The sequence below is a fragment of the Lipophrys pholis genome, assembly GCF_963383615.2.
Source record: "Lipophrys pholis genome assembly, chromosome: 12".
NCBI classification, from domain to species: Eukaryota; Metazoa; Chordata; class Actinopteri; order Blenniiformes; family Blenniidae; genus Lipophrys; species Lipophrys pholis.
Window position 1 is genome coordinate 11,686,276 of NC_137641.1, and position 144,179 is coordinate 11,830,454.

The following is a 144,179-nucleotide window of genomic DNA, read 5'->3' on the forward strand; positions in this document are numbered from 1 at the left end:
GTTTCTACAAATGTTTCATGATAATATTTGAGATTGTATAAAATCTTAAGAGTGTCTAAAAACCTTTTTCCACCACTGTAAATACATAGCCGTTCCTATTACATTTATTCAAATTAGAGGAAAAAGTCACAAAAAGATTGTTGTTTTTTTCACCATAATAAACACATGTATTGATGTTATTTTAAGGTTAAGAGCGCAATAGGACCGGTAACCCGAGCAAACATCCTCCTCAATGCTCTGAAGGAGCTCCTAAATAGCCTGCTGTCCAACCCCGAGAAAACCAACATCGCATGTGCTGCGGAACTGCTCCAGGTACGAAAACTGATTCAAATATGTCTTTAAAATGTTTGTATGACTGTTGAAGTTTGGGCTGGCATTCATGCAGTAAAACACAATGTGTTTGAAACTTATAGTGTACAGGAGCAGTTCTTGAAGACGCCTGGACAGCAGCCAAAAAGCCATACATGGATGAGCTTATCCAGCACATAGAAAACGTCCTCCTGGAGGCTGAATGCAGCAGGTGTGTATGACACTATGGTCATCTGTGTGGATTGTCTGCCGAAGCTCATCATTAATCTTTTATATGGTCTTCACAATAAGTCAATTTGAGACATGAACATAAAAACATCTTTAGATGATCATTTATCATCAAAAAACATTATAATATATATCAAAGAGTTTAAATAGAAATGAGGATTCTATTTAATATATCCACTGAAAGTGGTCATACAAATCAGCAGGTTGGTCACAAATTGAATGTCTGTTTTTTTTTCTCCTCAGTGACGCAAAACGGATCCTTCTGCAGGTCATCAAACTAAGGTCCCAAGACTGGGGCAGAGTCTGTGCAGCTTCCAGCAACACCACGCCAGACAACGACTCCAACTGCTTCAGGGTCAGTGTCAACTTTGGTTCACTGTGTTTTTTTTTTTATGCCTTCTTCTGCCGAGCTCACATGCATTTCAGAAACTTTTTGTGTACGAGCAAAGGGACTTGTTGAATGACAAATGAGAAACAGTCTCGACAAGAGAACAGTATGAACTGATGAAGCCACCTGAATAAGAGGGAAACATCTTCCAGAACAAATGACCAAGTCCAGTTAACCTGATTAAATTAGCTTGGAGACGCCTCCTGCCTGGACCAATGACAATATGTACAGACTTCATAGTCTTCTGAACTCAGCGGCACGCCACAGAAATGTTTTCAGTGATGTTTCCGCTCAGCACTGAGTAAGTGGCATTTAGAATTTGAATATTGACTTGGAAATACAACTTATGACAAGTACGTTAGGTCGAGGCAGAATTTAGACCAGTATTATTAATGCTTAAATGAACATTTCATACCACCTAAAATAAACAATGGGGTATTTCTGAACTCCTGCTGGAACAGTGCCATCCACTATAGCACTGTCTTTTACAGTAGGTTGCACATGTACATTCTACATACCTCTACTCCTTCTACAGTATCCTGAACTTATCCTCTGATTTGGCTTAACAAAATAAATACAATTCATTTGGTGCGCTTCTGATAATAAGTATGGAAATGTGGCCTGAGACTTTAGTCCAGAAATAATAATACTGGGATTGTGTCTATAAAGTAAAGTGCCTCGATTTTGTGAAAGAAATTGAATCCAAAATCTGCTGCACTAATTCGAACTTTACAAAAAAAAAATGAAACAAAAGAAGTCCAAAGTAGAAGTTTTCTTTATTTTGAAGAAGAGCGCTGTGACTTCTTCCTCCCTGTGTCCTTCTGTGGACATTAACAGTGTCTTTCCTCTCTTTCTCTGTCTCTTTGTTCCATATTGTATTAATTTCTTGATTTATTTACTCTCCCTTTCTCTGAACTTTCTCTGCATTGTCCTGAGCCTTTCCATTCCTCTTCCTTCATTTACTTTCACATTGATCCTCCATCCTCTGCTTGTTTCCTCCAGTCGTCTCCTCCATTGCTGTCCTCTCTATCTGACCACACCTCATTGGGCTCCTTGTTTCTGCTTAATCCAGCATTTTGTCCTTGTTTATTTGTTGATGTGCAGCAGGCCGATTTATTTTTATCTTTAATTTGTATGATCTTGTCCTTCTTGTGTGTTAGAAATCGCCTCATGTTGATGAGGAACAGGACAAAGCAGTACTTGCGAACCTCCTGGTCCACTTCCTGGGGAAGCTGGATGCATCACCAAAGTCATTTGCGGCTGAGATCGAGAGCATGACCACCGCGCTCAACTCCTGGGTCACCACTGAGGAGCGGCTGCAGGAGCTGGTGGAGCAGCTCTTCACAGAGGTTGGGAGACACTAGCTCCTCATTTAAACAATTTTTGACCACTATCACCTCCGACAGAAACACGTAACTATATGAGGTGCCATTGTTATTTATTAAAGTTTTTTGTTTTTGTAATTGCAGTCAATTGGCATTCCAAAATTCGCGAACACCGCAGCCAGGATGTGTAACCACCTGGCCCAGCACCTGACGATCAAACCGCCCAGCGGGTCGTTCCGCCAGCTGCTCCTCAAAAGGTACGTTCAATTTAATGATTTGATCTGTGCTTATCTTGAATTCAGAGAAAAGCTTTTGACTGATGACACCCCTCATCAGCATGATCTGTTTAAATTTAGATTGCCATCTTTTTATTGTTTTGATATAGATGCCGTCTGGAGTATGACCAAAGGGATGTGGCGGTCCGAGGAGACGCAGAAGTGCGCAACAAGTTCCACCTGTTTGTCCACTTCATTGGACAGCTTTATCTGCACCTGGAGGTAATAATACACCTGTGTTGCCCCGTGTCTGTGAGGTTCTCTTTTGAAATGCTCTCAGGATTTTTGTCATCATCTTTCACCTCTACAAGAGGTGTGGCTGCATTAGAGCATTGCCTGAAATACAAAACACGTTTCTACAAATGTTTCATGATAATATTTGAGATTGTATAAAATCTTAAGAGTGTCTAAAAACCTTTTTCCACCACTGTAAATACATAGCCGTTCCTATTACATTTATTCATATTAGAGGAAAAAGTCACAAAAAGATTGTTTTTTTTTCACCATAATAAACACATGTATTGATGTTATTTTAAGGTTATGAGTGCCAAAGGACCGGCAACCCAAGCCAACATCTTTTGCAAAGGTTTAAAAAACATTGTGATCAGCTTGTTATCGCACCCAGTGAGAGCCAACATCAAATGTGCTGCGGAACTGCTCCAGGTACGAAAACTGATTCAAATATGTCTTTAAAATGTTTGTATGACTGTTGAAGTTTGGGCTGGCATTCATGCAGTAAAACACAATGTGTTTGAAACTTATAGTGTACAGGAGCAGTTCTTGAAGACGCCTGGACAGCAGCCAAAAAGCCATACATGGATGAGCTTATCCAGCACATAGAAAACGTCCTCCTGGAGGCTGAATGCAGCAGGTGTGTATGACACTATGGTCATCTGTGTGGATTGTCTGCCGAAGCTCATCATTAATCTTTTATATGGTCTTCACAATAAGTCAATTTGAGACATGAACATAAAAACATCTTTAGATGATCGTTTATCATCAAAAAACATTATAATATATATCAAAGAGTTTAAAAAGAAATGAGGATTCTATTTAATATATCCACTGAAAGTGGTCATACAAATCAGCAGGTTGGTCACAAATATAATGTGTGGTTTTTTTTTCTCCTCAGAAACGTAAAACTGATGCTTCTGGAGCTGATAAAGTTGAGGACCAAGAACTGGGGCAGAGTGTGTGCTCCCGCACCTGCCTTCACAGAGGTCCTCTGATGCCTCCATATTCTGAGCGTGATGCTCGAGAATAAAGCCTTTAAACAAAGTCTTTCTGTCAGGAGTATTTTATTGAGGCCTCAAGACACACCAACAACACAGTCCCAGCTGAGTCTGCCTTAGAGTGTGTCCTGTGCAGAGTTTGCTCTGAGCATTTTAAGGAAAACAGAAGGGAGCATAGATAATAGACCGTAGATAAGGTTTGTACAAGGACAGCACAGGTACAAGAAACATTTCAGGATCCTGAGAAAAAGCTGAATTCTTCAGTGGCAGATAATCATTTTCCATAACAATTGTTCAGAGCACCCAAAATACCACGATTCCTTTTTAACAGACCAAGTACAGATCATATCGTGTGTACCGTGAGTATTTATGGAGGACTGAGAAGGTAGAAGAACAGTTTGTCTTATAATTGCAAGGTTGCAGGTTCACTCCCATCTCCCCCTCTTTATACGTCGAAGTGCCCTTGAGCAAGACATTTTACCCCAAACTTCTCCAGATAGTTGGATTGAGTGTGCATGTTGACCATAGCATGAAACAAAACCCATATCCTATTTCTTTGTACAACAAGGGCCAATGGACCTCGATGTTGCAGAAGAAAAGGTTGTGATGGAAATAAGAGCTCAGGATCGATCACAGCCTCTATTGAACCATTGGACCTTAAATGAAAAGCAAAACACAATATCATCTGCTGTCAGATATTCACCCATCACTCTCTCATGTTGGTGATAAAATAACTGGATTACTGTGTGTAAATACACATCCTCTCTCTAAAAACACAACTGAACATCTGGTTTGAGGTATTTACAGGAAGGCCTTATGGGAAGGTCACTGCAGAGCATCAGAGAAACGCCATGCAACCCTCTGGGCTTCCTGAGCTGATGAATAATCTCTGGGAGGCTAAAAGGGCGAAGGTCCAACACACAATAAAATAAAATGTGTTTTATCTAGATGTGGCAACAATTTAAGATCAGTAAGTTTCATTGAAAGTTAGAATTTAAAGCGCCGGGAAGCTCAAAGCTTAACAAAGAACTTCATCAATGATGTAATTGATAGTTTGACATTCCAGTCACTCTACAATTTGGACTTATTCCAACCTGTGATTAGATACTAATGAGATGTGTTCATACTTGTTTAAAAACAATAAAAGTTTAACTGCAAATCAATTCAAACAAATGTTTTGTTACAATTTAATGAAAGTGAAAAAGTCAAAGTTTATGACCCTCTACACATTGTAGAACAGTTTTACTTTGTTTTCCTATTCACACAACAAAAACACATCATTTTCCAACCAAGAGGCGCCTTTCTTAGCCTCGCATGTTATGAATTACATCATTTCTACGGTTTCAAAAGAAAACAGCAAGAGCTGACATCCATTTCAGAAACATTTTGTGTGCGTCCAAAGAGACTTGTTGAATGACAAATGAGAAACAGTCTAGACAAGAGAACAGTATGAACTGATGAAGCCACCTGAATAAGAGGGAAAACATCTTCCAGAACAAATGACCAAGTCCAGTTAACCTGATTAAATGAGCTTGGAGACGCCTCCTGCCTGGACCAATGACAATATGTACAGACTTCATAGTCTTCTGAACTCAGCGACACGCCACAGAAACGTTTTCAGTGATGTTTGGTAACTCTTAGCATCAGTAAGATGTCATGCTCGTGAGATTGTTGAGATTTATATTTTTTATCTGTGCTCACTCCACATGTCTCAACGGTACCAGCATTTGAGTGACAAATACATGCCAACTATTGAAGAGTGGCTCACACTCCCATTCACATCTCCAGGCACTTGAAAGTAATCAATTATTGAATCCAAATGTTATTGGATCCAATCTGCATGTTTGCAGAATGAGAGGAAACTCTTACACACAGGGAGAACATGCTGATTGCACACAAAGGCTCCAAGGCCAACCCGGAGCGAGTTTGGTGTCAAAAAACTAAGCATACACAGTAAAATCGCCTCATCAGTGAATTTCTGAAATGTAATCTCTTTTGAAATAGCCTGCAATTACATGGAATGATCATTTGTACTGAATAGGCTTTAACAGAAGACAAAGCATTATTGAGGTGGTCTAAAGCTTTTTAATGATTGACAGCTTCCCTTCTTGGTTGCTTGACAGCGGCCTACACCTCCACAGTGGCTCATTGATGGTGTGACCACTACATCCACTCAAGGGAAAACAGAATGGGTGATCATTTGACACCTCCATGGAGACGGCCCATGTAGAGAGTAGAATAATAGTCAACACTGCGAGGACCTCTCGCTGGCTGAGCAAACAGTCGGTGATTGTTTCTTCAAGTGGCCCATTATGAAAGCAGCATGTGGATGGGAGAGTTTTGTTATAGCTCCGAGCACGTGACTCACTTTAAAGCAGAGCTGCAAGGACCGAATTATAAACTTGATCTGTTTCAAAATTTCGGGTACAGGAGGGTTCCATGATCTGGGAAGGAGGAGCACTTGCTGTCAGAAACGTACACCGACCTACTGCTGTTGGTATTTTCATCTTTTTTGGAAGTACACTTAGTTCCTGCCTTACACACACACGTTTCTTTTTCTCTTGACGTGTTATATCACTCTCTCACATCAAAATAGAAGTTTGCATTAAAACGTGGTCCCTTATTTTCCATAATTTCTTGAATAAGCATGACATTCCACCAATCAAGAGATTGTGTGACACTATTCTAAATCTCAATATCTAAACATGTTTCTGACAGTGTAACTGCTTTTTTTTAAATGTTTCAACAGAGAAACACTAACTAACTCAGTAACCTTGAAGATCCTTCACACCTCTGCTCCAGTGAGATTTTCTGAAGATCTGCAATTGATGTAACAGTGTGTTTACTTGTCAAACTACTGCTGGTTTTAATCAGGTTTCATTCAACCATATTTAAAGATGTGTGAATAATGTGCTATTTCATTCATTATACAGTCAATTTACGATTTCTGCCCACAGTCCCAAAACCTCCCATCCATTTTCTCTCGCTTATCCTTTTCACGGGGGTGGCAGCCTGAGCACTGTCACCCAGATCACATTGCACATATGAACCCACTACCTTGAGATTGTGAGTCTCATGCTCTACCAACTGAGCTAGCCAGCCAATTCTTAACCCTAAATTGTGAATATGAGTGTGTGGTTGTCTGTCTCTCTGTCCTGTGAAGGACTGGTGACCTGGGTGTACTCTGCCCTCGTTCATAGTTCGCCCTGTGCGCCTGAACAGAAAAAAGCCGTATAGAAGATGAATGGATGGATGGATGTTTATATATATGTTATTATGCTTTGTTTTTAGTGGTCTGGCCCAGTTCAATTTGGGGCTGAATGTGACCCCAGAATTAGAATGACCCATGGTTTATTTCAGATTGACAATGTATTATGTTGTTGTTGTTGTTGTTTGGGGTAATAAGCACCTCATTACTGGCTTACCTGGTGTTTGTACAGTTTTATAATCAGTTTTATAATCGGCGCTCTGAGCCCGGATGCCACGAGGTGGTTCGAGAGATGGCAGAGGGATGTGACGAACGAGGAAGTGAGCTGGAGGAAGGGGGAAGGACATTTGAATGTGAGGGGAAGGATTGGAGTACGGCAGGTGGGAAGAGATTAATTCGGACAAAACGTAAAAAAGAAGAGGCGACCAAAGACGGAAGAAGTGAAGATAATTACTGGAATTCAAATAGTGAAAGGGAAGAAGACAGAACAAAGCAAATAAATGAATACAAAGTAATTATAAAGTTAAATCAGCAAGAAGCGTCATTCTGAGATTGGAATCCGATCAAATTTACAAAAGTAATAAAAAATGCAAATGGAGAAGTTAAAGATGTGAAGCTGTTAAGAAATGGATCACTGCTGATCTTTTGTAAAGATGGAGCGCAGCAAGGCAAAGCATTACGAATAAATAAGATGGAAGGCAAAGGAGTGACTTGTTCTCTTCCAGAAGATAAAAGAGGAACTTTAGGAGTCATTACAGGTCCAGTATTCCTACAGGAGTGACAAATGATGAGATTAAACGAAACATAAAAGGTACAAAGATTCTGGATGTAAACAGACTGAAGAGGAACAGAAATGGTGAAAAACTCAACAGTTCATCAATAATGATGAGATTATTATACATAGGGTATATATTATACATCGGGTTCATGAGCTATGGAGTGAGACGGTATATTCCACCACCGCTGAGGTGTTTAAAATGCCAGAAATATGGACACATAGCGGCAGTATGCAAAGGTAAACAGAGATGTGGATGGTGTGCAGGTCTACATGAATACGGGATGTGTGAAGAAGGAGCAAAACTAAAGTGTTGCAACTGAGGAGGGGAGTATCCGCCGGCTTATCGAGGCTGTGAGGCAGGGAAGAGAGCTGAGGAAGTGCAGAGAATCAAAGTAGCGCAGGGAATATCATACGCAGAAGTAGTGAAGAAGGTGGGGACAATCAGACAAGATCCAGCAACAAATGCAAACATTGAAAAGAACAATGGACCGTAAAGGATGTACTAAAAGTAAGGATGAGATGTCAACAGTGAGCAAGCATGACTTCATCCTGTTTATGGTAGAAGTGATAAACTGTACAGCTCAAACAAATAGTCAGACTGATAAAATTAAGATCATTGTGAAGCAGAAAAGTATCTCAACATTAAAGACATGGGGTGGGAAGAAGTGAAGGAAGTATTAGCTGGAGGAACCCCCAGCTCTCAGGCATGGCCTGGAGGAACCTGATGGTACTAAACATACTACAATGGAATGCTCGACGGTTGCTAGTGAAAGGACAAGAATTCAAAACTTTTGTAATAGAAATATCAGAAAAGCCACAGGTTCTATGTATCCAGGAAACTTGGTTAAAACCACAGTGGGACTTTAAAATAGATGATTATGTTGGACCAAGAAATTATGGGGATAATTGAATGGGAGGAGGGGTAGCCACATCTGTAAAGAAGGGGATTAATTATAAAATGGAGAAAATAAGTCAGGAATATGAGTTAATAATTACAAAAATATGGATAGAGAGGAATAATACATAAATGTTCCTTATTAAATCTATTACCTGGATTGAAATAATTAATTATTCATATAAGGCAAGTGGGAAATTAAAAGGAAAGGTACATTATGGGGAAGTAAAGGGACTGATACAAATGGTTTAGCAATAGAAGAGTTCTAAGAAGAAAATCAAATGGTTTGCATTAATGATGGAAATGGTACAAGATATAACAGCCCAACTAATTCTGAAAGTCCCATAGATTTCACTCTCATATCCTCTGATGTTGCAGGTATCAGTACGTGGTGTGTACTAAATCAATCAACGCCAGGGAGTGATCACTACCCAATAAAAACTAGGATTGGAGTTCAGCCAAACCAGGATAAAGGAAAAAGACCAGCGAGATGGAAATTGGATAATGTAGACTGGCAAGCTTTTCAAATTGCAATCGAGGACAAAAGCAGGAATATTGAGAAGGGAGATATGGAAAACATTGAGGAATTTAATGAGGCTATAGTCAAGGCTGTTGTACAAGCTGCAGAGCAAACAATCCCAGAAACAAAAGGAACAAAGACGAGGAAAACTGTCCCATGGTGGGATGAGAGATGTAATAAAGCAGTTAAAGCAAGAAATAAAGCATTTAGACTTCTTAAAAGACATCATACATTTGAAACATTAATTCAATATTAAAAAAAAGACTAAGGAGGAGTCTGGAAAAATATACAAATAGCAAAGCGTACTGGAGACAATCTTGTAATAGGACAGGGAGAGAAACACAGCTGAAAGATATACGGGGAATGATTCAGAAAATGATTGGAGTGGAAAAATAACTCTGGATTACCAGCAGTACAGGTTGGTAACACAACAGTAATTGGAGCAGAAAGAGCAAAGGTTTTAGCAGAAGCATTTGTGAGGATTCATAGTTCTGAGAATTTTATTGAAAGAGCAAGGATGAGTAAACAAGAAATGATGAAACAGAATCTAGGAATTAAAGACAAAAGACAAGTTTCAGACCAAGAAATGGATGTACCATCCAGCTTATATGAACTTAGGAGATCAGTTGGGAGTGCAAAACAGACAACACCTGGAAATGAGTTTGTTAGCTCAAATGAGTGATGGAGCATTATGGGTGGTGTTAAATCTATTCAATAAAATATGGGATATGGGGAAAATTCCAGATCAGTGGAAGGAAGCAATAATAATACCAAAAGCCAAGCCGGCAAAGGATCCATCAAACCAGCAAACTATAGACCGATAGCATCGGCATCGCAGTTTGGGAAAACTATGGAGGAAATGGTGATGGAAAGATTGAATTATTTCTTAGAAAGGAAGAATCGAATATCTGAATATCAAAGTGGTTTCGGAAAGGGCGGGGAACGATGGATAATATCCTGAGCTTAGAATCGAAGATTAGGAAAGCTCAGGTTAATAAAGAAATGGTGATTGCAATCTTTTTTGACAAGGAGAAAGTCTATGATATGTTATGGAAAGAGGGTCTCCTAATCAAGCTGGATAAATTAGGTATAAAAGGAAAAATGCATAATTGGACAATGAGCTTTTTATTTGAAAGAAGAATAAAAATCAGGGTTGGCATGGACTATTCAAAAATATATCATATAGAGAATGGAACACCCCAGGGGAGCGTATGTAGCTCTACATTATTTAATGTCATGATAAATTATATGTTTAAATAAATTGATTCAAGTGTAGGAAAATCATTATTTGGAGCTTTAAAGGTAAGAGGGCGTAATTTCAATTATTTACAGAAAAAGCTACAGGGGGCAATTGAGAAAGTGGAGCAGTGGGAAGAGAGCAGGGGGGTTAAATTTTCTGAGTAAGACTCAAACAATGTGTTTTTATGGATGGTATAAGGACAGAACATTGAAACTGTATGGTCAAGAAGTTGAACAGGTTAGAGTAGTAACATTTCTGGGCATGTGGCTCAATGAAAAACTAACATGGAACCATCACATTGATAAAATGACAGAAAAATGTAAAAAAGTGAATAATCTATTGAGATGCCTTTCAGGAAGAGACTGGGGAGCATCGAGAGCATCACTCTTTAATATCTAACAGGCTATGATGAGAGCAACAATAGATTATGGATGTACAGCCTACATGTCAGCAGCAGAAACATCTTAAAAAATTAGATGTTCAACAAGGTCAAGGACTGAGAATATGTAGTGGATGTGGACTTGCCAGAGTATTTTGTTACTGCTGGCCCTGACTGAAACACCACCGCATGCTACTGGTGTTTTCTGACTCGGACCTGTAGATATGTGGTGTGGTGAATATTGGCGCGCTCCGTTCTTCATAGTACTGGTACTCCTGCAGCTCCGGGGTCGCAGGGTGCATACTCTGGGATGAGTGCTGCTCAGCAAGCCAGGCTGAAGGGTGAACTTCTTTCAGATACTGCTGAGTCAAGACCTTTTCTGCCTTCACCAACTGAGAGGGGAAGGGCAGCATCTGCAGGCCTGAGAGAGAAATGCAACATGCATTGAGACCCAACAAGAATGTCAGGAGACAGACGGTTTTATGCAAATATGTGCATAAACCTAGAAGACTGTATTCCAGAAGCTTACCAGGTGATGTATTTCCAGGAGAGGTGCTGCTACAGCATTGCTCTGGTGTAGAGTTCTCTGTGTGGCTTCTTTTTTTTGAATGACTCCTAGAAAACAAGAAAAACACATTTAACATGTTTATTCCCAGTGAGATTTTAAAGTTTAGTGTGTATTTGTAGACATAAATCATCCGAAAACCATAACAGTTGAAAAAGCATAAAGTGATTTAAATGAACGGTGGGAGGTTATTCAAACACTATCCCAAAAAAAAAAAAAAAAAGACATTAGATGCTAGAAATGAGTTCTTAACACATTTCAGGAACATTTGATGAACCAAAAATGTGTTTTTGATGGCAAGATATGCTTTTCTAAAGTCGTTTTCTCTCATATCTAGTTTAGTTTTTAGCATTTCCAGGATGATCCTTTAGTCTCACGGCCCTGACTAGTTGTCCCAGAAGAAAGACCAGAGTGCTTTAATTTTATATATATATATATATATATATATACACACACATACACACACAACTTCGTCCCACCTCGTTCTGGATTTCTTTCACACAAGTTCTTTCACTTACCTTTTCACCAACGAATTGGTGCCACCTTCCCTGAAAGCTTTGGCAAAGGGATTGTGGGCAATCTTCAACATGGTGATCTTAAAAAAAAAAAAAAAAACGCAAGAGCAGATGGTTAAAGTGAAACTCTAAATCCTACGGGATGTTCATGTGGCTGAGTGCAGAGAAAAGTGTGTACCCTTTGATTCTGGTAGGCTGTGACTGCCGTGAAGACGGTCTCTGGAAAGGTGAACGTATGAAAAGAGCCCCAGCGTACAGTGTACGGACTGTCTGCAAGAATCACGTGAAACCTCGGGTAGTATCGCTGCATGGAGTGCACGATGAACTAATTAGGGCGATAAAGGAGAAAGACATTGATTAAATTCAAATGTACTAAAACATGCAATCTTAAAAAAAAAAGAAAAAGGAAATATGGACTGACGTGGCCGTTCTGATCCAAAACGTTGTTGGTGAGCTTGATCTTGAGGAACGATGATGACTGCTTCATCCAGTGACTTCCTTTCGCAGGGGAGTTAGGGTGCCGGTACGTTCGGTAGGGGGGCTGAGGCTCCGCCGTCCCTGCGATTTCCCAACGCTCGTTTCTCCACTACAGAAAAACAAACGGCACGAAATGAACCGGTGAAAGAGGTGTCACGCAACACCCATGGCTGATTTAAAAACAATCATTGTTCTTCCTCTTTACAGTGACTCGCGTCACAGACAGTCTTCACGTGTGACGGACTTACTGGGGAAAGAAAGCTCTGCTACAACCCCTGAATGTGTTACTGCTTTAAAACTGTGAGGGAAGCGGCGTCCGCGGCCAAATGGGGCACCGCAAAAGAGAGCTTATGCATGTAGAAAAGGTTGCTTCTCATTCAGTGACTGCGAATGGGGAGACATGGTAATTGATTGGGCCTCCTGCCGAGAGTGCACAAACAGGAAGCATGGAAAGGCTTTGATATGCAGGAGTGAACGGCCAAGGAGTAGGGAGGCAGCTGACCGGCTGCAGATCGCCAGTTTAACTACCCATGAAATAAAAACTAACAAATCAAATTGCAGGAGAAAAAAAAAACTAAACTAAACAAAACAAAACACGAGAAAGTGAATTTGTAACAGCTGCCTGCGCCCTTACTTTGTATTTGTAGTTGTCTGCAGGAACCATCTCCACCATGACAATATAATTGGCTCGAGGCTCGAGGCCGGTCAAGCTGACGCTGCAGTGTGGAAACATTCTCCTGAAACAAAAAGTTAAAACAGCAAAGCTTTAATACTGAAGTATGTGCAAAACTTTCTAAAATCTCAGTCACAGATAACTAAAGTCTTCTTTTTTTTTTTTTTTTTTACCTTCCTTGTTTTGTAATGACCATCTCTGTGTCGACGCTGTGAAAGGACCTCCAGAGATCTGCGTTCTCCAGGGTCATCTTTACAGAGCCCTGCTGGTAGGAGGCCGCTGTTGAAGGGGTCGAGAACATGCTCTCGTTCGATTTGGAGTCTGCAGAGACAATATAAAACACACATATGAAGCGATGTCAGCCTCTATAGATCATAAAACAGTCTTATTGAGTTTATAGGAGCAAATGAAACAATTTTTTTGAAAAGAATTACACAATTTAAACTGTTGGTTTTTTTGTAATGTATTTTAGGAAAATACAAACGTACAAGACCCAATAAAACAAGCTTAATTTGATGTGGTGGCTCAAACACTGGAATACATGTGCCTCTGCATTAGTACACAATCAGGCAGATGAAACACGACTGAAAAATGTCATGACCGAAGGCGTCTTGCGACCTCCAATCACAACAGCACACGTCTCACTTTCAACACACATATATCCAAAGTCACACATAGAATTATGATTAGATAACCTGCGTTTACCAGTGGTGTTGAACATGTTCCTGCTCCCTCCTGTTCGCAGCAACAATCCGGCTCCTCAAAGTTTTGAATCCAGGCTCTGATCTGAATTTCTCCAGCTGGGCTCAGATACTTCAGGGGTTTGAAAGATGTGGCCTGTGCACGTGATTGGTCTGTGCAGAAAAGGTGGGGTTTGAACAGCCTTGGGGGGTGTGGGGGGTGGGGGGTGGGGGTAAAGGAAGAGAAAACTGGAAAGGTGAGACTTGTACCTGATGAGTGCTTTTCCAAAGTGTTTCGGACACTTGTAAAGCCAAATTATTTCCAATATTTTCCACAAAGAAGGTTGTTTTCTTTTGTTTTGTAATATTGTTTGTGAGAGTTTAAAGGAGATTTGAACTATTAGATATGACTCTTCTAGATTCGAACAAACGAAACATATTCAACTCCGGGTCACAAGGGATTCCCCAACCCCCAGGGCTTTTTGTATTTGCATACCAGAATGAAAAGATTGGCTTGGAGCTCCGTCTGATAACATTGATTCATGTAAATCAGCAGTGTTGGTTGGAGGGAGTTGTACTGTATGGAAATGAATGGGTACTTCAACACTCATGACGGGCAAACAATTTGTTTTCTTCTATCTTTCTGATGCGTGCGCTTAAATGGACAATTCCAATAACAATGTCAACAACTGAACATACATTTGCTCAATCTAAACCAAAATGTATTAATACCCCTACTTTCTGTGAGACATCCACTGTAGGTAGGAGAAGCTGATTATATTTCAATAAGTTTATGCACAAAATACACCTACAAAACACACTTTGCTTTAAGTGATGTGATTACACTTTGATTATATCTAAGAGACGATTTGGCCTCTCGGAGGGAGCCGATTGTAGGACAACTCGTCCACGGGTGAGATTTCACAATTTTTATGGGAGAAAATAAATCACAAGTACAATGTACTTTTACATATTGTTATTTCTAATTGATATTTTATATATTTTTCATATATCTAGTATATGTCCATATTTATTTAGTATTGTAATATGGCTTTGTTTCTCTTTGTTTACCATTCTCTTAATGATAAACAAACTGGGCTATGTGCATGTAAATACATTTTCATGAATTACTTTTGATGAGAAGCTCAGTTGAAATATAAATATGAATATCCTGAAGTCAAAATTAGCAAAAAAAAATATTGGCATGACGTATAAAATCAGGTCAGTATTAGATCCAAATTCACTCAACTTGTTATATAACTCCCTCATTCTTCCATATCTGTGTTACGGTGTGAAAATATGGGGAAATAATTATAAAACACTGAACAAATTGTATTTACTTCAGAAAGAAGGACATTAGACTCATAAATCAAGCTGATTATTATGCTCCAACAAATCCTCTGTTTGCAGTATCAAAGACGCTAACAATACACAATATAATCGATGTTCAATACACTTAAATGTTTTTATGTCAAATATACAGAATAATCCTTCCAAATGGGTGAAATATACTTTGAAATCCTTCAAATCAATAATGCTGAAAGCACTAGTTGTGGACGTGATGTCCGGAAAGACATGCTCGACTTGTCCAGGGTTGCAGTTGCCCCCCCCGCCGCCTTCCTCTATGCATTCATTCTGTCTCCTGCTCTCCTGTGGTGAGTCTGGGCTTTCCAATGCAGAAGCAGTTCACAGGTCATTCAACTTAAAGAAAAAGAAAGAAAAAGTAGACAGAGGACATCATTGATAATCAACAACCCTGAGATCTTTTCTTATGAGTCAGCGCTCACAGTTGACGCAGCCCCATACTAAATTCTGATGGAGACCGTGTTGGCATGAAAGTCAGCTTTAAGAATGACCAAGACAATGAAAGACTAAAATAATACATTTGTATGGATTTGTTTGTGTTGTGTCCTTGCGTACCACCTACAATGTCTCTTTTTGGTTTTGACAGTGAGTGAGAAAGAGGCTCAGGGCTTCTTCCTGCTCCTCATAAAGGCATGTTGAAACATTTATTTTCTTCTCAAATCAACGTCAGACTTGAAGATGGAATTTTGTCTTTTCCTGCCCGTGGCATGTATCACCTATCCAACTATGCAATAAAGTCAAGGTTACGGCTCAAAAAGAGCCTGCTCCTGCTGATGCTATCTGATCGGAGCTGTGGAAACTCTCAGGAGTAACTTAACATTGGTCGTTTCATTAACTGAAGTCACGGCTTCACCTAATGACTGTCAGTGACATTGCAAAAGCAAAGCAAGCAGGAGGATTTTCCTCTGCAATGCATTTGTGGTTTGCGTTTCTGATGCATCGACTCTGCTGCAGCGAAAATAACTCAAGATACAGGAAATGTGGTTTCAGCACTTTCAGCAAGCTGCTGGTAGAGGATGCAGTGCACGACCCGAGCACGGGAGGTTCAGAGAAGTGGCTCCACCACTTGGAAGTGGTGGAATTGCGAGTGGGTGGAAGGAATGAGCCTTACTCCTTCTTTCAAAGCATTACTAATGCTGAGATGCCCCTCGGAATGGGATATGTGGGCTGGTGTGGGAGGAGAGCGTTCAAAGAAATGTGTTTTCAATCGACAGACTGAACGGAGAGGCCTGCAGGTAAAATGACTAATTTGTCTGATTGAAGGTGGGGAAAAAGTCACCTGTAATCCAGATTAAAAGAAGTGTTTTGATGGAGAATACTAAGAATACGGCTTTACACAGACCCCGAGACTGACTTTAGAAATATCCACCTATGTTACCATAACAGTGGGATTATATACAGCGACTCATGATGGTCTTCCGATGATGACCAAACTCCCACAGGAAAATATCCTAATCTGCCTGGAGAATTATTTCAAAGCTGTAATAAAACCCAGAGAGGACTTTGCAACGTTTTCAAATCCTCTCAATCTGTCTTAGTTGCTTCGCTGAAATCTACTTAAACGCACCTTGAAATGATTTCTAACTACATAATCAGAGGAGGCCGTGTCTGTATTCTAAGAAACTACACAAAACAGAGGTAAATTATAATGAGGAAAGCAGTGAAGGGAAATATAAATGTTGATTTGGACCAAAAAAATTCACAGTAGCAACACAAAGTGTTCATAAGATGTGACCTGATGTACTCAAATCCACACCATTACAATAAGCTTAACTATATGTAACTATAAAATATCTAATATGTCATGCATTCTTATTGCAACGCAGTCAACAGGGGGTTTTGGTGAAGTCTTGAAGCTGCTGTTTCAGTGACTGGTCCTCCAGTGTGAATGACATCACGTGAAAATAACCTTGCCGCAGGATTACGATATAAGGCGACGGTGAGTCCTCGCAGCGCCGTTCCTGGCGAGATAAAACCTGAAATGAACGGCTTTGTTTGACCCCACAGTTGGAATGACCAGAGTGACGCATCCAAGGAGGACCGTGACACATAGAGTTGGGAACATCACCGGCTGAGAGCACAAGATGTCGGGGAGATGACATTTACAGATGTGAATGCCATTTTGCATACCTCAGAATGTGGAGGGAAAAGATGACGCAAATGTCCACGATGACACGGACGCTGGACCTTTCAGCATGGCACCAGACTGCAGCAACTGCAAGATGTACTAAACTTTATTTCTTTTGAAAACTAAAGCATGGAAAATCACATTTCAACTGCACGAATTAGAAAAGAAACAAACCCAGACAATTCCACATAAGTAAGCCAAGGTGACGGACCAGGACAAAGAGGGGGAGACTTTGTGCTTGAGCTCGTTGGGGTTAAGAGATAGTAAGAGAGAAAATGACAGCAGAGAGAACAACAATGAACATGTATGCAGACGGCCCAGACCACACTCTGGATGAGTGGAGGAAACCCAGATTTCAAACTCCAAAGGCCACAGCCAGCGATCCTGCAGGAAGGTAGAAGAGACTGGAAGAGGAGGAAGCTTGACGTGAGCAGCCCGCAACGATGGCGGACAATAGGTGTTTGAGAACTGAGATTAAAGAAAGTGCGATGAAGCAGGTCTCCCAGTTCCTCCAGCAGCTTAACTAAGCGAGTGGTCCAGGGTGAACTGGGCCGGGTCAAAACCAAAACCTGCCTCCGATCGGGAGAGGAAGGACGAGACCGTAAACTCCTCAATGAAGTAGTAAGGTAAGCTTGTCCTTTCTTCTAGTCCGTATAGAATTAGAATATTCAAGCAGATTAAAAAAGTCTGAACTTTCTCTAGATAAAAAGAACAATTTGCAGTAAGTTATCATTATAATGTAATGTATATACTCTATATTATATCTATTCTAATCTGCCATAATATTAATGTACTTATAAAGAAATATATGCCTCCTAATTTATCTCTTCAGGACAAACATTGTTTCTTGCATTCATTCCCTGGTCTGCTGAGCACTGCGACACATACTGGAGAAATGAGCTTTTCTGCTCTGAATATAAGAGCAAAGTACTCTCCCACAAAGCACTTCGCCAGTGCATACTTTTTTCTGAAGGAGCTAAATGATATTAAGGAGACTACAAGGCGTTTTGCTAAAGAAATACATCTTTATTACAAAGGAGAAGCCATTTACACGCGGTCAGCTTTTGCTAAATTCTGGTATTTTTGCTTGCCAATGTTTCAGCAAATAATCTTCATTTGTCTGTAAAGTTTACCGCTGCGCCCCTCAGGCGATGCCGCGTCGAGTGTGCATCAGTCTAAGTTTGTGGTCTTCACTTGTGTGTAAAGGTCGCGTCAAGGTGGCCTGGAACTTCAAACATTCCGAGGAAATCATTTCCTGCGAAGAAGAATAAAACAAGTCATCAACGTTCGGTGTGAAAGGCGTCACAAATTAGAGGAAATTGAGACGGAATTGGTGGAAAGGGTGGAAAGAGAGAAATTAATGAAACCATTAAACTGAAAAATTAGAGCAGAAGGGAAAGTATGCACAAAAGAGAGAGCGAGAGAGAGAGAGAGAGAGAGAGAGAGAGAGAGAGAGAGAGAGAGAGAGAGAGAGAGAGAGAGAGAGAGAGAGAGAGAGAGCGAGCTCTTCTGCAGACATGAAAGGGCAGGGGGGAAAAAAGACCGAAAGACTAAAAGGTAAAGGGTAAAATCCTCCAAAGATCATAATAGAGATGTAAAAACAGACTCACGGGAGTTGTAAAGGAAGATTTGTTTCTTTTAGCAGTTTCATCAAAGGAGTCAGTGTTTGATGGTGGAACATTCTGACTCAAGTATTTGTAGATTTGATGTGAACATGAAGGGCTTCAGGAGGGCACGGGAGGACAGACTTTAGTCAAAGCTTCTGAGTACAAACCCTGAGAAATACCTGATAAGACATCCCAGGAAATCAGAACTGAGAAATCTGTAGCTTCCAGGAATCTGATGAAACACTTCCAAGAAAAAATACCAAAATGGCTTTAATCAGCGAAATGACCTCCGGTACATTTTTACGTGTATAATATAATCTATGATAAGATAAAATAGAGGTATGACCCCCTGAAATTAGAATAGAATGTTATTCATCACAACCTCAAGCGAAATACATTATCAAGTTTGTTAAATCATGTCGAATTCAGTCGTGAGATCAACTGTCTTTAACAATTAGCTGAGTTGCCTGACATTGTTTTTGTTTTTTGACCAGCAGAGGGCAGCACAGCGCAAACAACAGGTGTAGAGACGTTTTCACAGTCTTACCGTCGCTCAATGTCCAGAATTCAAATTTTACAATAGAGAAGCAAGATTTAACGTGTTTTTTTTTAAATCTGTATATATCTGTTGTAGATATCCAAACGGTAGTATTTGTTGCATCTATGAAAAATACAGAACCACAACTTTTCATCACAACACTTTTTTTTTTTTAATACCTTCATATATTTTTGCCACTTTAAGAGTCTCAGAGTGTTTTACACTTTTCACATTTACTTCCATAGAGAGCTGGGGTTGTCAAACATAAAGCCCATGGGTCAAAACCAAACCGGCACGCCAAACCTCCAAGAAAATTGTAAAAAGTTCTAATAAAACATTAATTTCTAAACAAGTTTCTTGAGATTATTGGTCTCAAAACAACCCTGAGAACCGAGCTGAGGTATTGGTTGTGCTGCTATGAAAGATAGCTGCCTTGTTGGGAGCAAAGTAACCTCAGAGCCATGCGGTCAGGGTGAGTTTGTAAAAACATGCATAATGCAACAGCTATAGGAGAAGGTTTTTTGTTTTTACCTTTCACTGTATTTTTTCACCAGAAGGTTTCATTAGAATTGGCTTTATGTTGAGATTGTAGTCAGTTTCAGTTGTAATTATTGAGTTTTTTTAAAAAATATAGACATTTTCATCACATGTGCTCTGCGCCACAACAAAGAAAAATGGTTATTATGGCACTAATTTACCCGTCCAGCCCACTCAAGATGATATTGGCCTGGATGTGTCGCCCTGAACTAAAATGTATTTGACACCCCTGATACAGAGCAATGTGAAGCTCACTTTTTAGTTCCCCAAGGACACTATGACGCATGAGATGAGGATCGAAACACAGGTGACCCACTCCAACAACTCGGCCTTAAATGAGAAGAACAAATAAACAGAGATAAATCAAAATTCACTGGCATGGATAGGCCTACTTTGGACTAAGCGATATTTAATTGTAAACAATGATATCGGAAACGTGTGCATAAATAAATAAAATCTAAAGCAGGCAACTTATAATTTGTCCTATTTAAAGTAAACGTGCAAGAAAAGTATAAAAGGAGAACTGCACTACTTACTTGAATTTATCCACGTCAGCTTATCGTTTACTGAGATCAGGCCCTCAACTGTAATCACCTGTTTGGATGTTTGGTTTGGCTATTTTAGTTGACGTAATGTCACATGTGTCACTTTTAACGCCAAGATTGGAGTCCTTTAAAAAAAAAAAAAAGTGTCTGCTAGGCAATAGAATAAAAAATCAAATTAAAGGTATTTTCTATTTATATGTAATTTTGCGCTACAAGAGCCACGGCAGAGAGTCTGAAGAGCCTCAGGTTGCAGCATCTGACCGAGACCATGAAGCCTTAAGTAACAATTCATCATCTCTCTCACTATTCATATCGCTTAAATAACTTTTAAGACGTCCATATTCCTCATTATCAGTAAGACTTTGATGAAACGAGAGGCTGGAATGTCAAAGTGTCTGTAAACAAGTAGGAAGTAAATCTTCCAGAGGTTATTGTTGGCAGTGGTTATATGAATAATTTGAAAATAATAAAGTGATTATTTCCACTTCCACTTTTAAAATGGAGTGAAGGTAAGCCCCTCCTGCTTTGATGATGTTTGCTCACTGGAGGGGATTTACAGACTGTGATAAAAGTAGAGACATTGTTCACTCAACGAGAAGAACAGAAGCTTGGAATCAAAAGAAAAATACAACAAAGCAGGTAAAAGTAAGACTCCTGATTAAACTTTCTTACTCAAACAGAAGTAAAAAGTAATCTCAAGTGTACTGGAAGTTTTTAAAAAAAAAAGGAAGTAGCCTTTTGAAACACATTTCTGGAGGCTGTTCTTTTTCTTTTTTAAATTTACTTTGAGGTGGTATCTTAAAAAAAATCCTCCTAAATAAGAGTATGAATGGAGAATAGCTCGCCCTTGTGAAATGTTCCATGTTAGGTCGTCGTGTAGCTGACATCACACTCTTTCCTCTGTGGTCAAGCAGCGCTCTTCAGTCTTTCCCGTCATGTCAAAGTGTCTTTGCACTGATAACAAGACAGTGTGGTGTGTTTTTTTTGAGTCACCACCCTTTTCCAATAATGTCCATATCGGAAGCAAATAGTAGTAGTGTGTGTCGTCTTCCAGGCCCATGGTCGGTGGTCTGATAACCATCCCCACATGTCCATGTGCCCCAGTGGTCCTGATTTAAGACACCGAATTTTTCAGGTTGAAATAACCACTGTCAGCACTGGTGTGAATGTGTGTGTGACACAAAGTGTTCTGAGACTTCCGAAGTTGGTAAAACAAATTATATAAGAGTCACAACTCTCCACACTCACTTTCTGTGTGGAATTGGATCCCCCCCCCCCCCCCCCCCCCCTCCATGTGTAGGAGGGATTTATTGAGGTAATTTAGTTTCCCCTCTCTTTGTGTTTGTCTAAGGATGAACAGGCAACCTGTCCCCTGGTTGCACCTCTGATGTCGCCCAGAACAGCTTCAGCCCCAGATGACTCAAAGTTGGGAAAGATGGATGAATGAACCTGAAACTGCGTCTTGTGAGACATGAAACAATCTGGGAGTCAGACCGAAGACCTTCTGTCTCTACTTTGATAAGTGTCTCTTGATGAGGCCACTGTTTCTGTTGATTAAGAAAACTAGTTTGATGTTTTTGCCGGGCATTGCATCTCACAGTTAACAGCCCAGCATATCTCTCCTGGAGTTTTGCAGGAAATTGCTCCGGCAGCAAATATTTCAGCCTCAGTTTGGTTTGCCTCAGCCTGATTGATTGGCTCTGCCCGGCCTACAGGAACCTGCCAGCGATATTAGGTGCAGAGGCCTTCAGGTGTCATTTCCGGTTAAAGAAAAGGCTCCATGGCCAAGATGGCGGTATTCCACACGTTTGAATAAATCTACATATTTGGAACGCACAGCATTTAGTCATACTAGCAGAGGTTGTGTGCGAGGTGGATATTAGGATTTACGACTCATGAATCTTTCATGTTCAATTATACCTGGACTGCATGTGCTGAGTACACATGAGAGGTTTTCCCACCCCGTGCAACTTTCGTGGGTGTTTTTTTCACCGTCTCATTACCCGGCGACACCTACAAACATTGTCACTTGTTAGGCTCTCAGAGCACCGTGTTGGGTATTCAGCAGCGGTGCAGGCTTCAGGGGGTCCCTCGCTGACTTGTTTGATGTGCGCGTTGAGCAAAAATGGACCGTCGCGACAACAGCTGCTCGTCTCCCCCATGACCCCCGCCACCCCACGGTGTATGGAGCACCACCCCCACCCCCATAACAAAAAAACCTACAGCAGACACACAGGAGGAATCATATGCACGTTTGTGTGTGGGGTTAGCCAAGCTACCGCTGGCACAAAGAGAGTGTGGAAGCGTTTGATACAGAGCTCGGTGCAGAATTCAAAGTACCGCAGAGCGTGAGACTCCCCGTCTGAGGCAAACACACACACACACACACACACACACACACACACACACACACACACACACACACACACACACACACACTCCTTGGATAGCTGACTTCGTGAGGACTTTCACTCACACGTTGCACTCCGTATCCGCTCCACCTAACAATAACCACGGCAGCTATGCAACCTCAGCCCTCCCCCTAATCTCAAGCCTATAAACATGTCTAACCCCCAACATAGCCTTTAATCCTCTGCTCAGCTAAACCGAGCTCACTACCCACTACTGACAAGTTGTGGAATCAGTTGTGAACGTGATTTCAGGACAATAAAGTGGAGAAATCATGTCCGCTCGTCCTCGCTGTGTTAAAAAGTTGAGTCACTTGCAGTGTAAAGCTCCACCTGTTTCCTATAAAGTTACTTTCATTCAAACAAATCCTATCTTGACTCTCATAAGTCTGCAGAATATTGTGTGCTCAAGTAATTTGTACTTCATAAGGAGGTCAGATACTAAAGTACAAAGTATGTAAACCACATATACACTCACAAACACAGAGGAACACACATTTTTAAGCCAAATACAAATACAAATACATTGACTCCCATTTAAGTTTCCCCTGTTATCTTTGTCTAAATTCAACCATAACTACTTACCTAAACGTTATTCAGAACTCCAGTACTGCACGTCTTCACAGAAGACAAATATATACGACAGGCATCTGATTTTTAACTCTCCGTATTTTGAATGTGTAAACAGCTTTAGGCCAAAATGAGGATTTACCAGCACTACTTTGCATTGTAAACCAAATCTACACAAAAAGGCCTGGCCGGTATTTGAACTAATCCAAACTCTGGGTCTAATTCCAAGCTTGTGCACTCCGGTAGTGCAGGAGGTCGTCTGATGAGAGTTTCTTACCAATACTGTCGCCCCTCCAAATAATGAACTTTAGATCATTTGGATAAATGCTCTGTAAACAACTTGCATGATTGTGAAATGAAGGCTAAGACTGTTGAGCCGAAGTGAAATAAACAGACGCGTCTTTCAACAGACTGCAGGAATAGCAACTGCTTGGAAACTGTCTGGATTATGTGCTTACTGATAAATTGCTTCCTTATCGTTGTCGCTGTCTCTTTGGAGATGACATTTCATTTTCCCCTCCTCTATCTCTACATCTGTTTGCCTTTTTTTTTTTTTTTTTCCCCCCTAAGTGTGCCGGTGGTTTTGTTTTCTGGCTGCCTGTTTTTGCAGTTTCTTCTGTTCTCAGTCTTATACCAGTCCATTGTAGCAATCTGTCATTTTCCCCTCCATTTGTTGCTCCATTTTTACTACACACTTTACTCTCTGTAAACCTGCAAGTTTCCATCCTTGCAAGCAGTTCCTCCACAGACTTGAATATTTTAGCTACAGAGTGATCGATTGGTTCTGTCTGGCCCATCTGGCGACACGAGCAGCCGGAGCACCGTCACCCATAGAAGTTGATAACTAGAGTCTGAAAATGTGACGTGCCTGCTCTCATAATATTCCTGTAATAACCAAGTGAAAAGCATGTAATTGGTTTGTTAATTTTCATCCGGCCAAACAAGACACACACACACACACACACACACACACACACACACACACACACACACACACACACACACACACACACACACACACACACACACACACACACACACACACACACACACACACACACACACACACACACACACACACACACACGGCGAGTGACCCATCCCTGCAGCTTTTACAGGTGGGTGCAGGTGCTCTGCTGGTGGCTGCTAAGCCACACTGGTTAATTAACGGCACTCGAGTGTGTCGAGAGGAAGGAAGCAAAAATCGCTGCTGTTGGCAGAAAAAGTGACTGAGTGACTTCTTAAACTTTTAAACTCCATTTTCTCTTCAACCCCCCCCCCCCCCCCCCCCCCCCCCCCTTCTTGTGTGGGTCTGCAGCCTGTGGGTAGAATCCATGAACAAACATGCGCACAGACACCGTCGTAGATCTATGCATGATCAGGACATCAATGAAGCTCAATCTGTGTGTATTACTTGTGTGTGAACATGTGAGTCCACCAGCCAGGGCCGACGTCGCCTGTTTCACTTTGATAGGCAAGTAAAAAAAATATCTGAGCAGGTGAATATTTATGCATGAAGTGACTTTTTTCTTTCTTTTTTTTTTTTTTAAAACTCCTTGATAGTGTTTTATTAAGTAACATTGGTATGCAGTATAATCCTGTGCCAGCAGATCACTTCATAAAGCTGCTCGGTTTGAGAGCGCAGCACGATCGGCGCGAAGTGATTTGCATTCGCCGATAAACAGCAGTGACCATTACAAGAGAAAGCGCTCTTACGAACATCAGAGAGATGGAGAGCGGCTCCCCAGTTGGTGTCTGCAAGCTGTCGTGTTACCATCATCTGTCTTCTAGCCCGGGCTCCCGCTCAATAACACTAAATAATTACACACACAGCCCCCACAGAGACAGAAGCAAGCACTCAAAATAATACAGATAATTCAAATTCACATGATCATATTTAGCCAAGGCGGTAAGTCATATATATATATATATATATTTTTAATTTTTGTACAAAAATATTTTACATTAGAAAACACAGCTTAAAATATACACACTCCACCGGGTGATGAAATAACTGCAGAACCTTTCAAAATCAGACGCATCAGTCCATAGGTAAATATATCTTTACAGCAAGAGGAAAGTCTGGTTGGAGCTGGAGGGTGACACAGGTCGCCCTCTATCAGACTCCGTGAACTCGATGCAAAACCAACAGGAATGTGAACCTGAATTTTCATTCTAAGGAGACAGTGAATCAAGTTGTTCGGGGAAGTTCGGGGTGCAAGAGGCGAACGTGAGCGACGACTCCTCACTTTTTGAAGCAGAGTCAACAGGTTTAGGCGAGGGAGCCGCTCCATCCACCGGCTCATCCGTCCTGCCGCCACAGTATGAGGAGGAGGAGCATGGAGACGTTCATGCTCATCACAAGCACTTGTCGACACGTGGAAGGATGGAAAAAAAAGGTCTCCAGAAATCTCCAACTATACTTGTTTACTTCTGCTTTTAGCCTAGCGTCTATTTAGTTTTGGTTTAACTTCACACTTCCTAAGACAAAAAAAGAATGATGGACAAACATGGTGGTGAATAAAACCACTTAAAAAAATATGGTCTGAAATAATTGTTGAGTTCAGCCCAACTGCTGGGAGCTTGTTACTTTTTATCAGTCCCATAAATACGGGCAGTGTGGCACCTATGGAAGCCCAGTGACAATAATTAGGGCGACCTCCATGTTCCGTAGTAATAATGAATAAAGAAGGAGATAGCTTGTGTTTGATAACACAGGGTCACCCATCACATGGGAACTCAAGTCCCGTGTGAAACATAAACAGTTTTTTTTTTTTATGGATTATGCTAGAACACAGTACAACTTAGTAAATGTAAATATAAATAACGTAAACATGCCACTTCTTGAGTCTTGGAGTCGAAACCTTGTCAAACCGTAGCTCTGAAACACAAGCCTATATTTTCCACTGTGACAACAAGTCGAGAAAGTGTCTATTTTAACTCACGTCCCACTTGATTATCAGGTAAAATGAAACCGTCAGGGTTTTGATAAACACTTTCTGGCACCTCTATCTTATATTGTTCTTTTAAAAAAAATCAAAAATAGATTAAACTAAACTAGGAAATGATCCCATACTGCTTCATATCTGTAGGACTGATAAAACCAACAACAGTCGTTCTCAAATATTTAAAGGTGGATGGATATCACTTCAGGTAAGCATGAAAATCTGGTTTTCCTCTCATATTTTGAACAAAAGTGAGGCTCTTAAATGCGTCTGTTAAATGATAAACTATCAAATGTGTGTTGGCTTATCATTGACCTTAGCGCTTTTGGTGCTTCGGTGCTGAAGACCTGTTGCACATAAATACAAAAACGTCCCCTTATGATACAAAGCTAATCAGTAATATCTTTCTCTATAAAGATGTGGCAACTTGATGTGTCAATAAAAGAAAACCTGGCAAATTATGAGAAGTGGGTGGGTGCATTTAAGAAGGACTTCTGCTGGCACCAAATTGGCATATAAAATAAATAACATTAAAATGAGAGCGGGGAAAAAAAAAAAAAAAAGATATGAAGTTCTAGAATAATAGCAATGTCTTGCAGTTGTTTGTCTGTCTGTGGGCCCTCCAGCATTGTCTTTAACCCATGCATTAGCATCATAGCAGTTCAGATCGGAGGGCCAGCGAGAGCGTCCAGAGCGGCGGCAGCAGCCAAATGGGGGACGGCGAGAGGCGGACGCCTAAAGGCGAGGCGGTGTCGGAGGTGCAGGAGCACACCTCGTATCCGTTCTCGGCGTGGTCTGGGTGGCGGTGCACATTGACCCTCGTCTCTGTGTTCTTGGGCTCAGCGTCCGGAGAGTCCGACTGCATCTCCGTGCACAGCAGCCAGTCCTTGGCGATGAGACGCGGGTATCCTGCATCGACCTCCATGTCGCTGCCCGGCACTCGCCAGTACTCCTTCCCTTTGAAGAAATAGGACGAACCTTCAAAGGCAAAAACATTAGTGTGAGTGAGCATGCGTCCCATAAAAACACACAATACCAGGCTGTGTACGTTATTAGTCGCAAAAGAAAAGGCTTTGCTCTTAGCACGAGTGCAGAACACATAAAACATCAAGCCGTAATTTCATGAATCAGTGAACGACGGTGAAAAAGTGTTTATGTTTAGTACTCTAACACGGTTACTACTTCACTCCACGGTACACCTGTTTGAGAAGTGGTGGGAATAAGTTGGAACTAGGTGGGTTTACAAAGAAGAAAAAAGCGTCCCGAGAGGCTTGTTAAGGTTCACATCCGCCGTGGAGAAATCCCACCTCGTCTCATTCTCTGACAGCTGTATTACCGACAGGTGAAGTCTGCGGAGGAGACGCAACATCAGCTCAAACTACCAAGTACTCAAACATGTACAGCCCAAACATTGTCACAGAGAAACTGCGGTTGCAAAACAAACACATAAGTCAAAGAGGGAAAAGAAGTTCATTTAAGTGTGTGCGACGCATATTGGAACTGAATGGAACAGTGAGACGATAGAGAGGCACACACAGAAACTACTCAACGTGTAAGCACTGCGTTACAGTTCATTTTTGCAGGGATGGTGTTGTACACCGCCAAAAACAACTGAAGCTGGTAACCTAGCAAACATTATCTCATTCCACTTTGTTGTTGGATGAGCACGATTCAGCCACGCAGACGAGTCTGCTCCGGATTTAAATGTGCTATATCTTTCATATGCTTGGATGTTGTGTGAAACATTTCAGCTGTTGCCAATATCTTTGAGAGGGAAAAGCACAAGATTGATCACTCACACTGGAGGAGAGTGGATAATTGAGCACTACTGGAATCAGGCTCAAACTAAATCAGAGTCTACGGGAAGACAGTATGGAGCCTCGCAAAAAAACTGCAAGCAAAAGTCCAGGATGGAATCTGTTCCATTAAAATAGATCTATATGTACCTTTGAAGACTAAATGGTTGCAGGTCACTGGAGCTCATCCCAGCTGACTGTAGGAGAAGGCGGGGTACACTCCGGGCAATTCATCCATCCATCAGAGGGCAATTAAAGAGTTCAGACCGTCGCCCTCACTCACACTCACACCGACTGGGGATTTTAGAGTCACTTAAACCGATGAACCTCGAAAGGATGTATTTGGCCTGTGTACTCAGAGAAAATAGGCACAGAAAAAGGCCCAAAACGACAAAAGAGTCAAACTTTGGACGCTCTCATTGTGAGGAGAGTGTGCTCACCACTACACCACCATGGCGCCATTATCAAATGTCAGTAAGTTTTCTGGATTGAGGCAGGAAATACGAGTGCACAAAGAAAACTACACCGAAGCCGACCAGAGATCAATGTGGACTCAAACCGGGGACGAGCTCACTATGAGTCAACAGTGCTAACTCTGTACCACCATGCAGCACAAACTGCATCACACATAAAAGAAATGTGTCATTTTATAGCCCCTTATTGTTTGTGCTTCATTGCGCCACATGATTGTTTCTGATATACCTGCCACTGTGCCTGTGGGGACACTTCAGTCAAATTAGAGACAGTAAAATACCAAATGTGCACTGGCTTTGTGCTCTTCATAAAAATCCCTCTTTGTTATACGACAAAAAAAGATCCCACCTGTTCATCGGACTGACAACAGAACACAATCGGAGCCTAAGTGATTTCAGATCTGAATGAAAAAAAATCTCCGGGGCCGTTGCATTGTTTTGGAAACTTTGTGCGACTTGAACAAAATACGGAATCTAAAAGATGATTAAAAACTTGAAGGATGAACGCATCAAAGTTTTACTCAAAAGGAGCTTTGAATTTGTTTCATCAGCTCACAAACACATCCCTGAAAGTCTGGGAGGCTGAATTTGTTAACTGAGAGGCGACCGCCGCGCGCAAGGCTATTCACCTGATTCTTTTTCATTTTCTTCTTTAATGGCCGACTGAGACAAACAAGCTGAGAGGAGTAAACATGTCATAATAGTGCTACTCATTAATATTCAAGAGATGCACAAGAGAGGGAGAAGAATGTTTTTTTTTTGGGGGGGGGGGGGGATCATGAAGCTCCAAGGAATTTAAGTCCAGGCCGAACTGTGTTTAACTTCATTTCACAAAATCTATACAGCAACTCAATTTTATTTTTTAATAAAGCAAAGATGAGAGCCTTGAGATCATCTAACTCTTTAGACAGAAACAGATAAATCAGACAAGAGAATATAACACAATGTGAAAGACAAGGCAAAGATTAAATAAGAAACACTAAAATATAGATTATTTCTGAGCACTTTCAAGAGGCGGCATAACAATGTGGAAAATTATTATTATTTTTTCAATATAAATACAATAAACTTGCAGTAATTTGATGCTTGCAAGGCTCTTTGACTGATATAGTTTAGTAATACCTCTAACGGATTGTCCTATAGTGTGAGTCTATAGGATCCAAAGACTTTGATTGACTGCCTGTTAATCTCCATTGAGTTGAAGACAATGACCAATACGTCATAACGTAAATGAAAAAGTCGGAAGTTAAATGAAGGAAGCTGATTAAGTCCAGCTTCTTGAGAGGTTGTAAGTAAAGAATGAAGGTGGGGTCCAGTGTTTTTCGTCCATGGGAATCTTCTGAGCATGCGGGGTGTGGAAAGAGAAATTAAAGAGAAACAGATCTTATTGTGTGAGTTAAGAGCCTATTTAAATCACTATAAAGAGAAAATGCTAAACTTGCACATGTTTTATTAAGGATTTCACATTTGTATGGTCTTTAGGAAACTGTGGAAGCAAGTTTTTAAGATGAAATAAAGATCTCAATTTGATTTCCAAAGGTACTCTTAATTTCTTATACAATAATAATCAGTAGGACATAGTAGTTAATCTGGTCATCTAGCACTATGGTGGAAGACGGTGACTAGAGTCCTCTAGGCAGTGATACTTTTTACAAGACAACCTTGCTCCTTGTAATGACTGTTGCTCTAAATACAAATGCTTGTTGTTGCACTTTCTGCTTTTTACATTGGGTCCTAAGACCAATAATGCCGTTTAAAATGTACAGCGTAAAGGTATTGTGGCAGAAGTGCTGGTCTCGGCAGTATTCTTGTAAGTTGGTGAAGACTCACGGCTCCTGGCAGTCCATTTCCTGTGCATAATCACAACTATGTATTCGAGCTGGGCTGCTGCGTGTTGGGATAAAAATAAAGGATGCTTTGCAGTGCACTCACAAACACGTTTGTGGCTCCAAACTTTTGAGCACCATCGGCGGCACAGTGCATTTCTCAGGCCCACCCGAGTTGTAAAAACAAGCGCCGACCCCTCAGCAGTTTTTTGAACTTCTCTTCAGAAGCAAGAACTGATCGTTATGTCCTAAATGTCCAGACACGTCCTGAGTGCCCGAGTCTGAAACTCGTTTTAACCCTCACAACGAAACAAGAGCATGCACACTCACAGAGACACCCTCCTTATCCATCTGTCTCTATTATTGGAGGACCAGGCTTGTAGGGCTGACCGCCACTTTGTCTTTCTCAGCTTGTTCTTTCTTTTTCGTTCGAGAGCAAAAAGTCCCAGAGCTGTCAAAAAAAGTTGGGGAATACTTTTCAGATCACCCAGTTCTGGCTAATATCCCTAGTTTTTCTCCACAGTCCTCAAGAGGAAAAGTTTGCCAAAACCACCAAATTATTAACATTTCAAAGAAAACAATGAAACCTGAGCTGAGATTACCTGGTTGCTCGCAAACTAGCAGTACCCGGGGTCATACTGTCAGGGGGAGATTGTAAAAACGCGCATAATGCAACAGAACTTCAGAAGTAGAAGTTTTTTTTAGACATTTCAGTGGCTTTTGCACCAGCAGGTATCATTAAAATTGGCTTTGTGTTGAGATTGCAGGACATTTTTGGTGGTAATTCTTTGGTTTTTAAATGATTATGGCACTATTTTACTGGCCCGGCCCACTTAAGATGAAATTGGGCCCCTGATCGAGACGTGAGCACACAATGATCATAAGACTCATACATGTGCTTCAATTTAACAGTGTTGGGATGATTTGGTGAATAAAAATAACATATTACACCTCAAAAAAATACATCTATGAATAAGTGAGCTGGAAAGAAGACTACATTGGAATATAAATATGAGAAAGGTTTTTTTCTAAAGTGTTTTTTGTGATATCTAGAAATCCTGTTTTCTGACTGATAATCTTGGATATTAAATCCCATTTTTAAGATGTGTCATAGGTAGGTTTTCTTACACCTAGAAAAAAAAGTTGTTCACTATTCATTTGTTTTCAGTGCCAGTGATTGCTCTCAGCCTAAAGACCATTGACATTTCATTATAAAAAATAATAACGATGATGGTGATAATGATGGTGATGATAATAATAATAGATTTTATTTACAGGCGCCTTTCACAACACTCTAGGTCATTCTAGTGAGCACCATGTATTTGATAATTCAATACGACTCCCAAGTTCTAATAAGTGGATAATAATGGAGCTACATACTAAACATGCCTGAATATCAAAAACGTCCCAATTGTTGAGAGACAAGGGTTCATTTAAGGCTACTTTTGAAAAATCACATAAAGACGCCTCAGAACCAATATAAACCCTCTAATTCCAGAACCTGTGACTCTTTGCTTCTGAAAATAATTTGACCTTTTCATGGAGGTTGTGGTTTTCACTGTACGGTGACACAACTCCAGTCACAATGCTACTTTCTGTGAGTTCCCCTCTAAGGATTCCAGACAATATTCATACCAGATAAATGACTTTTCCTCTCTTTTTAGCTTTCTTCTCCAACAACTAAAGACTAAATTATGACCGAGTACCATACTGATGTCAGCAGCTTCAATTATTATCATCATTCCAGCAGCATTAACAGACTTTATGTCCTCTTTTCCCTCTACAGCAAACTCAATCATCTTATTGCCTTTCCCTGTTTCTCTTTGCCATTTGCTACCTGTCTTCTGAGTAAATCCATCCCTCTTCTTTTCATCACTTCTTCCTTTACCTCACCTGTCTTTAATATCTTTGTCCTCACAGCTCCTCTCCGTCGGATTCCTCCCTTCTTGCACTTTTCACACATCACGTCCCCGGCTTTCTATTTCATTTTCAGAGCAAGATGTCACCGTATCCTCTCTTTCCCTCTCGCTGACATATTATACTCGTTCTCTGCTTCTGTATCGTCCCTCGCTTTCTTCTCGCCGTTCATCATGAGCTGGTGAAACAAACACAGAACGAGGCTTTGATGTGGGCTCCAGTTCCCAGGCCTCGTGGTCTGTCCGTGTGCATTTGTGCGTGGAGGTTTCCAAGTTTACCCTTCCAGGCTCTGTGGTGATAATGACCGGGGGTGAAGCTGAGAGAAGAAGAAGAAGAAGAAGAAGAAGAAGAAGAAGAAAGAAAAAAAGAAGGAACGGCTGGCCTCTCCTCACACACATAAACACACACATTGGTGCGTTTATCATAGGGCTCGGAGACCTCGACCGGCTCTGAAGAAAGACCACAGGCCCCTAAACACCCGACAGGGAAGGAGCTTACCTGGGTTGGGGACATTTGGGTTCCCCACTGAGACTGACCTCAAATTTCAGAACCAAGTGGCTGTTTTTCAGAGGGGTCATTTTCAAACTCTGAAACATCCTCAAGCATCATTCACAGGTGACTGAAGCCATTTAACATGTAAGTAAGAAATATCTAATGGTTTTAATTGTTAGTTGGTAAATATGTGACGGTCCTGCTTTCTTCTATACTTCATTTTTCTTTTGCTGTTTATTTCTTCATTAATCTTAACATCTGAGGTGTTTTTTTTTTTAGGCACTCAGCTAATTTCTCTTCATCTATGATATTCAATAACACTTTTGAGAGTTTACTAAATACAAAAAATGAGTCATAATTACCTTCAGAAATCCCCCATGACTGTGATTGGTCTTTTTAAATATATGTTACTACGAATCATGTTCAGATTTCAATAGGAATGTGTTTAGAAGTGGACTGAGACCTATTTGATCTCGGGGTTTGGATGGCAACGTTCACATTGGTACAAATGGGCCACACAAAAGCAAAATAGCAACAGGGTTTGTTCTGAGGAAGCTACAAACACAGGTGAGAGTCTAAAGAGGGCTCACACATGTGCAAAAGTAAAATCTATGTAGGTGGCAAAGTACCCAACATGGAAGAATTATTACATGCCAGGAAACATTGAAAGGAGAGGAAAGAAATTTGCAAAGACGTGATACACACTAAAAGTGGGTAAAACAAGTAGTAGGAAGAGTCTCACCAAGAAAAGTCTCCTAAAGGAGATCCAGGAGAGACAACAGAAGGCAGTGACTGATAATTTACACATGTAGGTCGCCAGTACCCAGATCTGGCTTCCAGATCTTTATAAGACCTCTGGAGCCTGATATGAGTGGCATTCGACTTTTAGCAGGATGTTAAGTAGCTATAGATTGGACAACAGTAAATGAGTGCTCAGCGGCCGCCCATGTATTGTCAACACCTCTATATTCTGGATAAATCTGTCTATCTTTACTTTAAGCCAACAGTTTTGGAAGGTGTTGTTGTAAGCTTTGCCAGCAAAGAAGATGGTAGAAAATGGTTTAGAGAAACACAAGGGAAATAAAGGCAAAGCAGTTGTATTGCACGTATAATATAAATCAATTTTAATTTGATTCATAACCTCTCAAGGACATCACATGTGTGTTCCGGAAGACCACATGGAGCAAAGGTAGCTTGGTCCGATCTAGACAGACAGTCGCTTCATGACGTTACCTCCTATCTATGGAATCAAATCTGCCACACAGATATTTATCCAACTCTTACTACCTCCAAAAACTGTGGCTATCTCTTCCTAATGATATGTCCCTTCTGAAATACAGCCATCACGCAGAAAATAACAGTTTTAATCATAAGTGGCCCTCAGCCATTTTACTGTTCTCATTAACATGCACATGATCAGATGACTGTGGCTGTGATGCTTTGATGGGAACAGCCGTTGTGACCTTGACACTCAGCTGGTACAGTGGAGCTGCACAGTGTGATTACCCTGGGCGAGCTCCAACGTTTGGATGTGTTTGACTCTGTGAATTTGAAGCAGAGTGTTGGCAAGCAAGCCCATGTGTGCCATTTCCAAATAACAGATAATGGTTTAAAAAAAACACACCAAAAAACCAACTAAAAACTCTATTGACGCATAACTAAAAAAAGATAGACGCAAATATACCTCTAATTTGCATCTGCTGGGATGCCAAAAAAAAAAGAAATCACAGATGGATTGGAGGATTGCTTGAATTTACAAAGCTAAAATGAAACAGAAGTAAATGGTGCAATAATGACTGGATGAGGAATGAATAACATTGAATTGGGATAAAAAAAAAAAAAGTGACGTTAATGTCCTTATCTGTGAAAGACAGAAGGTGAATGAATCAAATCTGTCTTTAAACAAACTCAACAACCCTGTATTTTATATTTTTATTATTGGAACATGTGGTGGGCAAATTAAGGGTTTGTATCCAAAGTGGTTTAAGAAAATGATGCTGTTGAAAATGCAATTATTAGAATATATGAAAGCACATACAATTTTTCAATGTACAAAAAGTTCGTTGAAATCAGAGATTTATTGACTGAAAGAGAAACTGCACCGAGTTATAGAAGCTGTTGTAACAGATGCTGGATTTTACCGTAACTTGTGTTCCCTGCTATAAAGAAGCGTGCTGAAAAAAAAAAAAAAAGTTTTGCAGAACCAGATTTCTTGCATGAACTCCAAAAAAAAGAAAAAGAAAAAAGATGATATTGTGAAAAAACAAAATGCACAAATGTATTGAGAATTGCATAAAGTTGCAGCACATATCATGTCGACATCAAAGCAACGCAAGACGGAAAGTGACGGGAACATCCAAGTCAGGAACTGATGCAGGACATTTTGAAACCGTCCATCTTGTTCAGTGAGATTCCTCCTGTACTTTCACTTCCATTTTCTTTTCCACATTTCAAGCCAACCCTGACATGAAGCTCCTGGTCACGACAGTCAGAACAGACTTAATCGACTGGCAACCTTCAATGTACACATGCACAGAAAGTTCATTCATAGTCAAACATGCGTCACAAAATACCCAAACCAAATGTCCATTCCGGACAAAGAAAAGACCTCACAAGGTATAAAATTTACTAAATAATGATGTTTTTCAATAAATGTTAATAATTGTACTGGTCTGGCCCATTGGAGGTAAAATTAGACTGTATTTGTGATTTAGTAATATTTAAGAGATTTCAGTGTGAATGAATCACTGAATTCATCCTGACTGACGAAGGTTGTGCAGATCAAACAAATATCACTGAGAAAACTTTCTTAAAGAATAGAAGTTTGCTGCTTCCCTGGTCTCATTATGCCATTCCTGTCTCATATCTCTCCGATTGTTTATTCCTGTCTGAGGACACCCCCTGAGTAGGATCCAGCATGGTCTCGCCTCAGGCGTGCAGAAATACCAGAGCTACCAGCAGTTTGAAGTAGAGGCAGCGCTGTGTCCTCTTACGACTACACTTTTGCGATGAGAAACGCAATCATTTATCGCTGGAGGAAACACGGCCGTGGTGATTCATCATCTGTACACTGAATTCCATCAATCGGAGAGTCTTTGTTTTGAAATTTTAATCAAAACCCGCTTTAAAACATATCACTGGCTTGCTCCACCATCCAGTTTCACCCTCTGGTTTATGAATTATAATCTCTATTTGAGCACCAATTATATGGATTATTTAAACCAGCAATCTAATACGCATACATTTATTTAGAGAAAGTTTCTACGCCGCTGTTTTTTTTTTCAAACCCATTGCATCAGTATTATTTTACAGTAATGATAAGCTTGGATTATTTTGCCTGTACTTAATTCTTTATGGAACCTTGGAATTTAAGCTGTGTCCTTTCACCTTGTGCACCGAGTCCAGTTCATGTTCACTACCTCTCCTGTCATTTCAGGTCTCCAGATTGATACGGTCTATCTGTATCTCCTAACTCACATCCAGCTTGTCTTGTTCATTCCAGCCTTATATCCCAGTGTTAAATAGACTCTAGTTTTCTTGCAATTCCTCTCTATTAAATTGAACACAACCCATGTCTGTTCACATGCTTGTCTTTTTACCATTAAAATGTGCTCATACACCGAGTCTTATCTCAGAGTTGTGTGTTTGGGTACTGTCAGTCGAGTCTTATCATTGATTAAACAAAAAAACCAACAAACAAAGTCTTAGGTAATAACTCAAAAGTGAAGCGTGAGTCATGGCCTCACTATGAGCAAAAACTTATTAGACTGCACAGTATGATGTGTGATTCTACACTGTCTACAGGCAATAGTTCTTAAGATTGAGTGAGTAAAAGCGGCATTATTGTGGGGTTGTTCCATTTATAATAACATTTATTGAGGCACATCGACACTTCAATGTTTAAAAAAAAAAAGAAGAAAAGAAAAGGTTTTCTTTTCATTTAAAGAGAGTCCTCAGCTTTAGTCTCCAACATTGCTCCTGGCAGAAAAAAACCTTCAAGCTGTCATTGACACAAAGTAGTGTGGCAATATGAAAAAAAGAGAAGAAAAACTATGAAGTCAGTTATTATAACTCAACCAGAACTCAATGTGCAGTTACGTCTCCTCCTGACCTGCCGCTTCAGCAAAAAGGAGGAGAGACATGCAGCATGTGGTGAGGATGGCAGAGCACATCATGGAACGACCACGACCCCCACTCAGAGACGTTCACACTGACCAACTACAAAAGAAGGCCATCTACTATAATAAAACACATCACCTACTATAGATATTACTACCTGCTGCTCTATTGGAAGGCCTCACAAACTCTTCATTGCTCAACCAAACATAAGACATGGAGCGCAGTAACTTCACATTTCTTCTAGATTGGATTTGCAGGATACATACAGTATACGTTCTATTCGTTTTGCGTTCCCACCCACAGCTGCCAAATATTTTCTCGTTGTGTACCAATACACTGATGAGAAATATTCTGATTCCGAAATCTGATTTTTTTTTTTCTCCTTGAATTTTCCCTTTGGGGACAAAAAAAGTGATGGAAATGGAGTTGGCTAAAATTTCATCCTGTGATCAGGACAAACTGTATTTACAGCAGCTTTTTTAAATGACTGTGTTGTATGTTTCTAATTTGAATCAACAGACATGTGATATTTTACTCACCATCAGACCACCTCATGGCGTCGTCTAGTTGTGAAGGAAGCCCCTTCCAAAGGTTGCTGTCTTTAGGGTAGCCCGGGTCCATGCGTCGCAGGTGGTCGTCGTAGCGCCAGTAGCGGTTGTCCTTGAAGAAGTAGGTTTTGTCGTTGTGAAGCCAAACGAAGGCAGCGTCCACGCCTTCCAATGGCAGACCAAAGTCACTAATTGGACGGGGGTAACCTTCCTCCACGATATTGTCTTTAAATACCCAATATTTTAGCCCTAAAGAAGAGATAAAAATCAATGTTACGATCTTGAAAATCATTAAAAAAAAACACACAGCAGACAATTGGATGATATATCTAAAAAGATAAGAGACCCAAAAGGCATTAAAGGACATTGAAATCGTAATAGAACTGCGAAGTTGCCAAAGCAGAAACTTTTCTGCCAGAAAAAGCTGTTGAACGTTCTAAACGAATGTGAAATTTACCCTTGGTTTCTCTCTTCTCTCATATACTTAAAAAATAAAACAGATTTCCCTATTTCGATGTGAAGTTTCATTCAAAGATCTGAACACACAATGTGACGCCGTACCCTTGAAGAAGACTATCTTGTGGTCCCCGGGCCGCTCGTAGACGGCGTCCACGCTGTCCAGGTTGGTCGGTAGGCCTCTCCAGAAGCGGTGGATCTGAGCGGGACGCAGAGACACCAGATGCTTCTCTCTTGTTAGTCGCCAGAAATATTTCCCTATGAGGAACAACATCGGCCGGGTATCAGAATAAACACTCATGTAATTGTGGTCACAATCAGGTTGATTGCAGAGGTTTCATGCATTGTGAACGCTGAACCGCTTTTAAAGGATAGCTGGCCTGTGTGACCTCCTTCACCTTTGAGTTTTAAAAGATCAGAATCAGGATCTATCCTTGCATTCACCCTCTTTCATCAGTGCCAACAGCAGAGTTTAATCATCTGGTAACATCCAAGAAAGGGGTTCAAGGTTATCTCAAATTAGGGGTTTACCGTCATTGGAAAGAATGTGTATGTCAGACATCGGCAGAAACAAAACAGACACACGTCACCAGGATCAAATGCTGGCTTTTAAAAGTTTCATTCAAAATGCAGCAAGCTGATTAAATTCAATTCAATTTTCCTTATGTCATAATAATCTATGAACCTTTAATCTCCAGTGAGTTAAACCGCTTAATTGCATACTTGCGCCCCCAAAAAATCTTTAAAAGTCTGTAGAGATGTCAGTTTGAGTTCAGCGCACTCCACTAACACTTCTTGCTGAAGGTATGCGAGTCTGTTTCTTGTTTCCTTTGTCAGTAGGAGGCCAGGGGTCATTCCTCCAGAGGGCAGGCATGAAAGCCTGATGTAATTTCTGGACTGCAGACTCTCAGCAGGGCTCGACTGGCTCAGCTGGGTATCTGCAGCAAGCGCATCTCTCTTTATCTCCCATTCTCGTCCTTGTTTCATCTCTTCCTTCTTAATTTTACTGTTTTTTGTTGGGGTTTTTTTGCCAACGTTGCTCATCTGCGCCAACTTCTCAGTATTTTCTTGCCACTCATCACCGTTGCCTCGCGTCTTGTTTTTGTGCCGCGGTACCTTTGAAAAAGAAGGCCTCCCCTCGTATCTGGGCCACGGCATCAAAGTGACTGGTGCATCTGTCTGGGGCGTCTCGTGCCAGCCTGAGAGAGACGTGAAGAAAAGAAGGAGGGTGAAAAGAGGGAGGATAAATCTTTTATGGGACACTGGACATTTATGATCCTAAAACCTACCACAGATGATCAAAAGATCACAAGTTCTCTGACATGACGCGTTAAATTCATTAAAAGTACAGAAAGCCGACTTGCGGGTCCCTCCATTGATGCTTTTATTGACGATCATGGAGATCCGTCCCACAATACTGCCATACACATATTTTCATACACCCACATTTCGCCTCCTCCGTTGTTCCCCGCGACTGGGTGCCTGAATGAATCATTAGAATCAGGCCCGACAAAAGAGGAGAGGCTATCAGGATGGCGTGGCGAGATCCCTGTGGTGCATTTATCCCGGAGGTTTTAAAGTGATTTAAAGCTCTAACGTGGCCGGCCTGTCAATGATGAAGCCATTAGCGCTACGGAGCTGAGAGTGGGAGCCCGCCAGGCCTTATATCACCAACAAAGGTCTCCATTCACAGCTCTATTAACGTTACACCACTGCCCAGTGGTCAGCACTGGTGCCCTTGTCAGGCCACATCTCAGTTTGGTTTGTTTTTTCACACATCTTGACCGGAAACGCTTAAAGTTATTGAAAGTCTAAAAATTCCCACCACTGTAATGCTTTACCATACGTCTCAGGTCTCTGCGTGCATGTGTGTGACTTGAGAAAAGATTTTGTATGATAAACATTCAGAAATGGAAATATTTGTACTTTTTTTCCTTCTTCTATTTGTTCTTTTTGTTGGGTCTCTTCGGGGATGCTTTAAGGTTGCACCTCAGTGGGTTGGGAGTTTGAGCACAAACGCATGCTCAAAATGCCTAAATGCACAACATTTTTTATAATTACGCTCATGAACCTGAAAAAAAAAAAAGAAAAAGAAAAAAAAAAAGAAAAACTACCAGCAGATAGCTGCCCAACTTTCTTCAGGGAATTAGTTAATTAGATGGGCTGGCTCCCAAGCTCACTCTCCGACTCTTGGCTAATTTGCTTTGTTGGTGCCTCACGACTTCATATCAAGCTCCAAAAAAGAAAACACTTCTTTTTACACACCCCGAAAAAAAAGCTTTGTGCTCATGCATAGATTCATTACACGTTGTCTCAGTGGAAGCAAGGAGAAAGCAATAAGCTTAAAAAGCTATCACAATGTAATTATGCCACCACACAAGGTACCACTGCAATAAACTGAATTCTCTAAGAGAGGAGAGGCAGCACAGTATGATGAGTGCAATAAATACCACCTGTACGATGTACATTAACTCATCAAGGAGCATCATTACATGATTAAAAACCTATCTATGCCGTACTACATAATTTATGCTGAAACACAAATACAAGGCATCTATTTGTGGTGTTGCGAGGTATGAGGTATGTTAGTATTCTATATTTGCTAACTGAACAAAACAAATTAATACAATGTGCCATGAGTTTCCTCTGTATTTCAATAAAAGAGGTGAGTTAATTTATTCCATTTTAATTAAGTTTTGTTAATTAATTCCGACTCAAAAAAGGAAGAATTGACGCTCACTCCTCATTTGGAAATCCACCGATTGGCTGTGTTGTATCCAACGCAACAAGAAGTTCTAGTTCTCTTGAAATCTTTTGAAATTGTGACTCAGAAAGGTGAGAATTGTGGTTAATGTGACTGTTAGTACTTTAAATGTATAATAATGGAATGGGGAAAAAAATATTACAAACATTTCTCTGACATGATTACCTTTTTAGAGGCATAATTCTTAACAGAGACTTGCAGTGACTGATATTACAATATAGAATTGTATTTATTGAAGAGGTTGGAAAACAGCTTTTATCATCATCATCATCATTGTTATTATTATTATTATTATTATTTTCATTGTTATTATTATTATTAGGACAGGAAAGGTGTTTGAAGTTGTACTTACAGGACGTTGGACCTGTTTTCAGGAAGGTCCAGCAGGACAGGGGGCTCAGCTGTCTGAGAGGAGCTGCCTGGTTGATTTGTGTGGGACACCGAGTCTCTAACACCTGAGATATAACAGATGACAAGACAAAAAAAAAGCTGAATGAAACACACAAAGAGCATATCAACAATCCTACTTATTTATTCCCCTTTTGCGATCCATTTGTGACTATTTTTTAAAAATGTTCTCCCATTTCTCACTTCATTTTGCTTTGATTCAAAACACACCACCTCATCATTTATTCCTGGACTTCCCTCTCTCCTTCATGTTATCCATCGCCTTTCTCTCCCTTCACACTGCCACTTTCACCATGAGGGAAAGGTGTGATAAAGTCACATGCCATAACGAGGTCCAATTAACTCCATCCATGTCTTCATTAAATCAATAACCTTGCTCTACAGGGCTCATCAATTGTTGCTGCCTTTGGGAAAAGGAGGTATCCGTATATTACAGCTCCCGAGCTGCCACTAACAAACGGGCGTTTCACCACTGCACCAAGAGACACACTCGTAATAATTACAGCTGAGGATGGTGAGTCATGGTCAGCGGAGGAGGTTTCTGTATATCATGGACCATTAAGCGGCATTGATCAGACGTCACAAAGGGGGCTGAAGCGTGCTTGACATGAAGTTGCTATTGTGAAGCTTTGGGTAAAGCACCAATTCAGCCAGCGTGCGCTGCACGGCTTACATATGTATGTAATTGGATAATACCAATGAGACACATGCGCACATGACGAATAGCAGATATGAGAAAATAATGCCAACAGCAGTGACTTCTCATTAACTTCATACATGCTTTCATGTTGGTAAGGTGCCCTTCATTGTTACACGCCACTTTATTTCCTTTCCCAATGTCATCAGTACTAATAAAATGCAGTTTTGCATGTATGTTCATGTAGAATCACCCCAGGCTGCTTCAACAATAGAAATGCAACCAATTTACTTTCCTCTTTAAAGTTCAACACACACACACACACACACACACACACACACACACACACACACACACACACACACACACACACACACACACACACACACACACACACACACTTAAGCTGATCACTTGTGTCCTCATACCGTAAAGCTGCCAGACGCGGACTTTGTCCTCGTAGGGTAAATCATATTTCAGAGGGTCTCCCACAGGACCCTGGTAGTACGGCCGCATGATGGACTCGATGGCTGACGTGTGGACCAGACCGATGGCGTGGCCGAACTCATGGACTGCAACCGCAAACAGATCCATCCCGTGAGTGTCTGAAAGAGACAAAGAGGAAGTTGATAATTGGAAAGCAAAGGAAATGCCAAAAAAATTACCTTGTGGTGGAAAACCTTGATAAATTAGAAAAACACTACTAAAGACACGGCAGAACAAAGGCCAAAGGCTATCATTAAGATCAGTGGTGTGCAAATTGTGCCACAGGCCTTCCCTGTGGGTGAATTTCATTGGAGGAAGTGCATCAAGAAGACAAAACTCGGGGTCAGGGGGACGCCTTTTCCTAGCATGATATATGTTTGCTGTATATTTGACCTCTGCAAGGAAATGTACTATATTTAAGTTCCGAGCCCGAGCAGAGCCGGGGCGAGAACCCATCAAAGAATTATTATCATTTTCATACGACTCTTTTACAGCCGAAACTTTACTGCTCAAACTTTCATGAAAATCTGCACACACATCAGAAGGGGCTTAAAATCTTATATTTATGGTCACTGCACATGTTTCTGGCAAAATGGCACACAGTGCCACCTACAAATTTGGAAAAAGTCATGAAAAATCAATGGTTTGACATAGCAGGATGATTGCTGGAACAGAAATCAGGCTTCTTTAAGCTGTACATATTTCATTGGTTGCAGACATGGGCGAGGCAACATGGCCCCACAGCAACACCTGGAAATGCTGAAAAATTCAGGAAAAATCAATGGACATCTCCCCATCTGTAAAATCAAAATTTTAAAAGAAAATAAAGATAGCCAGACGGCTCAGAGTGAAAAATAAACAACTTTAGAAAAGGAGGAGAATGCCGCCACCAGTAGTGGAAATATTTTCGGGATCATTTCGTTACATTATAGAACACGCGTATGAGTATGTTTACAGTGTAGTGTAGTGGTTCCTACTCTTGCCTCGTAGTTAGTGAGTCCTGGTTGGGAATAGAAAGTCTTTTACTCTCCGAGCTTGCCAGTTCAACATGTCCATGTGGAGGTTTTTGTCCTGGGTTTTTGTCCCACAGTCTGAAAACATGCATTTGAGGCAGACTGGTGATTTGAACCTGTCTGTTTCTGTAAATGTGAGTGTGTGTGTGACTGTTGCTGGCTTTCTGAGTCGAGTGTGTACGTTCTCCCTGTGGATGCATTTATTTCCTGTGGCTTCTCTGGGTGATTTAGTCTCTCTAATTTGAATGTAGGTATAAATGCATGTGATTTAAGTTTCTCTATGTTTACCCGTTCATGGACTGGTGACCTGTTCCAGGGTGTAACCTGCTCGCCGCTCATTGTCCGTTGGGATTGGCTAAAGCCCCCAGTGACCCTAAGTTGGACGAAACATTTTGATGCATCAATAGATAGAAAAACATGCAGATTTGGTGAATATAGCATTGCATACTAGTTGAGTCAAGGAGGCAGGATGATAACAATGTTTTGGCTTGAGGCAAACTGTATAGAAGTACGATGGCTGCAGTCCTCCTTGATGTGTAAATCAGTTTGGGGTAAACTGCCTCCTCCCTTCATGACAAATACCTCTGTTTGATTGGTCAAACGTGTTAAGGTCATATTCAATTATAGACACGGATTTGTGTGAAGGTGACCGAACAATTTTTAGCAAAAGGGGTTTTTCAAAGAGCTCAAGCAGCAGTCACCAATATGACCTTTCAGCTCTAAGTCTGTGTCACAAAGTGACCCTGTTCAGGTATTTCTCAACTGAAAAATTAAGAGGCATGACAGACAGCTCAGGAAGCTTTGAATGCTGTTAGGTGTGTGGTGTAGTAAGATAACTATGGTAATACCGCCTGAGTCCCCGAGCCGCCAATCAAACTCTGAGTGTGGAAAGACACCTAAAGAGGCTGTAGGCTATTAAATCACCATCCCTCCATGTTCGGCTGCAACATGAAAAGAAAAAGCCTCCAAAACTCCTTGTCTGACTCTGTGAAGCAAGACAAAAACCCGGAGCTTGGAGATTTAGATTTGCAAAAATATGGAGAGCCAGCGTGTCGAGCCAAGCAAGCTTAGAGTTCCTTGGTGGCTCGACTCAAGTCTGCATTCTGTTAACCTTAGGTTGGCCTCGACTCGGTACACGGACCCGCGCTTACAGTATTCACCTGAGGTGCTCAGGAGGCAAATGCCAACTCTAATCTACAGGAGCACATGGTACAGGTGAACAAAAGGAAGGCTGGAGAGAGAGAGAGAGAGAGAGAGAGAGAGAGAGAGAGAGAGAGAGAGAGAGAGAGAGAGAGAGAGAGAGAGAGAGAGAGAGAGAGAACAGGAGCTCAGAGCAGAGGATGTACCATATCATCATATTTAGGGTTCACTTGAAGCTGACAGAATAGACATAATGCCTGCGGACAAAGTCGGAGCAGAGAGAATTGTGTGAAGCAACTGGATTCATTTAGCAAGGCAGAGGGAGAGATAGAGGGACAGAGCAGACGTTTGTATAGCTCCGCAGACAGTCAAATTCTTTGGGGTTCAGTCTTTGTTCTTCTAGAATAACCAGTGACCCATTAAGCAGCTTTTTTATCTCCCCAACAGCTCTGATTGCCCGCCACTGAGAATAGAAATTAAGAGCTCCATTCACAAGACCTCGGAACCTGACTGTCATCCCTCCTGTCCTTGAAATCTACAATCACAGGACTCTACAGCAAACTAAAACTTTAGCTACGGAATATCAGACCTCCTCCTGGATGCCCCGAGGTTAGCCTTCAGGGTTACATGTTTATGGACGATACAGCAAGGCTGAGTTTAGTGTATCACTGTCAGATCAAGGGAATCAAAGTTATTTGGCCCATACATGATTCATCAGATCAAGTTGTAGCCTGATATATTGCTCACCTAATTAAAGAGTCTAAATTCATCAGTGGTGCGAAGGTAAGTAGAGTGGTATAGAAGAGGGATGGGTTGTATTAAGATTTTAAGAAGTCTGTCTATCATCAGTCCATCACTGAGTCATAGTAGCTGTAGTTTTAGTGACTTCAGCTATTGTTGTGTTTAACATTTCATCTTCCAGCTGCTTGTTAATTTCAAGCCAACAGAATAGATGCTATAGGGATGTTTTACGCCATCTTGTGGAACAGGTGGGTATTACAAAATGTAATAGGCTGGTTGGTGGGTTGTATGTCTTTGTACAAATTAGCACTCAACGTAAGAACATCCCTCAAACTACAGCGCCAACTACAAGATGGATGGAGTACTAACTTCATAGCATAATTACAGTAGTTTTTTTTTTTTTTTAAGGTTTTCTTTAAAAAAATAGAACACATCAATGTTTAATCTGGTTGTAGTTGATTGGAGGAAGACTTTTCCTCTGTCCTGTCAGGACGAAAGATGATAATAAAAAGTTTGAAAGAGCATGGAAGGTTTATGCGGTGCTGTCACACCGCATAAATTGTGCTCAATTACAAGTAAGGGTAGTTTGGTTTAAACGTGCATTGCCAGTAGCAGAGACGTGAGTCACTTTATACAGCACAGTTCAAATGTATAGATAAAACAGACATGTTGTCCTTTACTATAGTATTATATATTAATTAATTACATTAATTCAAGCATTTGTAATACACTTTTGGACCCTTGGTAAGAATAGTGCTTAGTACAGTTTAAAACTATGGTAGAAATGTTGCATTGAATGTGCTGAACGTATATCATTTCTGCATGATGTGGAGTAGATGGGACATATTCATTGCTGAGTAACAGTCGATTAAAAAAACAAACAAACAAACATGTTTATGCGTTGTTTTGTAATTTGGAAGTATGTTGCTATTTTGTGAAATAAAAAATGGAAAAATCACTATCACGCCTATCATTATATTTACTTTTAATTCTATTTCAATTTCTAGGTTAATCTGGCATTTAACAGTGTATTTATATATTAATACCAAATCTCTGACAAGGAACTAATTTAATTTCTTTATCTCGAATTAACACTTATGTTGTTATTATGTGCCTCATATGAAGATTTGTTGCTGCCGTCTCCCATCCTGTCGATAACGCGATTACTGAATATCCAATATGGTATGAGACCGCACAACATAACACATCTCTGATATGAAAAAGGAAATAAACAGAGCGAATCAATACAACACGACGCATCCCAAAGACTCCAAATGATACAAGCCAGCATGGAAGTACACTTCTCCTTTGGGGTTACGTTTATAACTCAATCCCCTAAAAAGGCTCAGCAGGGGATGCACTTCACGCAACAGCTGAGGACATTCAGCCAGTCAATGGCACTGGTGGCTCACAGCCAACAATCAGTCCACCATGACGTACATAATGCTGACTGGTTCGGGCAAATGCAGGAGAAAATCAGACAAAGGGAGAAAAAAAAGAAAAGAAAGAAAAAGTACAAAATAAAGCAACCAGCGATCTGTGCCAACAACTCACACAAATTCTGCTAATCGATGTCCCTGAAGGTTGCAAACAAAAAGCAAAATGTAAAACATTTCAATGCTGTATCAGATTGGATATAATGTGAAGACGCCACATAAAATAGTCCAATTGTCTTTTATTACATTTTACTGTACATGGTACTATGGGATAATAATTTATATTATGAGCTTATCATGCAATAGATTGTTTAACTGTTTAGTATTGTGTATTTCTTGATCAATACTGTCTTACTCAATACTTTAAAAAAAATCTTGATTGGATAGCACATGTATTTTTTTTCTTGCTGTGTAAAATCCTTCCCACAGAAGAAAGATGATAATTAGACGATAATTCATTTGTGACATAGGTACTTTTTTTACGTACCGTTAAATACATATTTATATTCTATATGGTACTCATATATACATGAATATCCCTACAGCTATTGTGTATATACAGTCACTCATATCACAAGCATATAATTAGTATCTAAAACAATGAGGAAACAGCAATTTACAGCATATTTAATCCTACCTCTTCTTACATAACATAACCTAACCTGTATGTATACAAATATGTATGTCTACTACTGTGTATATTATACTAATATAGATTACAAATAATTAATTACAATATAAACAAATAATTACAAAAAAACAATATATTACAATACTGTATGTACAGTATGTACAGTATGTACAGTATGTATGTATGTATGTATGTATGTATGTATGTATGTATGTATGTATGTATGTATGTATGTATGTATGTATGTATGTGTATATCCTGCATTTATGGATGAATTGAAATAAATTTTCTTTTTGTATACGTCTGTCTTTCTGTACCTTTGTGTTGACTTGTTTGGAATGAAGTAACAACAACAACAACAACAACAACAACAACAACAACTAATCAAAACCTACTTTTTAAATTCATCCTAAATCTTCGTTGTATTCGAGACGCTCTGTGATATACTGCATCTTGGTGGCATGGTAGTGCAGTGGTTCGCCTTATTGCATGACATTAAGAGGGTTTAGGTTTGAATCAGGGCCAATCTGTGTGGAGACTGCATATTTTCCCTATTTCTACTTAAGAACACAAACAATGGGGGTAAATTTAGATTTTATTTGGCCACTGGGCTAAACTCGCCGTGTGGTGACATAGTGATGGGCAACTGAGCTGGGCAGATAAATTGACTTAAATATGGATATAAACACGCGTCCACTGTGACGTCTGTTTGACTTGTGCAACCAACAGTATACAGTACATCTTGTTTGTAACTGTGAAACCACGAAAACCTAGAAATCCTCTACTGAATGTAACTAATGTTGATTTAAGAATATGCTGCAACTTGGCTCTTTCTCTGATTCTTTATGACAAAAAAAAATATAAACACACCCCTGTAGGAGTGAAACTCTGATGAGGACTCAGTGTTGGTGGCATCAGATCTCACACCGGATGAAATGATACCCCATTGAGTGACGTAAACACTCGTTGCTTCACTACTTGGCTAAACTATGAGGGAGCAACTCGGCCTAAGGTGGAGGCAGGGAGCCCAAAGGCTATTTCTTAAGATCTGAAGTGAATCCCTGCAATGCTTTAGTCAATTATTACACCTGCAGCTACAACACCATCTCTGCTTGTGTTGAGAATCAAACATGAGCCATGAGGTTTTTCTACGTGGACTACTGTAGATGATCGTAAAAATGAATGTAGAAGGTCATTTACTGGAAATACAAAGTTGCAAAAGGAGAAAATTTACATGTAAAAAATGTTGAAAAGAGTAAGACTGAAAAGAAAATCTGTGATAATTTACCACTTATATTGATATGAACTGTCCTCTAAACTGAATCCATTTCTAATTGGCAGCCTGTAAAAAGTTCTGCTTTAATAGGCACACAATATTCTTCGACGTAAAGTTTTATATGCAAAAATATGATTCTAAACATGACCATTAGACACATCGCATAATATATAAAAAAAACTCACATGCAGCCAGGTTTTATGTGTACGGTACATGTGATCAAATTCACCATTTCTATATCATAGTAAGTGATGACTCTTCAAAACAAAAAAATGCAGTTATGTTTCTACTATTATGAGAGAATAGGACAAGTGCATTGCGTGTATATAAGTGTAGAGGACATTGAAATATTGTCTACGTTTTCACAAATGACAAAAGTCTTTTACAAACAGTATTAAACTCTGTGTTTCACAATGACTTTTATTCACGTATTCTGTGCCTGCAAGATATTGAGGATGACTAATTTGGGAAACCCAGACGAAATGTGAATATGAACACGAACACTTATTAAAGGGTTCCGTCTTTCTGTTCTGTGGTCATTGTGGATAATACAATCCCTCCCTCGTCTCTTGAGTTTTCTGCTGTTCTGCTCATTAAAATATAGGTAGAAAACCCTTATATTTCATCCACGCTCAGTAGTCAATAAGACATCAGTTTTTTTTTCTGCCACAAATAAAAATAAGTGATTTCAGTGCTTCGTGATATTAGAATATTAGGAGAAAATGTGAAAAAGGACACTTTTTTTTAATGGGTTTAGTTTTCAGAAGAAGCTGCCCCTCTCGGTTTATATTTACTTGATCTTATTGGAATGTGGAATTTGGAGTATGTCAAATATAAATGCATTCACTTGTGTGGAGAAGATTTGTTGTTGCGCTGCTTGTCTGTTATGAGAACCTGTTTGTGGATTTTCTGGTTTGTTTATTGCCTCTGGATTCTGATCCCGTTGCCGTTTTCCTGCAATGATATTTTTTTCCTCCCCTATTTACTTTTTGGTATTGTACTTGCAATTTGTTATTGTATGCTCTGTTACAGACTGCATCAGTCTGGAGGAGCCGCGGCATAAACACGAGGACACGGCAAAGATGTGATGCAGCGTAAAGACGGCATTTAAAGACAAAACTTTAAATTGCTCTCCCAATAATCCTCTGTAAAATAAACAATAATAGCATCTTGTAGCATTGAGAGATTTACTTCTCTCAGTGATTCAGCTTTCTTCCCATATTCTTCGAGAGGGTGCAAGTGCACATTCACACACAGCTCCTGTTTCTTTTATTGACCAACAAAACACAGAAAGACGAAGAGAAAGTCAGTCCATGATCCCATAACCTTACCAGCGTCTCTTCAACAATCTCAACTATATATGTGAGTAGGAAATCAAATCGGAGTCTGTAATTAGTATTTGCTTTTTTTTTCTTCAGTCGGAAAATCTTTGTAATGCAGGACTTTATAAAGTTGAGAAATTCTTCATTTAATATTTTTTTTAAAGCGCCCCTGTAAAAGCTTTTTTTGTTCAAGTGCACCTGAAAGCAAGATTCACCGTTTGAAAGATGTTGTTCCCGTCCAACAACTCCAGATATTTCTCGAAAGTAAGGTTGTGAATGTGAAATGTCTTCCTTTGTCATCAAGGTTATCTGATTCTTTCTCAGACATTTCCCAACTAGCGTTTCCTTTCACGGAGGAGCCACTGGATAAACCGAAAACCCACGCAAACTTCATACAGGAAGGATGTCCTCTGGTTTGGAAGCAAAAGCGCTTCCCCTATATCATCATGTAGCATATCCCATCAACATCGCTTGAAATTTAGCCTGAGGGAAGCCATGTGATATTGCGGAAGAAAAAAAAAGACAAAAAAACAAAACAACAACAAACTCCCTAATTCCACTTTGCTAAAACTAAAATCAGGCAACAATGGAGGTTGAAGGGGATGGATTGTGTTAAAAGAAAGGTATTATAAATGATATTGACAAATTTAATTGATCAAACATGCAATGTCGCGAAAACCATGATTATAAATGAAATGATAATTGAAAACTTTATATGAAAAGTTCACAAAATATGTGAAAAACAGTAGAAAATCTCTATGATATGCCGTCTGGCATTAAGAGTTTATGGTTACGTATATGTGAATATAAAGTGATGTCTGCCATTGATGTTTAATGAAATGTTTTGATCCCTCCCCGAGGAACACATTAAAGTCATGCCATTAAAAGAACACACGTTCACGTTTTCCCTCCGACAGAAACACACACCCACAAAAGCGTTGAATGTCATGAAAAATTCACCTGCTTAATGATCCTTTTATTTTAGTCTGGGTAATCAGTCTGCATAAGCAGATTGCCGGGTGAGTGATAATTAATAGAAGCAATATGCTGCCTGTCAAAGCAAAAACAGCACTTCCAGACCTCCACTTATTTGATCTCACCGTGACTCCACCTCGCGCGACTCCTAATGGCCGGCGGAGCCATCAATCTGCGCAGCGGGGGTGAGCCGGCCTGCTAAATGTGTTGCTTCATTTCCAGTACTCAGCATCATCGTACACATTAGGAGACGACCTTAGCGGACCCCGGAATTAGGGTCCCGCCGAGAACAATGCACCGGGAGATGGGGGAAGGGAATTAGAACAGGCAATTACTCAGGCACGGTTTTGGTCTGATAAGGTTCATATTTCCTAAAGATGATTACGTAGCTCAACATTCTGCTTCAGCACCGACGCTCACAGAGTTTTTTTTTTTTTTACCTTCTGGGCCGACCTCACATCCTCTCACGGGATCACCAGGCCTGTGAAAAAGTTGCTCAGAACAACAATTTACAAATCGAATAGCTTTGAGGTAACAGAGCTGGCTGTTGTTTTACAAGCAGCTGGATATGGAGACGTGTGGATCCTGAAATAGGTTAAGCAGAGCCTCAGAGACCGGCTGATGAGGCTGGGGGAGAATGCGAGAGAGCAGCAAGGTGAGGCTGGCGGAGTGTGACGTGAAGAAATTAAGAGCTGTTTAATTACCTCCTTTCCCTCTCCTGCCTCTGCGCGCCAGCGTGGCAGCCTCGCCGTGGCGGGGAAGACAAACCCAACAGCTAAACAAAGCACTGAAATCCGGAGGTGAGCTGAACTTCACTCCAAAGCTGCAGGATGGGAGAGGATTTTAGCAGGTCTGTGGCTTTCTTTGGGGAGCTGATTAAAAGGCGTATTCAGAGCAGCTTTCTTTTTCGGAAGACTTAAAGGTTAAAAATAGCAGTCTGCTTTGCTTTACAGATGAAAAAAGTTTGATACACTAAGTGCAAATTTCACCCTTGAGGGGATTCATCACTGAGGAGGAAAGAAATATCCTTGACGATCTAACGAGTTTCAACGATTCACAGAATCGCTCCATATTTCCAAAATGAAGGCCATTTTACTGTAGTAACACACTGGTTAAAAACTCCTTTTCATAGTTCCTGAATTATTAATGGACGGTTAACCAACATCATTTTCACAATTAGCTTTTAAGGGCAAAGTCAATATTCTGCAGCTTAATGCTTATTACAGCCTGAATGAGTGTTAAGTGTTGCGATGTAGGCAGACGGAATAAATGAAAAGCGTGTGCTGCGTAGACGTGGCCACGCCTCTGACCTCTCCAGGCTTCCCCTGGCTACCATTAACCAGAGCTCCATCTACGCAGCTGTTGCCACTCACTCCAGCCGCAGCACTGGAACACACGCTGGGGCCACGCTACGCCGTCGTCTTGCTTGTCCCGCCACTGCAGCGGCTTGGTGGGAGGTCTAATTGGAGCAGATTGAGCTGCTGTCCTCCAGCATATGGTTCACAGCCCCGACAGCGCAAAACAAAGGAGTGAGATCCACGCAGGTCCTGGCCTCATCACAGACTCACCAGCTGGGTTAGACAGCCTCGCACACACACACAAACACACCCACCACCGCCTCCATCCTTCAGGCCCGAGGTCAAAACGCACTGCTGAATCTTCCCGCAGCCCTTTGTTGCGGACAGCATTTAGTAGTGTGAGCATGTTAACCAGATATCAGGGAGCGACACGCAGCAGAACAACAGACCGAACCGGTGCCGACCACAAATCCGTTTGATTTGTGATACAGATCGTGCTCCAAGATACACAAAATGATAATTTTGTTGCTGCATTCTCGCTAATAAGGACATTTATTCCATGAACGTTCTGATTATCTAATCTTGGGATAAAACGATAAACCGATGCAAATAAAGAAATCCAATTATGACCCAGATTCTCCATGAAATGTGATCCAGCTACTAAAAAAAAACCACCCCAGAAAAAAGCAGCACCTGTCTTTCACACACATCTACAACATCCCCACAGTGAAAGAAATGTCAGACTCGAGTGCGTACAGTTCTGTCTGACATTTATATACATATGCTTTGAAAGTGACTTATGAAATATACCAGTGGCACCGAAACCCCTCGCTTCTAATCTACCAAAGATCATGTGCACGCTGACAGCGAAGTGACGGGCTGATCCAACTGGGCCACGACTCCTTCAGGTTATTGGAACTTTGCAATATCTGAACCATACAAGCAAAGAGAGTGCATAATGTTCAGCTCCTAATGGGCAATAAAGATTAAAGAAACTTAATACTGCTTATATAAAGCAACATTAACAAAACACTTCAAGTGCAAATTACTTCAAAAGCACTTAGATTTTAGTGGTTATTACGGGCCTTAAATCAAAGTGAAGCTTTATATCATGGAATAATTATAATATTTTTAGGTAATGGAAATATATTAACTTTATTTAGTGCCATAAAAAAAGTTTTGTATGTATCAATACTGTTAGGGTCACATTATCTCTGTTCTCATTATGTGAAGACTTGAAGCATCTAGTAGTATGAGACATTTGTAGGTTGTGATGAAATAAGAGATTTCTTCTCTTTTTAATATGTTTCTCGTCTGGTTTCTCTCCATTATGTTGCTTCAACGGCAGATCATATGAAACATAAACTGTTTGTGTTGTAACAATAAGGTGCTGCAGTTTGGGAGACAGTCTGTATTTCAGACAAAAGCAAAGTCAGAAATAGATTTTCATGTTTCAGTATTTACTTGTGCAGACTGCTGATCTGATTGTACACTGGAGGAGAGCTCGAGGATGATTGAACATTTGCAACTTACCTCGAAGTGAAATAATGCCTGGGATGCAAACACACAGACATATTTACAGTTAGCAGCAACGGAATCTATGTACTGTCAAAGAATAAAAATACCAACATCTCCTGTTCAAACCTGTTATCACTGATAATATTAGTCTGACTGTATCCAACAACGCAATACACTCAATAACAGACTTATGATGGAGACATAAACCAATTCCAAGGTTTTCAAAATAACAAATTGGTCTGAATAACATGTGAAGAATTGTAAAAGATAACTCCTCCATCACAAGTAAATAAAACCAAAACCAACTGAAGTCTCCAGACAGGTGGACGGGGCCTTAAGGTGGAGCAGTTCTAACATTTCTCTTCGGGACATGTTGTTGCAGTGTTACAAATTAAATGAGTTTTTATCATTACATGTCCTTTCTACAGGACTACAACACAAAGAGCTGATCAGATCCACGATTCTCACACTGGATCTGACGTCATGCAACCACAGAAATGTTCATTTCTGGTCCTAATTCCACTTTCCGGGATCCAGCCACAGTATCCCCTTGCTATTTAATCAGATGATGGTTGTTTTTTTTTTTAACAGTATGGCCCGTTTTAAGCAAACTGTGGTATACCACAAAAAGTATGCCAGGATCATTGTTTACTTAAATGAAAACAGAATCCTGGAACAGCCACTAATAATAAAAAAAACTAAACAAAAGCACACACAAAAAAACTTCCCCTTCATTGTGTGTTTCTGCTTTTAAAGCTATTTGAAGATTCATAATGCAGATAGCAAAAAAAAAACAAAAAACATTCCCATATGGTTAATGTGGATGTTTACTTTCGGTTGGATTCAAAAACAGACGGTTAACACAATTTATGTAAAAAACCACTGCAAAGAGCTTGTGGCTCTAATAATTACTGTGCAAGTGCCGCAGTTGTGAGACCCTCATGAGTCACATTAATGGGAACTGCATCAGGTTAAATTTTATTTCTAGGAACCTGAGCTGCGACAATGCTCAGCATAACCTCTGATGTGGATGCACTAGGAAAAAGATAGAAGTTAGGTCTGCTTTATCTCACCAATACATCCCACTGCTCGTTGCACTTTCACCTGTTTATATTGGTCAGTTTGTATGGACTCGTCTAAAAGAGGAACGCACATCCACATTATTGCGATTCTAAATGTAGTTTTATGAAAAGACTAAACAAAAACAACTACAACATATAATAAAACGTGGCTCTTCTTCTGTGTAAATGTATTATTAGTCACTTAAGATGCTGTTGAGTGAAGCACAAAGATACTGCTCCTATCGCGACACAAATGCATGATGAAAAGAGGTTGGACACTTAAAAAAAAGCCAGAATAAAACATCACATAATATGTGAGTGTGCCGTGTCCATGCGGTGTGACCAGGTTGCTCCATGTAGAGCACAGCACAGCAAACTGTACACATGACCCCTGAAACGCACCGATGACGGCCATCATCTCGTATTGTCAGCGCGGCGGCATCATGGAATGCGGCTTGCGTTGGGATTTCTCCCAGTTTTGTTTCTAGTTTAAAAGAAAAAAAAGTTATTCATGTTCGATTGTGTCTCGAATTCATATTTCATCCAGGAAATATTTGATTTTTGGAGAGCCAAAGGCTGAGAGGAGAAGGAGGTGGAAGCAGGTATTGACTGCCAAGTTGTGTAATTCTGTTTCTCCTGGAAGGAAAGAGACATTGCCTGGAATTAGAAGAGGAGTAATAGCATCCTTACATATCACAAACTTCCGGCACCGTTTCATTTATTGGCTTTAGGGACTTGTAGCAGATGGTAGCGCATACAGAGAGGCAGTAACAATTACTCTTTCCCTGCTAATTTTCAGTCCTATAGTAACAAAAAAGACAAAACAAAGGCGTCAATAGCCCACAGGCAGCGGATATAATTATAAATATCAAAGTTATTTTTCTTTCTAACATACCTCCGGAACAAAAGATGGAACATAAGCCAACAATAGATTAACCTGATGCCTGTTATCTGTGTTTGAGTCGAAACTTTCCTCAAATCAACTCAAGAGCAAATTTAACCAAACACCGATGTGAGGGAGAATTTCATGGGAAATAGAGAGCTGCTGCGTGCAGAAAAGGAAACCAGCAACCAGCAGCACATTTCGAGAACTGGAGCCGATGCTGTGCCTAAAACCAAACCGACAGTTCAACAAAGCACAACGTCTTCCCAAAGCGATGAGCTCCAAGTGCAAGGGTGTGAAGATTGTCAGGGCTGGATTTTCTCTTTCTTGTTCCTCGGCCTTTACACAAATACTGTAACTCTGCCCCTTGAAACTGACTTTTACAATTTGTACCATTTACGGAGTGAGTGTGAGTGAGTGCATCCAAAACACACTCACCAAGAGTCTGAAGAGAGGCAGATGCACAATAGAGGAGTGTCGTGGGGAGCAAGTTCACGAGTAAGTGTAAATGTCGGTGTGTCTTATCTTTTCGGGTTTGCCCTGTGATGGACTGGCGACCTCTCCCGGGTATAATGTACCGTTGTGATCAGCTACGCGACCCTGAATTGGGTAAAGCAGTGTAGAAGACTAATGGAAAATCAGTGAGGCACAAAAACATTTGAGTCAAAAGGCTGTGGACTCCTGGACGACATAACTATATTTACTCCTATCGCAAAGGGCAAATGCTAGTATCATTTTAACATCACCACCCACCCTGTTCGAAGAGCAGATGCATTTGTGCACATCTGTGCACTCATGGGTGTGTTGGGTTATAAAATGAGATGCGGTCAGGCTCACTGACGATGCATTTCTATCGTGAGAAAACGAATGCACGACTGACCAGGAAAGCAACAAGCCCTTAAGTCAATGAAGCAATGTTTTCTGCTTATTTTAAGACTCAGAGTGCCTTCAAAGATGTATGGCTCACCACATGTACGTATATACTCTTGTTTGCGGGATACAACGGCTTTGCCAAGGCTAAACTAAACGATTTATTTATTTTATTATCGCTCAGATCCTTCAGAAATTACAATCTCATAACGTAAGTAAAAATGTACCTGACTGTTAAAGAGAAAGGTAGAGGATGCAGTGGTTGTTGTCTGTTGAACTGTCCGCCACAATCTTTGCTCAGAATGAATGAAAGCATTCTTTCCACACACCGACTATGGAAGTGAGCAAATATCATAATAATACATCTTCTATATAGCAGGGTTTATGCTGAGCATCCATCAAAATACAAATTCAGGTACTCACCCTCACTCATATTCACACACACAGATAATTTTAGACTCACCAATTAACTTTAACAATGTGGAACATTTTAGTTCAGGGGCCGCAGACAGCCCAGTTTCATCTTCACTGAACCGGACCGGTAAAATAGTGCCACAACAGCCTTTAAATTCAAACTTCAAAGTATTTCTTTGTTGTGGCGCAGAGTATACACAGTGAAAATGTCTAGATTTTTGCAAAATTAAACAATTACTACCAAAAATTACAACAAAAGCCACTTTCTATGAAACCTTTTGGTGCAAAACACAATGAAATGTAAAGAAATACGTCTCCTTTCGCTGTTGCTTTATGCACGTTTTTACAAACTCACTCTGACAGCATTGCTTTGAGGCAAGTTTGCTTGACACCCCAGGTATACTCAAGAGAAAATCCAACACCCGTGAGGTGGATAAAATTCATATAGAATTCACACAGTGCTAACTACTATACCGCCATGCGGGAGTGAGCAAATATCTCTAATTGTCAGACTTTGATTTAGAAAATATGTGTTTGTTCCATTCCCAAGGTCGAATCTGACAAGTAATGCTCAACTTTACACCTGTTATTACTCCACTTCGAAAGAATGTGAGAACGCTACAGCCAAATATTTATCACACAGTATCCACCTCTCTTCTTATCGCTTCCTCTATGTTCTGTCCATCCGTCTTTCAAAAAAAAAAAAAAAAAAACAAGGGACAAATGGAGGCAGTGAGTGAGCAGAGGAGAGAGGAAGGTCATTTTGGGTTCAGTCATCCGGATGAAAGGAAGACTAAAGAAGCCAGTCAGAGAAAAGGAGAGTTAATGATTTATGCTGTCATTCGTGTGACCGTGCCGAGACAGTCACTGCCTGATGATGCATTCAGTGGACTAGATCACTCCATCCGCTTATTCCATTTGGATGAGTGGACCTGTAATACTCCCCCAACTTTTCCCACTTGCCAAGTGCTCTCTACTTCCCTTCTTTAAAAAAACAAACAAACAAAAAAAAACAGACAATGAGTATGACGCTATAAGGGACAAAGCCTGATCATTTGTCTACATCCTGAGAAAAAGAAATGCCAGAGATCACACAACGAAAGACACAGCGAAGGCTCTGGACTTGATGCCCAATCACGGAGAGGCAGCAGTGCATTGAGAACACGAGTGAATGATAATGCGGGGAAGGCATACTGTACACTGTACCATGGATGCATGAAAGAATGAGGAAATGAATCAGCTGCGAGACCAAACCACTGTGCAACTTCTTTCCCGGGCTGTCGAAGAATGACGGATCCCTCTAATATAAGCTCATCTATTTTTGATTGGCAAAGTTGATTGAATTTCATTTAGAGCCGCTGTCACCATGTCCTCATTTCAAACTCATAGATCTCCCTCGGCGGGTAATCAAGCGCTTTGAAAACTGTTTGATGAGAGAAATTTGGCCAGATCATCCAGGAGAACATTGCATAAAGCAATATATTAGCCCACACAGCTCAAAGCACAAACTCCCTGACTGAACGCGTCTCAGCCTGAGCGGCGACGACAGCATTAACAGGCTTAACGATACAGTAAAACAGGTAATAATCAGTGTGGCAAACCGTTTTTGATAATGACTTCGATAATAAGGGTGTTCATTAAAATGACTACAAAGGAAAATCCAAAATGATGAACCGTCATTTGTAGTTTAGAGATAAACGATAGGACAACTGACACTCGTGCTTTCATGAGGAACAATGGCTAAGTTTAAAACCTTCATTTCCATTACAATTACAATGAAATATGCTCACAAATTGCACTTTGGAAACGAGTCCCAAATGTACCCGGGTCCCTTTTAGTGGATGGGTGTGATGGTGCAAATGGGACAAATAAAAGCGATCAGACGCCAAGTCACAGCCCGGAGAATAAAGTTGGATCAGAAGTTTGTGCTGAAAAGTGTATAACCAAACATTAAAGAAGCAGCAGCGACACATTTCTGAGTTGATTCGAAGCAACGCAGAAAAACTAAAAGTGACGCTGAACCTGTTAGAAAAGACTCCAAACTCTATTACTTCTCTTTCTTTTTCTTTTAGCGATGACAACCTTCAATTTGTCAAATGGCAAAATATTGAGGCACTTGGACTTTAGATTGTACTTCAAACAAATGAATAATTTCTAACGGGCACACACAGTGTTCAATAGCCTGATGAGGATAATACATAATATATTTCTTGTGGTTTAAATCTTCAGTTTGTTGCGTTTCCCATCATTATTGAGCCGGACATTTTGGAAAAAGTAATTATAGGCCTGTCTCATGTAAATGCCCGTTCTTAATATAGGCAGCATAAGAAAGAGTCTGGCAGGAGAAAGTAATTAATAAGAGGCTTAATTTGTCTGATTAAAGGGAATGGATTTAATCATTAACTAATACATTTTGTAATAAAAGTGTTATTTCAATGCAAGAATTTGGCTAATTTGTGGGAATCGTTTACCTCCAAGTGATGAAGAAATAAATAAAACAGCAATGACAGTAATTTAAATAAATAGAAATTTAACAAGACATACTTTTGCGATTTTTAAGTAAAAGTCGTGGATGAATTTGTTGAACTAAGTGTCTGTTTTCCAACTGATTGTTTTCACTATTGGCAAAACCCATTTCTCTATGAAGCTCGAAATGCAGTTGGTAAAATGCTGTGCTTTATTCTGCGCCGCCGGCACCAAATGGATTTTAAATACATGTAAAAACACACAAAAACACTGCAAATTGCAGCTTTTTTCTGACCTGGAGATCTGAAGGTCCAGGCCTCGTCGTCATCAAAGTGCGTATCGCCAGCTGTGAACCTCTCTCCGGGGAAAAAAGCATGCGCCACCGTTCCCCCCGGCCCGTCGAAGGGGTAGCCGTCGTCGTGGTCGGCCTTTGTGAAGTCGATTTGGATGTCCGCGTCGTTGCCTGCCACCTCGTGGAAGTTCAGGGGCGCGATGTCGCTCCAGACCTTCAAGGCGTAGTACATCAGGGCTCGAACAGTGTCCCTGCCGAGTAAGGCCGAATCCTTGGGGAAGGTCCTCACCCTGAGAGAGGCGAAACGGCACAATGATTACACTCGAGACAGACGACTGAGATGGGAGGGAGGGGAAAAGAAGAAGAGGAGGCAGTTGAGAGGAGCTTATGAGTCGAGGTGAGTTGATGGGGAAGGAGGACGGACGACTTGACAGGAGAACAAAGTGAAAGATACAACGGAGCTCAGCCACGTGAAAGGACAGGCTTGTGTGGAGAAAAGAACAAGGAGGACGAGGAGAAAGGAAACATGAAAGGAGGGGAAAGACAATCCGAAAGCAAAAAGGGGTATTTGAAGAGTGTAAGTGTGACACATCAGAGATTAACATGAAGGGTTCCATTTTTTGCAACTGTGCAACAACCAGTACAAGCAGCGCTCTGTCGGTTTGGTGTCCCGAAATCTGCTTTGTGCATCAGCAACGGTGAGTCTGAACAACGCTGAGGTGGAAGAAACGGGTTCATTCAAATGTAACGTCAAGCTGTTGGTGAGAGCCGCACGCAGCTGTGACACAATATCCTTGAAAATGGAAATAGGCCATTCCAGCTAATCACTCCCCGGGCCAATAAATGCATTCAAATTGGGGGTTAAAAAAAAAACGTGTTCATTGTGTACAATTGGCAGAGCCGTTGGCATCGATCTGATACTATATGTGGCTCGTACAGAATCTATTGTCTGCAGCTGTATTACAGTGTCAGCTCATTAAATCCCAGCAGTCATCTGAGAGCAGCAGGACACAACTATTGACGAATCTGTAGCCTCTGATTTGAGAAGTGACACACCAGTGTGCAGCGCCATTATGCACAACCACCCATTGTGTTAAAATCTATTACATTCCCCACAACAGACACAAGGGTTCCAGAGTATCTCCTCGATCAATACTAAACCAACAAGATGGGTCCAAAAATGTTATTATGAATTACGAGGATGACTTCAGATTACAGTCCATAATGAGCAGTGTTAGGAATAATGTGTTATAACAATATATCAAATTACCGCAATGCTACTTTATTTGTAGAGCTGCTGTCTCTCTCTCTGGACATTATGTTGTTTTAAGAGACACGATTTCACTAAACTCCTGTTTACTCAAAGAAGCCGCTCGATGTTGTCGGAACTTTTTCTTTTGTTGTTGCTTTAGTTCATTGATCCATTTATTTCAAGCATATCCAGATAGCACATTTTCTTTCAATTAAAGTGAAGTTGATGAAAAATTCAGTCATCAGACTCCCACAGCATTGTTGATCAGTCCTGCATTATGATTATTATTATTATTTTTTTTTAACTTTCACCAATTCAAAATGAAAGCAGCTGAAATCAATGCAAGTCATATAAACAACGTCGTGACTAGACGTCTGCAATAAGATAGGGCCTGCAGATGGAAGAAAAGGATGGGAAATTGAAAAAAAGAGAACATGCTGAAAATGTGAAAAAGGATACGATGAGGGGTTTTTATTTTGTGTGCAGCAGGCGGGATCAGCATGGAGATAGCTCTTACAGAAACGCACAAAAGCGTAAAGGTCAACTCGACAATGTCTGCCAACTGGGAAAGACCTGCTGCGCGCACACACACACACACACACACACACACACACACACACACACACACACACACACACACACACACACACACACACACACACACACACACACACACACACACACACACACACACGCACACACACGCACACACACGCACACACAAAAATAATCTGGTTTGCATATTCTCCGAGATGCCATCAATTTTTGTATTTCATGCTCAGGTGCTCCTGCAGCTCACGTACACTGATAATAAGTTGAGAATACAATGTGCATTTTAAGAGATTATGGCATCAGCTTTCTGAAACGACTCACAAGCTTCTTACAGACTTTCCCATTTCCCCCTCTTTCTTATTTTGTTTTTGTCCATTTTCACATCATCTTCTCATCTCTCAAGCTATTTCCTTTCAGACAGCTACAGTAAAAAAAAAAAAAAAAACGGGACAACAATAAACAGAAAGGCTTTGGGACCTCATGCTAAGTTTCTCTGCTTCCTCTCTTTTCAACCCCCCCCCACCCACCCTCCTTCACCATGGCACTTGTTCACTCCCTTTCTTCCCTATCCATCCATCCATCCATCAGTCTTCTCCTGCACTGGCTTGTCTGCTTCTGCACAATGCACTCGCTTTCTTTCTCCCCACAAGAGCACTTTGTCTAAATACAAGAAGCAATTTGGCCGTTGCATGCCGCTCTTGGAAATTTAATCAGTAAGTGATACTGACAGAGAGCATCGGCAGAGTGGGCGCTGCCTCATCTCACCACTACAATCAGCCCACAGACTTTTGCAGAGATGGTTGAAAATGAATTGAGTGGGTTTCTGAAAGTACAAAAAAAAAAAAAAAAAAAAAGCCTTTACTTCAAAATATATACTGTATATGTCTACTGCGTCAGGAACAGACAGCTTATTTAAAGTTGTACTTGAGAAATGTAAGTAACGGTAATGAATGTAAGATTTAAGGCGTGGTCCATTCACAAGCACAGTGTTGTACTAGCATTCTTCATGTTCATGTAAGACGGTCCTTCTGTGTGGAGTTTGCTCGTTCTCCTGGTTTCTTCCCACGGTCCATAAAAACATGCATTTGAGGTTAATTGGTGACTTTAAAATTGCACCTTGTTTTTAATGCCACTGTGTCTCTCTGCATTCTCCCTGTGATGAACTGGGAAACACAATTAAAGTCACAGTAACAACGAGAGTGAAGAAAAATCTGAATATAAAATGGGATTTTAAAATGTACAACCTGATAATATGGTAAATGCAGCCTCCGCCCTGCATAGAACCATAAAATCTGCATCGTGCGCCACGTCTCAGAAATCAGCTACATTTTGCTGTAAATGTTCACATATAATGGGCACTTAAGGTTTTACTAGTCGTCCATCATGAAGGAGTGCACTGGGAGGCACAGTGCATTATGGGACAGTTAACACCTCTGATCATAACCTTTATGGTCATTGCATTAAAAGAGAAAACATCACCATCAAATGAGAGTTACTTCTTCTGCTCTCATATAATAACAATAATATTAATAGCAATGATAATAAAACACTCTCAGGTTACTTCAGGGCTCTGCAATATTTACGACCAAAAGAGCTGCAATACCCCCCCCCCCCCCCCCCTTGTCACCACATTACATTTTTCTTGACCCAGAAAAACAAATTAAGCTTTCAAATTGATGATAATGCAGCTCATAAAGAAAAACAATTAAGAACTGCTCACATTTTATTAAAATTTTTACTTGTTTCATCTGTTTAATTATCTCAATATGACAATTTGACTTTTAAATTATCTTCAATTAAACCAGCATTGTTGGCAATTACAGCAAAACTCTCCTCTTTCATCAAATACTGCATGGATTCAAAAGTCAGATTAGTTCTAGATAACAGTGTTATTTATTTATTTATTTAACTGTGTTTTTTTTGTAAATGCTACAAGTCGCCACTACAGTGTGGCTCCATAACGACAGGTTACAGACCCCTGGGCTTTTTTAATTAATGTTTTATTTAATGTAAAGTAGAACAACAGTGCTGCTATAAATTATGCCTCCTAAAAGTGAATCATGTTTAAAGTTAACTGTACGTTTCATTTTTGTGCTGTAGTTTGTGTATTTTGGTAAAAACCTGATAAAGTGGAAGTGGATGAACTTACAACTAACCTCAAAGCTGAACCTTAAGCAAAACTGAAACCGTATCATTTGATAAGGCAGAATTGATGGTGAAACTGTTATGCAGGTTCTTGTCGGATCATATATGTGCCTAATAAAGACTTCAGCAAGAAGTCCGTTTTGACAGCCAAAATTAACCCACAACGACCTTGATTGGTTGTCGCCAAAATCAGTACTTTTCATAATACATAAGCGAAAATATACAAGCTTCCTCAAGATTTGCAGCGATTGAAAGTGAAGACATAAAAAGAAAAACCTCAATACTGATGTAAATTGCCAGTGACTACCCGAAGACAAGGCACGGCAAGCCCAACGTGCATCGATTGATTTCCACAAGCACAAATATAAGTGAGGTCCAAAAAACTAACTTCATAAACTGAGAGTGACTGTAAGAAATGCTCTGGAGAGCAGAAAGTCTTCCATTTACCTGCACAAAAACAAATACAAGAAATGACCATCTGTCAAATCCAAGCACATTGTTTGTTTATACCACCTAAATGTCTGAGGTAACAAAAGTGAGAGAGAGAGAGAAAGAGACAGAGACATCTCAGGGTGAGCTGACGGATGGAGAGAATGAATGAAATGTGCAGTAAGCAACCAGGACTGTTAAGCCACGTTCGGCGAGTTGAAGGTGAGTGCTTTTAGAGTGAGCTGAACTTCAGCTGAGCTTTGACTTTTCAATATATCTCGGATAAACTGGCTTATAAATTAAATTCTGCCTTACTCATGGGATGGCATGCTGCTTTCTCTGTTTGATTGGTGTTTTCACTCCACTTTAAAATAATATTTTTCTCCAGCACATATTTGTAAGCTGGGTTTTAGAAAATAAGAGTCTATTGATGTACAAAGCCTTTCATCAAAGTGAAGACATTACGTGATGTTTTCTGTAGGAAAAAAAAAAAAAAAAAAAAAAAAAGGCCAACTGGTAATGCCTGCAGACGATGTGTGTTTAATACCTCCAGTCAGAAGTGGCAAATAACATAGTATTTGTACTTCACCGTGGTATTCTAGTCAGTTTTTCAGGGATCTGATCTCCTTTTTTTTTTACATCTTCTTTTGACTTCAAGTCCCCATATTTAAACAGAAATATGCATATTTTCTACATTTCACATTCTTCAAACTAACTCTTTAGTTGTTTTGGTATTTCTGAATGAAGGTTAAGAGAAAGGATTAACAGTTTTTGATACTACAGGTGATGAATTTCAGTGATTAAGTTGCATTAATAATGGTTGAAAGCCAAGACTTCCTGAAGTAAATAAATAAAATAATAAATGAGTGAATGGATGGATGGGTGGATGGAATGAATATGAAATGGCATTCATATACTTTTTTTTTTTATTTAGAAAATATTGTACCTTCAAATTCTGCCACAAGTGGAACCATGATCTCTTTCATCAATAAAAGATTAGGCTTTGCATCCACACTGAGACAAGGAATTATAATAACATTAGTTAACATAAATCAATAAAGTCAGAAACCTTTTTGTACCTCAGTAAATTAAGTTCAATGGAGTATTTCTTTTTACTTTTAAACAGCCGTATCTTCACTTTTACCCATGGAATGAAAGTCGGTACCTTTGGCAACTCTATAGGATATATAGAATGAAACAGTTACAGTGAAAATAAGTAAAACTAACAAAGTTGTTAAATAAACACAATGCGAAGTATTGATATTGCTGGGAGGAAATGGTGATCAAAGGATGATCTCAAACATGACCATGTACTAGTATGAAGTAGGTAAACACACCAACAGTCACATTGTGTTACATGGTGGTGAAACAAATTCCAGTAGCGTGTAGTCCCCCCCTTGGCCAGTCCCAAAGTAAATACATTATTGGTTCTATTGCTAATGAGAAGATGATGACTAATGACTAGATTTGAATTGTAAATACTCATCACAGTAATTAATGAAAGCTGAATTAATACGTTCATGTAATTAGTAGCCGTAATATTGATTCATCCTGGTGGTCGTAAGGATTCAATGTTTGTGAACCTACAACAGGTCAAGTTGCTGAGTCCAATGAGAAAGGAGAAAGTAGAAGGTTCCAGACACGGTAAATCAATCAGGTCAATAGGACAATGAAAGAAGATGCCAACACTTAAAATGTGAAACGCAAAACCCTGAAAACATCGTCTAAATACCTTTATACTTGGGATTAGGTATTACAATGTGGGATAAAAGCGACTCATTACCTGCTTATGTTCCGGGATATGATGCATATAAATGAAGTGCACTGAGCTTTGTAAGAAGAATTGAATTGTTTTGTATTAAAGTGAAGCACAGCGGAGCAGTGGTCATCAATGTCGCCTCATAATGAGAAACATTTAGATCGAATCTGGATTGAGAACTTTCTTTTGTGGAATTGACCTTTTTTTTTTAGCCTGTGCCTGTAGGGAGTTTATACGGGTACATTGACTTCCTTCCATCATCCAAAAAAAGCATGACTGCTTAATTTGCAGAGATAAATTAGTGGTATGTAACCTTGTGCGACTGCAGCTCTGAAACAAACCTGCTTCACAACCAATATCATTTCAAATAAGTTCCCACCCTGTCTCCCTTTATGCTATATGGACGAAAAATAAATGGAGTGTTACGAGTAACAGAAAATAAACATCTGCTAATGTAGTTTATTAAAACAGCTTAACAGAGGTGGCGTTTCACTACGAGATATAATTTTCCACAATGTCACGCAAGAAAAACTAAAAAAAACCCACTAATAAGCGTTTTCAGAGTTGGGGCGTCGTAAAGTTCCACTTTGAGAGCTGTTTTTGAAAATTCGCGTGTTCAGTGGCTCCGAGCGTTGCACGGTTTCCATTTTCACTTTGAAAACATTATTGTGCAAACGGGCCCTAGAAGCTCAAGTTCCTCTGTGGCTGCCGCAAAGGAGAGTGAGTGTCTACGTGGATACAGGTGCCTTGGAGGGACAAAAATGCTACTTTGCAGATATACAGTAAATGAATCAACTGCAAACTTCACACATTAACTTGCCAATCCAAATAATAATATTAAAAAAAAAAAGGAATTCTATAAAAGAAGGTGTTCCCACATAACTTGAGCAGTGTTGCACACAGATCCACTACATTGCGCACTCGTTGTGATAAAGTAGCTTTTGTTCTATTAATTACAGGATTTGCTGCACCAAGCCCGTCTAAAATTTGTAGGGTCATGACTTCCTTTCAAATGTCACATTGCGGCAACTCTAAATTCTGGCCTCTTTCTCCCCTTCATAACAAAACACTGATTATGTTTAATCAGCTTCAACAAGTTGAATGTGTGACTAAACTGTCGACAGACTGTGCCGATAGCCGTGAAGAGTGAGATCACAAATAGGTTCGCAAAGTGTGGGTGTGAAGCAACGAATAATATTGAAAATGCTTCTTTAATCTTGTGTTAAGTTTTGCCGTTTTGAAAGCTTCTCTCAAACATGAGTTCGTACTGAACTTTCTTCACGATGAAGAACTTCTCTCTGAGCTGTGGTGAATCACTCTTCTCACTGGAGCTTCCTTCTGTTGGCCTTTCACCATTTGCTCAGCATCCCCGCTTCTGGTTCCGAGTGACGATTTCAAACACTCATTTATCGCTCTTGTTTTTAATATCTCTTTCGCCTGGTGGGCTCCCAGGACTATATTCCAGGAGTACACCATGTACATGTCCAACCTTCAGACAAAAAAGGGAGATAATGAACACCAGGATGTAGAAAAGGAGCAGATAATGAAGACGGAGAAACAAAGAGGAGATGAAATTAGTTGGAAAACAAGAGGCGTAATATGAAGGAGAGTGAGCATAGGAGAGTCTAACAAGCAGATACACAGCAACTATCCTCTTGTAAAAAATATTTCTGACAACTCCCCATGGCTTCGTCTTGCACAGTTCTAACTATAGTTGGTATCACGCAGTCTGTTCTCCACGAGAGTGACGAGTTCCTTATGTTTTCAGCGTTTCTCCAGGCTACTACACTCAGAGGGATCAGTGATCACATAGACACATTTCCATCTCTGACAGAGTATCTGATGTCTCTCTTTTTCCTTACCCACCAAAATGTTCCTCATTACAAGAGCTCTTTAAAAATGGCTTTCTGTTCGAGACTTGAGAGGCTGTACAGAGAATGTCTGAGAGAGACACAGCGAGACAAGAGACTGCCCCCTCACGCCGGTGATTCTTAGGTGTCAGAGGGGGAGGGGAAAATCCAGCTTCTTTATCGTCAAAGACTTTGCGTCACTAGAATAATACATGTGCATCCTTCTGTTGAAAAACCAAGAGAAGCTTCACAACTCGCAAGCTCCAGCTTAGGAAATCTGTAAAACTATTTCAATGTACTGTACTCAACGTATTCAGTGAGCCTGTTTACATGGACAAGATAATCAGATTGTTTAGATTAATCATAATATTTGTAATAATCTGATGTGATGTGATAAGATGTACTTGGAGAATGTGATGATGGAAAAGCATTGGTTGACATGCATAGATAAATCAGATTAAGACACAAGACATTGGAGTATTCTGGATGGATCTAGATATGTTTTCTAGTTTCTCATAAAGGAGTAATTTCTATTGAGATAATGTATCTCACATTGTGTTGTTTACATAATAACTTAAGCTTCTGAAATTGGACACGGATCAGATCTTTAGTGTCCATGTAAACGGGGCTCAGTGTGTGTAAAATGTTAACTCAGTATCTTTGTGTTTGAAACTTAATGATGACTAATGATCAGGAAAAAAAAAAAAAGGTAAACCTCCCCTGGTTATTACTTTTGAAGCATTAGATGATACATTTCATGGGATTGTTCTACCTTAAGGGGCAATAAAAATCTAAGACTAAGACTGTAGCTTGTTTGCAGATATGACAATTAAAAAAAAACTAAAAAAAACAAACAGATCCACGAGAAAAGCAAACCCAGAACTGGAATTAGGTTTTAATCTGGTACATAAATCATACATTTGAAACATTTGAAAATATTGTTTAAAATACGCAGTTAGTAGTGATAGTGAAACTTCTCATAATATCTAACAAAAGCTTCAAGATCTGGTCACTAACTTGATTTTGTTGAAGAAATAATATTTACTTTCAGACTTAGAACAACGCCTTGATGTCATTTTCTAACCAGTTGCTGTAGTTTTGTTGTCAGTGAGTTTCAGAATAGGCACTCACAATATCTCACTCTTGGGCCAACTCTGAAGCCTTTCAGGGACCAGGCAGATCCATAAATCGCACCTATAAATCTTCACGATGGTCAGTTGGGAACACTTTCAGATGTCCGTTGAACTGTCGCTGCAAAGCATGTTTGGGAAATGATTCCATTAGGACTCATAGTCAGGCTGCACACAGGCCAAACAAATTCCAGCAGATGTCAACGACAATCTGCACATCGCCTGAGAACGAGACCCAGAGCGGTAAACATTTCGTGATGTACAAGTGAAGCGTGTTTCTTTTTTAATGACGCGAACTTTCCCGGTTTGTAAATCGCAAGGCAAAACTGACAACCTACCATGTGTCCGACAATTCTCATAGACACAGGTGCAGGAAGCTAAAAACTTCCCGTCATAAAGTCGTGTTGAGGAGACGCAGCTGAAGACTTCTAAGTATGAGGAGGAGGGTAAATCTGTCATACTTACTGCAACCAATATTAGGAAAAAAAACACATTAAAAAGACTTTGAAATGAGTTGGATGGACGTAAGGCTGATTAGGGTTGGCTTCAATTTCTTGACCTACTTGATATCCTGGCATAATTTCCACATTCATTTGACAAATGAGTAAAAATAAACTAAGCTTACGTGCAGGTAAGCGTGCGCCTGCATACATAGTGGATATGTATTAACCTAAGCCAGCACAGAAAGACCCGAATGTCTCTGAGCACACACGAACCCACAGTTTCTTATTACATTTCAACCGTTTGACTTTTAATTTCCACATTCTCCTCCACATGTGGACACAGAGTGATGATTCAGATGAGGCAAAAAAAAAAAAATAAAAATGGGACCGTGGGAGGGCAAGATGCAAAGAGAGGTTTAGAAGAAGATGGAAGAAACCTCGAAAACTCGTCCGCTGTCCTCCGCCTTCAGCCGCTCAGCAGGCTCTTACCTCCCGTGGCTTTACTGCTCCAGAGAGACATGAGCCGACATCAAAAGTGATACTAAAAAGTACATGCGCACGCAAACATATACGTGCGTGCACACGCCGAGTATCCACCTATCATGCTCCGCTAACCTCGAGACATAAGCTGATTACCCTGCAAATTGAAAGCCCACATGCTGATGGGGATTCGCATATGCATTCGGAGTGGCACACGTGTGAAAACGCTGAAATATATTCACATACTTTAACATAAAATGGGAAAAAAAAAAACACACCACATTTGGATAATGATTCACTTTGTCTATGGATGAAAACTGGTCATACGCACACACATGCAGCCACACACACATCGGCACACAGTCACGTCATTCAGGCTGAAGATGAAAGACACTAAATTAAAAGGCTGCATGAGTCGCTCCTCTCTCCAAAAATCTTTCTCTCCCCTTTTCAAACAAGCGTCTCCCTCTCTCCTCATTCACTCCGTCTCCTGCCCGTGTCAGTCGCCATCGCTGTGATGCTGATATGAAATCTGGGGCGAGATACAACGGGCTCCTAATAAGATCACACCGGTATAAGTCATTCTTAAGGTTCGACCGAGCAATTTCACAGGTTAGTGGCCTCAAATGGCAAAAGGGAGATGGATGGTGAATTAAAAGAGGTCGGAGCGCCGAAAGCTTGTCCACTAGTGAAATCAAAACAGACTTCTTATGGGATCTGTGTGAGAAGAGAATATTAAGATGAGATGAGCTGAGATATGTGTCTTAATGACTCCAAATATCTGCGGGGAAACTATGCGCTGTCATTCATAGCCACCCAAAAGTCCAAAGTACAGACGTTTCTATGCATTGTTTGGCTTGAAGTCGCCACTTAAAATGTTGTGTTGCATCAAATTTGAAAGCGATTTTTAGTTCTAAGGATAAAGCTTACACATCTACTTACACTGTGCATTCTTGTGATTTGCAAGACTTGATGTACTTCGACTGATCCGCCACATTCAGTCATAATTACCCACACCAACAAATATACCAGTTGAAGAAACGCCGGGTTTAGTGGGAACTTTGGTACATTTTCAAGGCACAAAGAGGGGAAGGCGTTAGAACTGAACTATAATGACATTGGTGAACCTGATCACTTTGACGTCTTCCTCTGATCCTCCTTCTTGGTCCACTACGATTCCAAGGTAAGTAAATGAGTTGACTTCCTCTGTAGCTCCAGCCTCCAGGTTTCGTGCTCTGCGTGTTAACTGTGAGTTTGGTCTTCTCCCGGTTGACCCTCAGTCCTAGTTGTGCAGCTGCCTTTTTCTAATCTTGCTCTCTTCCTCTGCATCTGTTGGTGGGAATGTAATAGTGGGGCAAGGTCATCGATAAAGTCCCGGTCATCTAGCTGTTGCATCATTGTCCACTGCTTCATCATCCAGTCAATGGCGAGGAGAAACAGGAACGGAGACCAAAGGCATCCCAGTTTCACCCCTGATGGAATCTCAACAGATTCTGCTCGCTCTCCTCTGTGCAGTACTCTGCTCGCCGTTCTCTCATATGACTGTTTGATGATGTTGATGTACTTAGGTGGAATTCCATAATGCTCCAACAATCTCCATAGGCACTCCCAGTCAAGGCTGTCAAATGCCTTTTCGAGGTCGACAACATTTACCAGCAGAGAACTAATACACTCTCGGGACTGCTCCATAACGATGCACAGCGTAGCTATTTGGTCTGTACATGACTGTTCCCTTCCGAATCCAACTTGGTGGTTTTTCAACTGGGCCTCTACTGCGCTCTTCATTCTGACCAGGAGGATTCTGTTGGAAGATTTTGCTGGCTGTCTGCTGCAGCATGATACCACAGTTATTCTGGCAGAAGGATGGATCGTCTTCCTGAGCTAACTTCCCCAAACATCCTTGCTTCCCGTCCTCCGACACTCTCTCTTACTGCCAAATCTTTTAAAAGAGTGGGTGTATGTAGGGCCTAGACTGTGGTGTTGATGTCCGCTTTGTAGGCTTAGCTTGGGATGGTGTCTGGTCCCACTCCTTTCCAATTCCTTAACCACTTGATGACTGTCTTTATCTCTTCTTTCGTGGGTGAGATCGCTCTCAACCATAGAGTCTCGCCTTCTGACGGTATGTGGAACATGGTGTTTGGTCGCTCCCGGTTGAGTACCTCTACGAAGCGTTCCACCCACCTCTTCTGCTGTTCTTCCTTTGAACTCAAGGTATTGCTGCTCTTGTCCTTTATGAGCCGGTCTGGTCTTGGGTTCTTCCATGCCATGACTCTCATCTGGTGATAAAGCTCTCTTAGGTCTCTCCTCTCAGCTGCCTCCTCTGCCTGTTCTCATAGTATCATCTCTTGTCCTGCCAGACTCAGGTTTTGACTTCTTTGTTCTACTTCTGGTGTCTCGCCATGCCGGCTCTAATCTATGTGCTGTTCAACTTCTCAGTGCCTTCTGAGATTCATGCCGTCCTCTCTGTTTCCTTCCTCCCTCGGCTTTCTTCGCAGGTTGGAGAAAATGACAGAGGCAGAATAAAAACCAAGCAATCACAGTAGACTGTGGACACAATGTACCGCGTATTTCACAAGTTTGAGCCAAGATGTCTTGCATGGTGTGATAACCCATTGTGGGTTACGATCAGAGCATTTCACATATGGTCAAACATGGAAAAAGAGAACAAAAACCACCGTGGCCAAACTTGGAGCCAAAATGAAGTCTGCTGCCTTTTTGGTATTTTATCAATGACTTAATAAATCCTGTTATAAGCTCCCAGTGCACTTATCAAAGCAAAGGCTCAGGGAATAATGAAGAAGGATGCCAGACAAACAAAGCATCCGTTAAACCCATGAGCTTTATCTATTTTCCCCCAAAGTATTCAAACCAAAGAATCTCCAAAATAAAAGAGGCTTGAGACGCCGGCTAACAGGAGCAGAAGACATGAAGAAGTGAGACCAGCCACACAATGAACCATCGCTCCAGGCTTTCCCCCATAAATCAGCTATTCACAACACATAACAACAGTGATGTGTTTAGTAGATGGCTTCCCTTTTCAGTAATCTGTACTTGAATGATCATATCCATTAGTCACGGAAACATGATACTACACCCTGTTAATGCGGTGTTTGTTCTGGAGAGAAAAGTCTGTGTGAAAGCAGCCACACCAAACTCAATACAACTCAATACGGCCCACACTAAATGTGCTCTCTGGGCAGCACTACCAGCTTGAGATACTATACAATGTGAGTATAATCGCTAGAGAAGAAATGAAATGAAATAATAATAATAAAGATTTGAAAAACAATAATGTAAATGCTTCTTATTGTGCCCGTGGACGAGTTGTCCGCGCACCCATTTAAATGTGGTACCAAAGAAACATGCATCTTCTTTTGCTTTCTCCAACTTGAGGTCAGCGGGAACTGGAGCTGATCACAAGCAATATACACTCAGCAATGTACACAATGGAAAACCACTTGTTATTCGGCGGTACGCCTCACTATTACTTTGTGTTATTGCTTGTTATACTCCCACAGTTATCTTCTGTAACTGCTGCAACACACCGGGGTCTGTGGTTACAACAGTAGCATGCTCACTGTGAGCTACGGTTGTTGTTAGTACTTTGATGGACCCCTGCTGCTGAGTTATTAGTATGGTGGCCTCTAATGCTCTCATTAACCACCACCTTCAACTTTTGAATATGCTTTGACTGTTTTTAAGCAACTCCTGCTGGGTCCGAAGTGCAGGACACACAAAACAATAGCATTAAGAAACAGGGGGGTGTAAATATCGTTTTGATGCGCGACAATATGCAAAGAGCACGGCGCCACTGTGGAGCTGCATTCATTTTCATGGTCATTAAGTTTGCATTCAGGTTCCTACATCCCTCATTTCTGTACTCAGTTCATTTACTTGATTAGAAAGATGACAGTGAAAGTCTAAAGGGAAGGATGAGAGTCGATGATTTTGCCGTCTAGTGTTTCGTCAATAAACCGCGCCGCTGTATGAGATTGAAAAGATACCGGGAGGAAAAGATAGAATCTTCCTCTTCATGTTTATTTCCTCACTTTTTCCTTTTGTCTTGATTATTTTCAGCCCAGCACCACCCCCACCACCACCACCACCGTCTCGTCTCCTCTCCGCTCAGTTCGCTACACCTATCTGTTTGAGTTATCAGTCGGGCTGCTAATGACTGCCAGGCTGTCTGCTGTGATAATGGGCTAACAATATGAGATAATGAGCTAACAGTGAGTTGTTATACAACTCGGCTGTTAATGTGTGCAACATACTTGGCTGAGTGCTGCACGCTCCACCGGCGTGTGCACACGGGGAAGAAATGAAAAAGGTATGGTGGAGTTAAGTTGAGATTAGGGGCACAGTCTTGGCAGCAGAACGACAATCTTTTCGCTCGGTGTTGTCGGGAAACACATCAAACACAGATTCTGACATGAATACAGCTCAGCTCTTTATCTTTGTTACCCTGGTATTCAACTGAATGAACTCGTCTTAATGCTAATCTCTTTAGGATGGGAATCAAACACACGAATGGGTCAATCATATGCTGTCGATGGATGTGTAAAAAAGAACGAGTGGGCAAATCAGTTTTATTGAACTAAAACAGACCTTTGCCTGCTTAGAGAATGAAGCAGCCATATTATTACACACCACTCTTTAAACTATTTGGAGCAGCCTTAATTAATCTGATCACGAGATCTGCAAGGCGATGGGTCACAAATAAAAATGAAGGCATTGTGTGCTCTACAGAGCATGCTGTTCAATGTTAAGGCCACGTTTACACAAAAATGTTCCAAGTGAAAACGCTTAGTTTTTGCGTATTCGTTTCAAAAAAGTTTAGCGCTGACACTGCAACATTATGAAATCGATGTCCGTTTACATGGAAACGCCAGGAACTCTGAAAACGATGTAGTTGGCATGCCAGGTCACGAGTTGGCGCTGTTGGTTGTTTTAGTAATGAAACCACACACTCATGCCTGCAGAGAACAAGACGCTCTAAACTTTAACATTGGTGAGTATATAGAGATTCATATGGACGACAACATTAGATTGTTATTATGGGTGACTCTCAACTATTAAACTGCCAAGTCCCAGGAGAATATGGACTGGGAGTCATGACACTCTGCAGGCCGCCATTGTTGTTATTGTCCATCTACTCACCCATGTCCACAAGAGCTGTTTATCATAGCTGTGGTGCGCATGCGCGGTAGCAGCATTTCAGATAAATTGCGTTGTCCTCCATTAACATGGAGTGTTTTCGAAAAGTTCCACCTTGGGAGCCGTGTTCAAAAACTTTCCTTTTAGTGGCTCTGAGCACCACTGTCATGTACACCGACACCTAAAGGTGATCTATTTTCACTTAAAAAACGTTTTTCAATTTTCATCCTTAACAAAAAAACGTCTTCTTTATTGATCGAAATGCAACAAGAAGTGACTCGGTAACGTGTGTACAACACATTCAATTCACTTGTCCTGGAGTCTTTTCTAATGTATTTTGGATTGTGTAGCTCACAATCAGTTCTGTCATTAAGACAGGCTCAGCGCCTTTTACTTTTGTCAAGATACAATAGAAGTCACTAAATACCATCGTCAGGATATTCCCAATGGAAAAAAAAAAAAACGGTTTTATGCAATTGTGTATGTTTAGTATTTTGATGTCACAATGTTTAAATGCCTAGACTTTAAGTGTAGCTTCCTAATCCAGTGATTTGTCAGTTCAAAACATTTTCAAGATAACACAAATAGAAAAACTATTTAAGATGTGTTCATGTTCAATTTACCGGAGTAGGCATGATTATGGTATAATAATTATGGTACCATTTTTTTTCTGTTGGCATAATTTACACGGACATGTTTGCTAGAACCAAGAGTCCTGTTATCTTACCCAGGGTGATGCTAATTGACCAGTTGCTCAACTAAAACACACTGTCTTTGCGTTACTCGAAGCAAAAACAAATACATGATGTTTTTCACCTTCCCCTTGCCAGTACAGCAGCAGTGATCTATGGAAATAAACCTTTCATCCAGACAAAGAAACGCCGTTTCATTGTGCTTGACAGAGTTTTTGCATTGCATTCTTCCACGTGCCTGAAATAAATTGATTATGTTAATTAAATGACATCTGCTTTATCACAGACCTAATTAATGTCAACTTTATGTACTTTCTATCAATACCGATGACAGTCCTACTTATAATGATTAGGGTACAGAAGCACCTATGTATTCAACACTAACCCAAAGGAAAGTTTTCTAAAAAATGAAACAACAGTGCCACCTTAAATAATTATGCTTTGTTGTAATAGACTTGCACTGACTCCCCCCCTGCATTTGAAGACTTTAATTTTTCATATCTTATTGACACTGTAGGCGGATCCTCTGCTTTGCTGTAAAGATGTCGTGCATGGTGATTGCTCTGCTTGATAGCAGTACTTTAAAATAATTAAATACGATGTGTGGATGTCACAAAGGTACATATACTTCTATATTTTCTTAATTCTTTCTGGTGTGGTTCAGCAGCATACTGAGATTTGTGTTTGTCAGATTACATACGACTCATTAGCTGTTTTGCACATCATCTGCATTCTGCCAGCTCTGTCATTCACCCATATAATCTAATGGAGCAGAGACGCCATGACGTATTTCATTATAAAAATAATTTTCCCGAGCAGGCAGTCAGGGAGCTGCGGAGCAAGTGGTGCAACATAAAATGAAAACAGAAGTAAGGAGCAGACTGAGAGAATTACTGCAGAGGCCAATCTATGCAGAATATCAATGCTTTGTTATGGCGCTTTACTGAAAATCTGTACCATGAGAAAATCTCTCTGGATCTGACGCCGGGGCATAATCCGCGACTGTTCCTGTGCACTGTTCTACAAATCTGAGTGCCGTGAATACAAAGGTGTTTCCATGGACTGGAGACAAGCCTGTCTCAGCTCACTGTGGGGTGAGCTGACAGGAGCCCCACGTATGATTGGCAGCAGTACAAAGAAGAGAAACAAAGTTAAAGCGCACCAGCAATACATACCCACCAGTGAATATGCGAATATACACTTCTTCCATCGGGTGTGTACTGGTGCTACTTATTTTTCAGACCATGCATGTAGTTCATATTCAGCACACACACACACTGTGGCCCACACACCAGATTATTGCTGCTCACTGTTGAATCAGTCCTGATAGTGGGTATAAATCAGCACAGTCCAATCATATGTTTCACTGCCTCCTTCTCTGCTGTCTAACACGATACTGTGGCTTCTCAGATGGCCACAGATGGCCATAATATTTTATCAAAGCGCAAAAAAAAAGAGAAAAAAAGTCACTTTGCTCCCAACGAACACTCAATCAATAAAAATCTGGTGTCATTGTTTTATTTTCCAGTGATTTGTTGCCCGACATTACGGTTATGAAGTGTAATATTTTCACACCCACAGATGCCCCATAACAGGGGTGTCAAACAAATGGCACACAGGCTAAATCAGGTCAACCACAAGGCCCATTCCAGCCCACCGAGTGTCAGTATTACTTAAATGTTTCATTAAAAAGGCACTGCTGTTTCACTGTGGCCTGCTATAGATATCAGTGGCGCGGAAACTGGTTTTATGTTGTAAAAGACTGCAAAAAAGTTAGGCGTATTCAAAAGGTACTCCAATCTTTTTCCACTAAAACAAAGGGGAACAATCAGAGTTGTCCAAAAATGTGAATTTAGGTGTTATTATGCTAATGGTGCGGCTCACTCAAGATCAAATTAAGCTGTATGTGGCTCCTGAATTCAAATGAGTCTGACACCAAGGTCTTAATCAAACAATCACGATTCTGCAAGCTACTTAATGTAGGTAATCAACTCACTGCAAGATACTTTTTCAATTAGGAGTGGATTTACTTCACTCATTACTATCAATAACAAGAAACACTTGAGAAAGACACTCCTGAAAAAACACTTTTTTTTTTATTTTTTACTTCTGTTGGGCCTGCCTAAATAGTGTGCATAAAGCTATCAGCACTTTGTGGATAATTCTAATGACTGATTCATTTATTAGGTTCAATTATTGTTATATGTGAAGGAAGATGCTCTACAAGCTGGATGTAAGCTGCTCTGGAGAGAAATGGATTTCAAAGCTGATGACAAAACGATGAAGCCGCAACGATTCGTGATGATGTCCGGTTTTCAGTGTTTTTCAAGGGACTATTAAAACTGTGTTGAACTGCACATACTACTTTTTGGAGCAAAAACGTTAGTTCACGACAGATGAGATAATCTTCCTCCAGGAGTTTAGAAAAATAGCAACAGTGCAGCTCTTCAAGGAGGATAACAGACTCAGATGATGCTAATCCTAACAGTCTGCTTGGAGAGCGAGACAAAGATTCATCTGTGCTGCAGCAATACAAACTTTTTCACTTCGAGGAGGAGAGGCGAGATTTTTAACTATATTACTGATTTCACAAAGTCAACCAACTCCCACTTATTGTTGCCAAAAAGTAGTTACTTTAACACATTTTTTTTTCTACCACCTTCATTGTGATGCCGGCCTCGGGACTGAATCTGATCCTTCCAGTGTCATGATACCAATTCCATCCAAAAGCTTGAATAGTGAATTTCTCTCACACAAAGGTGGACAGTTAATGCGGTGAAGGGAGCCAGATGAAAAGCTAGGACAACTGTGTTTTATACAATTCTGATATGAAAATACTGCTCGTTAAAAAGCAGTATATTACATGCCTGTCGATTGTATTGCAAGATAATGGTGATTCAGACTGCACGTATTCAAATCTTCAAACACAGAGGAGCTTAGCCAGCAAGCAGGAACTAAGTACTCCAATAAGAATAAAGCAAAGTAGTTGGAAAGCATGCAAGAGTATTCATTCAATTCATAATTTCTTCTTTAATTCTTGGGGGCTGCTCGGGGCCCACGTGTGACCCCAAAATCTGGACAGTGTCACGTCTGCTCTGGAATGACGTATGCCCTCTAAAATTAAGACAGTGCATGTCAATACCTGAAAATTAAACACTGACAGGGACTGAAGGTCTTGGAAACTACTAGCTAAAGTTCAACTGCCGATAAGATAAGGGCAGGGTGAATATAAACCACAAAGCGATGAATGGCAGGGGAGAAAGGACGGCACGGGAATGCTTTCTCCACACTGTGATGGAAGGTCAATCATAACTGAATTCTCCTCTTAACCTTAATAAAGTACTTTATCCACCACCGCAGTTGAAACCTCTTCAAGTACACCTGGAATAACTTCTCAGAAAGCTTCAACAGATAAGCACTGCTGGTGGTCTGCGTGTTCATGTTTTAACCCATTTTCCTAAAATATCACATTTGATGGGAGTTTCTTAATCTCAAGACAGAATGATGAGACACATTTCCCTATATCATGATATGTACTGTGCATTTAGTACAATCAAGACTGATTTCTGTAATTTTCGCTGAAATGAGTTTATACAGTCATTCTTGAATCCTCATTTCAGTTAACTTTATAACAAAATATAAAAAACAACAACAAAGAAATATGATTCATATTGTTTAAATCTTGTGTTACTTACAGTAAAGCTGTATGTGTAGACTAGATAATGATCTCTTAGATATTGCCGAATGTAAAACAAAATCCTTACATTTATATTTACTGTGCTGCAAAAGAAAGGGTAGTAATTTATTTTTCCACCGTAACAAGGAATCCTGAGAAATGTGGGCATTGTCTGAGATTTCCAGCTTGTTTGCTGTTTGTTAAAGGTCTCTCTAATCAGAATGCCACTTTTACAAAATGCCCTCCCTTTGAGCCAGAATTGATCTGGGGAACAGAAGATTTCCGGCTGGAGGAGAAGTCCTCCAGTCTAATCTTTCAAAGGATGCACAGATGGGGGGAAAATGGCGCGATTGCTGACTTATTGCTGACGCGCTACGCTGACGTGAAATGCTGGAGTTAATGTGCACAGAGCTGCAGCTGGATGTGCATACTGACAAAACAAGTGTGTTGCAGCATACGTTACACTTGAGACTTTCAAATCAAGTGAGCGACTCTCTTTTTCCGATAATCCAGATACATATCCATCCTTTTGCCATTCTAATAAATAACAGTTTGAATAATAATGGAACGGTGCATCTTTTCCCGAGCCCCCGTGTGATTCTGTGTAACACAGTACGATAGTGGTGTCTGCATGGCAGACCTCATAGTTATTGTCCCCTACCTCCAGGACAGATGTCTCTTATTCCACTTGTTCGGAAGAGTCGGGCTTCGCCTCCTACGTCCCATCGTTCCCTCGGCCTCAGACACATCTGGCAGGGAACATCTGGGTGTTTTCATTAGTCCCAGAGTGGCTTGGTCTTAAGAGAGAAAAAGCAGAGTAAAGAAATGGACTTAACATAAAAGTGGAGTTTAATTGTGTCAGAGAGCTGCTGATTCATCTGTATGGAAATTTCTGAGGCTGTAGTTGGTTGTTTTCCTGATTGGATTGCGTTATATCATTAATTCTTGAGTGTGTAGTGCCTCCACTCCGCAAACGAAGTGGCTCGCACGCATGATTGATCCAAACAAACACAAACACATACCCAAGACTCCGGTCTCTTTCAGCCCTCCAAACTTCTGCATGGCCTTGATGGCATTGGTCAGAGCCTCCTTGGTCTGGAGCTGGCCCGTGACGGGGTCAGGGGGCGGGAGGTAGCCAAACTTGCTCAGCCAATCCTGGAGGGGAAACAGTAGACATGGAGCTCAGCAGAGTTTATTCCAAGCATGTCAAGCATCCCAAAGCCATTGAGACGGTCTAACACCTGTTCATGTCTTTTGTCTATGAATACTTTGTCTCTACACATTTATATATAACAACATTAAGCTGTGTTTCCTGTGGGGCTATTGTTACATTTCAAAGTTGGCTGAGGTACATGCATGTCTGTATAAATAATCATTAGAAGAGAGATAGAAGAGAGAACAGTGCTAGGAACCTGATCTGGGTTAGGTTTGAGAATTGAGAAATGTTCTTACAAATTGTTTGGTTTATAATACAAGGCTATGCAAATGCATGTCTAACTGCTTCTTCTCTCTTTGCAGCTTTGCAGTTTGAATATATTAATATCTACCTGAAAACACGGCTCATATTAATGGCTATAATGGGGCTTTATGAGCAACAACATGCCTTTTTTATAGCCACATCTTGACTTTGTAAGTAGGATATTTTCTGCAGTGCTTATTGTTATATACATTTTAGTTTTGAAATAGTGAAGGGTAATTTCGGATGGTATTCATCCAGCACAACAGTTCAATCCACATTTAAGACGAGTGAAGTTGCTGCCAATCAGAGCAGTCAGACTGACTTCCTTGATTGATTTTAGAATAGATAAAGTCTGACTGATGGAAGCATCTGCAAATTGACTTCTGGCCTTTTTCTATTCATTTCCTCCTTTTGCTTTCACCACCAAGGTCTCTTTTTTATCTGGGGTCTCTTTTCCTCCCTCCCCTCTTCAATTGTCTCAGCTTCACTAAAGCCTGCGCGTCCATCCTCTTGATCTGACAGCCAATAAGAGATGGCAGATTTTAAATAGCTTTTTGATCAGCTCTCATCAGAGGTGAGTGACACCGATCGATGGCAAAGCGTCCCGCCTGTACTGACAACACGGGGAAAATCCCATTAACTCAATGGCTTTAGTGGAGCATTCTCCAGCCTGATTATTTGCCTCGTCGTCGCTGGCTTCCCCGCTTGCGTGGGGCGTTTGGGAAAAATTTAAAAAGGAATCGAAATGACCTACAGCAACATCGCTCCAGATGAGAAACAACAACAGTTTCCCTGTACCGGTGTCACGGAGGGTAAACAGGAGGGGGTCAAATTATTAAAAAAGATAAACAGACTCTTTGAATCAGCTGATAAAACAAAAAGGATGACAACACTGACTTGTGCTTTACACCACTGCATCCGACGCTTTGCGTTGCGCTTGGTGACGTACGGCTTGGATGCAGCTGCTCGGCCATGAAAACCCCCCATGAAGCTCTGGACCACACTGCTCTGGAGCCAATCTGAACATCACAGTAAGTCTGAAGGTCTGTAGTTGTTGATCTCTGCGCACTATGCACCTCAGCATCTGCTGTCCCCACTTTTCGTGGCCGACCACTTTGTGGCTGAGTTGTTGTTGTTCCCAATCGCTTCCCCCTTGGTTATTGTACTACTAACAGTTGACTGTGGAATATTTAGTATTGAGGACATTTCCTGGCAGGACTTATTGCACAGGTGGCATCCTATGACTGGAAATTTACTGAGCTCCTGTCACCAACTCATTCTTTCATAAATGTAGAATTAGTCTGCGTGCCTATGTGCTTGATTTTATACCCCTGTGGCCATGGAAGTGATTGGATCACCCGAATTCAATGATTTGGATAGCTGAGCAAATACTTTTGGCAATAAAGTAAGTAAGTAAGTAAGTAAGTAAGTAAGTAAGTAAGTAAGTAAGTAAATTTTATTTCTATAGCGCTTTTCACAGACATGGAGTCACAAAGTGCTTCACAGTAAAAACAAATAAAAACAGATAAGAGAAAATGAGCAAATACTTTTGGCAATAAAGTGTGTTTTGAGTACTTAGTATAGTTACACAGACAAATGAATGTGATAGTTAAGTAATTTCTAAAACGATTGTAAAAAAAAAAAAAAAATGCAATTTGCCACATGTTGTAATACCTGCAATGGAACACAATTAAACTACAATATTTTACATTTCAAGCAATAAACAGTAACATACTCCACATTGGTATCTTCATTACAAACTTTGATCACCCAATACAGAAAATCTAGTATGCCACTGGATGATTTTATTTCCTCCTATGAACACTCAAACATTATACTCTACTCAGTGCCGATAAATCTTTCTCGACTGTGAAACCCAGTGAAACATCCTAAAATATTCTAAACTACATCCAGGGGTCTATGTGAAGCCGACACTGCGTCTGCAGTGTGTGTAAACAAGACATGTGACTCAAAAGTGTGTGAGGGACACAACTGGAGTTCCACATAAATATCAACAATTCTCTCATCAATAATAGGCTGTGACATATGAGTGATTGCACATTAGTACAAAAAGGAAAGACATAGAACGGTTTAAATTATTCAAAATGCATCTCAAATTATATAGGCCAGGAAATAATGTTGCTTCACTTGAAATAAAGAGAACAAATGAGGGCAAACTTTCTCTGAAAACAGCCATACAGACAGGATTCTCCATATCTCCGATCATGGAGAGGACAGCAATAAGACTTTCTCTTCTTTGGTATCTAATTAACCAACATCGTTAGACAAACACACAAACATGCGTGAATAGATACACAGGAATAATCCTGTATTGCAGTGTTGCATCCCAAATGAGAAATCCTTGTGTCAAGCCTTTGATGCTGGAGTTGTAACTTGTTTTCCTCAAGAACCGCAGCAATGTTTTGATTACAGCGCTGTGTTCTTCATAAAATAAGAATGTGGAAAGTTGCTTCTCTTATGTCGGAGCCAAAGAACTAAAGAGGAAGAACTGAAGGAGATCCACAAGCGCTGGAGTCCAACCAACGGCTTCAAAGCACAAAACGAGGGAGTACACCATGGAGTTACTCCCATGGATTGATATTGTGACTGTTGTCTCGTTCAAATTAGAATCCAGCCATATTACATAACAAAACGCATTTCATCTTTTCTGAAAATCCGTTTCAGTTTCATTGCGCCTGGCATCTACATCACCGGCATTCAAAGAAAACAAAATGTCTGAAGACTTTTAGTGGTTAAATGTTGAGAAGGCGTATATTTGGGAGATGCATCGACTGATTTTGTCTCTCTCCTCTCATTCTACCTCCCTGCAGGATCGCCGACAGTGGAACTGGAAGTTCATGGTCTGAGGCTCCTGCACCGATCCGTCTGCAGGGAGTGAATCTCTGTCTGCAGAATTGAAGGGAGAATCCCTCCCCCCCTACCTGAACCAGTGTTTGAATCCCTCCTTACAATCTGTCCGTCCTATCCTTTTCTCTCCTTCTATCCCCGAACCCCAGAAATCCACCACATCGGAGTCTGGTTTCTTCCTGGAGAACCAGACTCAGATGTGGTGGTTCTCAGGTTTCTTCCTGTTGAAAAGGAGTTTTCCCTTTCCACCATCATTTATGCTTACTCAAGCAGAATTGTTGAGTTTTCTCTGAAGAAGTGTATTAAGACGGCTGACTTGTATTTGGTGCTATAGAAATAAAAAACAATTAATTGAATTGAAGTAAGAGCCTGTGTGTACAAACGGCATTGACTTATATAGAGATGTATGGATGAACACTTCTTGAACTACTTCACTCACACTTCACTCTGCAGTCATTTTTAAAAGATTAACGTGGAGAAAGATTTGAAGGGAAAAAGTGAAAATTAGACTGAATTTAAATTGAATTTTGAGTAAGAAAACAGTCTCAGAAGAAATTATTTCATTCAATTTCAGTTTTACTGAAACGCAATATCAAACTAATCCTTTCAATTTCATACGACAACTTCCAATCCGAAATTATGCAAATCCCAATCACTTGAAAATGAAATTCACTGATTGTGCGACAGTTATTTGAAGGTCGTCCCAAGACAACTAGTTGCTGTTAAAATTTAAAGTTCTGGGGAAAAGACATTTTAACAAACACACTGATTAGGAGAAGACACTTTCCCAAAACTTTTTTTTAAACATTTATTTTATCCAGTTTGCACTTTAAATCCATGAGTAATTGGTGTCCGACTTAATGAAGCACAATCTTACTACATGATCAGCAATAACAGGATTGCTGTGTCTGCGGAGGAAAGCCCATTGTCTTGCTGGGATTTGCATATGATCACTGAGCTAAGATAACCCAAACTAAGTCAAAATGCAGTGATCCTCCAAAAAATAATTGCACACAGTGCTACATCAACAGAGAAACAATACTTCTTGGCCTGCATACCTTCTGAAATAATGACCAGGTTTTCAGGGAAAGAGTCATTGAAGAACACGGTGGTTTTGTTCAGGATGGACACAATCAGGTTCAGGTTTAATGAGCCCACAATTACAACTTTCTCTCTGTTGGAAAGCCGCTCGGGTGTTTCTTATCAGGCTGCCTCGTATTATTTGTGCTCTTAAAATGCATTTGGGAGAAAAAAAACAAAAAACTTTTAACTTTACAGCATATGCATCATTACAATGACAGAAGAGTGTGAGCTGTAAGGGATTCTATGATGATTACAGTCGACTGCATACACTGATGGGACTTAAAAAATGTGGCAATGCTTCCTCAGTCGGAATATTACCGGCAGTAGTTAATGAAAACAACTGCACATTTACTACTAAGCTTCACTGGCTTCCACTGGACTGTCTCAGTTTCAGTCCAGCAGCACTGAAGCTGGTATTCATCAACTTCAGTGGGGCAAATGCTTGATGACGTGGGGTCGTGACCCCATGTCCTAGCTCAGGCCCAGGGGGTCCGTATCTATTTGTTCATTTTCTGCTCAAATGACCCGCCCAGTCTAAGAATGATATTATTAAAGTGTTCCAAACTTTCAGCTTAACCCTTTATGGGACACTAATTCAAATACAACAGATATTTATATATATTTGATATATTTCAGAACTTGTTTCACTTAAATCAACATCTTTATATTCATACTTGGAAAGTGCAAAAACTAACCAAAGTGACACACAAATGACATATTTCGATCAAAAAGATGGATATCTACACACTACAAAGTCCTTCTATCCAACAACATAATACAAGGAATTTGGATACAAATGATGTTTGAAACAAACTACTAAGTAAGCAAACATGGTCACTTACCTAATGATGGGTTAAAAAAAGGAAAAAGGAAAATCTTATATATATATATATATATATATATATATATATATATATATATATATATATATATATATAAAAGTTTTTCCTTTTTTTAACCCATCATTAGGTAAGTGACCATGTTTGCTTACTTAGTAGTTTGTTTCAAACATCATTTGTATCCAAATTCCTTGTATTATGTTGTTGGATAGAAGGACTTTGTAGTGTGTAGATATATATATATATATATATATATATATATATATATTCACTTAGGGACAAGCCTGAAGCATAAATCAATGCCACACACTATGGCATTTATAGCCGGGGCTCATTTGTAAAGCCCGTCTCTATATTCTAGATACCGCTCTGGAATGCCTCTGCCCAACAGCAACAAAAGCAAAACATTTTTCTTGGTTATTTGTAAGTTATAGTTCCCCAACTGGTTTTTTTCTGAAGTTATTATTCATAACTTCACTTTCACCGAAGCACTTTATCAGCACAAAACTTCAGTAACAACCTTTATTTGACTTCACAGTACTGCAAGGCTGCGGTCTGCTGCAAAACGACAGCATCCCTTCATCACAGTCATTGGTAATGAACTGTATTGTGACAATTAACAAGCTTCAGTTATCTTGTTGTTGACAAAAACATTTAATAAATTCAAATTAAAACAAAATACTCCAATAAAAGAAGTCATATTATTTATGGGTTTTATAAGGGCAAATACTTGTAATTCATGTTTGATTCGCCACTTAATATTCGCCTCATAATTATTGCAGCCAACATTATAATATACACCTAATTAACAACGGGATTAGGATAAAATATAGTATTTCTCATCATTAGAAAACATTATCATGAACAATAGTCATTATAAAGTGTTACCCCTCGAAGAGAAAGGCAATATTTTCTTCACAACTGTTTTGCTATTAGTTTTAGGGTTAATTTATTTTGAGAATAACTTAATATTTAAAACCAAAACCCAGTGTTTATTACAGATTACCTTAATCAACCATTTTGAAAAAGAATAATAAGTATAAAACATCTTTCTTTTCTAAAACCAATGAAAAGCTGCGCCCACATCTATCTCATTTAGAATTCAATAGCAATGACCGCACAACATATAATCAATCTCAGCAACACTTCATCACTGTCAATAAGCAGACTTTAATCAGCGCCTATATGCTTCATGGGACACGCCGCTACACTGATGCACTTCTCAGCGGTGCTATTAGTCAGCCTGCTAAAGTGAATTTGTCGAGCATACCACCTACTGCAGGAGCTGTCAGCGCGACTCTGAGCGACTCCGCTCTCTGTCTCACGCAACGTCTCAACAAATCTGCTGACTTCTCTTTGTTCTTTAATTTGCTTCCATGTCCATTTGCGCTGAAGGATTTCTCGATACAGTATAAGGTGAGATAATAGAAATGGCTTCAGCTATCAGGGCAGCTGTTCTCTGGTATATCAGATTCTATTCGTGAGTCAGTGTTTTGCTCAAGGACACTTCGACGTGAAGAAGATGTGGGATTGAACCGGCAATCTTGACGACCTGTTCTACCGCCACACAAAGATCGAGGCACATGATCATACTTTCTAATCATCAAAACAAACCTATTTATTTGGGTGAAAGCCCTGCAGGGTCACAAGTTTATCAGAATTTTGCAAGCCACAATTATTTTCAAAAGTGTCACTGTCGCCACTTCTGATCAATGTCTGTAACTTCTGTTCGAAAAACAGGCCCCGGGACCTTTAGGATTGGATTGCAGTTTGTATTTAAAGGTTGTTGTTTTTTTTCCGTGCTGTGATGGAAATACTTTGATCTAGCTTGTTTATTTCAGCAGCTAAATCAAAAAGTTATGAGTTATTCATAATAAACAGCTTCTCCACTCAGCCTGCAGGAAATTTCACTGGTCTCTGGCTCAAGTCATCTGAGCACCTCTGTTTGTAATGGGTCAATACTTTTATGTTAGCCAACTTATTTTAAAACAGAAAGCTTTAGTCTTATTTATCATAACTTCTATTTAATAGGTACAATCAGATTGGGATTAAAAACCTCTTTTTCCCCCAAAGGTGACTTGATCACCATAGGGAGAAGAAATAAGAGAACATAATTAGAAAATGAACAAATTTAAAACACACACAAAAACAATTGCATGTTGAGAAATCAAATTCAAGTCCTCTTGAATTCGATTTGGGAGCGCTGAGTGAGATCTGATCTGTTATTCTCCAGAGGTCCTACAACATAGCCCGCGCAAAAACTAACTTTGCCCAGTTCAGTGTGGCTATATGAAACATAAACCACAAATAGTTAAGAGACGAAAACGAGCACTTCTCTCACAAAATCACAAATGCAGTAAGTGCATAAGCATGAGAATTGCCTCATTTATGGAGGTTAATCAACAACAATGACAATAATAATTCACACAAGTCTGACAAGTCTTCATTGAGTTGGATCATCATTTAATGGAACATGTCAGTGTGGATCTAGTCTCCTTCAAGTCTGTGGTTTAGATTGCCGCTTTAAGAATTGTTTTGACAAACGTTTGGTCCCATAGAATCATATGATTGTCCTTTCAATGCCAAAGCCTTCGTTAGAACAGAGTGCCAACTTGTGAAGGCTACTTAAAGCTGCATGATGCAGCAGGTTGTAAAGCTCAAAATATCTCACGCTGGCTTCTTTAAAATGGCAATAAGTTCACTGCACTCGAAAGGCTTTTCCAGCCACACTATGGTAATCCAATAAAAAACAATGTTGAGGAACAAGAGAGTCACAACATGGATGATAAATCTGCAGATCAAGTCCTTATGAACAGAAAGATTCACTCTCTGGCCAGTGAAAAATGAACCCGTAGATTTAAATACAAGTTCACCTATTTCAGCTACTTTGGCCAAAGTCTGTAGTCCTAAATGATTAGACAGAGGACCTTCTATACAAGTGATTAAAATAGACTTCTAATAATGTGGGCTCCCTCGGGAAACTCCCGAAGGCCTGAATGAAGAAGGTACAGACCTCTTTGACAAATATATTACTAAAACATACATTTTAAGGAAATAGTCTGCTCATATTGTAATACAATGTTCAGATAAAATGTGAATCTAATTTGGATAGTGCATCTTCAGACATTTAAATACCCACAAACTGTGCAGCAAATGTGAGTCTAATGTTTACTTCACCGCGGTACAGTACACTTCACTACAAGATGCAGCACATTAAGGTTATTGTACAATCGCTCTAGCTGTGTGCGAGTGTGTGTAACCGTCAATAGCACTCGCAAGGGTTCTAGTTTTACCAACAGTTCTACTTCACACAAAACTACTTCTTTTCACTGTCTGAGAAAGGTGTACCGAGTGGGTATTATAAAGTCTGACATAGGCATACAGGCAGCCTACAGTAGCTTTGTGAAGTATAATTTTTCTTTGTAATCCTGAGCCCTGGTCTAAGAACAACATAGAAACTAGAAAACATATTTTTAAAATGCATAGATCATGAGAAAGGTCTACAAATAGTCCAGAGGGAGCTTTTAGTATTGAGATCAAAAGGGCAACCTCTTTCCTCACCTCATTAGAGATTAGATGGAGCTTATGTATTTATAGTGTGGTATGGATGACGGGATACTATGGCATGGTGTATTTATGTATAGAGCTTGTTGGACATCAGAGGGCAAACTGACAAACAAAATAAACGACTCAAACTTATCGTGGAATTAAATAACTGTGAGCAGAGAAAATAAAGCGGGAGAATTTCTCATTGTCTTCTAGTAGTCGAGCCACTTCAAGCAAAGGAAATGTATAGAAAATTAGGAAACTCAGGTTTAATATGTGTATTAGACATTGATTAATGTGGACAGAGAAGTAAAACATTCCTGATTCGGTAGGTTTTTAAGTGTTTGAAGCAGGATGGAGTGAAAGCAAAAAAGGTGACGACTGTGGGTGGGTGAGTCCGAGGAAGAGTGGAAGATGATGAGGGATTGATTTCGACAGGGACGATTTTTTGCTTTCACATGTTCTGTGTAAGAAAAGATGTTTGAAATTTGTCTCGTTGCCCGAGAACTGCTGAGACTTCCTACTGCGATGCATGACATTGGATTCCTTCCCCATATCTGATCTTTTTTCCAGCTCCTTCATCTGAATGCTGCTTCCGATATGTACGGACTCCGTTGACAGATCGTGGTGTGGCTCTTTTTTTTTTTCCATGAATGAAGTACAGTCTGGAAATAGAAACTTTCATGAGCGGCTGCTTTGCAGGGTAAACACAATTATGTATCATCCTCACACATGATATCTCCAAAGTGACATGATATGAAGAGTGTGGCTACAAATTCATGCAGTAATTTAGTTGTGTATATTTTGAAGCTGATGATGTTATTACATTTTGAGTTCTCTGATGGACGATACCAATGACTTTACAACTCTTCTTCCAAAGTTATGAGATAAACGCCGTTTTTCCAATTGTCTCAGAATCTCTAACTTGAATTCACATCACTTCACTGGGAAGACATTTTCAGCGCTCCATAAATCACAAAATCGCAAAGCAGGCAACAATTTGCATGTGGTTTGTAAAGCTGTTGCTGTGCTCACGCTTGCAAGATTAAATAAAGATATTACACTTTTCATTTACAAGAACAGCATGGCTTCATACAGACAGACGACACAGCATCAGAACTGTGTGTACGACTCATTGAAATGGTTCAAAAAACATTTTACTGCACCTTCGAGCCCGACATTTCTCATGCTGCAGTAATTTATGAATGAATTCTATAGACCTTCTATTGTTTGACACAAATATGTTATTTTTAATGGCTGTTGAGATCCATAATCAGCAAAAAGCTCAACTCTTCTTAACTTTTGACTTGTCAAAGTAGCCACCTTTGGCTGATATAACAGCTTTCTTTCTACAAAGGGAATCGAATTTTCTTCATAAAGTTCTTCCAGCTGGGTTGCAGAAGTTTCCATAAATGTGTGGAATGTGTAGGTTGCTTTGCAATTACTCTTCTGCCCATTTCATTTCAAACCAGCTCGACAGTAGTTCTGCCATTGCTTGGACTTATGTGTTGGGTAAATATCTTTCTGTAGGACGAACACCTGATGAACCAGATGCATACCATCACACTTCCTGCTCCATGTTTGACAGTTGATGGTAAATACTGAATTGTCATTTGACCTAATTGACAGCATACAAATACCCTGCTAAATGAACCCAAGATTTCAAATTTAAAATTGTCTTTCCATAATACCTTATTTTAGTGTTCAGTAGCCCCAATAGCAGCAGCGTCCCGCACGGGTCCAGTTTTGCGAACCCGTACTCATCCACACTCAGTAGAGCTCAGTTCGAAACCCACCAGCAATTACTCACCCGTGAAACCCATCATCCGCTCGTGCCAGAAATATTTGACTTCAATCAGACACCTAGTTAAACACAATGTCTATGTGTAAAAATTCTGAAATGTATATTATTTTTCAGTTTTGAGCAACATTACCTTTTTTTTTTAAATTCATTTTTCTTACCTATGGCAGTTCAGCACTCACCTTTGTAGCCATGTCAAATTATTCATTGAACTTGAACGGCATGAATTGCAATGAATAACTAGAGAACTATAGGTGTTCTAAACATTTTGACCAGTGGTGTATATTCAGCAACTGTGAATTTATAATTGTAACTCATCTCCATTAGCCATTGCAGCTTATTCAACCACAAAACATGTGTTTCAAACAATAATAGTTTTACTCTCGACTAATTTCTATCATGATCAATCTTTCGTTAGAAAAGGCAATCCCCTGTCCTGCAGTTTATACAAACATGTGACACAGAGTGTGTAAATGACCTTGGAAAGAAAATGTAGGGTTCTCAACGCGAAACAAACCTGAAGGGGACGAGTTTTTTTATTACGTCCGCTTCATAAAACCAAAAACAGTTTGGACTTCTGAGCTTTGCGGTTACTGGAAAGCAACATAAGGTCTACCCAAAAGCCAGCTTGCTTTAAAAGTGCATTTCTGCTCTATCTTTTTTGGCTCCTTTCACAATCAATCGACTTCTTTTGACACCTCAAATCTTAGCAGTTCCCACATCTAGAGCTATTTCCTCCCTTGTGGGGTACTTCTGAAAATCCTGGCTTGGTATTTTCCATTGTCTGTGCACGGAAAAATATGTGAACAATAACAACTAAATTGTGAGTTCAGCAGTCTAAGTGATTATAGAGTAAGAAAGGACTGAGCAGCAGCTTAACAAGCTGAAACTCAGCAAAGTCAACAAGCCGTTTGTCCCACTCCTCACCAGACGTTGGCTATGGTGGGTTGTTTGTTTGCCAAAACCAAAGAAGAAGCCCAAGAAGAAATCCTGTCCATTTGTCAATTTTCCCAAGTGTTCAGGCCCGAGTGCTTGGACGGACGACTTAATGACAATATGAGTTTCACACTTGCAACAGTCTCAGCAAACACCCACTTCTCTATCTCAGTTTATTTTAAACCTTGCAACCGCTGAACTGAACAGTGTCTGTGTCTGCTTTATAAAGCCAAATTGCACCGCTGTTTAACTTCAACCTGCAAGCAGAAACCACTTCACACTTCAAAATACTTCTGTGAGGACTAAGGTCAATGTGAAAAGGTAAACTTGATCAAATAGGGTTATCCGTCATAGAGCACACCTGACAAATACCAGCTTCATTGCTGTGGGAATTGTTCAAAGTCACAATTTCTACTCCAAAATACTAGATTTGGTCCAATCTCAATGTGATGGTTTCATCTTGTGTAAACATTTAGATTTTCCATTCCATCATATGAACCCAATTAGGTGGGACACTGTGTGAAATTGAAAAATAAAACCAAATCCAATGATCTGCAAATCTCATAAATTGATATTTTATTCCTGGTAGAAAACAAATGTTGAAACAGACATTTTACCATTTCATGGTTCTCACAAAAGTTGAAACGGCAGCAACAACAAGCTGGAAAAGTCATTGTCACTAAAAGAAAAGAAAATGGAGGCGAATTTGACAAGTAAATCTGGTTGATTGGTTGACTGATCAATTACATGAATGGACATAGAATAAGTGTTTCAGAGAGCACAAACCCTTCAAATGAAAAGACGGACAAAGGTTTGCCAATGTGCGACAAACTGCATCTACAATCTGAGACTTTCACACAATTTGCAGTGTATAATATCACATAACAAGACCAAACAGTGGAGAGAGACCTCTATGTGCAAGGCTGAAAGTGAAAAAACGGAATACTGGCGATTATCGCTTCCCTGAAGCTGCACGATGGCAAAAACAGCCTGGGCTGAAAAGCATTTAGAAAAATCACAGTTTGTGAGCACAGTTGACTGTACCACATACAAATACGAGCTCAAGCCGTATCGTGCACAGAAGAAACCAGTAGAGCATCCAGAAACGCAGCCGTCTTCTCTGGGCAGAAGCTCAATTCAAATGGTCCGAGGCAAAATGGAAAATCGTCCTGTGTTCAGACGAATCAAAGCCTTACATATTTCAGTGAAACAAAACTAACTACATACACAACAGCATGGCGTTGAATTGGAGGAGTGCATCCAGGCCGGCAGCCCAGACCTCTGGACAATATAAAACATTTGAACCATCATGAAACAGAAAATCCAAGAACAAAGGCCCTGGACTACTGAGCAATTACTATCATGCAAGAACGGGACAACATTCCTCTCCCTAAACCCAAGCAACTGTTCCCCCCCACTTCAGCAATGTTTATATGTAGAGGGGATGCTACACTATGGTTAAAATGGCCATCACATTATAAATGGGCTAATATCTGTGACAAAAACGTTCCTATGTCTACAATGTTTATTATTTACTTCACTGTACTGATTGGGAATAATATGTTGGATTGTGAGATCTTCAAAATCAAATCCCACCCACTTTACATAATCGATCTCACACACCTGATAATCTTAACCCTTGTCAAAAGATACTTCAGAAATGGTCCTCATGAGATCTGGGATTGAAGTAACAACGTTGGGATTTTGAAATGACCTGCAAGATTAAGTTCCTCTAATAATTCCTTCTTATTTTGGCGCCTTGGAACGTAAGAGAAGGTGAAACTGTCAGACAACATAGTGCTGTGTGTCTCACACTCTTGGCATATTACAAAGACCATCGCTGTAACACTGCTCCCCCCCCCCCCCCCCCCCCTTTTTATTTTTGGACCCTGTATTGTGAGGCTGTCTGCCACCACTGACACACATACCGACTTCAGTCACCACCACAACATCTCTCCGAGCGAGACCCGTTTTGCATCAGTGCATGTGACCTCCTCTGTCCCACAATACCTCCCTGTTTAGCCCCGATGAACAGCTGCTGAGTCCCACCGTCTTAACCCACTCTGACAGGAAATGAGTCAGTGGGAGACGTTTAACCCCGCAACCTTAAAGTCTGTGGAAAGGTCACCAAGTGGCAGAGTCCATTATAGTGTTTACATTGTTCTTCACTACCTCCAGGATGAGCTCAGTCTTGTGACGGACCTATTGAACTTTAAAAGGTTATGGGGTCAATGGAGCGCAGGAGAAAGTTGTGAGGACGTTGGAAAAAGGAGGTATGTGGCATTCAAAGTTTTTAAACAACTTCATGTGAATCCATTAATTATTGCCAATTAAAGACCAAAGGACCTTGTTGCCGCTGTGGTAATCTCACTGTAACTGACAAAACATGAAATCTTTAGCATTTGTACATGAGGGAAATACCGCAGAAAATGTTCGACTTCATGCACACAATGTTAGGACACAAAATACATGGAGCCATTGATGTGGCCACCTTGGTAAATTTACACAGACCGCATCAAAAAAGTTTCTTAAGCCACTTCATAATATGGAGGCGTTAGAATTTTTACACGTTTTACTTCAGGGAGGATATTGGAAAGACATCAAAGTGTCTTTGTAAGCTTCAGTATTGCTTCATCTTTCACAGGGAAAGCAAAAAGTTGGTATGCAACTCCGTATGCCCACAGCTGTAACCAACAAGACCAGTAGAAGTGAAGTTTACCATGAAGTGAAACGTTTTGCTGCGGATGGCAGTGAAAATGGAGTTGTGATGTGTCTAACAAGGGACTATTTCTCACAATTGAAATACCACATCCCCCCCACACCCCCCATTGCAGAAAGTGTGGAAAAAAAGAACAGAAAGAAGTGAAAGGCATCAGTCTTTCCATTCAATCAATGCCTATTTTATTCTCGATGATTGCATGAATCACAAGTGACATTTGAAAAGGCAGGGTTTAAATCAGCGGATTAAAATCACTGCAATATTACCTGACACCGACAATCAGCAAAAAAAAAAAAAAACTGAACACAATTACCACCATCTGGAAAAAATGTCTCCACCATTCAGCCATGTTGCTATTGACAGTAATTTAGACAATCAGAAAATTCTTTCATAAAACATGTCACATTAGCAATCCAAAGTGCTTTACACCGTCAATCACATCCATTCATTCAGACTCCTACTCATACTTGAAAGTGACAGAGCAGTCACGCAATGTGGTCACCTTACTTTGGGGAAAAAAACGTGTTTAAGTCCAAAATGTCGGTCAAGATTTTCTTGAATACTACCTTCACTAAAATAGTTCAACTATGGAACCACAATGACTATTGACCACTAAAATTAAACTGTCTAATTTTTGAACCACAGCCTTGATTACCAAATGTCAGTCCATTTTTATGAATATATTTGAAATCACAAGATCACAATGTCATCTGTGAAAGACATTAAGCATGTGGGTCAAATTAATAATATAAAAAAATGACTTATGTGGTTGCTGTGGAAGCTCCAAGACATTTTTCTCATTTTATATCATTGTCATGTCATTTCCGTAGTCCTTTGACCAGCACGTGCTGCATTCAGACAACTGTTCTGTTCTCCAACAACTTCAGCTTCTCCGACTCAAGTTACAATGCCCTGTCCAGTCCATTCCTTGATGTTGGTGAAACCAAGATTCTGTGGTCATCCTCAAGCTGTCTCTTTCCTGTGATCGCTTAAGACTCTTAATCGCCTTGCTTTATTGCATTTCTTTCTTTTAGCACTGTGAATTGCCTTGAGTCTGAACGGTGCTTTATAAATAAATTTGCCTTGCCTTGCCTTGATCATGCATGACTGTGTGCGCAAGAGTTTTTGTCTTCTTGTAATTTGGCCAAAACTTAGTAACTTCCTTCAGCGTGAAACCTTGATAGGCATTCCAATTGTAATTTGAATTCATTGTCAGACTTCCTCCTTGGTAATACCTTGTTTTCAAATTATTCCATAACATTTATAGTAGCACATTTCAAAGGCCATATTACATTTTATAAACTCAATGTTGTGACCATTCATATCATTACACACTTAATGACCTTCAATAACTGGTTAAATAATGGTCTTTTGTATCTTTAGCTGATGACATGTTAATTTTCCAGGAACTTTTTAGTCCGCACGAGGAAAATGTTCTGATGTCCATATCGACACGCCCAACTTCACTATTTAGCAGCATATTGTCGTTTGGAGGAAGTGGGATCTCAAACAGTAGATAAAGATCAGACACAAATCGAACAAGGCCCCAAAACGATTTTTAATTAAAGGACAGCTTGGTCTCCTAAGATGGTAATCCTTTTAGTTCTGGTTTAAAAAAAAAAAAGAAGGAAAAAGGATCAAGTAAGACACACAAACCAATGAAGACATAACACACAGACAATGTCTCACATCAAGCGATCCTCTTCATCTCATGCTACTGTCCAGCAGCATTGGACTTTTTAACTGGAATTTCTCTGACCGTCTACGGGTGTTGGCGGCAGGTACAAAGATGCCATCATTATTCAAAGCAGTTGTAACGGCTCCTCCTTTTAATATCAGCGGCTTATTCCGAGAGATGGTTTACTTAAAGTATTACACTGGGATGATTTAGGCTCCAAGAAATGAAAGCTTGCTCAAGTGTGTTTGACTGAGAAGCTCCTGAAGCCATTCCAATGGCAGATCCTGAGTGTAAACACAATTTACTGGAGAAATGAAGGATTTAGTCTCATTTGTGCAAACAGATAAGATCAAAGATAGAGAATATAGGGGCACGGAAAGAGAGGGAAATTGGGGGTGACATGCAGCCTGAATGGCACATTTAATCGAACAGAAAATTGAGGCTGGATTGCCAGGCGGTAAAAGAGCGAGAATTAATCCCGGCCCAAGAATCATCCGTCTACTTTAATGCATTTCTCTCGCTCACCTTTCCTCTCACTGCTTTAAACTGAGCATGACCTCTCCCTCTCCCTCTCCCCACGTTTCCATGAACGTGTGGGGTTTGCAGCCTGAGAGCGTCCAAATTTGGATGGATGCTTAAAACACTGGCGGAAAGGAGCATTTCTTTCTTTAGTTTTCATCAAATCTCATAAGCATCTCATATACACTTAATATAAATCTGAATTAATTCTTTGTAGGTCTTGGAGATATTTATGAATTCAGTTTTATTATTCAGTACTTGGATTATGTTATGTATATTTCTGATTTTAAACCCGAATTCTACATTCTAGAAATGTAAATGGATGTTTTATAAAAGTTTTTTTTTTCTCCTCCCTCAGTGAAATCAAAGTATCACAGGCTGCATCGGGTCAACGGGCAGCAACCAGCGAAATTGAATCAATGAGTTAATCATGACTGGAGTAGCTGGCGAGTGTTGTTTTGGAGCTTGAAACCTCAAATAAAAGAGGGGCAAAACAGCACATTAAACTTTTAAACTGCTGCCTCAGAATAAAGGCCCGAGTTCACAGAGAAAGACCCAGCATGCATTATCCAAATCTCATAAAGATTAGCAGAATTGCAGTAAAGATCGCCCACAATCTTTACAGGAGTGTACAAAAAGGAAGCTTGTGCACACAAATTGAGGGGGGAAACTGAATGCATTATCTTTTAAAGTATAACATCATGACGCTGTTTCTGTAACTCAATTCCAGGCCAACAAATAAAGATTTTGAGTACAAATCCTGTTCTTGTTGTTTTTTTTGTTGTTGGAATAATTCCAATTCATATTTAGTACAGTCATAAGTATAAGTTATACAAAAATCCATCCATCCATCCATCCATCCATCCATCCATCCCAGTTCTGTCTGTCACAGTCTCAGCTTTCAGCAGTCTGTGGTTTGGGGCAGCAGTGACTCAGTTGGTAGGGTGGTCGTCTTTCAGTCGGAAGGTTGCAAGGCCGATTCCCCATCTCAACCTGTCCACACGTCGAAGTGCCATTGAGCAAGAGATTGAACCCCTAAATGCATGGATCAAGTGTTTTATACAGCAGCCACCTCATTGGTGTGAATGTGAATGTGAATAACAGTGCAAAGTGCTTTGGGGACTGTTTAAGCAGTGGAAAGATGCTATAAAAGTGAAATCCATTTACCATTTATAACTTTCAGAATGTTTTCATCTTTTTGCATCGGTTTTTTTCCCCACCACACCCCGCTGTGAATTAATCGAGTGAGAAGATTGATGAATTTCTGGATGGCTGGATGGATGATCTGTTTTGCACAAAAGGCACTGACAAATACATGCTCGTCGTATTTTTCTGTGTTACTGTGACATTTAGAGTGAATTCAGTCTTGATGTTTGGAATGATATAAAATGTCAATGATTCCTCTCAAATGCAAAACTGAAATCTAGACAAAGCCATTCATGCACTAACAAAAGCACAAAAAGTAAAGAGCCTGGTGTGAGTTTATATGTGGGGGAAAAATAATAAAAGTTGCCAGAAAAATAAAAGCTGCAGTGAAATACAGTTGCTTGAAAGCTCTACTTAAGTGTTGAAGCGAACTGTTATGTATTTTGTTATGTCTCATTGACTTGTGTCCTTGATGATGGACCTGTGCTTTGTAATCAGGACATCCTGGGCTTTCCAGTGAGACATGTGTTATACTCAAATGCTGTACTCCAATTAAAGAAAAATCACAGGAAAAAAAAACAACAAGAATAACACTTTTCCCTTGGTTCCAGGAGGATATAATTAGTTTTACAGAGAAATACAACCTTATTAGCGGGATTTAAAACCTAAAGAAAACCTGCTAGAACATTTCATCAAGTGCTTTTCTTGTGGGTTTCAAAGTGTTTGTTCACTTCTACAACGGTTGCAGGGTGCATATTTAAGTCTCACAATAAGAACGTCAATAAATAATTTCTGCTCCTGATTATGTTCGAAAAGCTGACACCTGCTTTTATCTATTAAGTGAGAAAATGTTTTCTTGACAGTCACTGCAGCCTGCCTTGATTAGACAACTCGATGTTTTTTTGGCAGCAATAGTCGTGGCTCTTTTGGTTTTCTGCTGTGATTCTTTCAAAATGTCAAAATTTATGTGTAGCTATTTTTGCCAAAAAGAAAACTTTGTGCCTTCTGGTGTAAAATAAAAGATAGAAACTCAATCAAGTTGACGAGCAAACACAGTTTCATCAATATAATTGTAGTGTTATCAGAATTTACTATGAAATGGTAGCTTTAATAATTGTATCCATATTTTTCATTACTTTTTCACAAGACAACGACTTTAGCTGTAATCACAAGTGATTAATGTCTTGGTTTAGAAGGAATAAAACTGTTAGATGCGTGGGAATGTTAAATCCAGCTGAGGCTCACTGCTTTTAAAGATCAGCGTGTTATTCATTGAAAATCTGAAAGAAAATAAAGACAATGAGCCTTATGTTTCCAAATGGACCAGCCTGCACACCACCACTTTCTTTGCATAGCGACTTGGAATTATCTGGCCCAGTTGATAGGCTATATTTAGCAGTATTTGGGAATACATTATGTAATAGTCCCATAGAATTCACAATGGATACAGCAATGAGCACCATTTCTGCTTAAAGACGTGACAAAGACTCCGTTAGAAGTAGCCGCCAAAAAGAATATACGCTGGTATATTATGAGTGGACACCCAAGAGCAAAGCATAGGAATTAAAAATTGTTTAAACTCTTTTCCGAACCATATTCATCCATGTGTACCATTGTTCCCTCTGTAAAATGTAAAAATGCTCTCGCCTTAAGCCAGACAACACTTCAATAAAGAACATCTTCACCGCAAATCTAAATATATAAAGGAGATGATTGGTGAAAGTAACATTTTGATTTACTCTTGGTGGAGTTTCTCCTAGAAAAAAAAAAATCTCACTGTCAAGTTGTGAATGTGTGCCTTTATTCATCCATCTTCTAAACCACTCCATCCAATCTGGCCAACCTGTACAGGATGTCCCCCAGGACACTCTGTGTTTGCTCTGTAATGGGTAAACAGAGAGAGACCATGCATACCAGCATTCATTTGTGCACCTTTAGAGTCCCCAATTGCCCTCAAACACATGTATTTGGACTTTTTATTACTACTTTGGAGTACCTGAAGAAAAATTCAGGCAGAGACTCCTGCTAATCGCATGCTTCACATCTTGAAATTCCCATTCTAAGCTCACAAAGGCAAAAAAAGTCCTAGTCATATAATATGCCGAATTTGGATAGAATCCCAGTGCACACATTAGTATCATGGTTAGTACGGTCTAATCCCGATTTGACACCCAGCTTGAGAGTATGCATGTTCTTCCTGTGCATCAAAAGGTTTAAAGACAAGTGTACAAGTGTTCCGTCTCTCTATCGTGATGAACTGGTGACCTGTCCAGGGTATGCCGGCGACCATCGTATTGTATATTAGTCATCAGGGAAAATAGAGAGAGCAAGAGAGAGAGAGCGAGAGAGAGAGAGAGAGAGAGAGAGAGAGAGAGAGAGAGAGAGAGAGAGAGAGAGAGAGAGAGAGGTAAATGTTTGTTGCATCACTGAACAAAAAGGATAATCAATAGTTTTTTGCACACGCACAAGTAGATCAACAACAATAACAATGAAGGACTCCAGAGTGTTTGTGCTGCTCACTCTTTTGAATTTATCAGCGCTTCTCCAATAGTGTTTACATTTACATGCACATCATCTGGATCACAGGTGGAGATGCACCTTCACAAATTTTGTTCGTCAAAAATAGTAAAACATTCTTGTGATATAATCTCTACGAGACTGTTAAATTGAAATTGATTTATATCAGGCGAGATCACTCAATTCCAGTGTAATCCACCCTTCACTGTAAACTGGAATTAGATCCAGCCAGCCCCGGACCACACAACCATTACCACCACAACCAACCTGAAATTGTATAAAGGTGTATAAGCGATGGATGGATAGCTGTAATCCCACTGCTGCATTACAGGGAGACGTCATTTTGTTAGAATGAGTTAGAATTTAACTGTGCTCCTAAGACTGAAGGCATCAAACTGAAAAGATGAAAAATGAAGAAAAGCATAGCATGCAATGAAAGTCAGTGAGAATTCACCCCACTATTTTGCAAACAGATGGCACTCGCGCCATCCAGCCCAAACACTCAATCACTTCACTTTAGGAAGTATTTTGCTCTGGTGAAGACACAGTATGCATATAATGGGACACAAGGCTGACTTGTTGAAAGAATGCAGTGCGTTGTGATGGATGCGGTTACTGCGACGCCTCGTTTCCATTCATTCTGAGGTGTGAATGTCACTTTCGAGACGCTTGGGAGCAAAATCAGTGCTAATTTGCATGTTTGCATGTGTGAGAGTGTGACGGCGAGGATTAAAACCCGACTGTAAGTAAATCATTTAATCCTTGGCTTAGGAGCAGCTGGTTGTACAGAAGAGCTGAGACTCAACTTCTGTCTGTTCCTGCAAGACGCAGCGAGGGAGGTGAGGAGACGGAGATGTCAGTACAAAGTGCTGCTGGGACGAGAGAGTACAGAGAGGAGACAGCAGAGAGGCTGGACCAAGACAGAAACAAAGAGTGTGCGACTGAAGAAACATCACAGGCTGATGAGAGGACATCAGATCATCGCAGTAAGGCGGACCGCACTGCAAATCTCATCGCAAGCTTCATGAGTGAACTGTACATGCTCATGTTTCCTTGCCAAAGTTTTACTAATCACATTGTCTTATATGTTGATGTTTTTTTAAGACCGTTCCTGTAATGCACTGAGTTGCACTGCTCACTCTTGTTTCAAGCTTGCATACATTTATATGCAATATGTGATCACAAACCCAGTGAAAGGTCATCCATGTCTTGAAGAGCCTCCCGGTAAAGCTCTTATCTCACTGGGCTGCGATAACGTGTGACTGGTTGAAGGTGCACAAAGGGTCAAATTAACAACCCCAACCTGGATGAAGACCAGATTGACATATTGGAACATTAAGAGAGAAAGTTTGAAACAAGTTTGAGATATTTGAAATGTTTATACTGCAAAAAAAAAAAAAAAAAAACACAACCCAGGAGCGTTTTTCCAACATCTCTTAAACTTATGCATTACACTCACACAGAAAATTCAAAGATTTGTGCAACTTAGGCTGCAGACTGAAGAGCCTTCGTAGCCACAGATGTTGTGAACGGGTGACAAGGAGAACAGTCACATGCACGACGGGCAAATATGCTTTCATTCAACAAGAAAGTGGATGATTTCGGACTTTAGTTTTACTGCTTCACATGACTTTGTCTGGCATTATTGTTGTAGCAATCTGCTCGACTCTGCCCAGGTTTCAACCTACTACCTGGGAAGTTGGACTATTTCCTCTCACTGCACTTTTTAAAGTACTATCTTTTTCTCCGATGACATTTGCTAAGGGCATGACTACACCAGATACCTCCATGATGATTGTTTTCAACTTTTTGTTGTTGGCCGTCTGTTCTCTCTGCATCCATTTGCAAACTTTTCCGAACAAAACTTCTTTGTGAAATACTACTTTCAATTCCACGGACGCTGAAGTGTGTAATGGAAAGTATTTTGATTGCAGAAAAAGAAATGTTTGTACAGACACGGGCTGTTTGAAAAGATGCAAAGAAAGGCTTGTTTAATGAGTTGACAAAATACAGTTTTCAGGGCGGGTGTGTACATCTTTGCAGAGGCTGTTAATCACTGGCTTGTCAGAAGATCTTGTTTGCCAAGGGCAAAATGGGTCTAATCTGTGCCAGCAGCAACTCACCCCTATTTCACAGAGGCCAGCAAAATGCACAAGTAGCATCTCGGTACATATCTGCATCCTTTAAGCTCTGCATTTTTCCTCCCATCATGAGCACATTTCAGCAAAGATCGTATTAACGACAGACCTAAATCAGTGAGTGAAAAGGCTGTGCGGGGGGCAAATTATCTTGCATACCACGACAGAATTCAGTGGATGTGTTCACACCGCATTTACCCAAGTGAATACAAAGCCGTGTACACTAAGTGTTTTTCCTCCATCTGGAAAAATCGTTGTCACACTTTCAGGGTTGTACAGTAAGTGTAGCTTTAAGGGCTTCTGCGTGTTATTTCAGGACATACATCTTGAACAGACTGAATTGTGATGTTTGTGACTGAATGGGGTAATGGGAGATTAAAACACAGAAAAGGATGCAGAGGAGAAAAAAAGGGGGCTTAAAAAATGTCAGCAAGAGATTAAAGATAAACAAAGTGATGGAGCCAATTAGAACAACCCCCTCGAACTGTATGGGGCTTAATTTAAGACGCATAAGTTTCAGTGACTCCACTGGGGGAAAAGCCCCCAAACCTTCTTTGAAGTTCTTCCCTCTGTGGGCGGTAATGTGGTGTGGCACCAAGCCAAGCCTCAACAGACACAAGGACGGAATAAAGCTGGGCCACTGTCCCCTGATGGCGGGGATAAAAGAGAAGGCCGTAAAGCTGCACCGCAAACCCAATAAACAAACATACCTGGTAGCTCCGAATTATCACAGAGTGGATCTTAAACTTGTCTCCTTCTATTTGTTAACCTTTATCTGTCTCCACTTATGTCAGACTGTCAATTTGTGTGCATCTCAGATTGCACAAATACTGTAAATGCCAGCTGTTGTAGGCTTTTAAAAATCAATTTTCCATGGGGAATTTCTAGGTGTCCATCTTGATTATCTGACAAGGATTATATTAGCTGCAGTTTCTCTGTGGGCAGGAGTGCAGTTCCTTCTCGGCAGTGCAGGATGTGCGATAGAAAGATGCAGGTTTAAAATTCTGAATGCCACCTGTGTTTTTGCTGTTTCTCATGCATCATTTTGGAGAAATCTCAAGCTGCCTCGGCGAAAGGTCATTCACAGTTTTTCTGTTGAAAACCGAGGTAATCAATGTCACATGTAAATCGTTTTTAATCTCTGCGACCTTTTAGGATATGAAAATATATCAATCAATTCAACCTTACAGGAATGGGAAACTGTATACATTATAAAGTGATATTGTATCTTTCAATATGTGAAGATATCCGCGACAGAATGCATCTTTGAAACTGCTTTTTAAAGTTCAAAGCTGGAGGCGGTGTGGGGGGGGTTGCATATATGAGGATATATTTATGGACACACTTCATGAAGACATGAAATAGCCACTTGGTGTTACTATAGCGATCCTTACAAAGATGTCTCTCTGGCTTTAGCTGAGGAATGCTGGCAACTGGTGTGTCCACAGTGAGCGTGCACGTGCAAAAATACACACCGGACATGTACATACTTGCGTGTGTGTGTGTGTGTGTGTGTGTGTGTGTGTGTGTGTGTGTGTGTGTGTGTGTGTGGCCTCCTTAACGTGTGTTTGACACTATTTTTAAACCGGCGCTTATAACAGCATAGACCTATTCTTAACATTAACCCAAATGCAAAATTAAACCAGGCTCAGACTGCAGTTCACAAAGTCAAATAAACTGCAAATCGCACAATCGTGAGTGCCACTTGACGCTGGGCACAGTGTTAGTGGCTCATTACGTTCACTTGATGGCAAGCCGAGTATCAACACTGGACTGGAGAAAGTAGGTCTAATTGCCAGTGATAGTTGGACGGAGATGCATCTTATCTCTGCCACCCACTCAGTCTCTCTTGGGCTTCCTCCCGCTCCCGTAATTCTCTTCATTTCGCTTGAACCTTGAGAGAAATGGGATCATGAGCATATAACGGTCTTGAAGTTGACTCCAAAGATGATAAGCAATCATTCTCATCCTCTCCCTTCTTTTCCTCCCCATCATCTGCTCCGCTTGTTAAAAAATGACAACGGCTATTCAGAGACAAACGATGAGATCACCAGTGTGGCAGTGACTGACACACACACACACACACACACACACACACACACACACACACACACACACACACACACACACACACACACACACACACACACACACACACACACACACACACACACACACACACACACACACACACACACACACACACACACGTCAACTTTCAGCAAGATAAAGCTGACATGGCACGCAAACACACACATGCACACAAAACCACATTTATTACAATTCTGCCAGTTTCTGCAAGCAATTTCAGAGCCTCTTTGTTGTTGCTTTCGGGTTTTCTTGATCGTGCTATTAAAGCAGGCTATTGGCAGTTCAACTGGCAAGACTATAGATTATTTTGGGCCTCAGCATATGAGCCAGGGCAACACCAGAAACCACTGTAATTACAAGATCGAGTCGGGCCTTTGAATAGCAATGGCAACCAAAAACCTTGATCTGGTCGAAGACAAGAAGGAAGGCGGGGCTCCCCGAGTTAAAATAGAACTGTCCACATGGACTTGATTTGAGGTTTTCTATATGGGGAGCCCTGCAGTGGGCTTGCACAAGTAATGAAGACGGTTGAAGCCAAAGGAAAAAAGACCATCGCGTGCAGCTCTGTTGTGGCAAACAGCACTCAGTTGCCCACAATATTAAATCCATCACTACTGTAAAATCAAACGAAAATAGACCGGGTTGAGACTTGGACATGGACATTTTATTGATGCACACTTTCCATTTTAAAGAGAAAAAAAAAAGGCGAATAAGCTGATAATAAGTAAAGCAGCAGTTCTTGGGTTATGGAAGTATTGTGGCCCACACCACTTCAGTCATTTCCCTGTTACATAAAATCCCATAGCAAAGACTCTGAGACTCACAAGCACATGCAGACTCAAAGCTGGTTTCACAAGGTATTTCACAAAGATCAGTAATGTTAGGTTCAGCTTTTACCATAGGAAAAATACTCTTGGATATCTCTGTTGTATTAGACATCTGAAAAGGAAACTCTGACTTTTGGATTTGTCAAGGATCTGCCGAGGTGAACAGATGTTTTGATGGAGTTGCCCAAGTTCGCCAGATTCAGAACCCGAGTAAGAGACATAGATTCACTTTGACAAGGCAAGACATGACAAGACACATAATCTATGGCCTCCTACTTAAAAGCTGTTCCACTTAATCAACAAGTTCTCCTGTCAATAACATCAAGCTCCAGCCACGAATCCTGACAAATTTATCAAGAGTTGTCACTGACTGGAAACATCATGCAGAACTGTAGGGGCTGCCACGCTTCACTCCCACACCACTGTGCTACAGCCACGGCCAATAAAGTGTCAGAGCCCTTAAGATCCTCACTGAATTCAGCTCTCAGGACATTATGAACCCTGACAGCGTCCTCAGAAAATTGAAAGTCCCACAAGAACCTTTTGCACTTAGTAAAGTTGCGCTGACAGAATGGACTAGTTGATCTACACAGTATCGTATTTCGCCCAGAGAGGCTGAGAGCATGCGATGTACATATGAAACACTGAACTGCCTCTTGTGCTCTCTGCCATTCATTTGCACAACGATGTATCCTATCCGGCCAGGAGGTAATCTCCCTCTAGAGATCAGTGTGTGTGTGTGTGTGTGTGAGTGTGTGTGTGTGTGTGTGGGGGGGGGGGGGGGGGGGGGTAAATGGGCCCCTGTCGTGTGTCTAAGCCCTGTGATGCAGAGCTACCCTCAGAAAGGTCACAGCACAATGGAAGTGGAACAGCAGTGCTGTGAGTATCTATTAGCCGAGCACTATGCTGCAATGAAAGGTAATATGAATTAACACACACTTTGTGTTGTATTTTAAGAAAACTAGCTCTATAATCATATCCTTCCTGGGATTGGGAAAGAGTTCTTTTTTCTTGTTCCACTCTGGACACTTACTTTTTTCCACTGCAGCAAGTCTTTCCTTTAACTGGTTCTGCATTCAATCTTTTTTTTTTTTCTTCCCAGTCCCCCCTCCACCCCTTATCTGTGCGCTTCAAGTTGCAATCTGCAAACCCACAATGCTGCAATACTTGCAAGAAACCCCTGGATCTGGACAGGAGAGAGAAAATTGGAGAAAGCAGACTGAGAGGCTGAAGAACAGATTATGACTCCGGTGAAATGCACACTCATGAGGGGCAAAGAAAGAGCTAATGAGGAGTGGTGCCGGCGGAGCCCAGAAACCGAGTTGCATGGGAGTTCGGTATTATGAGGTCGAACAGGGAGGAGGGGAAAAGTGGGACTCGTGGTGGAAGTGGAAGTGGGAGGAGGGTGGTGTCTAACCCGCTGGTTTTTCCCATTTTTTTCCACTTAGAGGACACAAGGCCAGATGGTATTCTCATTGAAGAAATTAAAAAGCAGAATAAAAGTCAGAAGCAGACTAGTTGGGGAGTGCTTGTCCCACCGGGCACATTTGGTTTTTATGTCTTTACAACACATGAAGAAGGACGTAAATTAAACTTTCCGCATTGAGAGAGATTAAATGTTACAAAAACACTCGTTAGGTTTTTACAAGATGAAGCAGTAATTCACATACTTATATTGGCAGGTGATCCGGTCACCTCACTCTGTCTTAAGACAGTTGCTGCAGCATTTATAGGCGAACAGTTCCTCACTCAGTTATAAAGTGGAAAAAGTGGAAAACAGCCATCAGGAGTTAAAGTGACATTATGGGTAAGGGAGCGGTGGAGGACGGGTTCACTGTGCTGATTACATTGTAGCTCTTGTGTAGTCATTCCCTGAAATTGCAAATTGGCGCTCTGCAATGATGTACTGGGGTTAGATAACAGAAAAGCCTGAAACCGGATGCCTCAGAGCTGCGCTTAAGTTTGTGATGCAGCTAATTACGATCACTATGTGTACAATAGTTACAGAGAGAGAAAGAGGGAGAACAGGACGCATTCAGCTCGACTAAGAGCCAAGCTTTGGGGTGTGGCTCGCATCACAACCCTGTGGGTAGATCGCTGATTTAGTCCATGGTGTCCCAAATGGATAGCTGCTCCGGACACAACTGCTCTGACATGAGAGAAACCACTCAAACCATCAACAACCTAATTATCCACCTGTTTCTAGCAGCTGAGGGCGATTTCATCAAACGCAGAAGGAGTCTTATTTAAAAGTCAATCAGGCGGTCACAGGGGAGAGAGGGCCCCTCATCTGCCCGTCGGTCTGTCCATCCTCCCATGCTGATCCTAAACCCCTCTTAAACCACACCAGCAATCAGAGAGAAAGTCCGTCTTTTCCTTTGTTGACATGACACTCTACTCATTGTGACTGAGTTTCATTTTCAAAAAAATAAAAAGATAAATCCTCTCAATCAATGTTTCTTTTGAGAAAGAAAATGAATGGGCCCCCACTGAGAATCGATTAATTGTTAGCCTGGTAAATACACTCACTCAGGGTCAGCATTCGGTTTAAACATGAGCACAATAAATATTTCCGGGGGATATTTTGGATGTCAGTTGAAATTAAAAGGAAGATATTTGAAAATGCCACATTGGGTTATAATAAAGCATTGTAGTGTTTTCTGTGATTTTATAAATAATAGAGCTGAATAGCAGCGATAGGCTTGGATTACGATTCGGTAATAAAAGAAAAGGATCAGCCCTCCCCTGCCTTCAGAAATCCTAGGAAAAGATCAAAACAGTCAAAACAAATATTATCATTGAAAAAACTTGAATGTTTTCGCACATAATTCAAAGTAATAAATAGTAGTTTGACATTGCAAAAACGTTTTAATAATGAGACACGTTCTCTTTGGCTGCCAAGCTCACTTTGCTATTTACATCTGCCCCCTTGTTTTGGTTTGTAGTTTCCTAAAAAAACAAAAAAACAAAAAACCAGAAAGAAAAAAATGGAGCCAGCTGCTGCATGCAGTGGGGCTTATTAAACTCTGTTATAGATTAAAAAATAAATTAAAATTAACTGCGATGACTCCAGACCTAAAAATTGGATCTTGGAAAAGAAATTGAATAATAATCAATTTTCTCTGTTTCTGCTCGATGCGGTAGAAGTAAAGGAGTCGGCAACCTTTATGACCACGAGAGCCACATTCCACACAACACGACTCGTCCCTATCTGCAAAACCGATTTAACCAAGAACAATGTGGAGGTTTGCTGTATTCATTCCAAAAGACACTGACAGTTTTTAGTATTTCTCGCCGTTTGAAAATTTCAAGATGTTATTTTGCCATTTCTGCACTAAAGTATCTTCCAGGATTGAATTAAACTATTTGCCTTTCCATCTTTTCTTTTCTTTTTTTTTTGGGACTAAAACAGGATTAGCTTATCAAAAGGTGGTATTAGGAACATTTATCAACTGGAGAGAAATGTAGTTTACGTGGAATATATTGGGATGTAAAGCTAATTTTAGTTGACAAACTATTGGCACCTCAAACTGCAAGACAAAAGTCAATTTAAAACCGTCTCAACCAGCGTCTATGTACTGGTTTATCTTGTGCAGGGCCGCGGGGTGCTGGAGTCTCGCAGGCACACACAGGGAGAGCATGCAAACTCCACACAGAAAGAGCTGGCTGGTATTTGAACCCAGACTTTCTCGCTTTGAGGCGAGAACACTGACCACTGGGCCTAAAGACAGTCTGATATGAGATTAAATGTTTGTTATTATCCAAGTTATAAATCCAGGTGTTCCAGACCTTTGCCTCATTAATGCTTTTTAAACAAACAGCATGTTCAGTCTATATTCCAAAAATAGCAACAAAGCACTTTTTTTATTACCGTAACTGATTTCAGCATATATCCATAATCCACGTCTCACCCCATGACTAGTCAACAACTAAGTGCTCCCGAATGTACAGCAAAATCTGACATGATACTGTGGAAATATATTTCCCAAATCTGTGGAACTGGGGACCAATTCACATCTGTCAGTCTGCATGTCCAACACCACAGAGATGAATGGTTGTCTCCATGCAACATGCACCCAGAGGGAATATATATGGAGCTGGTCCAGCATTACAAATACCTCTGCAGCGTCAATGATAACAGAATTAATGCTCAATCTTCTGTAACAACACTCCCCGTTACAATAACAAGACAAACAAGGCAGCTGACGACAGAGACAGATGCAAGCAGACATGGAGCTGGATGAATAGCGGATGAATTCATCGGAGCTTGAAGACGAGAATCTGTGTCAGAAGACTGATTGCCGTGGCTTTCTATTCGTTATAAGAATGTGGAGATAAGACAAAGTGCTGGGACTTAATGAGACAGTTGTGCTGATATGTAATACAGCTATTAATACACATGATGTTTCCTTTTGGAGTTACAAATCAACTTTTATCAACCGGTCCTCTGCTCATTACACTCCCAATCTGAAGGGGAAGTAGAGGGATTTACCAACGATTTCCAGATTTACATAATTTTACCATTTTATCCATTTGTTTGTATTCTTTATTTAATTCAGCTTTCATTGAGTATTTTTTTCTTTTGTCTTGTCTTATAGCTATTTTCCAACTTGTTGTCTTTTATCAACACACTACAATCAGCTGTTTAGCTCTTTAATTTGCATTAACCTGTTAAGGTGAAGGGTTTTCCAGTCTGTCTTAATGGAATGGCATCATAATTAATACACATTTTAGAAAGAAATAAAAAGTTAAATATAATGAAAGCACCCTCAGTTCTAAAATAAGCTCTAACGCCAGCATGAATGTAAGAGGTCCAACAGTTTTGGGGCTTTATATAAAGAGGTATCAGATCTTTTACAGTAAAAGCTGATTGCAAGCTTTCAAACTCCTATACCTTTGCAAAGTCCAACATTAAGCCATAAATGACAGCTTAACATGATGAGATGTACAGTATGTGCATTCAGGCTGGAGTTATTCCAAGTTGACAGCTCCACTTTTAGATCTCTGTAGATAAATCGTATCTGCTTTAAAATACTTTAACAGAAGAGGCGATATATAGATCAGAACAAATGACACACACTTTGTTTGATATCCTTATTACAGTTAGCCATCATCAATCTCGGTATTAATCTAGCAGAAACTACTACAATTAGTCTTTAGTGGCTGTCTTTTCTTTTAGTGCCTGTAGGATCTGCTACACCATCAAAACTCATCCTAAACAGCCTCATTTCAAAGCTGGTAACTGTTCAAACTTGGCTTCAGATGACTTATTGAAGTCCTCTTTGAGTGGCTCGACTAGGAAGAAAAAAGAAAGAAAAAGAAAGGAAATAACGTCTTACAGGGGTTCTGGGTTGTCACTGTGCTGGATGTGAGTTGCTGTTCATCAGTGCGGGATATACACACCGTGTCAGCATGCTGCGGAGGTGGTCAATATCCCGCCAAGGCTCATGCATTTACATTTTTTTTATTTTTATTGAAAGCAGTTACGAGAGTACAACTGATTCCGGCGATGGGGAACAGGAGCTTTTCTTTTTTATTTATTTATTTATTTTTATCCCATCTCACCTCATCCAGCCCGCAGAGCCGGGCTCTCCTGGGGAGCTGCTGCACAACTGAGGCGCAACATTCACATCCTCAAATGGGTAGAAAAGTAGGGGAAACTATCTATTCTGTGGGAGTAGGAAGAAGGTGGGAGGAAGAAAACTTCCCACCCTCAATGTCGGTCAAACTTACGACACCCAGCTCATTTAAAATAAACTTACCACTCCGGTGTCCAGCTGCTCGGTGGTCTGAGAGGGAGCCGCTCCGATCAGCGGCAACGCGCACAAGATCTGCACCAGCAGCAGCAGCAGCATCTCACCGCAAATATTCCTCATCCACACGTGAAGGAGCAGGGAGAGCATGATGCCCTTATGACAGGCTGGTCCTGCAGGGCTCAGACGCCGACCCCGACAGCCGCATCCACGGGATCAATCACACGCGCCGTGAAAGGTGCCCGGATATATAAAGTCTCTACCTCACTGTGGAGCGCAGGCACATAAAACACATGAAAGCCGGTGACGGTGGAGACGGTGCGGGATTCAGAAGTTTGTTTGATCCTCCTCAGAAAAAACACAACACAAATGATCGCAATCCAAGGAAATAATAATAAGAATTAAAAAAAAAAAAAAAAAATAAAAATCGTATCTTATTTACTGCAGATCAAGTCCTGTGGAGGTAAATATTCCAGCGGCCAGACGCGCGAGCTGCGCTCCCGTGCGGATCGTGCGGTCTCGAGCTGTGTGTGGGGAAGGAGAGCAGCTGCGTGCGGTTTTTGTCCCGAGCGGGAGGAGAGGAGACCACTCGTTGACGCACACAGCGAGACTGGATGAGTGTTTGACCCAAAAGATTGGTGGGGTGGGGGACGAAGGAGGGAGAGAGAGAGAGAGAGAGAGAGAGAGAGAGAGAGAGAGAGAGAGAGAGAGAGAGAGAGAGTGAGAGTTGAGCGCTCCTTTCGAGCGCCACTACTGAATTCATGACGCGCGTCGAGCGTAATTTGAAACTCCTGGAAGGTTTAGGGTTAAGACACGAAGCGCAATTTGTCAGTGCCGCTCTATTATCGCGTATATTGTGTGTGTGTGTGTGTGTGTGTGTGTGTGTGTGTGTGTGTGTGTGTGTGTGTGTGTGTGTGTGTGTGTGTGTGTGTGTGTGTGTGTGTGTAAGTAGATATGACAAGTTGGAAGCCTCCATTATCTTTTTTATTTCGTTTGTCTTTATGCCAGAATGTTGCACATAAACGAGGTAAAACAAATGAATGTAGATATTTTTTGATCGCTCTTGTATGTATTAGCAAAAGCTTCATTGCAACTTGCCCCAATGTCTCCGTACTCACTGCTGCAACTGGGAGTCGAACTGGGTTCCCACGACTTGTGAGGCATTAACCATCAGAGGTCACACGATCTATATAAGATTTATTGATGAAATATAAGAGGTGCTGTTGATTATAATTCTAACCTGCAGTAAAACACCTACATGGATAAAAGCTGACCTGGATGTGGTCGTTGCCTGCAGCAGCCCCACATCTCATGGTTGAATGATTCTGGTTTTAATCAAACTAATACTGAGTGGAGGAGACTGTAGACTGTCAAGACTACAAATGTTGCCAGCTTCAGTAGAAGAAACTTACCATTAAAAACACAACCACCTCCATCCATCTGCAGGCACTTGTGGCATTCATGTAAACAGACTCACAATATGCATTGGACCGTTTAATCAAAGCAATGTTGTTACTTTTTATGATAATTCTAACATTGAATTGCCACTCGGGTCCACACTAAAACATCCTGGTAAATTGGCAATAAAAAACACGCAAAAAAATCAGAGAATCCCTTATGAATTGGTAATAAAATGTAAGTAATTCAGTGATAAAACACAGCGTGGTTAATATATCACACAGAAAATTCTAATATTTCATATTCTTACAGGGGAACAATGTTATATTTTAATTATGCCTCTATTGTACAATTTTTGTCAGTGCTGAGTCACTTTAGCACTACTCTGTTACTCACCTGGCTTTACCTCTATTAAGTTGCTAGTTGCAGTGATGAGGATCGGGTCCAGATGGTCGGTTTATCTTCATATCAAACTGCAACATAACCAAAAGTTTCACCCATGAATGTTTCAACCCTTCATTAAAACACCCGTCTTGAAGTAAAGCTCTTACTTTACCCGAGACCTTTAAAAGTCACAAGATAACACCGCAATCATGTCTGAAGACATAAAACCAGACCAATTCTTTTTAACCCATCCGAACGATAATGCAGTACGATGTCTCTGAGTGCCTGTCATGCTCCCAGTGGTCTATAGTCATATGCTGATGGATACAGAGATTCAGTGTGGGTTCACAATCTCTCACATCTGGTCAGGTTTTTGAATCAAATTCCATCTATTTACAATAATCATGAGCAAGTTATTATTCATCAAATCAAATGTGAAAAACGCATTATTCAAAGCTATGTCAATATTTAATTAAACAAAGAAAATACATAATATACTGGATCTTCCATAAAGATCCACAGCCGGGAAATGTTATCAGATCCTAAACTTATTAACCAGTCCACCCTTCTTTAAAACCTGTTTCAGTTCATCCATATTGTAAGAATATCTCCTGCGAATGTTTCTCTTGAGGGTCGCTCTACAGCACATTGGTTTTATTCAGGACTGGGCCCCGAACTGGAAACTCTATAAACATGGACTTGAACATGTTTTAATGACATTCTGCAGCAGATTTACTTCCATGTTTAGCATCATTGTGCTGATTCATTCTCCTCCGTCTGATCCTGAGCTGGCGGACGGCCACCCTGACATTATCCTATATCCTTTGGCAAACTCCAGGCGTGCAGTAATGGTTTGTTTTGGAAAGCAGCCGCTTCCTCCCTGGTGTACTTCCTGGGACACCATGCCTGTTCTGTGTTTTACCTTGCTATTCATTCATGCCCCAAGAGTGTAGGTGGCTTTTTAACAGATTTCTCAACGTGTGGCACAATTAGGAACGGATTTACATTTTACAATCTGGATAAAAATATTTAGTCCAAACACTTCAGGTAATAAAACTTATCTGTACGAATTTCCTTTATAAGCTCTGTGAATTATAAATGTTTTGCATGGTACATCATCTGTGATCCTTTGGTTTCAACTTCTCCAATGCACGATACATAGTAAATGACATGGTGAGAATTTAAGGATTTCATTCTGGAGAGGAGGCAGAGAGAACCAATAGCACATTCTTACAATGGTCCCACCTGCTGACAATGAAAATATGAACAGGTTTGAATAATAAATGCTGCTGCCAACACCAGGCGAGGGGAGCACATTGCCACTGCATGGGCTTCTCATTTAAAAACTGTGTTACTTGTCTATAAAGCACTAAATTATTTTAAGCAGACGTACTTGAACTCCATATTACTCCTTTGTCATGAAGCATCCAGACAGACAACCACACACACTCACAATCCCATGAGCACATGAATGTGCATAGAGAGAACATGCAAATTCCACAGAGAGAGAGAGAGAGAGAGAGAGAGAGAGAGAGAGAGAGAGAGAGAGAGAGAGAGAGAGAGAGAGAGAGAGAGAGAGAGGGGCCCTTGTAAACCCAAACCGGGGACTTTCTCACTATGAGACAAAAATGCAAAGCACACATTTTTATGTTTTCTGAATGATTAAAAACAAGTATTCCACGCTTCTTTAAAGGACTTTGAAAGGCCTGAGTCACACTATAATACAGTTACATTAGCAGCAAATACTGCTACGTATAGCAAAAGTTCATCAGATTTAGATAGTGTTGACTTATTTTTGTTTTTTACCTCCACCAGGAGATACAAGTTTTTATTCATATTATTTGGTTTGTGTTAACAGGATACCTCTTGTCTGTCTGTCGGTCCATACAAATGTCCTTGTACTCACCATTGTTCATGTTTACAACATATTGTTCTCTGTGCATATGTGTGTGGTTTCATAAAATAAACATACAATAGCACCCACTAGTGGCCCAACATGAAAACTACATTGTTTTCAGCGTTTCTGCTGTTTTGGTGTAAACAGATGTGGTTTTCAAAATGTTGTCTTATAAATAGGGCCTCAGTTTCCTGCAAGTACCCGTATCATATTCCCTCAAGGGGGAGGTACATGCTTTCTGAGCGCTTTTTTGTTGTTGCTATAAGGTGGCAAAATTTCCATCTTTAGCTCATTTTAAGTTAAAATGATTTTAAATGGAAATATAACTCAAATTGTGCTCATAGTTTGTTTTGTTTTTTTCAATCCTACAAATACAGTGTGTAATATGAGTATAATAGAATCAACATACTTTATCCACTTTACTCGTTCTCGTATTCCTAATACAATTTTTGCAACACACAGTTTTAAAATTGAGCTCTCTACTGTGAGAAAGTGTCTCTCTCTGATAATGGCCTAATTGGTCTTTGCCTGCCTTGATCCAGACTCGGATGGGGTTTGAGAATAAAGGCCTGAAACAATTTAGAAAAAAAGAAAAAGAAACAAAAAAAAACACTGTCAAATGATAGAATAAAGAGCCAGTAATTTGTTTCTGTTGAAACTAAATTCTGCCTCCAGGCCACTGTGAGTCTTAAATTGAACCAGAGACAAAAGGTCAAGTTTTATGTCTAAACCTCAGTTAACCAGTCATGTCTGCAAATTTTATCAGTCCTGCGCTCTTTAAGAGCATGTATAAATGACAATTAAACGCATGTCTGTAAAGCAGGGACATGGATCTGCTAGTAACAGGCGATTGTTGTAAGACACTCATAACATTATGGAATTTTCATTAAGACGTGGGGAGTGAGGACTCAGCGGGTGAAATTACACACAATCAAATACACATGTCTGCAGAAGCTGGGTCAATGAAGTAGAGAAACTGCAAATGTCTCTGAAATGCAAAGATGTTTTATTTCCTATCCCTCATTACACTTCTAATTCAGCCATGTTTGAGGAAACATCAGAGGAAACAAAAAAAAAACAATTTGCTGCGCCGCAGAGATAATTATTATATGAAACAGCAGTATGTGGAGGCTGCGCTCGCCTTCAGAGAAAAGACACATGCATTTATTTATTTCTTTTGAGCCGCATAATGTACAAATCCACCAGGTAATGAAGGCACACGCCGTAATGACTTGAAATCGCCAAGCAGCACGTACCCTGTAGCACGGTTAACCCTTTAATAGGCTGACCCACCAGTTGATGCAATGAGTTCAAATATTTTGAATTGAATTTGAATTTTAATCTGAGCCGAAGGACAGGTCGTGTTTTGACATTATCATGCTCACTTTCTTGACAGGGACGGCCACGCGTATAGGCACCTGCATGCAGATTCATTCCAGCAGCCATTCATCACCGGTGGAAATATCGCCGTGCATTAGGTTCTGCTGCGTTAGTGCTCCTTCCAGTCAGCCCAGTCCTTATAGCCACGGCATTATGGTAATTGTAGCATCTGAATATTGTGTCTCGCAGTGCGCCTGCTGGCAAACAGAAGCTCCACTCATCCGGTCTTATATTAACAGAAGGTTAAAACAGCCATTTACTCGTCTCACTCCGCTGTGCGCATTTTACCTGAAGTGTTTCACCCTCTCCAGACTATTTCCCAGAAATATTTGACTCTTTCTTTCCTTTGGTCAGATCGTGTAATTATAGAACAGCTCGTTGCCCAGTGTGGACGTGGGCTGAATTGAGCTCGTTGGCTGCCATTTGATATGCGTTCATTTTAATATTTGCTGAAGCACACGTGCCAACTGGCGTAGACAATGGAATTTATGAGGTTAAAACTCCAAAGACGGATGAATATTGTGAAATATTTTTCTTTATTTTGACATTAATATTTTCAGATGGCACACTGAGATACTGTCTAATCACATGTGATCACGCTCAGTAACATATTCAATTCTCAGGCGTTAATTATGAGGCGGCAATATTAATTTATTTTCTTTTCATTATCTGCTGTAATGCCCAGTGTGGATGTGAACGTGTGAAATTATTATGAGGCGGTATGACAATTTAAGCTATGTAGCGGTTAGTGATCTTTTCTTACATTGAGTAAGCTTGCTGGCCTATGTGGATTTTGCAGATTTGACCTAAGCGTGTGTGAATTTTCCCCAAATGGTCCTAAATCCACTAATAAAAGATGGATGGAAACACAGTATGGGTTGTGGGAGTGCAACCAAAACAGGGAGCATCTTTGAGGGCAGTAATGGCTGTCTTTTTAGGTCCACTTATTTGGAAATTTGTGTAAATCTGGCCTTTATTCTGTTAAATATGCTCAAAAACACAGTGGTGTGTGTCTTAGCGGACTCACACAAACACAATGGAGGCTTCAGTGGCTTTTACTACAACACTGATCAAAAGCCTGGAAACCTGGATTCCTACAGAGTGAGGAACTTTAACAGACTGAATTATTCAACATATTAGCAAATCTCAATTCTGCTGAACAGCGAAATGAATTATTTGGTACCATAAAGGACAGTTTATGGGGAAACCTTTGTATTCATGCTTTTTACTGGATTCTGAGAAACGTATTCCCTACAAAGATCTACCTCGGTATTTGTTGTTTTCTGCTTTTGGCTGTTGGTTGAATGTGTTCCATTAGGCTGAGCTTGATCGGATGCTTATTCTTTTGATAGTCTTGTATGTAGTATCGTGGATGCTTAGGTACTTCATTTATAGAGCACATAATCACTTTTTATCACGAGTAAAACAACCTAATTAGACTTGAAATTATATTTGACCAACCCCATAAATGGTGACTTTTTCCACCATATGGGTGCCATTTTCTTGAAAATAGCAAAAAAGCCATTAAAAAAAAAAAAAAAAAAAGACTTGGCAGGGAAAAACACTCTAAAAAATGTATGGAGTTCCAGAGGCAATACTGGAATCATACACTGAAATCTCACTTTCATCTAAACACTGTAGATTTGTCTCGACTCTGGCTCTAATTCTGAAAGGTTGCTGCTGCTCAGTTTACCCCCGGTCTGTTATCGCAGTAAAGATTGCACGAGTTCCATTCTATCAGACTATAAGAATATTCTATGCACTTTCAACACAATGTTTTCGATGCCCTGCAGGTATTTCCGCTTTGTATGAGTAGTATATGATTGGATGGATGCATATGCATGGTGAGGTGGTTGATCGTAAATACTACAGGTTGGAAACAAAAACCAAACCGAAGCGTCAAGCCTCCAGTAACGTTTATTTAGTTTGGAGGACTTGTCAATATCACTTTGGACAGTGAAATCAATGATGGTAACGGGAGAGTTATAGTGAATCAATCTTACATGGTGTGTGTGTCACAGCCTGAAATTCATCGCCTTCCATTTCCACATCTCTCTCTCTCTCTCTCTCTCTCTCTCTCTCTCTCTCTCTCTCTCTCTCCTCCCTCCTCGCCGTCAAAGTCTGTCCCGCCCGGCCTCACTGTCACACACACTCACGGACTTTGATGTATAGTTCTCGTAAGTCCAAGAGAGCTCGGGGCTGCCCACCGCAAAATCTACAGTAGGAACACATGGGGACTCTCCAGCAGACTTCCTCAGCCTTTTATGCACACTTTCTGTGGGTGTACTTTGCCTGAGGACATAATCCATAATTCATAGGATTGTCTCTTTTAAAGTGGGGATCGAAAGAGAAGCCCAAAAAGTATCCAAAAACAAATAAACATAAAAGAAAACAGATGCTGTAGATAAAGGTCATCTGCTGGCAGTTACTTCTTTGTTCCATGTGAAACCATAGATGCAATCATTTGTTGTATGGCTATAACATGTCCAGATGTTCTAAATGATTAAGTAAAAAATAACTGATTTACATTTTAAATTTTTACATAACTTATGAGAATTAAACAAAAATTCAACTTCTTCAATTGCATCAGCATTGGTTGAGAGATTTCTTTAGTTTGTTGGTTTTAAAAAAAACAAAAACAAAAACAAAAAACACTAAATGAATGAAAATAAGTTAAATATTCATGTTTATTTTTGCATTATGTATGTTTTTCAAGCTTTATCTACATGCATAAATGTATTCATTAATGTGGATAAAGTTGTATGGAAGATGGATCGGGTGGAATATATGTACAACTTTAATGATGCATTTTATCTTCATTTAAACTTGTTTGTATTTTTGTGTTTGTTTTGGTGCAGAAATGAGCAAAAACATAGAAATTCATTGATTTAGTCTGATTTCATCCTTCTGTAAGTTGCTCTTTTCTGTAACATTTTGTTACTACATGCTGATGTTACCGTCTCACCCAGAGGCCCACAGTTTCTAAATTCTCTTGCGAGTTTGTTCAAGTATCCAGGCAGATGGTTACCGTTATGTATTCACCGCTTTGAGAGGAAGGCGGATTGTGGTGACTACACTCCAAGTGTGTCCACATGGGTACCCTCTAAAACTAATCCCAACTCATGAGAACTTCACTACAATTACACCCACAGTGGGACACAGAGCTTTACGAAGGATGGATGTTTTAATGGGCGGTCTGTGGGACCCATCATGTGTGCTGACAGACATCCTGCTGCTGCTGCAGCAGCTTACTGCGTGTTACGTATATATTAGGCGCATGCATTTTAAAACTAAATCAATGAGACACATGCATAGACCAACAGAGAAGTAAATGATACAGCAAGGCAAAGTTTAAAACTCTGTCATGCATCTTTTTTTTAGAATACAAGTCTCTTCAAACCAAACAAAAGCAAGTGTTTCAATATGCCATATGCACCCTGGATAATACCTCTCACAAAAGAGAGACAGAGTAACAGTAGCTACCAACCTGAGGTCTGGGATCCAATCAATGGGCACCACAGATTATCAAACAAGATCTGTTTGATAATCTTAAAATGCATTTAAATGAATAACATTTACCTAATAATTGCTAATATTTTTGGGCTCAGATGTGACTTACCTTTTTGTCAGTCGAGTGACCATATTTATAAATTCTAGAAATACACAAAACACAAATATGATGCATCTAGTAAGTCAGATTTTGGCTCCTTTCGTGAATAAAACTCATATCAGCATATCAATGTGGAGAAAGCTCACAACATTTTTTAAAAAACCACATCACATTTCTAAGTTAGAAATGGGAAACTATGCATAATATTGCAAACATTTTTAATACTTTTTTTTTTTACATAGGTGTATGCATAGCATGTAAGGGTTTGAAGTCTCAAAGTCCATTTTAATACTTGAAAGCGGAAATTCCCAAGTGTTTCATTGAGTGCTCCTACAGGAAAGGTTAATTGATCTTGAGGACTGAGAAGACGGCAGACGGGGCCACATGTGGCAAACCATGTGACGATAGGTACCTTTAAGCTGCTTGTACAAACAGCCTATACAACCATACTTTGATGGGGATCATCTGTAATATTCTGTTTTCATCTCCACAACTTCTATCCAATCCTGATGAGCCTGCAAGATGGCAGGTAAAGTAAAGTAAAATGTAAACTGTAAAGTAAAATGGTAAAGTAAAATGTAACGTTCATACTTCTGGGCGATAATTCACATGTTTTTTTTAAAGTCTCTCCTTTCACTGATACGTAAAAAATAAGTGCTTAAGTAAATCTTGCTGTTTTACACCAGATATTATAACTTGTACAATATTTTAAAGAACAGACTTTTGCTGTGTTTGTGTGTTGTTCAGCTCAGGCAGGATATCAGAAGTTTATGATACCGTCTTGAACTCAAAAAAACACATCATGTAATATTGCTGCTATCTTGCCCTGGCAAAAACATTCATGATTTCTGTGCATATTCACTTTATGCAGGATTTACCCATCTCAATCCCCTTGCTGGATTTATACAAAATTGTCTTTTGTGTGACTGCTCACAATGGAATAAAGAAAGGCGCAATTTTCTGAGAAGGAAGGGTGAAATCTCTCCACCACTGGTCCACCAGTATCTCCCCCTTTCTGCTGAATAGTGTTGTGTCTGCCACTACCATTTAGTTTTTAAACCACCTTTTCCATTTTCACGATTTCTGGTTAGATTAGAAGACAGAAAAGGAATCATATCGCCTTGGTTTCTCCACAAGCATATATGAGTGCTTGTGTTTGGTAAATTTCTCCACATGTGAGATAAATAAAGGGATATCTTATCTTATCTTATCTTAAGAATGAGAAAATAGTACTATCACACTGCGATAGTGAAGAATAATGTAAGCCGGTATATGTTATAATATAGTAGGGAAGCAATTGCAGCCACGCTATCATATAAAACAAGTCAAAATACAGCTTTCATATAAATGTGGTGGAGTGCAATATATTTCTCTTGGGTGTCGTGGATTAGAGGCAAGAAGAAGCCTCAAAACAGCCCTTAAGAGCAGCACTTGTGTAAATGTTAGATTCCACTTCTGTTTACAGCGGGGAGTTGAAGAGAGGAGGGAAAGAGAGAGAAAGTGAGAGACTGAAGGAAACAAATCAAGAAAACGCTGAAATTAAAACACAAAGTTCAACTTTAAATGTCATAATGTAACTTCATTCTAATCTAATTTCGTCTGTAATTGTTGGTGGAAAGTACCCGAGTCCAACTAACTGTTGAAACTAAACTTTGGGAGCCGGCTCAGATTTTTGCAGTCTGCTCCGCTCTGCTCCAGGATTTGATGGATGATTAATGAGGAGAGGCTGAGTGAGGGCAGACGGGGGGAAAGCACAGGGTACGGACATTGTCTGTCTCCTAGTGACCTCAATCTAGTTAAAGAAAGACCCCAACAAGTGTCAGGAAATATCATACATTAAACAAACGCCCACGTCCTCCCCAATTCCCACCAAGATGTGCTTAAAACCTTTTATATAACTCGTGTTGTCAGCAGTCATGAAAAATTGCTCTATTCAGATGTGAGAAGTCAGACAAGGCACAAGAAGTGGCACTTCACAATGTGGAGCACTGCTCTCCTCGCAGCGAACAAGCAGAACCGACACCATTAAAAAGCTTTCCAGAGACGACCTGACAATGATAGATGGTTCTATATATCTATGACATCTGAATGACAAAAACATTGATATTTGTTTTAATTGAAGTCCTTTCAAGCATAACCTGCAAGATTTACTTTGCACAAATGAGGAATATTATGCCCATCCTGGCTGACATTGGGTTAATAGCAGAGTAAACCCTGGACGGGTAAAGAAGCATCTCCAGTGCACACACCGACATCTACAGACAGTTTAGTCGTCAATCAACTTGACAAGCAGGTTTTTTGGTTTTATATTATAAAAACACCAACACAACGCGAGTGTTATACCAACATGCATAAACTATCAGTGTTGGGGATAACTTATTCCAAAGCAACTATAACTGTTAGTAAAATCGATCACTCTCATGAAATTAATGAGAAGGTCATTTACTGAGGTTTCAGTGAGCTTGTCACTTTTTGCTGTGCACGGAAACAGTTGTGTCTGCTACTGCGCTGCCACACCAGTTTCAGCATTATGCTGCCTCAATTAAACACGAGTTTACTTTTTGTAAAGACCCGTCGACTACTGCCCGCATGCTCATCTATTTCGCCTGCTTTCTTCTCGTCCTCTGTGTTAATGCGTTCCCTCATTTGACTCCCAACTAACTAAGTGTAACTTCAGCTGAACTTGTGACCCGTCACTTCACTGTCCCACACAATGCTGACTGATGAACCGTTCAGTCAAACAACACGGCCGCAAGCACACTATCAAGACGTCATATATAAGAAAGATAATTTAAAGTAACTGCCATTTACTAAAACAATTTTACTAAAGTCACTCCACAATCTTGTTTTAATGCAGTCACTTGTCACTGTAACCGAGTGCAGATTTAAGCGCCATTCACGAGACTCGCGATCGTATAAAAAGAGGCCCGCTGCTTTGATTCCTTGCGTACACTTTATAAGATTTAGGTGTTCGCTAAGCTCGTGAAAAAGCCAACGCAATTACATCGCGGAGTACATTTAGCCGAGCCCATAGAGTTACACCAAAAAGTTTGGAGAGTTATGATGCATAATTTACATCTCAACAGCTGTCCAGGAGACGTTCTGTTCATATCACTCTGTCCTCTATTAAAAATACAGGCAACCAGAAAGAGGGAACACAAACCCAACGCATACACTGCTCATTTATTTACATTCACAGACACAAAGTGTTCATCCACTCTAGACCCCATGTCATGTGACCACATCGCGTAACAGAGGAATTATCCTCCAAAAAGAAACATGCATGTGAGGTTAATTGTTGACCTTAAATTGCTCCTCGGTGTTTGACTGAGACTCTCTGTTTCCCCTGGACGGGACCCTGCACAGGGTGTTGGATGTACGTTGACTGGCATTGGTTCACAGTAGAATTGTTTACTTACATGTGTGGAGAAATCAGATATGAGCCATAAAACACAATCAGTGGTCAGTGTGCAAGAGGACATTCAAGCTCTTTTATTTGGTTTTTATGTTTGTGTGACTGTGAAAGAGTCAGTGCCTCAGCTGCAGCGAACCTCACCACACGTCACTGCACCGAACAACATAGAGCATGTAAAACCTGACAAAACACACTGTTGTCTGATTATTGTGTCACTTTGACAGTTCCCTTCATAATTACAATTTGGCCAAGGACCGTATCTTCGTACATTAAGAATCTGACCCGTGTAGCCCTAGTTCTGGCGGAACACGATCTTCTTTTAACCTTTTTTTCTTCAAAGTTAAACCCTTCAAACATTTCTCTGTGATCTGGTTCATGCTTGGCCATGTAAAATCTCCACCTTGTATTCAAATGTACCGCCACAGATTAATCACGTCAATTTAAAATAATGCGTAATCCGAATGCTCCCTCTCACGTCTTTGCTTAATTACTGAGCAGAATAATTTAAAGTGGAAATATAGGATTATAATTCATTATTGATTACAGGTTACATTTCATGTAATAGAACAGGAGGTTTTCGGTTGTATCGCTGTTATTCATGTTTAATTCATGGATCTCTTTTTCCCAACTTGATTTCAGAAGATGCATTACCCTCTGTCGAGAGGCTCTAAGCGTGTTTGTTCTACGCATATTGATCTCAAGATATATTTGTGATTAGTGGCAATAGTATATTTATACCTTTGATTAAATCTGTAACGGCCTAGCTGCAGCACGCCTTAATGAAATCTGATTATCTTGGTTGAAAGAAGGCAGCATGCGGATGAGATACATGAGCTGGGTGAAAGATAAATGTCAGGAGGTCCAACATGTGGTCCACTGTTTCCTTCGGCTTTATTGCCTCTGTGTAAGAAGAAAAAAAACAAACGAGCCAGAGAGTGAAATGAGGGAGGCCAAGAGGTTGTGCGTGCAGTAGAGATGCATCTTCTGCCCATGCTAATCAGACTGGAGGGTAAATCCTGATGCTTCTTCCTGCCAGAGGCTTTGCGCGCTTCTGTCGTAGATTGGAAGCGGTTTTCTGAAACTGTGCCTGGGGCACTCCGACACCTACCCTGAGGATTTTTTTTATTTTTTTTTTTTCACAGCCTCCGTGTCCACGTCGAGCTGCATACAATAGTGGTAACCATGGCAAGTGAAAACAGCTAGTTCATATCAGTCTGAAAATAAATATTTATGCTTATCTCCGGGTCAGAACATGAATCTGATTTGTATCTCACGAAAGGGCTACACAGCACAAATAACATTCCTCCTTTCCTGTAGGGCAAGTGCAAGGTGGGCTCGGCTTCTCTCTGATGTTAATAAGTGTCAGTGCGAGAAGGCCTTTTTAGTATTTCTTGGTTTCTCGCAGGTCAATACAGCTGCGACCTTTGACAGGTTGTACATAAAGAGCTGCACCACAGGGGATGCAACCAAACGGAGCATCAAAAAAAAAGCAACACAATCCTCTCTATTTTCTTTTTTCCCCCAACATAGCACCCACAAGGCTTTCATTTCTTTTCTTGAGCATAACATGTTGAACGTTGAATCTGCATCTCTTCTGCACTGTGGTAGTTAGGACCAGTGGTCCAGTAAGTTTTTCTTTTTGCTTAAAAACTGTGTTTACCCTTGTAGTTCTGGAAACACAGACAGCGTTTGTAATGAATTACACGTACAGCCATCACACTGAGGTGGAAGGGTGGAAGGCCCACGACTCGTCTCTAATTAGAGGTCTATCAGACGTGTCCAAGTAGGACGAGGCCCAGAGGTCAACCTTGAACCCACTGGAGAGATGATATCTCTCGGCTGGTCTGGCAACAGATTTGGATTTTCCCAGTAGAGCTGGAGGAAGTTGTGGAGTACAGGAACGTCTGGGCTTCTTTCTCTCTCTATATAGACGCTGTGAACACCGTGTGTGTTATTGGACCTGATATCCTTGTTTTTCTCTTTCCACTGTTTAGTGTTTTCATCTCCGGTTCTTTCTCACAGGTCCTGGTCTCCTTGTAATTCTTGATGTTCTGTTTATACTTTAGTGCATGTCTGGTTTCATGTCCCCTGCCTGTGTTCAGTTCAGAGACTTATTGCTCCTCCCTCATACCCTCCACCGTGCACCCTGTTCTCCCTCGAGTACCCTCATTGTTTTCAACTGTGCTTCATTGTCTCCCAACTCCCACAGGCTCGTTGGGTGTTAATTCGCCTGATTAGTTTGGCCATCGATCTCTGACTGTATCCCTGTGTTTCCAGTCCTTGTCGGTGTTCCTCACATGTTTCTTCTCGCCTCTATTTTTCACCCAAAAATATTTGGCTTGCTTTTAGCTTCAGTTTAGATTCATAGACTTTGTTAAAAACTCTACAATCCATATACACCAAGAAATAATAATGTGGGGTAAAAGGGAAGGGGTGGATGCGTTTTTACTTTGTTAGGAGGTACATTCTGGCAGTAATTGAGATTGTTAATGTCATATTTGTTTATGTTTTCTTCTATTGTCTTACACAGCGTGGTGCAGATCCAACAGTGACACTCACCAAGTTAGCTGCTCAGTCTTTCAACACCATGTTAATTGCTAAATTTAACACATTTTGTGTAATAGGAATCAATCTTTTTCATATAGATCCACACATTAGTCCTCATGGGAGACTTTATAGTGAGAAATACGATGCAATATTACTACTCAGTTGCAGTGTTTATCGTCAACATAAAAACGGGATAATCATGTAATATCATCAATATAGCTATACTCAAGATGCGACTTATCCAATCCTCGGTAGCGATCCAAAAACGGCGCAACCAACATGCATCATCCTTGTCAAAGTAGCTAATTTAGGCTATGGAGTTGAACACTGCTGACTACATACTGATATGAGACGTATTTTTGGTGTAATAATGTTTGCGGAGTAGCACGTTAACAAGGGGTCTGTAACCCACAGATCTGTGCAGTGGCTCTCGAAAGCTTTCACAAAGTAATGTATACATAAACATTTGAATCATTTGCATATTCTAAATTTGCTTCAAAAGAAGCCATCTCGCAAAGAGGCTCTTATCTGGCAGCTCGAGGTGACATATCTGACATTTAAATTAGACGCAATAGTTTGTCAACTAAACTTTAGTGTTACCTGCCCGCTGCCATTCACCGCCGGTGATACATGTTGGCTTTTCAACTGCTACTCTGAGAGAGCTAACAATGTTCTATAATCAAGTTTATAAGCTGCTTTATCTTTATTGGAGTTGAACATGTTTTGTGGCTCCACATGACTTTTATTTGGTGGACAGTGGGAGAACCCCCCCCCCTGCTTTAGTCATAGATGTCAAAGTGTCACTACACTTACCTGGTTGCAATGTCAGTGCAACAATACAGTGACCACAAAGTGACCAACATACAGCTACCCACACTCGCCATAGTTCACCATATTGAATTGGAGCTTTAAACTCTTACATCAATTATAACTTTTGATGAAAAGAAGTGCATGAAGACAATACTATGGTTTGTCTGGAGGGCTATTACACTACAGCTTACTATTAATCCAGTCAGAATCAATGCTATCCAGCAGCTTTCTGAGAGAACTGAAGCTCTGCCAAGCAATGACACAATCTCTCCCTATAGTATATTTCCCGCTTGGACACTCCTCAGTCTGCTGAGAGTGCTATATAGATGGAAATAATGTAAAACAATACTCACTGAGTATGGAAACTCATTTAACACCGGCTCTACCGTCTGAGCTTCTGGCCAGTTGTGTCCAAGCCATACCGTGACTTTGTCTTTAATAATGTTAAAGCTTTAGGTCTGCTTTAATGGCATTGGCAGCCTATTCTGACCCAGCATGGGAGAAGAAATTGCCTAAAGCAGTGCTTCTAATTCTGGTTCTGGGAACCCGGACCTCGTGTGGTGCCCAGCACACCTCAGTGAACTGAATGGTTCATCATCAAGCTCTGCTGAAGCCTGATAATGACCCATTTATTTGAATTAGGGCGGCTGGAGCAGGTACAAATCCAAAACATTCAGGGCAGTGTTTCCCTAGGGCCTGAACAAGGAACACTGACCTAAAATATCTTATTCGTAAGACAATGGAGAAGAGAAGCTAACTAGAAGGATAATTAAAAATCCTGCCATTATTGTTATGCAACATATGCATGATGAATCTATATTGTGTAAACGAGAGCTTACTGGAAGACAAATTACAAAATAAAACACACTATTTTTTGTTCCTTTCAGTCTTTATGTAATTTTGTGTTCCCTTTATTGTATTTTGCTTTGTGTGTATTTCTCCATTGTCCCTGTACATAAAAAAAAACCCTGTACAGCAAAAGGAACTGCTCTGAGAATGAATGCTATCCCACCGTCTGACCTTCATAACAACAGTGAACAGCACAGTAAAAATAAAATTAGCCAAGTAGCTAAGCATATCTTATTTGGAGGATTAGCATTCGGGATTTGGGATTTCATTCTTGAATTAATCTTCTTTAAATCCCATCATGGCCATTCAGTCCAAATCACTGTTTGAGACGCTGACCAAGTAATTATAGGCAGAACTGACTGCTAATGCCCCTGGGCTGTGAAAAAAAAAAAAAAGGTAAAAGAAAAAAAACACAACCTGCTTATTGTTTTTCAGGGTCAACAAACCACATAGCATTGTTCCCCTGTGTTCTCCAAACCAAAGTGAAATGGTTGTCATTAAGATACATGACGATGCGCTCACTCATTAAGTTTTAGGTCCCCACATGCAACTATAATGACTCGAAAAGCGTAAAATGTGTTGATGTGGACAATTTGTGTCTTTGTATTATGAAACGAAAAAAAACAAAAGCCTACATAAGAGGCTCTCTACAGCCAACATAATCAAAAAGTAAGCAATTAGTCCACAAAGAAGGACAAAACTGGACACAACCAGATTAGCAGAAGTAAAACGTAATGATGTAACACTGTAACTTTGTGCCATGATGACAGATCCAGCCTGATAATTTGAGTGTTTACTTTTTACAAGTTATAGCACATATTGATCCATCCATCAGTCAGTTGAGGATAAGCCTGTCAGCTATGACTCAGTGGGGAGAATGGTTAAGCTCAGGATATAATTTGCTGAGGCAACTGAGTCGAGCGGTCCCTCCCGTCTCCTGAATTATTTTATCACAGGAGGGAGGCAGGGAGGAAAAGCCATAACTGCTTGTAGTATCTAATGCTACTTCACCAGCAGAGAGAGAGAAAGAAAGAGAGACAGAGCCAGAGAGAAAGAGAGCTTCAAGGCAAAGGTCATGAATACAATGCATGTGATTTCTTAGATTTTATAAACATTTTTTCAATAAATTTCCAAACATTAAAAAAATAATAATAATCAAAAGGGTGTTGCGTGGAGAATTTTGAGGAAAAAAATACATTTAATCCATTTTGGAATAAGACCGTATTATAGCGAAATGTGGAACAAAGTGAAGCACTGTGAATAAAGTACCTTCTGAATGGACTGTAGTGACATGGTTACAATAAACTGCTGTATTTTCAGAAGTGACTTTTAACATTGTATTTAAGTGCACCCTTTCATCCTTGTATTGTTGGTTGATGACAGCAAAGTGTTTCATCTAAGGTTTTGTGGGGCCGACTTGTCGGCTGTTGTGAAATGGTGAGAAACTGAACTTTCCCAATCAGGAACTTTCCGATTACCCGACCGAATGAAGGTGTTTAAAGTTTAGTGGCAATTTTTGGTTGTATGCCAGATATCCTCGTGTGTTTCAAATTTATAAAAGATATTTTTGTCATTGTTTGTTGGAATTCCAGAAGGAATAAATAGCACATTTTGATGTGCACTAGTTAAAGACTTCCACTTCCAAAGACGTCCTCATATAGGGCTGCAACAGTTGTTTCTGTTAGACTTTGACCAGAACTTAATATTTATTTTGCCTTTCGGTCAGAAAATGTGTTTCAATAGAATAAATATTTATTTTAATTGCCAATTATTCCATTTGTATCAAGATTCTGATTTGAATCAAAAATAATAAATTATACAGAAGAGGACTTTTATATTTTTTTAATCATGTCATTCTATACAAGTTATTCAGAAAATACAATTCTTTTGAATCCAGTTTAGCCGAACAATGCAAAGGATAGAGCGGTAAGGAACCATAGCATATCTAAGATGAGTTAAATCGAGCGAGATTAAACGTTCAGGCTTTTATTCATGTTTGCACCCCGCTGTACGTTTCCATTATGAACTATGACACTGCGGCTCGGAGGCGTAAACATGTTGACCTGGGCTCACCCGCCAAAGTGGCCACAAATAAAAGGCAGCGAGAGTGACTCATTCTTTGGTAATTATGTGACGGCAGCATCAGCCGGCTCCCTTTACTGCAGATAACAAGGTATTAAGAGAAGATGAAAGACCCAAGAGAAGAACTCATGCATAGGAGTCCATTGCCGAGTTGAGCTGAGACATTAATTGGGTGTAAACGTCAGGAGCTTGAATGGTACAGAAAGAGAGATAATCATTTTAATGCCATCGCAGCCGCAGCTTCGGTCTTATTATAGAATATAATTGTACTTTTTTTTCACTCGTAAATCTGACATCTGTGTTAATTATGTTGGTCATTTATTGCTGTGAATATACATGGTTGTACGGTTTTAATAGGTTTTTGCTGTGCCGATTGCTCAAAAACACAAGCCGAGACTCCAACATGCCACATCTGGGGCATTATCTGTGGTGATTTCCTCACACGCTGGCATTGTGACAAAGGCTTCAGGTTAAGAGCGGTGGGTTTGATTCGGTCTTACTGGCTCAAAGCTGCACACTGATGTAAGCTGCAGAGACCCATCCCATGATTTTAATAATAACTGGTATTAACCCTTGTTTTTGTTTTTTTTCCCTGATTACTTATTCAAACAAACCTAGTTTATATGAATGTGCGCTCCTTCGAGCTTTTAAAACTTCCCTTTCGCCCCTTTGATTACTCTGTTAAAATTGCATTAATGGAATCATCAGAGTGCAAGTAAACAAACTTCACAGCGTTTTTGGGCTGCTTGAGAGGACGAGGCGGCGCCTCTGCTTCTCCTCCTTTTTATTTGTCAGTGCCCAGATTGCGGCGGCATTACTGAATTTATTGGAAGGATCATTTATAATCCAGAGGACAGTAGACGGCACTGACCAGCCATCATCTCTGCCTCTTATTTTATGCAGTTGATTAGTTTTATCCCTAACTCCGTGGTTGGGTCCACTTTCAGCTATGATCAGTGTTTATTAGTCTGTTTGTGTACACATGCATGCTTGTGAGCAAAAAACCAAAACAAATCAATATAGCATTTCAGCCAATTTAAGTAAAAAGAATATTTGCAGGGAATGAAGTGTTTTGCTTCAAAGCCATTTGGGTTTTGAACAAATTTCCCACTGAAATGATTCCAGACTCATTTCTCAGTTTTTGTGACCAGACAGAGTATGTTTCTGTCACTTTTGCTTCAAGACGGGGCGACACAGTGATGTAATTATTATTACCTCATAATGACAATATTCCCAGTTCCATCTGCAGTGGTTGGATTAATTTTTTGTCTGATGTTAACTTGTTTGTTTACTTGTCGTTTTGCGCATCTTTGCTATCCTTTGTCTTTCTCTCAATCTCCTAATTCCAACCAGAAGAGCAGAAAGACGACAATTCTGAGCTCGCTCATTTAGAACAGTGGGGTGTGTATGTGTGTGTGTATGTGTGTGTGTGTGTGTGTGTGTGTGTGTGTGTGTGTGTGTGTGTGTGTGTGTGTGTGTGTGTGTGTGTGTGTGTGTGTGTGTGTGTCAGACACATGAAGAATTGTGTTGTCAGGTTGGAAAAATAACTTGCACTACTCATTGAGCACGATTTCATAAGCAACTATGGGCTTTTCTTACAAAAATATATAAAGTACTAAGAGGAGCTTATAATAAAGATTAGTTAGACACACACACACACCTACATGTGCAGATTTACACTGCATTTAAATCCTGCTCTTTACACGTGTCCACAGTTACAACATTCTTATGAGTTGGTCACCTGCAAAACACATGGAAAACAAAAGTGTAAGCCGTTTGGACGAGGACTCAATTTCACAGTCATTGTTTGTTATCTTGGCGAATGTGACCCACAGAAGAGCAACAAAGCCTGTGATCTGATCCCAAAATCTTGGGACTACACTCTGCTCTTTTCATGATGGAACATTATTTGACCATAAAGACACAGCAGAGGGGGAGAAAAAAAAAGGAAAAATTTTATTTTTCATTCGTGCACAGCCTGAAAGGACATGCTAGGGCATCAGGTGCTGTGAAAAAAAACTCCAAAATTGGTCACTTGTCAGCCTAGTTTCCATGCTCCTGCTCCTGAAAGGAAACCCGACTCTCTGGGGTGTGTGATTGGTCACTGAAGCGATATATCACAAGCATATCAAATCTCAATTCACTTGAACTTTGCTCCGCCTCACCTGCCTCTTGTGTACGTTGAAACACTCCAGGTCGATACAAACAGCGGGAGGCAGCAGCTGAAACGTCGCCCCCTAGGAACAATTCCAAAATAGTAATGAAAAATACCCCACGTCTCTTCATAAGAGAAGCTGATGTTTCTACGAGGCGTCAATCGACACCCTGAGAAAAGTCACATACACTCATGCTAAGTTCCCTTCTGCTACTCAAGCAATGATATTTCTAAAGAAGGCTCAAACTTCCAAGATAAACTGCTCAAAATGACAATAACATTAATTTTTTTCTGGATGTCTATCGTTGCAACTCTCTAATTATAGTCATATTTTGCTTGTTTTTCATTCCAAAGGATTGCTTCTCTCTTGTAATAAAGGTGCTGCTTGAGTTTGAAGAGAGGAAAGAGTAGTTGAAGATGTAAAAACATATAGTTATCTGCAAATCTGGTGTTTCTTTGGTTTATGAAGTGTGGTGCACCTTCGTGAATTGGACCTGCGATGTTTGTGAGAGACATAGACAATGTTCGACTTCGACCACAAAGTTTATTGTTACAGCTGCTGTCTGAGCGACTGTTAGTCAAACTCACTAAACTACTGCGCTTCAGGCTCAGATTTGAACCGTATGAAAAATATGAAAGGAGGTTATTATTTTTGCACTGAGGTGCGGCCGATCCAGTCAGCAGTTCCTAAAACAAGGTGGTTTCTGGTTCGAGATGGTTGGACATAAAGCCAGCAGTGAAAAATGGCTCCTCGTATGCTTCCTTTGGCACCAGCGAATCACTGCCTGATCGGCTTTGTGGCTCCACCTTGTACAACATCAGCTGTCTCATTTGACTGCCTCCCCGTTGAACCTGGTTCAGTACTTTTGTAATCTATTGTGTATCCGCTGTGTCTCTCTTTAGTGGGAAGGAGGGAGACCTCAGACGTTTTCCTGCTTCTCTGTGTGCTTATTCAATACACCATATACACCAATTTTCTCTTGATAAACTTGTGAAAGGCTTTCAATTCTTTTTGATCAACCTTGAAAAACTAGTGAATTTAACTTTAATTATTAATACTTGAAATACTTGAGGTGCCTTTTTTTTTTTTTTAAGTCTAAATTGGTCCCTATTGAGATAAGTGTTTGAAGCGTTTGCCATCATCAAGACTGTATGAATGACTGAAATCAGAGGGCAGAACAAAGTTTGATCAAAACAGATTCATTTGTTTGTGTAGGCCTTTTTTTTTTTTTAAATCTTGAAATATTATTTAAATAAATTTTCAGTTCTCATAACCAAATCTTTAGAACACAGTTGAACAAAAACAAAATATCAGAAGCTGAATGTAAAGACACTTTGTCCTTTATTACCACATAAACATTTTTTTTACAAAAATAGTAAAACATCAAATTTTAAATGCTGAATATGTTTTCGTTGACCCATTGTGGATAAAGTGTGACTTCATGAGAATTGCAAGTAATAGAATCTTGTTATAAATATATATCGTCTTTAAACTTTAAGAAATTAGGCTTTCACGTTACATGCTGTACGTCTTTCTTCATATTTCATGTATGATCCAAAATATGTAACACAGTTGAAAGGAAATCAGACCAGCACCTGTTATGCAGATGCAGCTGTAAGCAGCTTTCCTGTTTTACAGCCTAATAGTTAATTTAATGTCTAGCCATGATTCTGCTTTTACGAGTCCGTCCAAACACAGCGCTCATTGTTGATAATAAGAGCTGCTTGAATAAATTAAACCTCTTTATCACTGTCCTGTTTGTGTGCTTCACATCGTTCACAAGGTGCTTGTTCCTCTTTATTGCATACACAATGAATCATATTATATAAGCAACTGAAGCGGTAGCATTTCAAATATCTTAGTTAAATCAAGTCTTTTGTTATATATTTGTTGTATTAGTATATTGCAGGATTTGTGTTGGACTGACTAGGGCATCCAAATCATGATTGGTGTTAAGAGGGCCAGGAACACATTCTCCACATCGGTACAGCAGAACGGACAGACTGCACTGTTAACACAAAGACAGGCTGGGGGGTGTGGATTATTGCCCCCGATGCCAAACTCTGAAAAAAGAAACAAGATAATTTGTCGGTCCAGCTTCAGCGAGTCTGAGCCCACAGCAGCCATCGTTGGGGACAGGAGAAAAACTTGAACGTGAAATCCAACAGGCACACAGGTCGTATAAAGGTATAAAGGAGAATTTATCCAAGTTGTGGTTGTCTTTTTGTCTGTCCCACCCAGTCAGGTCATTATCATCCAAACTTTCTCATAAAAAGGAGCTTCTGTCTGCAGAGCTGCTGCTCTTCCCCCCCACCCCCCCAAGTTCAACATTTGTCTACACGGACTCTGAAACCTTCCCGAAGAGGATATTTTTCAATTCAGATCAGGCCGTCTGGCACCATCAATCACGCTACAGACAAAATCGCTAGAAATCACCTTTTCTGTCCATTCTGAAATTCATTGTAAACATTAACTGAAGCTTCTCGGCTGTGTCCGTATGATTTCATGCACTGTTGCTACGTGAATGATGACTGAGTGGATTGTTCCTCGAAAGAGTCTATGAGCAGGTGGTCCTAATAAACTGCTTATGGAGTGCAGGCTTTATGCAGGAATATGACGGCAATGCTAATATTGAACAATCGATTACCTCCAATCTTGTTTGAAGTTTGGATTCTAATTATCTCCCCATATGATTCTAATTATCTCCCCCTTTATGACATATTGTTTATATATGATCTACTGTTTTCATGTGGCACATGCACCCGTTTATTCAGAGAAACCGTGTTTGCAGCACTTGGGCATCTAACTGGAAGTATGTAATGAAAGTGAGAGCTGCAGAGAGGGGTCGTGGTTTGCAAACGTGCCTTAAAAGCAAAACAACCTCAGTGTTTAAATGATGTTAAAAATACCTGTAGGTATGAATACAAGTCTTGATATCTGTCTCCCTCAAAGCTTGTCCTTGTGGTGGACTGCTACCTGTCCAGTGTCTTCGTTGCCTTCATCCATAGCTGGGATCACGACCCTTCCCCCGCAGGGGTCGGATGGAGAAACAAGGATGTCTGGATAAAGGATGTGAAGAGTGTTTCAAACAGCTGACATCATGTACACAATTCTAGTGGCATTTCAATGGGTGACACCGACTGCGAGACATTTATTGTCTGTTGCTATAAATGAGTGTCCCGTTGACTAACTGAAGGTATTTGGCATTGGCAATTGGCAGATTGGGACAATAAGGAGAGACCTTCTGCTCTGAGGATGGATACGCAGGAGATTAGGTGTTGGTGTCGTTTCCCTTCAGCTGCCTCGGGTCTGGGCAGAAGTCTGTGTTAACTTATTGACCAGGGGGCTGGCTGGAGGACCTTTTCAACTCTTTGCAATCAGACTCTGTGCTCAAGGCTGCTGTCAGGGGCACAAAGAGATATATTTCAAATCCAGCCTGGGGGAGTGTCTGTGTGAGTCTGGTCCATCCTGTGCACCTTACTCATAATATTATTGATAGCATTCAGAGCTGGAAATCCTCTGAACCCCAAAGTCTCTTGGGACTTTTTTTTTTTTTCAAGGGAATGGTTCGGAGGAAGTATTGTGTCTGTCTTCTGTAACAATTGCTGTGATCTGAAAAGGATTGCTTGCAATGATCAGTCATTTTTCCCATAAATGCAGCTGCAGTTTTAGTCTCTTTTCATTGATTTTTTTTAAGAAACACTTTCAATGCATTTCGCACAATACCTTTTGTATTGCTTCAAACTCAGGTTTGGATTAAATTTGCTTGCAGAAAACTGCACTAAAACGTAATAATGGGACAACTTATTGAATGTACTTACTGCTTTGGAGTTGGCTGAAACATACAGACATAATGGCAAATGGGTAACAGTGAAAAGAGCAACTTCAGTAATAAAAAAGTTTGGAAACTGATGTGAGCAAATAAAGCTACTTTATTAAGGAACATAAACGATCACACATGGTAGACTGAAGAAAAGCCTGCCTTGTTTCTCTTTTGAATTGATCATTTGTAGTTTGATGAGTCATCTTCTCTCTATCATTTCACTCCACAATTATTCTCAATGAATAATATATCCAAGGTGAGTGTTAAACCCCAGGTCTTTTGGGAAGGCATACAGATTGAAAGAGTGGTTTTCATGTTCATTTCTTCTCTCGCTTGGACAGAAATCTGCAGCTGCACAAGGAGCGTCCTCTTCTCTTGGGTCTTGTTATGTCGCTATCAACATCTGAAAAGATCAATTGTAATTTCAGTGGAATTACTTCAACGGCTTCTGTTAACTCCCTTTGACGCGTGGGGGAACATTGAGGCATCAAATAATTACAGGGAATACACAGAGTGAAGAAGTGTCCTGATGTTTTGCTGGAGCTGGAACTCCTTTGATATTGATTCCCCCTGAGAAACCCTGAGTTCGACACATGAAGCATTAAGCAAATGGCATGAAGCTGCTGAGCGGACAGACGATGTTTGTGCGCTTGAGATGCAGTGATACTGGCTGACACTCTCTCATGGTTAGCCAATGACAAGATGATGTAGTTTTTTTCTTTTTTTTTTTGTATGAGAGGAGGGAGTTTGTTGCCGTTTGCTGATGTTGTGGAAATGCTGATTGAGATGCACGGCGTATTCATGCCAGCTAGAAGGATATTCCTGTCTCACACTAACAGCCCCTGAAGGATGCTGCTCTACACAAAACACAAATCACTCACTGCTGTCAATTAAACAGAGTGCATTTATTTAATGAGAGTGTCTACATTGCAGTATTTAATTTAGTCCTACACATGCTCATTTTGTAAATGTATCCTGATTCAAATAAATGTAGAAAGGCTGAAATCTGTATTTCTTGTGCATGGAAAAAAAGGTGCCAAATAAAAATACTGCAATTGTGGCCCATAAAACTTCATCAGACAGCAAAGAGTCTGTCAAACAGTTACTGTATATAAGTGGAAATTTAGAGTGTGTGCAGTCTTATTTATCCACTGGTCTTCTCTATCACGTTATCCAACTCAGGGTCGCAAGACAATGGAGCTGATCACAGCTGACTTCTGAGCAAAGACAAGCCCAGGACTGGATGGGCAAGTTGGAGAGACACTTTATAGTGGGTTAGGGGTGCTGACACAGGGAGAACATGCAAACTCTATGCATAAAGGTTCTCCAGAGAGAATATGACCAACTACACCACTGAGCAGCTTTTGGAGTTCTTCAATGCAGAAAGTGTTCAGAGCATCAGATAGCCCGGTCATTGCCATGTCTGTAGCAGATAAATGCAAAAAAAATGCAAAAAAGACAAACAAAAAAAAACATCACAAGCTTTATTAGTCCAGCTATCAAGTCCATCTTGAATACGTCAAGCTGGATGTGGGATCACCTGTGCATGTCACAAACGGCTAAGCACAGTACAAAGCATCACTGGATTGAGCCACTGATTGAATCTCACCATATTCCTGGTTCATATAAACATGCACATCAAACGGATTACACTGTCAGTCTTCATGTGAATGACATGAGCTGATCTTTAAATTCCCATCACGTTTTAGCCTGATCTGTTATGATGCAGATTTTTTTTTTTGTCATTGTTTCCTAAGTGTGTATTGTTTACTAATAATCTATCGTTACAGGTCTTGTGTTGCTCTTGTGAGTATTGTGTGGTGATTATCAGCCGCCCTCTCTATGATTGTACACACTTGTTTTCAAGTAGAGGTCGACTTCTCTCTCTATACGTATATAAATGGTCAGTTGTCAGTTCCACTCCTCCCCGTAAGTTCATTTTATTCCAACCTCTTCCCTTGTCTGTTTTTGTTTACGCTCGTTCTATTTTTGCCCCTGCTTGTTATTGTTTTTTGTCTTTGCCCGATACCTTCGTCCTAATCAGACTGTGCCAAACCTTGCTCAGAAAAAACCTGCTTTACCTTTGCCAAGCTGAGCTGTGCACGAGTCCCTGAAGAGTCATGACATTTACCAGTACCAGACCAGTGGAGCTGGCACGTTGTTAAAATACCAAATGCACTTACACAAGAATGTCCTGGAATGATCTGATTATCTTGTAGATGGGGGGGGGGGGGGGGGGGGGGGGGGGGGGGGGGGGGGGGGGGGGGGGGGGGGGGTGTCATGAAACATTTGCACAGTTGGCAAACTAAAACCAGGTTTTAGGTTAAACACAGGGATTTCTTGTTATTCTAGGAATGAAAACAATACCACAAATGGAGAAACAAATGGAGGAAAGGGTGAAGGTTGCTTTGGTCTTATTGTTCTTTCAGATGTGTTGGACACCAGCACCATCAGACCTCAACATCTGCAACACAGCTGCAGGGGTTCACAGCTGTGGCAATTTACTTACAAATTTAGCTGGACATACAGTAGAAAGACAAGAGGGGTCAGGATGAACCAACGGTTTGAATTATGTACCTTTTTGTCACATGAGACAAATGAGCCGTTACAGAGTCAGAATTCATTTGTTTCACAGCAGTTGCCCTCAGTACTCGATCTTATCATAGCTGATACTTTCACTTGCTGAACAATTGGTGCTAGACAAGAAAAATGATTCTCTCCTTGGTGAATGTGCTCTCCTAATACCAATGAGCCCAGTTGACGGCACACCTGAATGTGAAATGCAACAGGAGATTTAACTCAGGTTGGTTTGTTGACCGGTCTAAACAAAAACATGTCTACATTAGGAATATACATCAGAGTAGCAAAAGTAGACATATTTGAATCAAGTTTAACTATGTGCATATCTTTAGACCTCAAATATCACAAGATGTCTGGCCTGAGAATATTGATTACAGCACGCCACGCATTTACTAAAAAAACCAAAAACAAAACAAAGAGGGACACTATGCTGATTGCCCACTATCTACATAAACACAGCGATGCAGTTGGCATTTGATGTTGCTGTTTGTAAGATGGAATTTCAAGCTTTGATGTCACTGGAGGACAGTGGATAAAGGGATACGATCAGAGCTCAGTGATAACAGCGAGAGGAAGCAGGGTGAGTCAGTTTAATGCCAGCAGAACCAAGGCCAGAGAGAAGGATAAAGACGGCCCAATTCCTCAGGGCCTGTGAGCAGAAGAGCACATAGAAATGTAGGAGCACTTCCTTGCGAAGACGATGGCGCTGATGGATACGTCATGAATGTCTCATGAGTCGCTTAAAAAAAGGTAATGATGTGAAGCGTGTGATACATGTTAGTCAAACAACACATACTGTATCTAAGGATTAGGGTCTTGGAGGACTAGATGTTCTTGTTCCTGCATGTTGATTGGTGTACACATCGAGTATGCATGCATGTAACCATATATGGCAGCATCCCTTAAGTTTACTTTCATCTCCAGCTGCTAATTATGACTTACACATTTATTTGTCTTATCCCCTCCAAAACTGCTTATTTTGTCCTTCCGAGCATCTTTCCACCCTCACGCCTGCATGTCGACTTCCATGTCAAGGATCAGCAACGACCAGGGCAGAATAATGCCGTCTCACCACAAAACAAAGCATCTATTGAACACCGATGAGTCAGTTTTTTGTTTTTTTTTCCTTCCACTTCTTCTTTGCTCCAGCCAATTCGAGTCAATGAAACCTACAAGATGACGAGTGGTGGAAGCACTGGCCCATCACATCTATTATTCAGTAAAGCATGTGTGAGCAGCTGTTTCCAGGCTCATTAGACAGAGATCACACTGAGACTGATGATACAATGATTGATGTGATCTCGGCCTTACTGGCTTTCTGTGAGGATCAAGGCAGTTTGAAATAGCTTGACAGGATATAATGGAGATGGAATATTAATGACTAAAAAAACAGAAAGTGTATAACATGTCATATTATGTAAATGAGCCATCTAATGGTACAGATTCATTTTATGTGCATGTCTGTAAAATATGAAAAGTAATGCTTTGTATTTGTAGGCTTTATTGCGCACACAAGAGATAAGTATCTCCTCACTTCCAAAACGGCTTTATCTTATGTTTCTAATTTACTTCCATGCCTTCGCAAAGCCCTTCGAATTGCCTTGTGTATGAGAGGCGAGAGGTAAATATATATGTCACGCTTGTTTTTGAAATGGAGCAAAAAGAAAGTGCGCATCAGCAACATGAGGCAATTTTCAAAAAGAAATTAGGTGAAACTAGGTGGGGTATAAAGACCTGAGCTTCACCGTTCCATCGGGGGGGGGGGGGGGGGGGGGGGTTGCATCCTCTCATGATAAGAGTGTTAGCTGACGCTTATTAGATGGAAAAGCCTCAATCCCATAATGCCACGCCCCGCCACTCACTCTGATCTACTTGCTAATTAAGGGAGTGCTGTGACAGGGCTGCCAGGTTCATCCACAGGACCCATTAACCTGATTCTTTTTGGGAAGGGCCTTCGGTTCTTTGCACGGTTGCTTTTGTGTGCGACTTAAGTTCGCATTGTATTCACTTATTCACTGTCATAATCTTTATAGTGCTTCAGTGGTGTGCACACTTGTGGACCCGAGCACTGAGCTTCAGTGTTGTTTTGCATCTGCTGGAGCACTTTTGCTCTTCTTATTGAATGTTGTTCTGCTCAGTTGCACATGTCCTTGATCCATTAAAGAGATTAATTTGCAAGAGTAGATAAAGAAGCAAAAATGGGTGATGGAGAAAGGGACGACCTGGAGGAGAAGCAGTAAATGATAAACATAGAAAAGGGGGAAGGAGGGAAAGGGTGGAAAGTAAAAAGGAATAGAATTTAAAAAAAATAAAAAAAAGTCAGTGGATGACTTTTGGGTTTGTGTTGGGAAGAGTAATAGCTCCCCTCTTGCCTATTGCTCACTTAAGGCCACAAAAGTGTCTGTAGACAAAAGTGTATCAGAGCATGTGCAGGTTGGGCAATTTCAGAGCTGAAAAAAAAAAAATGATGATAATCCAGTTAAAGTGAAAAATGGGAATATCTATGGTTCTTTGTCTATAGTCCTATTAAAACTTTCTTATACCCAGAAAGCGAAACAGTTAATATGATTTCCACTGAGCATGGCTAATATCTCACAGCTCAATGTTAAAACACCATCTTCTGCCCAAGGAGATGCTGAAGTATAAACTATGGACATGATGTAAAGTACAGTGCAAAATGAAAGGAACTGAAGGAACTTTACTTGCTTATCCATCACAAAATCCCATCCAGTTGGTGCCAAAGTCATTCCATGGCATGAAAAAGATGCAGTTCCATACTCCTCATGCAGTTCGTCTTAAGTAACAAGAACAAGAAGTCCTAACAAAGAACCTAAAGCCTTTCAGCATTCAGATAATGTCATGGAGTCAGCTTGGAACTGCTATTGATTGAACCGTCAGTACAGGCTGGACTATAGACTTTGGGAAAAAAATCCACAGTAAGATATAGCACGTGAAATTATTAAAGCACTGCTTCATCCAAGTGCAGAAATTCCTCTTTTTGAGTGTCTCAACTGAATGTGCTTTCAAATGTACTGTTTTGAAGCAATTAAATGAAAACTTTATTTCATACTGCTCTGCAGGGTGCGATTCGGCCAGGGGGATGGGGGATGATTTACACCCACCCGGTCGACGCATCACCTCTTGCACTGAATCATTTTTAATCACGAGTAGATGAAATCTGTGTCCTCCTCACAGTGACAGTTAATTTACCAGCAGACTAGAAAGAAGACATACAGAATAATCTTTGTAAAGGAGTGCTGAAAAATCATACGTTGAGATTGAGACCCCCGCGAAGAACAAGTTATCTGATGCATTGATAATCCCGCACTAAAGAGCACATTTTGTTTTATACCGGGGCCTCCTAGAGAGTAAAGATTCAGTAAAGATTCAGTTAATAGGCGTTAGGATCTACAGACCAAAAAACCCCCCAAAAACATTAACAGAGGTGTGTCAGATATTACATTCAAACATACTTCAGGTCACATTCACAATGAAAATCACCTAATATGTGTTCTATATAGATATATATATATATATAGCCCAACACCACACACCTACATTGCCAATACATCATTTGTTTTCTTCCCAATTTAATGATATCCAATAGTGTGTGGATAAATAACCTTTGCATGATGGAAATGGAGTGGAATTAGTAACAATATAACCAACAATATTAAAAATTGGAAAATAATTCACTTTTTTCTATTTCTAAGAATTAACTTTTCACTTCCATAGATACTCAGATCAGATATTTTACAATTATTTGGAGTATCTAAAACATTTCCAAGTCTGAATCCACAAGTTTCTGTGACGTAACAAATGAAAATTTGAAAATTAACGGCATATAAACATGACATGAATGGTGTTGAAAGAGTCTTGGTTAAGGAACGACAGCCACCTCTTGACAAACTCCCACTGATCCACAATTAGTTTAACTTAAAAATGCCACGTTTTAAATATATCATTGGGACGAGTGCGTTGGGGGAAAAAAAAAAAAGCTTAAATGGATAAGGTGCTGCTGGGCTGGAGAACACAAAGCTCCTACAAGTCTCCGACAAACTGTTAAAGCTGTGAAAAACCGTCTACCATACTGAGGATGATAGGGTGCCATCATAAAGGGTTAGAGGATGGTTGCAGGAAATATTGATTTAATTTTTCCCTTTTTTGTTTATGACACCAAAGTTAACTGACAAATAAAAGAAAATACTATTTACAGCATTACTTTAAAAGAAGTGTGTGTGATATTGACAGTGCCTAAAACCACTGCACACCCTTTAGTTTGGGGGAAAAATATTGCTTAGGGAAGATTTTTTAGCCGTGCCCCAGTGACACTCAGTTCTGAATAAATCAGTGGATTTTGCAGGCCCTTGTGTTTAATGGAACAGCTAATAGAGTGTCATTGGGAGGGGGAAGAAGATGAACTCAGGTTATATACAAGTGTTCATGTTTTTCTCTAATGCCTGCGTCTGTATGTGTTGGTGCGGACCTTGTCACCCTACACAGAAAAACTGAGCATTGCTGTCACAATTATGTATTATGGATGCTTCCTGCGGATGTCTGAGAGAAACTCACAGCCATAAAACATCTGGGAGGCACCACTGTAAATTTCCCTGTCCGTGCAGCAGTCACAGTGAAGTTTGCCCTGCCTTGTTCTCCAGGTTCAGTTCAGGGTTAATGAAAATGGAGGTATTTTATGGCCACTGAAGGCACTGAATCTGAATCCAATCGTGTTGTAGAGGAGGCAATGGTTGGTTTGTTTATTGGGCTTCTACCATCTATACGTGTGTGTGTGTGTGTGTGAGAGAGAGTGCGTAGATGTGTGGCTTTCAGAGCAATAAGTCATCGCTCTCGCAAATGTTTTTACACGGCTCTGTCTTAAAAAATCATCGTGATTTAGAAGGGTGTCTGATTAGTGCTGACATTTTTATATCACTCACTGGCAGAGAGCAGCCAAGGACATGCTCTGCACTCGCCTCCCTGGCTGTGGGACATCGTCGCCATCGAATGAGCTCGGTTCTGAGTGGCAATGAAAACGCTGACGTCTGTCGCTCTACACTTGTGGAAATGCATATTGGCAACTCTTAAGAATTACACAACAGGTCCTGGAAAAGGTTCACAAAAAAAAAAAAGAAGTAAATAATTAATGCCAGAATCAACAGAAGCAAAAGATAACATGAAGAAAAACTATGGAAATAGATACTGGATTGCAAAATGATGGAACCTTTGGTTGCATTAAACTTGTCAGAAATCAGGGGGAAGTTCTTTTTTCATTCAAATTAAGCTGGGAAACGTCCATGTTTCATAAATAAGAAAAAAAAAAAGAAATAAATTACAATATCTCCAAATATTATGATTCATCTGATGAAACGGGTTTTCTATAACAGGCGGATGGAGGGTGGGTAGGATAATGGATCGGCCACTGCTCATTGTGGGATTATGTACATGTGACATACAAATCTTATAGCAGCCCTGCTTTACTTGGATTTTAAAACACAATTATTTCATGTCAAGTAATTACCGAGAGAGAGAGAGAGAGAGAGAGAGAGAGAGAGAGAGAGAGAGAGAGAGAGAAAGATCTTATCTCCTCTGCGATAAAAATAATTCGGAAGAAGCAGGGATATGTTGACAAGAGGGAGGGTGGTTCCCCTGCAAGTTGCATGCTGGCTTTGATTAAATGAAAGGGAACAATGCAGGGAACAGACCGGTGTAACTGTCATAATACACGAAACACACTTTGACCTTTTTTTCTCAGTAGAAAACACAGAGTTGTCGGTGTCAGGCCTGTTATTCCTCTGCTATCTTCTGCGGCTTGCTTATTTTGGGTGAGAAAATCTTCCTTTGCCAGCTCCACTTTGTGAAATCCTGATTAAATGCAGACTACTGCCAAGGGAAACCCAGCAGGGCCATCACAGCTGCCAGTCACAGCGAAGGTTGCGACCTCACTCTTTGATACCGCACGCCAACTGCGCCGCTCTTTGACGGAGCGAGCAGGAGAGGAAAAAAGGGCGAACATGGTGAGGAGGACGGATGTTTCTCTCTTAAAGAGACTGATTCAGAGAATGCTGCAGGTGTCTCGCGTCACTCGGCAGCAAAAAGGAAAGGAAGGCGCGTTATGTAAAATCAGGTCACAAGAGCTGAGAGAACAAAACGTCACTAATTAAGAAGGATTCATCTCCTG

The 144,179-nt window shown here is 40.3% G+C and overlaps 2 protein-coding genes across 2 annotated transcripts; both read right to left on the bottom strand.

Moving 5' to 3' along the window:
- Positions 1-10,935: 10,935 nt before the first annotated feature.
- LOC308117926 (T-box-containing protein TBX6L-like) lies at positions 10,936-13,728 on the bottom strand (the record flags this gene model as incomplete). Its single annotated transcript, XM_080477046.1, has 8 exons — positions 10,936-11,198; positions 11,307-11,389; positions 11,861-11,937; positions 12,036-12,182; positions 12,279-12,443; positions 12,969-13,071; positions 13,181-13,328; positions 13,713-13,728. 8 exons carry the CDS (start codon positions 13,726-13,728, stop codon positions 10,936-10,938), a joined length of 1,002 nt encoding a protein of 333 aa, XP_080333172.1.
- An 11,641-nt stretch (positions 13,729-25,369) lies between these two features.
- LOC308118318 (matrix metalloproteinase-17-like) lies at positions 25,370-111,271 on the bottom strand. The gene is made up of 10 exons (XM_080477671.1): positions 111,080-111,271; positions 80,173-80,305; positions 79,812-79,947; positions 59,592-59,878; positions 42,195-42,371; positions 41,074-41,176; positions 39,074-39,156; positions 38,063-38,215; positions 37,493-37,750; positions 25,370-27,308 (listed from the first exon to the last, which is right to left on the bottom strand). The coding sequence occupies exons 1-10, from the start codon at positions 111,218-111,220 to the stop codon at positions 26,983-26,985; spliced, it is 1,797 nt and encodes a 598-aa protein (XP_080333797.1). The 5' UTR covers positions 111,221-111,271; the 3' UTR covers positions 25,370-26,982.
- Positions 111,272-144,179: the final 32,908 nt, after the last annotated feature.

Excerpts from the sequence above, each read along its gene's own strand:
- LOC308118318 (XM_080477671.1), bottom strand. The coding sequence starts at position 111,220 with ATGCTCTCCCTGCTCCTTCACGTGTGGATGAGGAATATTTGCGGTGAG. Across the intron at positions 41,177-42,194 it reads CCGCGTCTGGCAGCTTTACG|GTGTTAGAGACTCGGTGTCC; the intron begins GTATGAGGACAC and ends GTTATATCTCAG. Across the intron at positions 37,751-38,062 it reads CAAGATAGTCTTCTTCAAGG|GGCTAAAATATTGGGTATTT; the intron begins GTACGGCGTCAC and ends TCTCTTCTTTAG.